We start from the raw sequence: 128,410 nt of genomic DNA on the forward strand, positions 1-128,410 counted from the left end.
ATAGAGCACACACACACACACATAATAGTACCACTAGGCTTATGGGATAAATCCCAATGTGATACGTGTTATCCATAGCACACACTAGACTAGAACTCACAAAATAGCTTAACTTGACTTCATGTTCTAACACCCCCCCATGAAGGAAAGGTGAGGGACTACTGGAATGGAACCAAGAACAGAGCATGACAATGATGGACTGCTAATCTGTGCATCCCATGTAACTCAAAGGCTCATATCATAGCATGGCTACATGACCCACTCATAGGTATAGGGAATACACCAACATCCTAGAACTCGGCCAGGCCTGATAAAGAGACCCATCAAAGCCAATAGAAAGGTTCCCACATCCCCCTCCTGACTCCAGAATAGAATGGCAGGGAGTCACACATAAAAAAATAAAAAAAGATTACATCATTTTAGAAGGACAATCCAAGGCTGAGTACCTTTATTGACTCAATAGTAGGTCTAAAAGAAGAAAACCTTAAAGAGTACACCATAACACAATGCACGATCAGTTATCAAGGGTAAGGATAGCGTGACCAATGAAAGTTCAGACAATAGCTGTCTTTCTTGAGACAACGGATGATTTCCCACTCAAACTAGCTCTTCCGAAAGAGAAGAAACTTATTAGCTACACAAAACTTCCAAAGAAGCTCAAAGATAACGCTATGTTACACAAGGAGCGAATGAAACAAGCCCAAACGCTTGTAGGGAAGGTGCAGGCTGAACTAAAGTCAGTACAGGTGGTTGAGTACAAACCACCAACCTTACTGAGCATATCCCACACCCCATTATTCAAGAGTTAATTAGAGAATGAGTAAGGGAACTTTAGAGCATGCTAAAGGTCATAGCCAAACTTGTGATCATTCTTAAGGAGCCATAAAAAGAGCAAATTCCAGAGCCTTTGCCTCTAAAAACTAATCCAAACAAATTTTGCATTACGAAAGTTGGCCTTCCATGGATCATCATAGTCATCACCACTATATTTTCTTCAGTGTGATAAGTGATGACCTCATTTCGAATGAGCTAAGTGAAAGCGTGAATATTGCACGAGGGATATAACCGGCCTCACAACCTTCTTATCCTCGGAATCCTGAGTCCTAATGATAAGTTCTCTTTTACAAGGAAAAACTTAACTTTGGAGAGACTTATCCGATTGGATGACTGGGAATATAATAAGAGCCCATACAACTGGACCTGAAGAGGGGGAGGATGATCTATGCCACATTTTGCTCTCTTTCCATACCCAAGACAAAAGGACAACCAAAAGTACCCATGAACAAGGTGAGATACTATTTCAAAAGAAATGAAATAAATGTCGTGTTACCTATCGTTATATAAAAGAACAACGATGTCTATAATCTTGGATAGTGGTTTTGGTGTTAGCGTAATCACCAAGGAACGTTGTGAGGCCTGGGGAAGGCAAGAGCCTTGTGGTCAAGCCCTTGTGGTCAAGCTTGCAGATGGGAACATATCTAAAGCTTTGGGCTTTCGGCGTTCTTCAAGATATAAAGTTTAAGACCTTCATGCTGAGCTTCCACCACCACACATTTGTGGTGATGATTTTTTAGAGAAAAAGGTCATACACCATGATTCTTGAAAGGCCTTACATTGCAAGGCTAGTTTTTCACGATTGGGAAACCAATCACGTATACATACGTAAGGGTAACCGGTCCTTAAAAATAAACTTGAAAATATGGAAGACATCCTATGGGTTAAGGCATTCTCACCAACTGCTTGAACCATGCCAAATAATATATATAGAGCTTGTAACAATATGTTGGATGATGAAGATGAGGACCAAGGATATAAGCCCCTCTTGGAGTTCAACGACTCGAAGGATTTGATTCACGTTTTGGTGACCATGGAAACACTTTCATAGAAGCTTGGGACAAGGTTTGTACGATTAGACGGTGTTGAAATCACATCCCTGTTCGTACTTAAAAGATTTGAAATAGAATCAATTATGGAAAGTGCTCACCTTGAGCTTGAGTTCTCCCAAAAAGGCCACTTAGTTGCATGGCCTACCTTAGTTGACATCAAGGCTAGCCTCAATGTGTTGTCTTGGGAACGTGGACCTCATGCCACCCACCTCTTACACTATCTGTATCAACCATTATGGCGGTAAATGATTCTCAATCCATGACTATCGGTTGTTTTGAAGTTGAATTTTATATTGGAACTAAACCTACGTCTTGCAAGTTTTGTGTAACCCCCATAGACATTGAAAGATAGCATCATCCTTAGGAGGGGATGGATTGCAGCCAATGTTTGTGTAGTCAAGCGGAAAGGAACCACAATACTTGAGGTTTCCAATGGAATTGTTTTTAGACCCAAAAAATGGATGTGGGAACCCCGCACCCACTAACCATTATGGAGATTGAAAACCTCACTAGCGAAGACAAAGACGACACCCCAAACCTCAATCGCGACAACCCTTTAGGGAGGTCATGAAGGAGTGGACCCGTACCTAAGAGTTCCCAACTAGCAAAGGAAAGTATGATGCCCAAGCAAAGATGTGGCAGCCACCATTGAGCTAGAAGCCTACCCATGAGCGAAGATTTTTCAAGTGGGAGCTCATGCAACATAGTTTTACCCAAACCCCAAGCCCCATTGGATCCTCATCCAGATGCTAGAAGGTCGAGGCTTCTATGATTGAAACCCTTTCGTTTGGGTCCCATAAATCCCACAGACCACATCCCAATCTCTAAAGCCAAAGAGAGTTAGACGCTGGCCTTAAACACGAGCACGAGCTTAGCAATCGGCATTCTCTTGGGTCCTAACCCCATGATAAGCCGAAACCTTAAAACCCCATTATACATATGTAATATATCACTTGCTATTAATTGTACATACATATATACTTGGGAATGAATAGAAATTTGAAACCCAAAACAAAACAAAAAATGACTAAAAATTAAAAACACGCACCTAAATCTATGTACACAACATAAACACGCACATACACATGCCCATGCTCCCATGTGCAAACTCTACACATAGTAACATACGCACATATACGTGCACATGCACGTGCACATAACTCCCCTCTAAAAATCAACCTCCTTACATGTCTCTACAAAATATCCTTGTAGATCCTTTAAATTTCTTTCTCCTAAATTTTTGAAACACCCCTTTCTTGGGAGAAAATTTTCACACACACACACATACACACACACACATATGCACACATGCATGCACACACGCACGCACACACACACACACACACAGATATACAAATTTACAAAGAAAGGGTTGTGTGTGTCACATGGTAACACAGACCTATGTGCCACGTGGCACTAGGTGCACATTATTTGAAAAAAAGACAAAAGAGAAAAAGCTTAGAATTCTGCAAAAATGTATTATACTCTTAATGCAAACAAGAAGGCCACCTCAAGGAGGAATGCACAGTACCACCAACGTGTACCATTTATAACATGTACAATCATAGCACATGGAACTGCTGGTATAACTTGAAAAATAAATCTCCCATGGTGAACAATATGGAAGGAGCGGAAAGGAGACCCCCAGGAATGGGAAGGTATGGGAGCAGACGTCGTGAAAATTACTTAGGAAGAAGAAACCAAGGATATGTCGGTGGTTCAACAACATTCACATGCTACTATTGTTAATAGCCTAGGCGCACCAAGGCGAAATGTACCATGAAAAAAAAACACAATGGTGAAAGCCAGGTGGAATTAATGGAACTCAAAGAAAATCCGCTAAGTGCCAACATGATGCAAGCGGATGACATACAGATGAAGGTTCAAGACATTTTGGCAGTAACAAGGGTAAAAGCAAATGAATCTGGTGTAGTAATCACTCCGCTAAATAATCAAGACTCATGCAAAGCCTACAAGAAGGCAGATGTGGACTAGGAACAGCAGGAGAAGGTTAGGATCTAAACCACTAAGGAAATAGAAAGAAGGTAAGGCAAGCAAAAGGAGGGTGGCTCATGCGAAGTCATCGCAGATCACTTGGAAGCAGGGGAAAATATGCATAAGATGCGTGTAGAGCACAACAATGAAATCTGTTGGAAGAAAGCAAGAAGGATGTTGATTGGTTGTTTGCAAACCAATGTAGTATCAATGCTACTGTATAGACAGGTTCTGATGAGACAAGTGATGGACTTATGTCTAAGATTCAAGGCTAAAATCTTGATGACAAGCGAAGAAAAAACCCCATAATGTAGCAGAATGCAAGCTGAGGAACTCCCAGCATCCAAAGATGATGAAGTGACCAAAGTCACAATCCAACTCAACAACGTGCTCATCAATGATGCAGTACTGGATGTGGTGGATCCGGAGAAAATGTCATTATTACAGAGGAAACTGCAATGGGATTGGGTCTCAAATGGGAGCCCATCCCATTCAATATAAGAATGACAGATAATAGAATGGTGGTTCCTAAAGGAATTATCAAGAATGTCCAAATGAAAATCAAACAAGTAGACTTCAAGGTCAACTTGGTGGTCATAACCACTTAAAACTACACCGAGTCTTACCAGGTGTTATTGGGAAGGCCCTGGTTGAGACGACATGGCAAAGTAAAGCAGAACTGGGACAAAAATAAAATCTCTATCAGAAAGGGAAAGCAAAAAGTTCATGTTGATCTTTCTGATGTAAGGGGATCAGTAACACCTTCTCAAAGGCTAGCCTTTTCAAAGAGACTACTACAAGCTTTGGTGGTTGTTTCTTAAGCTCTTTAGCTGATAGCTTCAACGTTGGAGCTTGAGCTTTCTGCTTCTTAGGTCCCTTCAATGTTTCCTTGGCAAGTTCTCTTGACCTCGTCTCTGGAGCCTTATGATGGCATTAAGGCGGACTGTATGAATAAGTCCACCTTGTGCGCTAACAAGCTAAGGCTCATGGAAGTGGCTGATGCTCCTACAATAGGGTGATTAACACTCTGTTTGGTGAAAGCATGTGCCTCCTTAAGGAATAACTTTGGAGTTTGGCATTGGATTTGAAGATAGAGTTGAGCACTGTGCATGCCCTTTCAATGAAAACATTAGAGAATGGCCTGCATGACATATTATTGAAGTCTCTAGCTCCTTGTTGCTATGGGTCTCTAGCTCCTTGTTGCACCATAGCTTTGAACAAGGTGTGAACCCCCTCTTAAACAAGGCTAAGGTTTATTGAGCCTTATAAGAGGTATTTTTAATTTTTAAAAAATTTTTAAAGGTAATTTTCAAAACCTTATCTCGTAAGTAGGCTACCGGCGGTGATGGCGTGCTGTGGTTTCTCTACCATGCGTCGCCTTTTTCTGTGAAGTGGGCCACACTAGACTAGCATTGCGCCTTCTTCCCTTGGTGCTGCTGAACTAACAGTTGCTCGCTTTCCCTTGGTTCTACTCGACCTTCTCTCTTCTGTATTTGTCTTGTGAGCTTTGCAAGCTGTTTTGCTGCGCACATCAATTGTTTGCTACAAGTACTCTGCCACCAAAGCCACCACACACGTGAACTCAGCTTTGCTACCCTCTCTTATGCTACTTTGTGCGAAGGAAATCAATTCTAGTGCTGCACTTGTTGATGCTTGCCTATGAGACAGTCTCAATGATTGGTATGAACTCTACATCCACAACCTTCTATTCTTCCTTTTTGTCTGTGGACACAACTTGATCCTCCTTACCTTCTTGCAAATAAAGCGCTTGTGCCTTTGCTTACAAGCTATGTTGCTTGTCTCTTTGCATTCAAAGAGAAAATCCTAAATAGAAAGCATTTAAGGAAGCTCTCTAATCTCAATGTGTGAGACTCTAATTGAATGAGGAGAATCCATAATGTTGCATGGAGAAATGAGAGAAATGTTAATATTTCTAAACCTAATCTTTTGCTAATGAGCCAAACCTAAACTATAGAAGAGCTAGATCTAAGCTCTGATACCATGTTGAAATTATGGATCGAGCACTCCTAATGACAAGACATTTACCTAAAGATAAACTAATCTTATAACTAATGACAACACTAATCGAAGGTGGATAAAAATGAACAAGACTCATTGTGAGATGAGTGTGTACTAATCAAGTTTAGGCTCAAGTTCAATTAGGTTACATGATGGAAACATGTTCTCATAAAAAGACTTGAGATGTTGTGCTTGTATTCCAATGCTTGAAATGTCCTCCTTTTATATCACGAGAGTACAACTTGGCCTTTCTCTTGCATGTGGGATAATTCTCACTAGGTGATGTGTCTTCTCACACTCACACCATATCTTCCTTGTGCTCCATGTGGCACCATGTTTCTTAACATAGCCAGCAGTGGCAAGGCTAATTCCTTAAGTAGAACACATTTATTACCATTTATTGACACATTTGGTATGCAATTTATTGCCATTTATTGACACATTTGGTATGCAATTTTTTATCGAAACTATATAAGCATGGAGTGTCCACTACTACTAAGGCCTAGATAACAATAATATTGTGCTTACTGCAAACGCCATAGGAACCACGATATAACCCATTGTTGATACTAGGGAAACCCAATACTATAACCTACGTTCCTAGTGTCAAGGTAGCCACTAGCCCTACTATCCATACTAAATGCTTCTTGTATATGCGAGTGTCCTTTTTTAAAACCATATGCCAAGACGTATGTACAAACCACCACTGACGCCATATTTACCTTTGTTATTACCACCCTAAGAGATTTCTCATGGGATCGCACCAGTACAATAGTACTCGGTGCCTTTGCCTGAGAGTCCATAATATTAGAGCTACAAGTCATATGAGCATTCCAATTTATATGTATATCTAGAATAGTCTTAAGTCATTGACTATGCCTCGCAGGAGTGGAGCTCAAAAATAACATCGTCTTAGGTCTTGTCACCACCAACGTGTGCGATTTGGACATCTTCACACCAATATCATTTGTGAATACTTTTGCAACAACATCATCAACAAAAGCCTCCACAATGACAAGATTCTACATCAACAACAAGAACATTAACAAAACATATCTTTATGAAAAATATGTAACTTTTGTAAACCGCCCATATGAGCGGACGTATGAGTGACCAAGAGTCAAAAATGTTTGTAATCAGCGACCAAATGAGTACGCTAGTGTGTGAAAAGAAAAAATTACAATCTTTGTAAAAATGCCGCAACAATATGAGTATGCAAGTATGTATGAAAACTGGGAAATTGCATCTAGTCCACATCAAAGAAGCTACCCACCTCACTACCAAAAAATTATAAATCCTACTTCCTACAAAAAATGCTTGTAACTAGCCTCTGGGACCGATGATGTACCCAAGCTAGAAATCCATCCCACCTATAAGAGCCAAAGTAGCAAGGGGGGGAAGTGCCAAAGTAGCACATGGGCCAAAGTTGCTCATAGCACATAGGGGAATGTAGAAAGGAAAAATTCAAACAACATTATGTAACCTACATCCAACCACCTTGAGTAGCCCAAAGATTTGGCACCAAAGGGGGGTGTTGAGAAATATGGTACCATGGAACACAAGGAAAATATGGAGTGAGTGTGAGAAGCCACATCACCTAGTGAGAATTATCCCACATGCAAGAGAAAGGCCAAGTTGTACTCTCCTCATATAAAAGAAGCACATTTCAAGCATTGGAATACAAGCACAACATCTCTCGTCTTTTTATGAGTACATGTTTTCATCGTGTAATCTAACTGAACTTGAGTCTAAACTTGATTAGCACACACTCATCACAATGAGCCTTGTTCATTTTTATCCACCTTAGATCAATGTTGTCATTAATTGTAAGATTAGTTTATCTTTAGGTAAATGTCTTGTCATTAGAAAAGCTCGATCCATAATTTCAACAAGCTAAATGTTTGAGAAACTTTTTGGCTAACTCATCCGTGCCCTAATTCCTTACTAGAACTCTAGGTGGTGCAAGTTAAGTACCCTTAGCTACTAAGGCATTGGATGATGCATCCCTTTTCTCTTGGTTCAGATGGATAACTTTTACATCCTTGTCTTAAAGATTGTCTACAAGGTCTATTGCCCCGCAAGGTAGATGCAAACACTCATCGAAGAAGTAGTGTCTAGAACTGTATAGATAGTCATAAAGCCTCTTACTCTTGAGACCGATTCATACATCTTTCGATGAGTAGAGATACTTGGTTCTAACGATGTAATCCCGCATTGTTTCGCCATCCTCCTGCTTGAGGTCATAGATTTGTGCAATTAGGGTCCATCTTGCTCCAGTCAGCAAGAATCCCACAGTAAATGTATCTCAATATCTCATAGCTAGTATTTTATGTACGTTTAGAGACCTAAACCACTAGCCTGCTTTTCCTTCAAGGTAAATCCGAGCGAACGAATCCAGATCATCAATCCTTTCCATGGCCTCATAATTTTGATCAAAATTTTCTAGATATTGACCCAACTTTGAGCTATCATAGGTTATATATTTAGAACCTACTTATCAAGGGCTTTCCAATGATGTCAAGTGACGGGGTTTTAACATAAGGTGGGGAAGGTTCACCACGACCTCGCCTTTTTATAGTCCTTGATGATATGGCATTCCTTAGGAGGCTCATTTTTATACCAAATTTTTCATGATGTTCCACGTTCCATGTTTCTGTACAGAATAGAGAAGAAATTGAGGTTGGTTCCATATTGAAGAAGCTTTTATAATGAGCTCATGTGGTGAAAAGTGAGACTCCTGCTTGCATTGTGTGCGCTTTGTTGTGTTTTGAGTAACACTTTTCCCTAATGGTAGAGCAAAGGAGACATGTCCCGATTAATGTAAATATGGAGGTTAGGATACACACGCGCACACACACACACACACACACAAATGGGAACTCAAGTTGCTACTACAAAAGGATCGACTCAAGGAAAAACAAAAAAAATTTTAAAAAAAATTGAAACTTCTATGAGGTTAAACACTTTACTTTGAAACATTTCGAAAGTTTTGAATGGACGAAACACGTTATTTTGTGACTATGATTTGACCAACGGAGCAAACCGTCAAGTTCCTAGTCTTGCTCTCGCTTCTTTACTGGAGCTCCGCCCAAAGATAAAATGGTTTGTTTCTCTTTTCATGAAGTTAATGGCGTAGTGTATAGAGCCAGTTCATGAATATAGGGCTCCGAACACCGTGGTTGCTCCTGTTTCCAAGTATTATGTTGTTCCTTTGCTCCTGTTTCCAAGTATTATGTTGTTCCTTTGCTCACATTTGTACATAATTGGCTCATTACATCCCAAAGCTCTTTACTAAGGGGTTAATCTGCCGAAGGATTTCTGTGTTCTAAACAAGGAAGCACTCTATTGAGTGTTGGTCGTTTGCAATAGGCTTATGTGGAGTAGGCCTACAATAGGATTGGTGCACGATTATTAAGTAATTATTATACATTAATGAACTAATAACTATAAAGACTAATACTTTTTGTAAGAAACTATAGTTCGTACAGATTAAATGAAAAGTAAATCGTTAAAGACTATGAGTAGTTATACCCTTATAGTATTTAAGGTAGTAACAATTGATTAGTACAATACTAGCTATAATTTCCTTTGAAAATTATAGCTAGTACAAGTCCTATAATAAAAAAATCCTTGAAGGACATGAGTAGGTATATTCTAACAAGTCTTGAAAGGAGTAATAATTGATTGGTACAATATTAGGTATATCTATCTCTAAACGCACGTCTGCAAACTCACGTCCAAACTCATAACTCACATTTTCACGCTTACAGCTCCCATCTCTCCATGCTCACATATGTTGACTTACATATTTTTTTCACAAGACTATGGAGGTATGTCTCTGAATTTGACAGCTCATTTTGCTTGATTTTTTAAGTTTTTCAAAGATTTTTTGAATTTAATGTAATAATGTTAATCTTAATAATTATACAAGTACTTACTTTTAAACTACCAATTCAAAGAATGCATAAAACATGAACAAAAATTAACTATCTCACTCTAATCTACATCTAATGGAGCTTAATGTTCATGTTTTCGAAATAGAGTTTACTTCTAAACATACTTGCATTAAGCTATCCCTTAGCTTAATGCATTGAAATCTACACCAATTAGACTCCAAAATCTTACAAATCTCTAAGAAACTAAGGCTCTCTCATTTCACAATATGAAAACAAAATGCCCTAAACGCATCTAATGAGTCCAAAACCGTATATTGACCTCCTAATAATCAACAAACAATATTGAGTAATCCCTTGAAATGGATAGATAAACAAGGCTAAGTCCTAAGATAGTCCCTACAAAAGCACCAAATATGTTGAAGTCAAGAGCTTTCATTAGCCTTGTTGTAGCATGTCTCATCCGATCGTTGCCTTAGAACCACAATCGCAACTTTTGTATGCGGATATGTTAGCTCGTTTGTCACTTTCTCACTCCGATGTCACGAAGGCTCTTTGCTGATGGGATGAAGGGAGTGCTCTATTCGGCTAGATCTCAGCAAATAGAGATGCTCTTTCACATTGCTCTCACTAAACACATGGTACGAAAAAGCTAATAGAAGAGGAAAACCTACAAGCAAACCAATGCAAGCAAGCGTCTACTTAGCATGCATGAATCCAACAACATACAAGCAAGCAAGAAGAGCAAAGAGAAGAGCTCGTAAGTATTCTATTCCAAGGGAATTATCGTGTATTGCTTACTATAAAAAAATGACAAATATACAAGTGATAGTTTTTACAGTCGACTAGCCAAATATAAAAATGATCCGCCCCCTATTACTAATCTTATGCAAGTATTGACATTAAGTCAAAGTTTCACTATTTGACATTCAGCACAAAGAAAGACCACTTTATATATATTCCAATGACGTTTTACATAAGGTAAGTACCCGTTCGAGCGGATAAGGTAACAAACGCATTACGACAGGTTGGGCGAGTGAAACAATGTTAACCTACGAAGAGGTTAATAGTGATTTATGCAACATAGCCACACCTCATCCCTCCCTTTTCCACATGAGTTTCTTCTCGAAAAGTTGATTACCATGTATGTCCCTGTACACCTCTAGCATTCCCCTTTTCAAGGCTTTGGTCAAATTCTATCTAAAAGGCAAATTCACATTCTTAAACCCTCTTTTTGTAATTGTCTGGTGTAGACCAAAAAAATCCCTAACTCCTCCACAATGCAATAGAAAATGCACACCTTGTGCACATCCCTAGTGCGATTTGGTGACCATTTTTCCATCTCTGTACGTACACTGATATAAAGGCTACAACAACTTTGCGTTCTACAACCAATGGTCTTTCTTTAGCACCAGCCAAGCTTTTTCAAAGCATGGCTCCTTCCCATTGTCTTTATAATCACTTCCATGATGTACTCCAATGGAGAACTTCGTGTCATATTTTTTTCCTATTAATACAAGTTCATTGATTTAGCTTTCCTCAGTTTCCCTTCAATCTTAAGATTCTTGCACAACCTTTGTGGGTCAGACCTGAGCCACAAGTTCCTTTCCAATGGATATTTCTTTGTTGTGTGCATCTATTTTTCCTATAACTTTTTGTTTTCTTCGATTACATTTGCTTGTGTTATTTATTGCATTTTTGGAGCTTACATGGATCCATATTTTGCTCTTGCAAGGCATCCAACATCAATGAGGTGGCATGCTTCACACTTTTTTTGGTGAAGTCTATTTATATTTATGTTAAGTTAGCAGTCCGCAGAAAGAGGACATGTAGCTACAACATCAAAAGATACCAATGTATGACAAGTATGCAGGGTAATCCAAACCACGGGCACGCAGACAGTCAAAGAACAATTGTCGCAAAGACGCTGGGAAGACGTGCTATTTAGCTGGAGGCGGATCACCAAATACTCTATGTTTTCCATCTTTCCATAGAGTCCAAAGAACCCAATAGCGAACCCAAGTGAAAAAAAGATCATACCCCTACCTAGCAGGGAGAACTCCAAATAGCTAGTAAAGCTTGCCGAAGGAAGCACTAGCGAAGCATGCTTGCAAAAGCTGCTTAAGAAACTGTAAGAAATCACGAGTCTCGAGGCAATGCCAAAAGAGATGGGCCATGGACTCCCACGATGCCATACATCTGCGACAAGTTGATGGACCAATGTGTCTGTGTGGCAAAACGTGTCCAACTGGGAAAACCCCAAGCATGACCTGTAAGAAAACTCGTTGGCGAAGCGACTGTTTGCAAGCCCAGAGATGCCACAATCTTCTTCGCCAGCAACATGCATCATGAGTCATAGACCAAATGAGATTTGCATGATGTGAAATCCAAGGGGGTGGCAACAAAACCTTAAATAACTTGGCTATTGTAACATCCGCCAACAACGGACGACAGCCCCGATCATCAAAGTAGAGGGCCCAATCCTTAAGGTGATGCATAAGCTCCACGCGGGATATCGACTGAAAGTCCTTGAGCATCTGTGAAAGTGCATGCCAAAGGGAGCGATAGTGCAAGCCCAATCCAAACTTTCTGACTGCTGCTAGAAAAGACAATGCATTTTCTACATCATCAAGCACATCACCGACAGTATGGATCCCTTTTGATGGAATAAAATATGAACGTCGGGGATCCTGCAAATCCAGTCGAAGTGCTAACACCTTCGACCAATGCAAGCTCTCAGCACGCAAAGAGTTCCCATGAAGAGTATCATGTCCAATCCATTTAAGATGCGATAGAATGTGTTTCCAATCAAAAAGCATACGGTCACAAAAGGGCATCCCTTAACTCTACCATCAATGTGTCCAAGAAGGAAATCCCAATGAGTTGGCCGCTAGTGGCCAAAGACATCAACAGTTCGATGTGAGAGCAAATGGTGCATCATGACAACCCAAGGCTGATCACCTTGCATGAACTCAAGCATCATTTTCCCCTTGTGTGCCAGAACGTGAACGTGGATATTGAGAATATTAAGTCCCCCCATGCATCTTCGGCAAACAAAGGTGCTCCATGGAAAGTAACCTAAGGCCCTTACAAGCATTCTGCGACCGCCAAAAAGTCTCTGTAATAGTAGACATGAAGCTATGTCTTGCTCGCCAAACATCATCGAAGGCAAAAAGAACTGTATATATGCAACCAAGATCGATTGGACTATGCGCAATCCGACATGCAATGGCCATGTGGCTAACTTGCAATATTCCAATTTCTGTTTCAACTTGGTAAGTACCCATTCCATTTGTTGGTGTCTAGTGACCGTCCACCCCAAAGGGTAACCAAGATGTTGCACACTTCCATAGGTGTAACAATCGTCCCAAGCCAAAGAAAGTAAAGCCAATCTTTCACATGCAATGGCAGAAGCCTAGATTTTTGAAAATTCAGTTGCAGGCCAACTGCCAGACCATACAACGATAAAGCATCATGCATTGGGAAAGGTCCTCTTTCGTGTTCTTGGGTGTGAAGAAAGAGTCATCTCCATACACTTGTGCAATCATAGTCTTTCTTCCATGCATCTCTAAGCCATGTAAGCTACATGTAGTAATAAGGTGATTCATGTATTGAAGCATCGGATGTGTAGCAATTGCATATAACAACGTACTAAGAGGACAGCCTTGACGTACTAACCGCCAACGGAGAGTCCATTCATCAAATAGATCTCCAGACCGAAAGCATGCTACTTTACTATCACAATACTTCCAATATATGATGTGTTGCATTTTTTTGCCAAACCCCAGCAATTTCATAGTTTGTGAGATAAAATCCCATTGTACCGTGTCAAATGCTTTGGCAATGTCCACTTGGAGTAAGAGAACGTCCTGCTGAGTATACTTAGCATATTCTATCCCCACATTAGCATTGGCAATATGTCTACAAGGAATGGACCCATACTGAGCAAGATGCAGGCGATCATGCAAAAAACCTTTAATGCGATTAACCACCATCTTAGCAACCAGCTTATAGATAACAGGCATCAGCGTAATGGGTCTCCAGTCAGCAAATGATTCACACACACATAACACAGACACACACACGCGGAGATGACACTTTATATTAGCTTCCAAAATGGCCAAATACAACTAATATGACTTCAGTACAAGCTTTCATTGGCAGCAAGCCTTGTACACAAATCTGTCAGCAGTAAAGCCAGCGGAAGATTTGCACATGAATAACCAGATCAAGAAACTTTTGTGATCCTGCCAGGTGTGGAAGAACCTAGACTGAGATGGCAACAAAGAGAAAAAAGAATAAGCCGAAATTTTGCCGTGGCAGCAACTTTAATGTGCCTGCTCGAGTTCTCTCAAGTGAACAAAAACCTCACCATGACTAGTCCGTAAAAACTATTCTACAATGAGCAAACATGTACAGCATGAAAGATCTTGTTGCCAGGAAGAGCATTAGCCTCCCTGGATTTCAAGAGAGTCAATAGCTGATATGATCAAGGACTAGGTTGGAGAATCCTCTTCACTGTCTTCACTTGCATCACTGGGAACATCAGAAAACATTGCCACGTAAGAGTTGGTCCAACCTTGTCTTTTTCAAAAATTTGCTACAAATGCCTTGCACTGTACCTTTGCTCGGGCTGCTTAGAGATGCGCCGGGCATCAAGGCCTGTTAAATACTTCTGAGATGCTGCAACAGCCTCTGGACCTGAAACATGCACCCAACAAGAAAAAAGGTTTGTATTGTGAACCGGTAGGTCTGGGCCTCGCATAAGGTGGATGTGCTTGCCAACATATACAGTATAGAAGAGAGTTTTTCTAGCAAGCTACGAAGTATACAGACCTCTCTTTGATTTGTTTAATACTTGCAAGCAAAGAGAGTATGCATTAGGGCTATTTTATAAACAAACACCATAAGGAGATGACTTCCTTATGTATCCATACCTTTATTGAGCTGCATGACATGGAAGGCACAGCGCTCAGCAGCCAAACGAACTGGAGTGCTGCCATCCTTTATTAGATCTGCAAGAACTGGGCCCAAAGTGCTCATATATGGACTCACCACATCAGCATTTACCTGCTGACAGTTTTTTAGGGATTTAGAGACTCACTTTATAAAATATAAAGCCAACACCAATAGTGCTTGAAACTGGCTTCTATCTTTAAAACCACTGGTATGTGACCTCGAGGTTCAAGAAAAGCTCCTTTTCTTTTGAAGGGCTATTTAAGAAGGAATCTAAAAGCATCAATTAGCATCCACTTAATCAACACAAAGCCATTATGAAACCCATGAAGGGCTCAACACAAGCCTGCTTCAGTTTAACTTAACAGGGGGGCACAACTACTGGAGAGGTTGATGCAGCAGCCCTGACGATGAAACCTACCGCATGCGCCGGTGTTTGCAATCGGACCTGCCTACATGCAGATAGGGAGGGACCAAAGAATAGTGTAGACGTAAAGACCAAAATATAGGTGGGTCAAAGATGATGTTTTGAATAGGCTTTTCATAACAGCAGTGACTAACTAGCCTACGGGCTCCAAACCTGGATTACTTTACTTGAACTTACTAATTGCATAATAAACCATAGCTAGTTCAGGTTAAGTGATTTACATCTGTATAGCAGAAATAGCCTGTACTTACATATGGAGACCACAAGGCATATACCATAAATGTTTAGAGAACAGACACCTTTCAATTGACCTGTTATTAAGTTAAACATCTACTACAGCAAGCAAAGTCCCACCTTTGCAATCCATTTCAAGCTGCTAAGAGCTCTTCTACGCACATCACTGGAGTCATCCTTGAGAAAAGCTACAATATGCGGGATCATTTCTGTGAATGAAGGAGGCCCAGCATGATGCTCTCTTGCCTGATGTATCATAAGCCTGCCTAATGCCTTAACAGCACACTCTCGGACAGGTACCTTCAAGAGACACATAACAGTCCAAAGGACAACAAACATCAATCCACAATTTCCCAATCTCCCCATAGAATAAACTGGAAAAGAAAAAATTGTTACACGTCAGCCTGACGAGGTTATACCTTATCATCTCGTCCTCTGCCTTTGATAATATCCACAGTTATTGATAAAGATGAAGTTGAAGCAAAAATCTTAGTGGCAGCATGACGCAGAATGGAAGACATGGCAAGGATGGCACCATGCCGTATTGCCCATCCTTGAGCTTGCCCCATTGTTGACAAATCATGCAACCATGTTCTCAAGTCCTCCTCTTCAAGATACTGCACATGAGAAACAACACCCTATCATGCTCATGAGTCAGCTCATGATTGATCTCTAGAAAGAATCATGCAGAGAACCATTCTCAATTTCCTCCAATCTGAATTTCCTCCAACTCTTGTACCAGAAACCACCGATCAAAACAATAATACTCACTATGCCTTCTCACATCATGATGATTCACTTTAAAAGGCACCACATCAAATCAATAAATTAGGGCAACATCACTAATGCTCAAACCTTCAGAACCCTGTTTCTTTAAGTGAGCAACTGTTGAACCTAGATGTAGATGGTGCTTGTGAGAGATAAAGGACTCAAACGCCTCAAGCAAGTTGATTGAGGCTAGCAACTACCTACAGTTGTCGAAGTACTGAACCTCTTTTGTTGTTCCTCACCAGAAATTTGCCAGTGGTGACAGGTTATTGTTGGGAGTCTAACCTACAGACGAGAGACGAGAATGCCAGGGGTGTTCCTGGATCACATTGTTGTCACATAATTAAGCACAGCATTATTGTACCTGCTTGAGTACAGTGCATTACATCTTGGACACGTCTTTCTTTCTCCCCAACATCCCACAACTTCAGAGAAAAATTGCACCGGCTTTTTTGAGTATTGATTAACTATTTTCTCCATAAACACAACATCCCCCAACCCCTTCCCACTCCCTTCTTATGCCCCTCCTTGAGATGCAGTGCCAAAAAATGTAGTACTGTTATCAGCATCATCACACCCTCGAATTCTGGAGCTCAAACATTATAATAGTATATGCACATGAATTTCAAACCAGCAGAAAACCAGCAAGGACCTGCTGTATGTGGATAATTTATGTATATGAAATCAAACCGTCTTGCAATTGTTGCCTTTCACAATTTGACTGGTTCAAGTTAGCCATAAAAGGGCTTTTTTAAAAAGAGCAAAAGAAAGATTAGAGGCATTCTGACCTGTGAAACCATGCCAAGAGCTCTTGCCGCAGACCCCCTAACTTCATCATCATCAGACGGAAGGAACTCTTGAAGAGTTGAGACAACCCGAGTCAGAACTGGTGCACTCAAGCTCTTTCCTGCATTTTTTAGAACACCCTTCAAAGCAACTAGCATGGCTTCCTTCACACCTCCTTCTGATGTCTTTTACATAAATGAAGTGCAAGTCAGTAAGCTCTACATCATGTAAGTTCAAAGCATGCAACCTTAGCCTCTATAATTTGAAATCCACATGCTTCCTAAAGAGAAGCGTATACCTGAAGGCCATTCAAAAGGTCTCCTATTAAGGGGTCCACACGGGTACTTAGGAATGCAAGCTTGCCTAATGCCCATGCTGACCTAGATCGTACAGCTCTGCATGAAACCAAGACAAGCTACTAAGTTATACAACCCACTGAAAACCCATGTAATTTCAACTTGATGTGCATAACATGACTAGAAAAGAAAATACAATGAAAAGGACATGCATTAAAAAAAAGAACAAAACTTAAGAAAAACATTACCTTGAATTATCCTGAAGGCATTTGATAAACGTAGTTTGCAGCTGCGGTAGAAAAGGCTTAAGAGCAATGCCACCTTTGCTAATGATGATCCCTAGTGTTGCCAAGATTGCACTCTTAACTTGCCATGGGAATCTGTCTCCTATGATGCGTATCAGAGGCCTGAGATACAAAATGACGAGTCTAGCCATCACTTTTCTCTGTCATGATGATACAAAAACCATATGCAAAAACGAGGATAGAGGAATTTAGCAGTAGTCCAGATAATACCCAGTCACAGGAACAACAAATGGTTTCAATGCTTCTGAGCTAGTCACATCTATCAATTCCCCTAACCCTTCAGCTGCCTGCTCTCTCAACTCAGCCGATCCACTCATCAAGCCCTGCTCCACACATTTCAAAATTTGATCTTTGATTACTCTCTTGTCACTGATATGGCAGGCGAAAATGAAAACATAGCATGTTCTGCGTGCTAATCGCGTCTGCAACATGAACTGAGACTACCTGCAAGAAGAGCGGAAGGACGGGCTGCAAAGCTTTTGGAAGACAAAATCCTGGAATGGTAATTGGCACTCCCTATCAGGCAAACAAACACAGTCATATTTCCTAGTGCTGCAATAGAGAGCCAATTATTCTCCCCTGCACAATACAGTAAAAACGACAGCTCTAGTCCTAGTCAGAAAGCACATACACAAGCAGCCCCACCATATGTTTACTAACCTTCCGCTTCCGCCGCTCCTTATCTCTGGCTGTGGACACCGCATCTCTCAAAACTTTGACATGACTTGAAAGATTTTCCTTTGCTATAGAGCCAGTCACACTAGACAAAGCTTCCCATGCAGCCTATAACAAGTTCTAGTACTTAAATCACAAGTCTGAAGGCCCCTTTTTTTGTCTAACCATTTGACAATTCCAAATCCCTCAAATAGTATGAAATGTTAAAGTAAACACTGCAGTTGATTTACCGTCACTGTTAAGCCATCCGAGTCTGTCAGCATAACCACCAGCGTTGTGATCAAGTTTGGAACCTCCTCAGAAAGGTCCAGCTTGCTGTTTTTGAATAGGAACCCAACCAGGTAAGCACTACCTCTTCTTACTGACACCTGAAAAGAAACCTCTCATGTTAGACTGCTTGCTGATAATGCTTCCAAAAAATATAATGCACCAGAAAGGCTTTGAACCAGCAAGAGAGCAGTTTGTGATACTCTCAGGCATCCATGCTTACCTGATTAAACACTACCTACTTGAACACGACCAACAAAATGAGTATGCTAATAGGACACATGCTCGAAGAATAAACAAATCCCCAACCTGTGTATCCCCAAGACCTCGCCCAAGTTCTGAAATAAGCATGTAAAGACCCTCTTCATCTATGACCATGACAATCGTCTCAGCAGCCTTCTTTGCAAGGGGCTCTATGCCCTGCACCAAACATAAGCTAATCATATAAATCAGCAGCTTTGTTGAGTGATCCTCAGAATCAACTTTGTGCACCCCCAGCAGGATGACTCCTTGAAAAGAACTAAGATTTATTTATAGAACTTGCCAGGTCTTTGTCGCCCATTGCAGATATGAGAGGCGGTAAAATCGTGGCTAGGTGCGAATTCAAACCAGCACCAGCAACTTCTGCCAAGGCTCCCAAGGCATGAGCATTGAAGGCCCTGCAAAAAGCATCAAAGTAAACAAACCACAAAGACATGCTAGATCTACACTTCTTGAGAACTTATACACTCCTGTGTGCTTGAAGGGTCACTACGCTGGCTTTAATAATGGGGCTAGGCTAATAATTATTGGGATGGTGTCAACGGGCTTTTGTAACTGACCCAAACCCTATTAAGTGTGTCCATTGCTCACTCCAGGGGTTCCCCACAGTGAGGCCTCCCAGGAGAGCTAGACCTAGATCAAGGTCTGCCATACACTCAGTATCAGAGACCAGAGTAAGGGCAAGGAGAGCAGTCAGTTTTGGCAAAGCCAAAGGCTCACGGGTGCTGTCTGCAACCCCCATTATGGTCTTTACTTTTAATGCGTACTTATAACCAGAATGGAAATTTAGGGCATCACCCCTGTGACACAGGTGGGACTCTTTGAGTGTGTCTGCCTGTTTTATCACTACGAATTTAATCACTGATACTTGTTTCAAAAACATTGATACCATGTGCATCGCAAACACACACGCATACAGGCACCTAGAATTCATGCAAAAGAGATGTCAAGGTAGAGCAAACTTACGTTAATGGCAGTTTCACCAATTTTGGTAATATGTGGGGAAGAACAGCAGCAGTTCGGACACTAATGAGTAACATTAGAGGGTCAGCACTTGAAAGCGCATCATTTTAACCAAAAATATAACATAACTGCATTTATTTCAACTAACCTCAATATTTGCTTCAAACCATCCAAAGCTGTAGCTGAAGTTTCGTCCCTCTCCAAAGCATTCAAAAGACTGGGAACAATTTCGTCCACAGCCTGCATTCCTGCACTCTGCTACATACAAAGAAAATCTATTATGATGTGCATGCATCTTACGCATCGACCCAACAAATGTAAGCATTCGCCTACCTTGAAGAGAGTGCTGAATGCTAACCCTGCTGCTTCACGCACTTCAGGAACACTGTAAACATACAAATTTACCAGCACCTTGTTATATGGTAATATACAATAATTAAGCATTATCAAATTCATTAAAAGCTCTGGAGTCATGCAGAATGAAACCTGTCACAGAGAGCGTCCCGAATAGTTGGTATGAGACTACTCATGTAGGCCACAAGCTGGTGCTTTCCAGCACTTGACAAGACTTCACTCAGACCGACACAAACACCCTGAGTAAACCACAAATTCTAATAAACTGCTGCACACTTGTAATGTTCTTGATTCTATGGAGGTCAAATTCTAAGCAACAATTACACAATATAGAGAATGGCACATGTTCTTTTTCCAAACACAATAATGGCACATCCTTTAATAGTTCTTTGTATCGAGAATCATAACTGCTTTCATGTAAAATCTTTTCAGACAACAAAAATATCAGGCTTGTACAAATTCAAAAATCCTAAAGAAAACAATACAATCAAATAGATTGTGGTGTCCTTGGCCTACCAATACACCTAGTAAAGCAAGTCATTTATAGTTGCAGTTATCTTATCCAAGGTCACTTGAGGAGCATGGCATGCTGTTTTTATGTTGCATGCAGTTATAACTTGATAAGTTGCACTTTTATCCATCTAGAGCTTCGTGTTTCATACACAAGCAAAAAGGAACGGAAGGAGGCAAGGGTGGGAAGACATCCGTGTGCACATGACATACATTTGCATGCACAAGGTCTGATATGCCTATCTTTGGATCCTGATCGATTATGTGTGCGCAATTAGTGTCGTTATTGCAGAGTGTTCAAGCCGTGTGACTGGGAAGTACATAATCAGTGTCAGTACTGCAGAGTGTTCAAGCCTTGTGACTTGGAAGTACATAATCGCATTCATCTTTTGATGGCACATCCTGAAGATGCTGGACTCTCCTATAACATAACATGTGACGTGATCCCATTAGCAGCAACAGTTCTACAAACTGTAGTTAGGGGAGTGTCTGCATGTGCAGCATGAGATCCAGTTCAAGCCAGAGGCTAAGCCATGTGTACAAAGGCAGAGAAGATTGGGGGTTGTACAACAGCAGGTGTTGAGGGAAGAAGTGGATAAACTATTGAAAGAAGGATTCATATATCTAGTCAATAATTCTGAATGGGCTTCTCCAGTAGTGATAACCCCAAAGAAAAATGCAAAATGGAGAGTCTATGTTGATTTAAACCACTGAATGTAGTAACCAAAAGAGATCATTACCCACTGCCTTTTCAAATGAGATCCTGGATAGTGTGGCTGGACATGAAAGATATAGGGTATGTGATGGATATTCAGGATACTTTTAGATCTCAATTGCTACAGAGGACTAGAGGAAAACCACCTTTATTACCCCTGGGGGTGTTTTTCTTACAAGATTATGCCTTTTGGGCTAACAAATGCCCCTGCAACCTTTCAAAGGTTTATGAATTTGGTATTTGAGCCCTATCTAGGGTCCTTCATCAGAGTAGTCATTGATAATTTTGTATCAATAGTGGTAGATGGATCCAATGTGAGAAGTTGAGGTTAGCTTTGAAGAGACTGGATCAACTGCCATTCTTCAAGGAGAATGTTAGGTAGGAAAAGGTATGATTCAACCCCTGGTGCAGTTTCATACGTGGCCTTCAATTTGGGGCCATTTTGCATGTGGGAGTTGGGACTTAATAACAGTTAGCCATTCACATTGGAGTCTTGGATAATTTCAAAATTGACACTTGATAGCAGCTTGTAGATACTTTAAGGATGAAAACTTGAAACTTGAAAGTAGAAGCCTGGGCCCTTGGGACCCTAAACTTTAAAGATAAAAAACTTGAAACTTTGAAAGTTAATACTTGAAACATAAGACAAGAAAATTCATTAAACTTCAAAAGCCTCAAGAAGGAATCCCAATGACTAACGATGCATCATGCCACAACTCTTAGCCTCTCACAACAAGAGGAGATCTTCAGACAAGTGAATGAATTGTTAGAGAAGGGGTTGATTAGACCAAGTACCTCACCATTCTGTTCACCGGTGCTCCTAGTCCAAAAGAAGGATGGGTCCTTTAGCATGTGTGTGGACACCGAGCCCTAAACAAGATAACCATCAAAAACAAATATCCCATTCCAAGGATTGATGACATCTTGGATAGACTGGGGGAAGCTTGTCTTTTCAGCCGCATTGACATGAAAAGTGGCTACCATCAGATTCAGATTGCCCCAGAGGATAAACCAAAGACTGCATTCCGGACTACCTTTGGATTGTGTGAGTATGTGGTTATGCCTCTTGGGTTAACCAATGCTCCAACCACTTTTAATCGCGTGATGGATCGGATCTTAGAGAGCATAGAAAGTTTTGCGGAACTTTCTTCGATGATATCATTTTGTTTTCAAGGACCATTGAGGAGCATAAAGGAACATCTTACTGTGGTATTTGAAGAATTGAGGAAGCACAAGTTGTACATAAATGCCAAAAAGAGTGGGTTCTTTTTAGAAAAAATCAAGTACTTGGGGCATATCATTCGCAAGGGCATGAGGATGATGGATCCCAACAAAGTGAAGGCTATTGTAGAATGGCCAACTCCTAAGGATGTGCATGAGGTAAGAAGCTTTCTTGGGCTACGTTCCTACTATCGGACTTATGTGAGACATTTTGCAAAAGATTGCCGGTCCTTTGCAAGACTTCACCAAGAAGAGGGTATATTTTCATTGGACTGAAAGCAAGAAGCTGCTTTTAATGAGCTAAAGGAAGCAGTCGGCAAGAAGATTATTTTGCACATACCGTATCTTAGTCAGCCTTTTGACTCTTAAGGTCCATTGTGATGCTTTGGGTGAAAGCATCAGCGCTGTTTTGAATCAAGGTGGTCGACCAGTTGCCTGTGTGAGCCGGAAGTTGCATGATGCTAAGAGAAGTTATGGCATCTACGAAAAAGAGTTGCTTGCTATGGTATAAGCCTTAACCATATGGAAGCACTATCTGTTGGGTGCCACTTTTGTTATCAAGACTGATCATCAGAGTCTTCGGTATTTTCTTACACAAAAAGATATTAGAAAAGCAGATGAGATGGACAAATTTCTTATCCATGTTCATTTCAGCATAGATCATACGCTTGGAAAACAAAATGTTGTTGCAGATGCCCTATTGAGGCGACCGGTGGTTGCGACAACCTCAAAATCCGCGCCAACAATCTAGGCTATTTTCCCCTGGGTGTCCTAACATTTTGCCCCCCTTTCGAAGCTGTTTGTGCCGACAGATTTTTGCATCCGGATTGTGGATTTGGAGACGGTGGTCTAGGCATGGAGAATTGATATTTCCTGCATCCTGTTGCGGCTTGCTGTGGTGTGTGGACTGCTGGAGATTTGCTTCGCTACATAGTCCCCTTGCACTCCTAGTTGTCCTCCTCTTGGCCAAAAACCTTGAGGGTAGAGCACAGACAAGTGGATTCTTTCACTGCTACATGTGTGGACCAGTGCATCTGAGTGTATTTGGGCAGAGCCTATTTTATGGGCATTTATCTATTTTTCTCGTGTAGTGAGTCGTGAGCAGGTCGGCCTGTTTCTTGAAGCAGTCGGCTAGGTCACCTCCACTATACAAGGTTGGTCCTCATATTCACTTGTAACCAATCCAATCCCTTGCACATTGCTCAACACTACTACTGGCTATTGCCATTATAAAGCTATTTGCTATTATAAAAGGTGATCTTGCCCACAAGCTCTCTCTACTCTCTCTCTTGTTCAGTTTATGCTTCCGCCTTTGAATTATCCAACATGGTATCATTTGCCTGGGTTCAGGCTGCTCCATCCTACTGCAATCTGCTCGCCGTCTTCTTTTGTGCTGTGCATTTGCTTCCATTGCTTCTCCAGGCTGTAGATTAGCATCAACAGTGGCACTGTGTACCTTGCTGCGTTTTCTGGTCCAGCCATCTTCTTGCTGTCGGCCAGCCCTCAAGGCTGCGTTTTTGTTCTACAGAAGCAAGTTGTGGAGTTGTGGTTGCAAATTCTGCTCCAACATAAGGTGTTGGTGAGTTTTCTTGCATGTGGTGTTGCCAGACAAGTGGCTCTACATCTTCTTCTTCCTCCAGGAGTCCCTACCCTTCCAATAGGAGGTTCCCGGTGGTTCTAGGACTGTTTCGCTGTTGTCCAGCCTCTTTCTCTCTTAGATTTGAGAGGGGGCTGATTGGTCCTGGTGCCTTGCTTCGTTCGAAAGCACTCGAGAGGAGTTGTGGAGTGCTGAGATCTGTGCACTTTGTTGATGTGGATATGGCTCCTCCCTGTACAAACAAGGATGACAAGTTGAACGGACCCAACTATGCCCATTGGAAGCTGCAAATACCGATTTGGTTCGTTTGTGGGAGATTGTTCAGGGCAATGAGAAGGGACTCAGGATCAAGAGGATGAATTCCTTGTGGAATTACAAGGCTGGGAGAATCATGATTCGAGGCGCATTCAGTGCTAGTGTGGACCATCACACAAGAGATCTCACCGGCCGTGCAAACTCTCACTAGTGCTCATCAAGTATGGTCTAAATTGGAGGATCTCTTTGCTCGAGATTCGTCGATGAGGGCAGTTACTTTGCAAGGGAAACTCTACGGTTTGTTATTTCCTGCAATCAATTCTATGCGGTCGTTCCTCATGAAGACCAAGGTTATCCATGGCCAATTACTGGCGATGGGTGCTGCTTTGTCCTCTCCTCGGCTAGCTGCACTTATCCTCACCAAGCTTCCCCCGGAGTATGATGTGATTTCTCGATCTTTGAGATGCCAGGTCACAACCACTCAAGTGGATTTCGATGATCTTAGTTCCCTACTTTTGGAGGAAGAGTCAGTCCTAGTCTCATAGGGTAAGATGAAGATATCTCTCAATAGTTTTGACAAGGCACTTTCCCCAGTTCAAAAGAAAGGTCGGAGTCACTGCTTCTCTTGTGGGAAGAGAGGACGTCTGTCCAAGGATTGTTTGTCCCCCAAGAAGACAGACAAGACCAAGCGCAAGTCTTCATCTCAAAAAAAGGGCAAAGACACGACAAACGATAGTGATATTGATTCCTCTAGTAACACATCCAAGGCTCCCAGGGCACTTCCGGCTCGCGAGGACCAAGATGGTGTACTTCTCTAGTATACATGTAGTTCGCCCCATGTGCTTCCAACCAGAAGAGGCTTGTGGGCGGGAGAGGGGACTGATTGCAACTCCACTTACTTACTAGTGCATGGGAACCGTGATTCGCAGTTCTAAGCATTAGACATCTGGTAGGACATGGTCATCTTTAGTGTAGCAGAATTTATGAAGCCCACCTCTTGATCCGAAGATAAATGCTCATAACAGTTACTAGTACGCACCATTACCTCGGGGGCTGTGCCTGCCAGATGTTTTGGCTAGAAGAGCTCTTGCAAGGACTAGCAGTGGTGTATGTGGGGCCAACGCACCAGCTGCCACCCGTCAGCAACCTCCCCCTGTGTCTTCAAGTCAGGCTGACCAGCCACCCTCTCTCCGGGCAGGGAAGGGGGGGTGGTGCTGGCAGGGAAGCCTGAGGCAGGGCTAGGGGAGGTCAGGGCGGTGACCTCAGCGGGCCCGGCAGCACCAGCAAACCCAAGCAAGGTGCCCCATCTGTTGACACAAGAAACACTGTCCGGGGAGTCCTAAATACTCATCCTGCTGCAGCAACAGGCCCTACTGTAAGCTGGGGAGTGCAATAACCTGCAAGAGAGCCTCCGGAGAGGCTACGCAAACTCTGATGGCAGGAATCCTCACTGCCCTGGCTACCACAAGGCAGCAGTCTGGAGGAGCTCCAGAACCTGCACAAACATCTGTCCAATCGAGCAGAGGAGGCCTTGAGGACGAGAATTCAGGCCGAGCCGTCGTATTGGGAAGCCAGAAACACCTGCAAGGGGGTCAGATGCTGGGTCCAAGCTGTGGTGCCATCCAGCAAAAAACGCATGAGTGTCGCATACCACATTGGGGCTTCGATGCATTACTCGGTCTGTCACTGCAGGTGAGTCAAACTCCACCTGAGAGTAGCCAAGCCCAAGAAAATGGATATAGATGATTTTGCATGGCTCACCAATGAGGGCTGCTTGGAGAAAATCCCAAATCTGTCCCCGCGCAGGGCATCTCCTCCCGATGATCTTCCAAACCAGGGAAAAGACCTCAAGGGAGGCAACTGTAGAAGCCAGAGCTGGATGTCCGCCTCGGAAAAATGGTATGGGGCGGTGGCCTCACTCGGGGACAGCTGCCATGGAGTCCTCTTGAAGTGGTAAGGGCCAGAGGAGCCAACTCGTGGCAAAAGGTGAACACACCCTGGCGTGCAGAGAAAAAGCGGACAAAGGATGGAAGAGAAGGCCAGGGCAGAGGTAGGGGCAAGCAGAGGAGGGGCGCTAGAAACGGCGAGGAGTGCACAGAAGAGGATGGGCGGCGAAGGAGAGGAAGGGTGGCGAATAGGGTCAGGAAGGCAGGATTGGGCAAGGGCGTGCATGGTGGGGGGAGCAGCTAGGCGACAGGAGGGGAGAATGTGGGCAGTGGCGGTCAAACGGCAGAGGCGATCGAGGGTGGTGGAAGGAGCGAAGGAGTGAGGGGGAGGAGGCGAAGCAAAGGGGAGGCGGGCACAGGCGGCCAGAGGGCGGGGGGGGGGGGGGGGGGGGGGGGGCTGCAGAAGAAATAGGGTGAAGGGCGAAAGGGAGGTGCAGGCCAAGGGGGCAGGGGTGGGCAGCTTTCGCACAGCTGCACCAAGGACGGGGGGGGGGGGGGGGGGGGGGGGGGGGGGGTTACAGGCGCACAGGTGGGAGCTCCAGCTCTCATGGTTTGTAAACCCCTTATCTGTGCCTCCGTTTAAATTACGCAATTGATCAACAATTTGGGACAACCTTATAAACAGTGCTTTCATACGATTGCCTATTTCTATACAGTCAAGCAAGCCTTACCTTTTCAGCATCAGAAATAACGGGGAAAATTCAAACCTGCCGAGTGCTTTCATTGGCATCTCGCAATCCTTGAGCAAGTATAGGAATGATTGAAGGCAGCACTCTGTCTCCTAGTTTGCGAACTAGTTCACCAAGGGACCGGCCAGCAACCTGGAAAGCAGAAAAGGCAGTCATTTGCATCTAAGAAATCCAGCCACTTCTGCAAGTGCAACAAACTTTTTTAAGTAATCAAGGCTACCTGACGGCGTTCTGATGAAGTGGATGCAAGTGAGGCAATAAGGGTACTCATCAAAACTGGCATGATCTCCTTGAGGGTCTTGGGAGTGTTAGCTACCACAGTTTTCCATACATGCAAAGCAGCCTGCAACAAACCATGACTTGAGAATGTATTCAGATATGAGCTACTCCAATGTGAGTTTACTAAATACAATGTACATTACCTGTCTGACTGTCAGGCTCACATCAGATCGAACCATGTAGACTGCAGCAAGAACCTCATTCCGTCGTTCTCTCCCAAGAACATCCACAATAGCACGCCCATGAGCTTCTGTGCTTGCACCCTCATCATCACTTCCACCTTCAAGGACAACTTTCCCAGAGGTTCCTGCCACCTGAAAAGAGTTGACAAGATGTTCAGGGAAAGTCTTCATCTCACTTCTAGATCAGGCACAAGTGCATACATGGATTTTGAGCAGATAAATTTCACTATAATGTTGATTCAAACCTTGAAAAGTAGGTCGCCTAACAGTTCCACTGAGCTTTGTCGAATACGCCAATTGTCATTGAAAATACCTTCTTCAACAGCAGGTAGAAGAAGGGGAAGAGATCTGTTGCAGCATTCAAACAAAACAGCCTTCTTCAGCATCCAGACTTGCGGGTTAAACAAGATAGGAAAGCATTGGAGATGAGAGAAAGGTAACACTCACGTAGTTGCATAATGCTCAACGAACACATGGCCAGCACTTAAAGCAGCATCTCTTACTGACTCATTCTCGTCAGCCAACCCTGAAAGTCATTCAAAATTACTCATCGGTTGTACCAAAAGATTGCTTCACATAAACTGTATGCCCTCCACATCAAACCACAAGTTACCATCTAATATGGCTGGCAAAACTCGCTGTAAATATTTTTGGAAAGTTGGGCCCAAAGCAATTGGCAGATACTGCAAACATGGAAAGAAGCCAACACATGTAAACCAGACAAAAAAGGCATTCAAAAGCCTTAAAAAGGAAAATTACCTAAAACCACATGCACATCAAATTAAGAGCAAATATACAGCACGTAATGCAGATAGTATGTGAAATACTGGACAGTCCAGAAGATCGATGTATAACATGAGAAGGTTACCTTGAACAATGTCAAATAGCCATCTCGTACAGCTGCTCGTTGATGAGAGCAGTTCTGTATAATGTCTGGAAGCAGGGATTCAAAGTACGCTGTGCCTAGCGCTGCCAGTACCTGTAAACAGAAGTAATTGCAAGTTCACAGTCAACTCCATAAACAAACTTGATGCGTTACATCTGCCTCTAAAATATACCTCACTCAATCCTTGTGCAGCTCCAGATCTCTCTACTCCACTTGTTTCCGATTTGAGAGTTTCAAGCAACCATGGCACCAGGTCCCTGAAATTCTCCTCCCCCATTCCTTTAATGAGTGAACCCAATGCTCTAGCTGCAACAGTACGCACTTCTGGGATTGGATCCACAAGCACCTGATGCATACCAAGAGACATTTGAATCCAGGTGACAATGTGAATCCGCAATTAATCTGTCCCAAGATAACACCTTTACATCATTCAGAAGATAGTACTTACCTTCTTGACTTCAGGGAGTAACAATCGAACATAAGGAAGCATATCTTTGGGCTCAGTAACAAGGGAGCACATATTGCCAACAATTTGAGCACCTTTTTTCTTCGTTTCAGAGCTTCGTTCCCTCAGTCCCCTATGAACTATAGGGACAATCAATGCCAATGATGGGGCATCAACTGTATTCACAAAGGTTGTCTACAAGCAATTTTTCAAGTCAGAGGATTTCAATTCTTACACACATTCTTCCATCTCAACTGCTTATACAGGACTGAATATTTTCGGGAAAATAAATAACTACATATCCTCAGTGGCTCATACCTGCAAAAGAACGTCCAGAGAATGCTTTGTGTTCTCATTTGGATCAGAGATTCCCAAAAGAAGTGTTGCAACCAGTGCTGATATCTCTGGATTTCGTATCACACTTCCAATCTACATGAATTGCAAAAACCATAAGAAACTATCCAGCTCTCTGAAAGCTAGAAAAGAAGTTCCCTCTGCAGAAATTGCTTGACTCAAAAACGTGCAAGAAGCCTATTCTACAGGGGAACATTTCAAGGCACTACCGTACCTGCTGCAATGCAGTTTGCGCAGCCGCCTGCACCTTTGGGTGTGTATCTGTCAGAACCTGCAAGAAGTTGTGTTAAGTTACGGCTGTGATTTAAAATTGAAAATTACAGTTAGCTTTAAAATTTTGGCTTGACAAATATTAGTGGTACAACCTCAGTCAGCTTCGGCACTATTGTTGGAAGACACTGAGATAATTGACGTGGAGCACAAAATGCCATGGCGCCAAGCAGCTGTACACTCCCTTGCTTTGTGCGCCAAGCTTTGTCTTCAAGTCCCTGAAAGAAGCAACCACTGGTTACAGCATATAATGCACATAATTTTGAAGTCATTAACTGGAGCATTATAGACAGCCGAGGGTTCAGGCAAGCTTTCAAAGCTTGTACTGGCACTAGACGTCTGATAAGTGTAGACCCTTTAAAAACGTTTTGCTTCAAAGAAGGAGCACATGCCTTGAATCAAGATAGCAAGCATCGTCTACCAGCACACTTGATTATGTATACTTGATGTCTTACACACCTTTAGAAGTGCTGGCAAAACGAGCTTCACTCCTTGTCCACTGAGCTGAGCCATTATTACTCTTGCCGCAGAATCAGCTGCTTCGCGAACTGCGACTACCTGGTCAGAGAAGCAAACCAGTAGCAGCGGCAAAATATGTATAACATACCTGCAAAGGGACACATTGTGAAACAACACATCAACTCTTACCTTAAGAATTCTAAACCAGAACTTCTTCAAGGGAGTATTTTTTGCAAAAGCATCATTAAGCTAAGCTAGCGGGCTCTAGCCCGAGTGGTCTCACCCTGGCTTGCCAATGCACAGGTCTAGAATTTGAAAACTGGCATTTACATATCTTTAATCTCTCCAAAAGAAAAGCTATAATATTTTCTCACTTCTCCAAAAGACTTGACTTACGGTTCAAATAGCCTGCCAAGCTTCTCGCATAAGCATTCAAAACCAAACAATGCCCCTTCACGTGCCTTTGCTGAGTTTCTGTCCAATTCCACAAAAAATCTTGAGATCGTTGAGTGGGAAATAGATATGAGATATGGGCAAACCATCGGCGTTATCCTATGAATGGAGCCTCAAACCAGGCAATGACCCTCAAGAGGATTGAAAGGCACGTGTTTCAAGAACTACTGGAAATGGACAGTTATAGACATGAATCAAGAGAAAAAAAAACCTGTCTTCTACTCCAGCTTTGAGTGCATCCATAACGCCGTATTTTTTAAGGCTGGAAAGGCCTAAACCTTTAACAACACCAGCCAATCCAAAAGCTGCACCACGACGCTCTCCATATTTCTCACTTTGCATCATTTGTTTTAATAACCTGGAAAGAAGAACCTGTGCATTTTCCTGGCAATGCACATGTGCAGGCCATATCAAGTATGTAACAAGAGACCAGTGTTTACCTAAGACTAAAACATGAACATCATTTCCATCACTTACCTGTTGAGACTGCATGAGAGGAGGTAAACAATCAGACACAGCCCGCTGCACAGACTCCGATGGAGTCTTCAGAACCTCCAGTAGCTTCTCCACTATGACTGAAACTTTTGGGTCATTCTGCATCGTTGATAATGGTAAGGGACAAAAGGAAGCATGGCAACTCAATTCAAAGTATAATGTTTCTTGAAAGCTTACCATCGATAGATGCTTTGCAAGTGCACCCATAAAAACAACAACACCCTCACGAACTAGATCATATTGTTCTTCATCAGCAGCCTGACAAACAAACATGGCAGTCAAAATTGCAAGTACAAGATGCTTAGTTCATTGAGTAATTATCACCTCAAGTGTTGCAGTGAAATGTATGTTCTGGCAAGAGGAAACCCACCTTTTTGTCCAGATAGTTCTCAAAAATAGGCAGTAGAAGGCCAACATTATCTTTTCCTTGCTTGTCGATAATTGCAATACCAGCATCCACCATTCTTGCTCGCACCTCCATGTTGATATCAGCCTGCTCAAGTTCACGATCAAAAAAGCTCACATCAGTCATATGTATAGAGGAATTCAAGCCAGCTACCACAAAAAATTCGTATTATGGTGCAAGACAAATGAAATGCATTGCTCCTCTACATAGTTCCAAAACCCAATCAAGGAAGAGAACAAACCAGAGCCCGAGATATAAGAAACGTTGCCACCACAGGAAGATCCTTCATTGTTAGAACATCTGCAGATGCACACAATGCAAGTGCCACCCCTTGCCTTGCAGGCCAGGTCGGATCTACTTCACCATTAACGGTAGGGAGATACTTTACGTATAGAGAAAACAGTGTTGATAGGGTTTCCTGCATCATAGAAGCTCAAAGTTTATGCCTATACTTAATAATCATTGCTGAAAAAGACTGGAATCCAGAATGTGGAGCAGATAACAGCAGCTTAGCAATTATATCTCACCTGTACACTGCTAGGGAACTCATCCATGGCAGCAGCCAATCCTTGTGAAGCAGCCAGTCTAATGCTATAATTTACATGTGATAAAGCTGTGAAAAGGCCAGTGAAATCATTTCCCAAATCATGATTGTACAGGTCCCATACTTCTTCTGCTGCCTCAGCATTGGACTGCAAGAACAGCAACAAAGAAAAATTCTATAAAAATATTATTTCAGACATTAACTCAGAGAACATACCCTCAAAATAATACAAAGTACTCCAATCAATTTATGGCTATGAACATGTTGTGATCAATAACCAGTATTTCTGAACAGTCCAAGTGTTTTTTAATGCCAAAGTTTAGTGCCATAGTCATAAAAACCTGCTCTGGGTCATGGAGTGACATCCATATGGTGGTTGCCAAAATGGAATCATGTGAGACTGCTCGCTTTTTCAAGGCCGGCACAAACTTGATTGCAAACAGGCATGCAGCCCTCACATGCGCCTGCTGAGAGTATACTCCCACAAGCGCCTGCAACAGCAATTTAAAAAATCAAACCTCAATAAACCCTTTAATCTTTTCAATTGAATATCCTCAACTGCTAAAGGGTTTACCTCAACTAGCTGTTCTGGCTTCAAACCTGCACAAAGCTCACAAAGCACTGGTTGTATCTTACTCTGATATGCAGGTATGCAACCAAGTAAATGATACAAGACCTGTATCACCAGCTCTTTTTAGTGCGTGCACATAGAGCACTGAAAGGTCTTATTTAGAAATTTGTCCTCAAGGAAAAAAATGAACCACAAAGTTCTGAAAATAAAACTATTTCACTGAGCAGACACAACTTGAAGGAATTACAAAGGAAGGAGAGAAGAAAAGAAGGAAAAAAGGGGAGAGAAAAGGACAGAAAAAGAAGAGAGAGACCAAAAAGTGTGGCTCCTACTTGGTAAAATCTTCCCGCAGCAAAGGAGTAGAAGATTCAGTCGTTTGCACTCTCTGAGCTCCCCCCCACTGTGCCTGCGTCCTGCCCCCTTCCCCATTTGAGTTTGTCTGTGCCCGCTACCCCCCCCCCCCCCGCCCCCCCAGCCTTCTTCTCCACTCCCCCTTCACACCTGTCTGCACCCCCCCCTGGCATCTTCTCCGCCCCTCCTTCACCCACCCTGCCCCGTTCCCCACCTTCGCGTCTGTGCGCGCCGCCTTTCTCCCTCTCTGCGCCTCCCTGCCCAGCTCCCTCCCCTTCCTCTGCACCTGCCCTTCCCCCCTCCCCTTTCCACTTTCGTTATGTTGATGAGTGGGCTTGCAGCCGTGGGGGCATGATCAGTATCTTGGCAGGCAATACTTTTTCAGATCATGCCCCGGTTACTCTATCCTTAGAGGACCCCTGGAGGCAGGACAGGCATGCGAGCTCTAGGACCCCAAGATCTGCAGCAGGATAGAGCAGATATGGGCGCGAATGGACTTTATCTCAGGCTCTGCTGCATGCACATTGGATGTGGGACTAGGGGAGATCAGCAGTTTCTTTAAGGAGGCAACCCAGAGCAGATTGGAGGGATTTCGGGAGCAAGAGAGGAGTCTGAGGAGGGGTCTGGCTTCTTTACATCAGCTTCAGGAGAGTTCCCCAGATAGCCCGTGGATTGAGAGTCAGCCTGCTGCCACTCGCATGGAGATTAGATCTATAGAGAAGAGGAGGGTGGAGTATAGGTACCATGCCAGAGCTTCATTCTAGACCCAGGCCGGCAATAGTCACAGGGGATTTCTTTGAGATAGCCGGCCCCCACAGGAGGAAAGCAAGGGCCTTTCTTTATTGAGATCCTTCCCTGCCCTCCATACATCCATATAAGATATCCCACTAAACCCATTTGTTTACATAAGGCTTTTCCCATCTTCCCTTGGGGAGTTTCTCGGTAGCAACCCAGTCATCACTAGCTGGACATGCAATGCACGTGATTTCTTTCACTTTTCTTCCTCTAAAAAGACCATCAGATGGTGTTTTGGGAAGTGTGGACTGGTTTTTGTTTCTTCGTGACTTGGATGTGGCATCCAAATCTTCTTGGCAACTTCTACCCAACGAGAAGTTGCGTCGATATCCTTCCGGAGGTCCTCCTTCCCAATTTCAATGGCCTTTTCCGCCTTTTCCAAGCCATCCTGGAGCTTGCATTAGCCACTTTCAACTGCTCTTGCAAGTGCAGTCCGTGCCAAAACATCACCTTCTTCCAATAGATTTTATTTAAGGAAGGCCTTAAGCACCTAAAACTCCAACCAGAGTTCCCCCAGTTCCAAGGTGCAGCCCGTCCTTCATGTGTCAATTGCATCCTTCGTTTGTTGTTTGACCCATGTTTCTTTGGACTCAAAGAACTCTTTCTGCAATTGAGTTTGGAGCTCCACTTTGAAAGATGAAATGCTCGCTTCCGTCTGTTTTTGGAACTCTAAATTCATCCCCGTTATTTCCTCTTTTCGTTGCAGGAGCATGTCTCTTATTGTGAGAATCCATAACTATATTTTAGGGGCCATCAAGGGCTTCGGGTTATGTGTATCTAGTTCCTGCAATCATTCCTTCAGCTTACCCTATTGGCCCCTTCGCTTGTTGTTACATGTAGTAGGGGGGGAAGTCGCCATTGTCTGCCCACAGTTCACAGGTGCGGCTAAAGCAGGATCGGGATGTGCAGGTCAATGCCATGAATGATGTCCAGTGTCCAGGGTCAGGATACCGAGAGAGAGAGAGAGAGAGAGTTCTATTAACGTTTACAAAAGACCTAAGGGTCTATGAGACCAAAAGTGTTACAATGTATCCATGAAGTGACTGGCTCATGGGAAAAAACATAAAGAAGAAAACCGATTAGAACTGAAGGAAAAAAAACATCCATGAGAATGTCAATGATGCAATGATACAACAGGAGGTCCTCGATATCAATGTCTGCATGGAGGCTCTCCACGTCCGCTGTCTGTGGATCCTCCAGAGACACAGGAGTACCCCTCCACAGACAGTGGGGTCCTCTTGTGTCTCAGGAGGATCTCGAGTGAGGCATCTCCTCAGACCAGTGGGTCTAGCTCGCTGCACCTGGATCGCTGTCTGAGGAGATGAGGGTCTCGAGCGTCTAGCTTGCTGCACCTGGATCGCTGTCTGAGGAGATGAGGGTCTCAAGCGTCTATCTTGCTGCGCCTGGATCGCTGTCTGAGGAGACACCTGGGAGGTGGGGTGGTACTGCTAGGGTGCACTCCATGACCAGTTGGGTAGGATCATCCAGGTCTGGTTGCTGGAGGGGGCCTCCATCCGGGGTCGGATGAAAGAAGCTTGTGATGAAGAGCTGTGAGGTATCTGGGGTCTGTAACTGTGCTTCCCTGCATAGCTGAACTCTATGGTGACACAACTCCATCAGATACAGTCCAAGGCACCATTGGTCTAGGAAGTCAATGATGCAAGACAGTGGACCAAATGCCTCCCTGAAGAGGCAATGAAACCTCCCTTGTATCTCATAGTACATCTGAGAAGATAGTGCTCCTCCATCTCGACCTCTAGTGAACAAAAATTGGCACATCTTGTTCTCCTCGCACAAGGAGAAGAGCAAGAAGCAAGAGAGAAAAAGGGTAAGGAAGAGGAAGAGGGAGGAGGAGGAGGAGGAGGAGGAGATGGAGGAGACAGGAATAGGAGCAGCAGGAAAAGAAGAAGCCAAGACCAGGAGAAGAAGAAGAAAGAGGAGGAGGAGGGGCAGGAGCAATCAGAGGGCGAAAGTGCAAGGACAATCCTGTTCTTTACCAAAAAAAAAATCAATAAAACATAACAGTAGATAATTCAAAAAGCATGAACCTCCAGCATCTTTATCCTTGGTAACGTCATAACAGGGGACGTGTGAAGAGACATGACTTCCAGCAAATCATCATGAAGATTTGTCTTCTTGGGTGATGCCAAAACTTGCTCCATGATCTGCCAGGGGCCAAAAGAAATAAGAGGGTGGAAGGTTGCAGAAGAGAGACATCAATGCTTCTTAAATAAAGTATATGTAAACCTCACACTGAATACATTCTTATCACATTACGATACAAAGAGAGACTTGCATCATACCGGGAACACAAAGGCAAAGGAAGGTGCAGGGAGTGGACCCTCTTTGCAAGCAACAACAAAGCCTGCAACAACACGTTCTATAACTGTCGGCTTCCTCTTATGTGTATCAGGCCCTTTGGAGATATTTACAAGATCTTGCAGGATAGAAATGTGTGATGTGGATATGATAGTTAAAGCAGCTGCCAGATCAGTCGCAAGGTGTCTTAATGAAGGTGCAACACACCCTGCGAGCTCCACCATTGCTCCATATGCCTCCATGCTAACAATCGGAGACCTCAACAATGGTGTGACCTGTTCAGCCTGACATAATAATACAGTTCAAATCAGTATAGAGTCTGTGATGACACACCCATTAGATGCCTGTGACCATTTTGAGCTTCAAGACTACAATATACATTAATTTTCTTGCCCCAATGTGAGCTCTTTGAACAGAGCAAATGCAGCCACTGGAGAGCCATGAGCACTGGATAGATCACACAAGGGTTGCAACTCAAGGAAGGGGATGAGCCACACTGTGGCATTATTATCAATATTATTCACAAAATGCAACTTAGAGAAGTTTTTTACTGACAAAACAATAGAAAGAGGCGAAGAAGAAGGGTAAGAGGGGGATCTTTTAATGCCTATCCATTGGTTTTACTGCACTGTGTTTTCTCAGCTTTTGTGAAAGTGTAAAGCTATTCTTTTCTTAATAGTAGTATAATCTTTTGAAGGAGGAAATGTAGCCATGGGAGAGCCATGAGTATTGGACAGATCACAAAGGTTTGCACCTCAAGGAAGGGGATGAGCCACACTGAGGCATTATCATCGGTAATAATAACAAGATGCCACTTAGATAATATTTTTACCATCAAAACTGTAGAAAGAGGAGAACAAGAAGGGTGAGAGGGAGATCTTTTAATGCCTATCCATTGGTTTTACTGCACTGTGTGCTGAGCTTTTGCAAAAGTGTAAAGCTGTTCTTTTCTTGATAGTGGCATAATCTTTTGAAACTCCACATGCATGCAACAGCCAAAATACACTAACCAGGTAGGGAAGTTCCTCGTGTGCAATAATTGGATTTCCTGAAACCACTTTACCAAGAGCTTTGAGACCCAGAGAGAGATTCTGTTCGATACAGTAAACCTTTTCCCGGACATCTGCCTCTTCCTTCAACTGCAATTCTCGTGCCTCTTCTTTAGCTGACTTTGCTTTATCAGTCTCACCTAAAAAAGGCATAAAAACTATTCAACCTTAGACTCTCCTTTGAGCTTTGTAAGGCTTCTTCAAGTAACAAGTTTTCATACAAAAATGCATCCAATAAATTAAGTGCAACTACACATACAAAATATAGCATAAATTAAGCTTTGAAAGGCTTTGTCAAGCACAAGTACACATAAAATTTATCCATTTAATTAAGCACGAAAATTCCACAACACCCAGTCATACATACTTAGCTTAGATTGAATAACTTAAGGTTAAGATGACTGTACCAGGCTTCTTCAAAGCTTTAGAAGCATCCTTCTTTCCTGAAGTTGGTCCTTCTTTTTTTAAGGATGCCTGCCGTGGTTGTAAAATGCTTTTGACAGGCTCCTTAAAAAGACACACGTATCAAGCATTATTTTTGCACTAGACTACTTCAAACAAAAATAAATACAAGCTAATAAAATCAAAGCAAGGGACCACAGAAAAATGCAAACAAAACACCTCTCTCAGCTAAGATATAGATATGAGATCGCAACACATGCCAAAAGTTGGTGTTTTCTCCAGCACACCTGATCACCATCATCATACATTTTGAACCGTCCTTTCGCATGCTTTACATTTTTGTCTGCAACAACTTCCGCAATATAAACACCCTGTTCAGTTGATAGAGTTCCCGGAGATGTGTTGAATATCTGGCATGATAATCCCAAAAATGTGCTTTCAGTCTATGATCCATATTGATCTGCATGTGAATACTTTTGACAAAGACCCCTGAATGTGTGCACAAAATCGTTTTTTCTTTTTATTTCTTTTTTCTTGGAGGAATAGATCCTTTTGGAAAAAAGGTATGTACCCTTTTTCTGTTTCTTTTCCTTTTTCTCTCTACAAAAGAAAAATTTTCAAAAAAAACACACCAAAAAGACAGATTCAATGCTGGCCACATTAAGGGGCCTTAAACACAATATGATCCCATCCAACCCTGCAGACAGGAAGGGTCCCAGGCTGCAGATGTGCAAGAAAGCTGCCCTCCATTTCTGCATGCCCCTAAAGCCATAGTCAAAGTGCTACTATCAACTGCCGAGAGTGAACGAGTTCTGTCTAGATGGCCCACATGGTCTCATCACACGTGCCCTCCAAACCTGTCATGCTATGAGGCTACTGATCAGCTCCCTGCAGGATTCTCAAGATATAGTCACCCACGGAGTCGTGTACCCGTCACACCTGAACGATTATAATTCAATGGAACTCCAAGAAGAAAGCTAGGCATGTGCACTCCTCCTGGTAGAGAAATTCTCAAGCCATCTCCATCTCCCAGCAACAGCTCCCCATGAAATAAAGTGATCGCACGCGTTCCTCCGTAAAAAGACTTGGGATCCTTCGCCAAACCTGTTGCATTGCAGCTAGCAGGCGCATAACCCAGCAGTGCGGGTTTAGAACTCGGACGGGAGAGATGCTGAGTTCAATCCCCACTGACCACCCATTGAAATTGTGGCCGAGGCCACAAGTTCTAATCACCTTACAAGAAGCCATGTAAAATGGCCTCAGGGCAGGCAACCAATATCACAACTACAAGAACGGGGAAGGAATTTTTTTTGGGGGCCGGGGGTGGGGGGGGTGTGGGGTTGTACAAGTTGCATTGCCGAGAGGTTCCAAAGGCAGTGCCACTGGGACATGCACCACAGCCCTAACAATGGTTCAATTACCCAAACTCTGGTGGCTCAAGGAGACAATCGCACTTAAAGCGGCCCACCAAGGACCAAGATTCAACTAGTATGAGATGTCAACTACCTCGACAGTTTTCAGTGAGAAATAAATTGAAAAGCCCGAATTCAACAGCTTAATCACCTATTCGTGTGCATGCTCTTCCATTTTCTCTGGCCAACTATTCTACAGGATATATGCACCACAATGGATAAGTTTAAGCACAGCTTACCTTCAAGTACAGAGTTACTTATACTCCTAATTCTTCAGCCTAGATCGCCTGTCGCACGGTCTTACAGACATGCATCTGGAAAATGTCATGCAGCACCTCTTGTCTATATTTCAGGTTAGCATGTTCTTTCATCCCAAAGGCTACTATCCACACTCATTATGGAATTGCCTTGCAGGACACTCCTGATCCTACTCCTCCTGGAGGAACAAACATAATCTGGTTGGTGGAATTCTATAACGAAAGGGGTCTTCTTGGCCCGAAGAATAGTGGTTATGGGAAAAATGGACGGGGAAAGGCGTGCTGTGGGGTGGCGAACCTACATTCACGAGGAGATCCATTTCTGAGAAAAATGCATTATACATTGTTCAATCACAGCATACAAAACAATCAGATACTCCAGACTCCAAAAGTTATAGAAATGGAAAGTTATCGTTATTTCAAAACTTGACAAAAACCAAAGTGCAATGTTGGCTCCATGAGAGTCTACTCACTCCATCATGCATAGCATAGACTATGTGCTATGACTCCCCACTCATGTCATCGGCGGCTAAGAGTAGGAGCAAGTTTACACATGAAGAGAATTTTTCATTTTTTGTTTTTTGAGCCGGGATCAGAAGCGAGAATAAAGAGACTCAGCCATGATGGAGATAGCACTAAAGAACGTGCACGCACAAAATAGATGGTTTGGAAAATCGCACTGCTTTGGATAGAAGGGTCAATAAAAACCATCTAGACATAACTTGGACAAAAGAAATCTGCATGTCTGCAAATATGGCAGAAAGATACACCAATGGAAAGTTTGCCTTATTTCCCAAACTTAACAAAAACCAAAGTGCAATCTTGATTCCATGAGAGTCTATTCACGAAGCTTCAAATCGTCAACTCCTTCATGCATAGCATATATCACATGCCATCAGATACTCCGTATTTCAAAAGATACCTTGATATCATGTTCGCTGAGTAAATCATGAGCACGCCTATCAATCAAGCCTTCCAAAGCCTGCAAGAACAAAACCCATCAGCAAATACTTCAAAATTTGAAATCCTCAGCAAGCAATAAAGAGCATCTGGAACCAAAAGGGCATAAAATATATATATTATAATTATAAGTCCAATACATGAAGAAAGATTGGAAAAAACTCCATCGGTATGGTCTGCATGATAGTATGAAGTGCGTGAAGGGCTGCTTGCGACTCAAAACTTCGCCCACTGAGTAATCCATGATGTCCCAGCAAGACCTGTTAGTTCAAAAAGATATAGTTGTTTCAAATAGAACATAACACAACTTTTGATGCAACTAAATGTGTTTGAGCAATTTTCATCTATTATACTGGATGCAGCAGCAGCACCCTGCCTACGTTTTCCATGCCATCAGAAGGAAAACAAAGTTCTCCAAAACATAAAACGTTTCAGATTTTTTGCAAGTCAAGATGATTGCGAGCCCTCCAAAGTAGGAAAAATCAAGAAACGAAGAGGGGAGATTCCTCCATGGCTGGCCACACAGTAAGAAAATTTGCATGCCCATAGAGAAGAAGCCAGCTCCGGGACGGGAAGGGAAAGGGACAGAGTCAAAGATGGAGGGAACCAAACTGGCTGTTAACACCATTAGTTTCATCAGGGGCTCCTGTCAAGGGCACTGGAAAAGGGAGAGGCAGAGGTGGGGAAACCAAGGGGTCCCTTTCATGAAATTGGGCATCTAGCTACTTCCACATCATGTGAGTGTGCATGTAAGTCGAATGAGTATATGCATCTGTAAGATCTAAGACATGTTTGGTAATTTGTATCGGAACATTGACACATTTAACCAAAATTGTGGCTATCTTGGATACTAAAAAAGACTTCAATTATGTGGGCACAGTAAGGTCTACCTCACACAGAGAACTGATGTCGGTGGCCAGAGCACCAATAACATTAAAGCCTTGTCCCTTCAACCTTCTCAGGAGCACCTGCAGCACATATGCAACATAAGCTCCAGCATCAATAATAATGGCGCAACAAAAACACAGATGTTTTACAGAATCCACAATTAAAACTTTTCACATGATTTCAAAAGAAATCTTAGCTGCAGCTGGCAACAGTCTACTACACAAATTTACCAATGAAACTTTAGGCTGTTTGCAAGACTTGGCAGGTGCACCTAAATTCATGTGCACTCTGTCTCAAGTTTGATGAGTGCAGTCTGTCTTCGTTTCATATGTGCCTACTCACAGAGCTTTATTAACATCAACTTCATGATGCAGAGCATAAACTGCATACTTAATGCTATACTTATCAACTGCTGTCATTTCCCATCTTTAGAAGCCCTAAAGTCTCTACCACAGCCCAACACACCAGCAAACTACCTCACTCCCAATTCCACACACTGAAACCGCTGAATCTCCCGTATGTGCAGCAGCACCCTTCCCCCACCCCTTCACACCCAGGCCAGCTAGCCTTGCACCTGCATCCCTAAGTCATTCCACCTTCTTTCCCTGCTGTTCGCATCTCTCTCTCTCTAAGATTTTTCCCATCTCTACCTTTTTTTCCATTTTTTGTTCCTCCAACCATTTCTCCAGCCCCCCCTTTTTCCGCTCCTTAACCTGCTTGTGGGCACCCATCTCCGCTCTCCTGTGCTTCGGCCAGCCCCCTCCCCCCTCCTCCACCACCTCTGCCCGTCTCCGATGCCTCTTCACCATCCCCTCCACCTCTTCCTCACTTCCACTTGCTCCCCCCTTCTTCATGTAAACCCCCCCCCACCCCGCGGGGCGAACCCACGCCCAGCTTCATCTGCTTTCACCGGCCTCCCCTCCATTTTTCCCTCTTTTTTTTGTCCACGCACCCCTTTTTTATTTCATTTTCCTGGTCCCATACGCCTCCGTCCTTCTTCCCCTTCCACTCCATCCACCCCGTCTGAGGCTGTCAACACCTGTTACATATCTGATGCGGACCTCCAACTTTTCGCCTCAACTGTGGCCTCTCTTCAGGCTACTACACTGATCTGCAAATTTATCAGTAGCAGACCAGCCCGTGGACAGATCTGCGACTTCTTGCAAACCGCACTTGTCAGCGAGCTAGGGTGTATTGTGGACATCCACTTCCCCGGCCACAGCTATGTTCACCCGTACAAGGCCGCCATCATCTGTCACCTATCCAATGCAGACCTCCAGCTTCTACTTTATAACTAATGTGAAAGGTGTGGGTTTCAGACTACACTAAAAACCCAAGAACAAATAATAAACAGAGCAGACAACTTATACTTTAGGTGCCCCTTCAATAATAAAGGGTGGTTTTCCCAAACTTGGGCCATGTGTATGGGCATGAGTGGCCTCCAAAAACAGCTGACAAGTGGTTGAATGCATGTGCAAAGAGTATGGAGAAAGCATCTAGAATGAACATCCTACTTCTCTCTCTCCTAGATATGCTATTTTCATTCTACCTTTTGCCTCTTGCTCTCTACCTCGTTACCTAGTTATTGGGACTGGTTTTGGGCCTCTTTCTTAAGCTTAATCACTCTAAATGTTTGCCCTACTGCTCCTCAGCCGAGTTCCACTTCTGGTTGGCCTGTTCTAGGGCTAATTTAAAAATTCCATAATAGCGTCTGGACTGTTTTGAAGCTGTGAGAGGGTGCCCTACCACTACACAACCATGGAAAAGAGGTAAATTCGGCACAAATCCATTTATTCTTCAATTTTGAAGACTCTTATGATGGAACAGATTTAAAAGGCTTATCAGAGAACCAGATTACTCTGTGAGAGAGTGTTCACCTCCAATGGTAGGTAAGTCCGTGAATGTGTGCGAGATCTCATCGAATCCTGGGCCCGGCCATTATGTGGTCTACGGATGGCCTTGTGGACCATACACTTTGTGAAGAAGGTGGAGGTGGTGGGGAAATGCAAGTTTACACAACTAACATGAAGTGGTCCAGCTCAGTTGGCCTAGTCTTTCTATGAATAGGACCCTTCTGAATTCTCCCACCATTCTACACATCTTCTGTAAGTCTACCAGCCAAGGGAGAGAATCAGGTCTTGCATAGTAGTAAATTCAGCCCGACAGTAGCCATTCACAAAATGAGTTCAAGGCTTCCTATTGCACCACATTTCAGCATTGGAAGAGGAATACGTGACAGTCACTCACTTTATTCATAGTTGGCCCAGTATTTAATTGAGTTTTCTAAAGATCTAGCACAATGCATAGCTGTTATGTACCTGGTGCTAATCTTTAGGATTAGTGGTCTAATCCAGCAGGGTTAGGGGAACCCTTAGATTAGAGGAAGCACGCTCATTCAGGCGGCTAAGGCTCATGGTTAATAATACCAAGTATACTTGCTATTTATGATGACTTTATAGTAGCAATAGCCACTATATAAGTGAGACTTGGGTTATTATTGTTTACAGAAAGTTATTCACTCTGTGGTCTGTGATGGAGATGGACTACGATTACCGTCGAGAACATGATTGGATTCAATGGATCACAGACGGTCATGCTGAAGGCCTCAGCAAGTAGGCGTTGGCGGTATACCAATGCTGACTAACCGACCTGAAGAGCTAGATCTAGTAGATAGATTTGCATAAGAAATCAACTTTAATGGTTTTCTTGACGGGCAAGAAATGAGCTTGCTTGCTAAACCTGTCCACAATGGTCCAAATAGCATCATTCCCATGCTGGGATCTAGGCAAGTCCATAATAAAATCCATAGTAATACTTTCCCAAGGTTGCGAGGGAATAGGCAATGGATGAAGCAAACCTGGAGGTTTTTGCCTGTCAAATTTCACCTTTTGGCAAATAATACATGCACGTACATATGCCTCAATGTCTTTACGCATGCTTGGCCAAAAGAAATATCTTTCAATCATGCGTGTAGTGGGCATGATGCCTCTGACCAGCATAAGGTGGAGCGTGACATTCCTCCATAACCTTTGGACGCAAATCCTTCACCACACATAGGCAATTATCCTTCATAAGATAACCCTCGTTGATAACATAAGAGGCATGTGAGTGACCAACCATCAAATCAGTCCATATATGGCAAAAATCAGCATCCAAATGATACAAATCTCGCATAGCAGACGAGTCGCCATGAGAGGCCACTGAAACTGCAGCCACATAAGGCCTCCTAGATAATGCATCTGCCACCACATTTTTCTTTTCCGGAGTATGCACAATCTGAAAATGAAACATGGAAAGAAAGTTTGCCATTCTCATCTGCTTCTCCGAAAACTTTTTTTGAGATAGAAAGTATCTCAAGCTTTGATGATCGGTCTTGACTACAAATTCAGCCCCAAGAAGATAATGTTTACATATCTTTAAGGCATGAATTACAGCCAAGAGCTCTTTCTCATAGATATCCATATGAAACTCAGCATCATGCAAACGACAGCTCTCATATGCAACTGCATGCCCTTCTTGATTTAGGACAGCCCCTATACAATCGCCACAAGCATCACATTCCACTACGAATGACCTTTGAAGTCAGAAACAATCAATACGGGTCCACATATGAGAGCATGCTTGAGCTGCAAGAAGGCATCCTGTTCTTTTGGAGTCCATTTGAAAGTGGTTTTCTTCTTTGTGAGATCATGTAGAGAGGAGGCTATCATAGCAAAATGCCTTATGAAACGCCTATAATATGAACATAATCCCAGAAAACTACTTACTTGATGTACGTTTTGCAATTCTGGCCAATTCCGAATGGTTTCTATCTTTGCAGGATCCATTGTTACTCCATCCTTGGATACAATGTGACCCAAATAATGTATCTCTGAAAGGAAGAACTCACTTTTCTTGGCATTAATGAAAAGTTAATGCTTTCGCAGCTCTTCGAACACTGTGACCAAATGAGTTCTATGTTCCTGCTCATTCTTGGAGAAAACCAAGATGTCATCAAAGAATACTCCTCTGAATTTGCGATGGGATCGGAATATCCTATCCATCATAAGATTAAATGTGGCAGGAGTATTGGTGAGACCAAAAGGCATCACCAAAAATTCAAATAATCCAAAAGCTGTCCTGAATGCAGTTTTATGGACATCTTGTGGCACCACTCGTATTTGGTGATAACCACTCTTCAAATCAAGACGGCTGAAACAAGCCGAACCATCAAGCTTATCCAAAATGTCATCAATACGCGGAATTGGGAATCTATTCTTGATGGTAAGCTTATTTAAAGCTCTATAGTCCACACACATGCGGAATGACCCGTCTTTCTTTTGAACAAGAAGCACGGGAGAGCAATAAGGTGAGGAACTTGGCTGAACCAAACCTCTCTCTAAAAGCTCATTTACTTGCTTCATGATCTCTTCTTGTTGTGCGGCACTCACGCGGTATGCGAGTTTGTTAGGTGGAGAATTGCCTGGAACAAGATCTATGCGATGATCCTCAGGCCTTTGGGAAGGTAATTCACCTGGCAATGCATCAGGAAAACAATCGTTGAATGCATGAAGAAAATTCAGCCTATCGTAAGTCATAGCATCCACATTTTGATGATTTGGTACAATGCTATCACGAACAAAAACCAAGTACGCAGAAAGACTCTTTTTCATTGCTTTATTAATCTGGATGTGAGATACAAGTGGAATGGAATCCCCTTCCTTGCCAGCATCAATGAAATGCATGCGGCCTCGATGCATAAAAGAAATCGTATTTGTCTTGTACTCTTTGCGGGGCTCAAGCCTATGATGCCATGGCTTGCCCTGCAATACATCACATCCATTAAGTGGTGCAACTAAGAAATGCTCATTATCAAGGTAACCCTGGATATGTATGCGCAACTTCCCTATCAGTGGGGTAACCTGCACCTCTTTACCAACAAAGGCAGCTTCTGCTTCAATCTGAGGTCCCATGCTCTCAACCTCAATACCCAAGGCAGCTGCCATCTGAATAGAGATGAAATTATCGGTTGCACAATCATCAAACATGAATAGGACGGGCTAATCCTTGATTTGACCCCATGCTTTTTGCATACCATCCACTCTTTTGCATCATGTTTTGTGTTTCCCTGCACATCGGGAACTGCATGCAGATTAGCCTTGGTTTGCTTGTCCTCGTGCTTTGGTTTGCGGTCAAGGCAGTGTCGAAACATGTGCTCTTTGCTGCCACAAGAAAAACATTTTCCCTCCTTGGCATATTGCTCCCTTTGCTTGGGGGTCAAGCCAAATTTGTTCTTCTTTGGCCCATGATCTTTAGATGAGGTGTTTTCAGCTTTACCTCCCTTCTGGATCTCTCGGAAGTTCTTTTTCAGTGACTGTTCACCTTTTTGCAGATTTGGGACAGCCTTGTCTTTGCCCTTTGAACCGCCTTGATCTTGCTTAATTTTGAGCACCAATTGCTCCGTAGCAAGAGCAGAGGCTATAAGCTGTTGCAAAGTATGTTTCGAGTGCAATTCAATGCCCGAACGATAAGCTGGTTGCAATCCGGAGCGAAACTTCCTCTTTCTTTCATCCTCATTGATTTGCATAAAAGGAGTTACTTCAAGCAACACTTTCCAAAACTTATTGACATACTGTTGCACACTTTCATTATCTCTTTGCTCAAGTCTATCCCATTTTTGGGTGAGAGTTTGCTCCGCATTAGGTGACAAGAACTGAGCATAAAATCTATCCTTAAACTCTTTCCAGGTACAAATGGGATCTTTGGTGATCTTTTCAGTGATCCACCAATGAGCAGCGGTCCCCTTCAAGAACATGCTAGCATGGCTTACTTTAGACTTCTCAGTGAAGTCCTCATCGCTAAAAGCAATGTCAAACTGTGCCACAAATGCTAACACTATGGAAGCATCATGCTCCATATGAAAAACATCAAACTTAACGGATTTGTCTCCTACTTTAAATTCCTTCAGCTTTCTGGCATGAGGCTCATGGTCCTCTCTTTTTCTTTTCCCCTTTTCCAACGGGGTCCATGGAGAGACATTGCCTTATGCAGGAAGGTCACATGTATTTGATTCTCAGGTTCGTGGAGCACATGCCACCGTGCTTCATGAAACTTCCATGATGGCCCATGGAGCCCATGCAGATAGGGCTGACAACTCAGTAGGCAAGGCTCTTCTAGTGGTAGACCTGTCACCCCCTCCATGGGATACATGTCCTGAATGCATGTGACCATCATGCCTTCCATGAGCACTAGCATACATATACCTGTCAGCCTTTGTGCCTTGTGGAGAAGATGCATGACGAGAGGTGACTGTCACCTCTTCCCTTTGCATAAATGACCTCAACCTTTGAGATGCAGGATCTCCATGCTTCAAGCGAGGTGGATTTCTGAATTTCAGCTCTCCATCTTCCCCCTCTTTGATGTCACCCTTGCGGAGGAGGTAGGAAAGTGCCAACTCCCTTGGCTTCTTGCCCACTTCCCGTGCCATGGACTCAAAAGTCACGTCTACCATTGCATCGGCTTTCCTTGCTTCAATGGCACTTTGCACATGGGGATCTTCATGCAAAAATTTCAGCTCTTGCTCTTGCGCCTACAAAAGCTTTCTCATATGCTCCAATTCACTTCTTGCATGACTGCTTTCCTCGAGACAGTTGTCCCCTTGAATCACTATCTTTTACCCTCTCAAGGGGCTTGTACCTTCCTTGTAAAGCATCAGAACCACGCGAGACACTTGATGGGCCCCTCAAATTAGGCACTTCCAAAGGGTTGCCTTGGCTGTCCATTGTGTTAATTGTGCTAGAAGCGGGGTGTCCAATACACAGGTTCGTTTCCCCACTAAGAAGAGGAAAATAACCGTGCTCTGATACCAATGAAACCGATCCCGTCTAGTGGGAATAGACTCCGTTGGACACCCACACGCGTAATAGCACGACTTAAATATCACAATTTGAATGGACAACTTAATAACAACGGAAAAACTGCAATGAAATGAAATGTTGATCAATGGACACCAGCACTGGGGCCGGAACGGGCCGACCCCCCCCCTCAATATATGATATATTATTGGGAGTATTTAAAAGATACAATGCTCCATGGGTTCAATGAACCATATGATGTCCATGTTCCCAGCACCGAATGGGTGTTAGCAGCAGAGAGTAACCCTTATCAAATTTACATCAAAGTCCTTTACTTAAATCTCAATCCACTTACCTGTAGCTCGCTAGTGGAAGACAAATACACAAGGCATCTAAGTGTAGCTGCTAGAGATGGAAACCAGGGCACAGCAGCCTACTGGCAAGAGGAAAGAGTGCGTAGCCGCCTGGAGAGTGGAGAGGAGCCTGGGAGAAGCCACCTGTGGAGGGTTGGAGGCCCAGCAGCCTGTGGAAGGGGGCGTAGCCGCCTGAGGAGGGCGCATCCGCCTGTGCAGTCGCCTGTGGAGGAGGCTGCCCGTGCAGGGAAGCGCAGCCGCCTGAGGGCAAATGGAGACGAGGTTTGTGCGCAGTCCACCAGCGTGCAGCTGTCTGAGAGGACAAGCGGAGAGAGATGATCCTGATTCGCCTGTGCGCAGCTGAATATATGCAAGAGGAGGTTCACTCCTAAGCGATGGAAGAGGGTGCATGATAAGCAGCTGGCGGCCCACCACAGTTGCATGGAGGCGGCCAGTTCTAAAATCTCAAGGTGAGGGGTGGGTAGGTGGCCATGCACCCACCCCACACATAAGATTAAGAGAGGGGTTTCCCTCCCCACCTTGACCCATACGTGGGTGCCCATAATGGGTGCCCACCCTACCAAGGAAATCATTAAATATTTGGGAGGGTGCCCACTCTTTAATGAATGTGAACTTACAACCTTATAAAAAAAGAAGGTTAGAAAGAAAGCTATAAAATAAACAATTGCAATACACTTACCACCTGTTCACACGCAACAACAAAACTCGTCAGAAGACAGAGCAAACTTCACGACTCACTGGCAAACGTTCCTGCTCAGTAAGTGGCACGTCAAACAGGCAAACACAAAAATACAAGTCATGCGAAAACAATTCCAAACATGCAAAACATGAATGCATGTGCAAACAGTATCATGGACATATCTCCCGTTCATGGAACAAGTATTAAACATCTGTCGGGCACAATGATGGCACGACAGAAAACATAAATCCCGGTCTTCCTATGGAGTGACAGTCCCATAGGTAAGACACAGATCCAGGCATGAGCCTCCCTATGGAGTGACACTCCCATAGGCAAGACATGGCACAAATACTGGCTCTTCCATGGCGTGACAATCCCATGGATAGAACACAGTCCTACTAACCCACGGGTGGCACCTCCATGTTATGCAAAAATACTGGCCCCTTCACATGAGACACCGGCCTGGCCTCAAGTGAACGAGACACAAATCTGGAGATGGACCAAATGGTCGGCCAATTGGTGACAGTATTACTTGAGGGAGGGTTGTCGTGTATGAGTGTTCTACACTTATGAAAGCTTCATGATCTTTATTTGGGGCAAGATTGCCAGGACGAGTGTTCTATATGTATGGTAGCCCTGAATTATGGGAAAAAATAAGAGGGCCGATTGATGTGGTGGGACTAACTTGAAAGTCAGTGTCCTTCAGGTGGGAGTCTGGTTGTGTCAAGGCGGGATTGGGAAGGAATTGATCACTCTTGACTGAATCTTCTATATATTATATAAAAGAAGAGTTTTACAAAGCTACCACGTGGCATGAATTGGAGGTTTGGGAAGAGGAGGAGGTTCAAGGAGGTTAGGGTATAATTTGAATTTGGAGGTTTGAGGAGACGTGCGAAGCAAGGATCAGCCCACTAGTATGTCTAAAGGGGGTCTTGTTTGGAGTGTATCCTGGTGGTATAGGACGCTAGGATCTGTTAGCAGTCATCTCCTATCTGTACATATTACTCAGTGAGGGCCTTTGTTGTGGGTGTGCCCGCCTAGGAGTTTTCTCCATTTTCCCCCATTTTTTCCATGTTTTCTCTAGTTTTTAGTCGTGGGGGCTGCCTGTTGCTGGCCGACTCATTCTGTCCTGGCCGACTGGTTTTTACCCAATCGTGGACATGTAGTCAGCCTGCCGTCTGTTTTTGGGCTCGTCGACTAGTACCGTAGCGTGGTATAAATACCACCCTTGCCCCCACACTCCTTTTTGCACCGGATCTTTGTGTATATAGCAGAGTTTATACAGCTTCTCCCTCTCTACACTTCTGCATTTTGTTTCTCACAGCAGTTGTCTCGTTTACGGTTGTGCATTCCGAAATGGTATTAGAGACCCAGGTGGCTTGATTTGGAGACAGTGGGAGCTTGAGGGTTTGCTGTTTTTTGGTGCTGATTGGAGATTTCTTGGGCTGTTCGGGACTTGGAGAATGGATAGAAGGCGGCCATCACTATTGGACAGCCACCTTGCATAGTGTTTGCAGCCTCTTCTTCATTTTTTTCCCACCCACCCTCCCTTTACAAGACCTTGTGAACCCTTGAGATGGCTCAAAAGCACGTGAAGATCCCCACTCTCCCCACATTCCCAGTGGATCAACAGTTGGTCTAAACCAACTATGGCATCTGGAAGGTAATGACGGCAGCTTTTACCCTCTACTAGGAAAGAACAGGAGGCTCAGGCACAATTATGGGATAGTGTCAATGCCCGTGTACATTCTTTCATCTTCCTTAATTGCACACCCTAGGTGATTAATCATATCAAACACATGACGTTGGCCATAGGGATTTGGCAACACTTGGCATCTTTGTATAACAGGGTATCACCCATGAAGCGGAATTCCTTGGAAGTGCAAATGCGAGTGATGAATCCTGCGAAGTCTTAGACGATGCGGGAGCACATCAACAAACTCCAGGCTCTTCAGCAGGAGGTTATTCAGGCTGGGAAGGAGATATCTTCAGAGGACATGGCCATCGCTTTGCTGTCTCCTCTGACCTCTTAATATTCAGCTTTCTACTCCTCTTTGATCACCAATGGGAGGCTCAGCACCATCAAATGGGAGGAGCTTGTGCCAATGGTCTTGGACTAGGAAGAGCGTTTTACAAACCCTCCACAAGGCGGAGGTTCTGAGGCCTTGATTGGCCAATGGTCGCAAGGGCAAAGGGAAGTCTTCATAGGCGAAGTCTTCTGAGCAAGAGCCCGAGTCGGATTGTGACGCCTTGAAGGGAGAGCGGACCTGTAACCATTGTGGCGAGAAAGGTCACTATTGGAGGAAATGTCCTCAGCGGAGTACCGAGAAAGGTGCAGATTCCTCACCAGTAACCGTAGACTCCAGCTTTTGTGCACTTGGAGATTATGGACACCGGAGTTTCATCTTCTTTGAGCAGGAGGGAGGCGGTTGGACTCACCGCTAGGGATACTCGGGACTGGATTCTAGATAGTGGTGCTTCCAGGCACATGACTCCTTCCCGAGAGTTATTACAGGATCTTCAAAGGCACGCAAGTCACATCCTTATTGGTGACAAGTCCACTATCCCTATTCACAGTGAGGGCAGGTTAGAGATCGTTTCCGATGGCAGAGGGGGGAAGCATTCCTCCCAGGTTCTTTATGTCCCATCCCTTGGTTTTCATCTGTTGTCAGTGCATGAGGTTTGCATGGCTCGCATACGGGTGGAGTTTGATGAGCATTTTGTTGCTCTCCGGGACAAAGAAACAGGCCAGGTTGTATGGGAAGGCAGAGTGGAGAATGAGATCTACAAACTCTCAGCACTCTCTCTTACAAGTTCTCAGTTAGGTGATTTGTGGCAGTTTCGTCATGACCACTTGAATGTGGATATGCTGCATCAAGCTTTTCAGGACCAAATGGTGGATGGCTTGCCAGATGTTGGCAGCAAGCAGGGACATTCCAATTCTTGCGTTCGTCAGTCAGAGGAGCCTTTACAAGTGAACTATGCTTTGATGTCTTATCATTCGGGACAACGCGCCTTCTGCAGTTGAGGAAGCTCTTTCCAAGGAGACTTGGAGGAAAGCCATGCAAGTGGCAGATGGTGACTTGCAAGAGGAGGTGTATGTTGAGCCAGGCTTTGAGGTTCCGAGATCAAAGGGGATGGTTTACAGGTTGCAGAAGGCCTTGTATGGTCTTCAGCAGGTTCCCAAGACTTGGCATACCAAAGTTACAATTAATGATCCTTGTGAGCAAGTTCATGCCTCCTTGTATCGGAAGCTTGTTGGTTCATTGATTTGGTTGCTGAACACCAGATTGGACTTGAGCTTTTCAGTGGGGTTGTTGAGCTCATTCATGCAGATGCCTTTGATGACTCATTGGAACGCAGGATTGCGGATCTTGCGGTATCTGCAGGGTACAAAGGATCTTGGACTCTTCTATGACACTAGAGGGTGAACGACGGATGGAGTCAATCTCCAAGGTTGGAGTGACTCAGATTGGGGAGGAGATCCAAACACGAGGAGATCTACATCAGGCTATGGTTTTACCCTCGACTCAGGAGCTATTTCATGGAGCAGCAAGAGGCAGCCAACTATTGCCTTGTCTTCTATTGAGGCAAAGTACCGGGCTACTTGTGGTGCTGCTTGCGAGGTTGTGTGGCTGCGGAGGTTGCTTGGCGAGATTGGGTTTCCACAAGAGGAACCCACAGTCATCCAGAGTCACTTTGTTCGTGAGAAAATTTCAGCTAATGACATCTTGCTAGAGTTCTGTTCGACGGAGGACAATGCGGCGGAAAGTCTCTACCTCAGGCGATGCTCCGACAGCACTCCATCTCACTAGGGTTGGTTCCACATCCAGGACCTGAGAGGGGATGTTATCAGTCATCTCGTCTGAACATATTACTCAGTGAGGGCCTTTGTTGTGGGTGTGCCCGCCCAAGAGTTTTCTCCATTTTTCCCCATTTTTTCCATGTTTTCTCCCTAGCAATTTCTTTCGGCATACAAACTGAATCTCCATGGGAGAATAAATCTTTCCGAGAAACCTATTGATTTCAATATCAGCAAAATATGATATGAATCTGGATCTTTACAAAGTAAATGTGTGCACACTAAGGTCCATCAGAACTGTTTGGGTAAAAACCACTCGGCCATCATATACATAGTTGGCCATGACAAAAAACTCAGTCGGCCAGGTCCCAAGACAGAATGAGTCAGCCAGTAATAACAGACAGTCCACACGACTAAAAACTAGCAACCTTAGAAAATCTTTCAGAAGACTTGCAAGCTAAGGATTGATGGATTGTACGACATATCTGGGATGGGTTCTAGTGGTATGGGAAACTAGGATGTAACAAATGTGCGGGTTTATAGGGTTCCATCGAGGCAGATGTTTTAGCTTCTGATGGGATAGTAATCTAGAACTCCAAATTGTTGGATGCCTAGTTCATGGGGTGAGTGCACTAGCCTCTGATATGGCAGATGTCCAGTTTATTAGCCACACCTTTGACGTGGAAGATATATGGTTTATGGGCCATGCATTTGACAAGGCAAATGTCCAGGTTATCAGATTTTATGGCTGTTATCCAGAGATGTGTATCGAGGTATTGACTGGTGGGATTATACTAGTTTGACTAATTCTAATAGAGAGCGTTTATGTTGGCAAAATTTTACTTGCATCTTGATTACCTTGACACAGTAGGCTGAGTTGGGACTTGAAGTTTCTGGATACTTTACGCAGTCAGCGTTTGACTGCAATAGGTTCCTACTCATGATCATTGTTCTCAATCTATCAGGCAGCAAAGAGGATACATCAGTTCCGGTGGAACATTGCACAAGTTCAACACCGAGACATCATTTGATTGGTCAAGATCTACCTATGATAATATTGAACAAGTTATGTTGTTTGGTATGGATGTCAACCCAAGTTTCCCTTGAGAATTAGAACTTGAAGATGCAATTCTAGGTGTAATCCTAGAAAGAACTGACCTCCTGTACAGCCAATTCCACAATTGTGCATTTGGCAGAGGATATGGTACAATAGGAGAGTTATATCATGAGTGTTCTAGCTTGGACATGGTCTTGATAGGTCATTTATGATGGGAGTGTTCAAATATCTGATAGTTATGTTGTTCTCAAAGAGGGAAGGTATTATTTTAATATCCCCTAGGTACCACGAATTACCCTATCTTGATAGGATAGGTAATTTGATTGGCTACAACAATTGTCTCTGTGATGTCAGATTATCTGATTCCTTGGGAGCTGGATTGAGGGATTGTTGTGTTCCTCACGACTCTAGTTCGAGTGGGTATGTTTTAGTTCCCTTGAGATAGTTGCAGGAACAATGGTTGAAGTTTTAGCAAGTTCCTATGGCAGAGTTATGAGTGGAAAGAGTAGACATGGTGAACCAAATTATGGAGTCAATTATCAATTGTTTCCCTTGCTTATTTTCAAGGGTGGAAATGTCTTAAGGAGGGAAGCATGATATGTACCTAGTGCTAATCTTTAGATTAGTGGTCATGATTGGATTCAACTGATCATGGACGGTCATGCCGAAGGCCTCAGCAGGCAAGCGCTGGTGGTATACCAGTGCTGACTGGCATGGTTCGTGGTATTGGAGCCTCAGCCTCTGACTCCAGGGTGGTTCAAAGCATAGAACCTAAGGTTGGGAGTTGAGCAAGCCTGCACCCCTCTTAGGGGGTTTGTACTAACCACTCGTGTTTTCCGTTTAAGAGATCCGTGGGGTTGTAACAATAGCCTAGGTATTCTCTAGCATAGCAAAGTCAAGCAACATGGCTTCAAGCCTCTTAATGCAGAATCCAAAAAAGTAGGTTAGACAAGGCACTCTTATTTCACATCAATGTCACTCCTAAGCATCTCTAAGATTCTATTGTCCATGCACATGGCATTTAACCCCTTCATACAATATTTCAATGGCAAGCATTAGATCATGTAGAACTCCAATTCAGCCACCCTTTTTGCACTTGCAATCTTGTGGAAGCATGGCAAAGGTTTTTCGAAGTCAACAAAGCACTGTTACCATTGAGTCTATTTGCTTCGATGAGCACCCTCAAAGTCACCGGATGATCAAAGTGAGAGAGAGAGAGAGAGAGATTAACGTCTTCAAAAGACCCAAAGGGTCTATGAGACTAAAAAGATAGTATAATGTATCCTTGATGAAATTTGAACCATGGAAAAGAAAAACTGTACGAGACTAGCTACATAAGCTGAAGCATCCATGTGATGCTACATGATGACAATATGTGGTCATACAATGATACCATCCTCCTCCAGAATAGAGCACAACGCAATCCTAACACCTCCCCACTGTGATGAGAGCTCGCCATCTCATCAAAAGATACCTTGGATCTGCAGCTGCCGGGTGGAGGGAAGAGGCCTCCAAGATCTGAGACATCTTGTCTCTCAAAAGGGATCGCACTCACTTACTAGTGACACCTGCTATGACCCAAAAAAATCTGAGATGGAAATCTGGGAGGCGCCACGCTGGCTCTCTCAGAATGATGCCTCAGCATGACCTCTCTGTGGTGACAGCGAAGCTCCAGTAAATGCATGCCTACACATCTCTAATCTTCATACTGCATAACCAATGAGAAGTGGCAAAATCCGTCCTGGAAAAGACAATGATATCTCCCTAGAAGCTCATAGTAGGGAAGGCATCTGAAAAACAAATAGTGCTCCTCGTCCTCCACCTCACCAGTGCTGCATACTCTGCATATATGTGCATCTCGTGGGATGCCCTCAGCTGTACCTTACTCAACCCTAAGGAGATCCTTACTCAACCTAAGGCTGAGAAGATAGTCTCCATTGGCCAATCTCTATCAGCGCATCTGTAAGTACCATCGGCGCTCAATGGACCCCTTGTCAGAAAGTCTCAAAAAATGTTCTCTGTAGAACTGAGGTTTCGTAAAGCTTGTTAACAGTAGTATCAAACCTCTAGGCTTGTGCTTAAATTTGGCAATTACGGTGTTTGAGTTTCAAGAGAGAATACACATGCACTATGCCCCTCTTTTCCATGCTCACTCTCTCTCTCATTCGGCCAGACCTGCCAGGGCTCCACACAAGCCAGACATGGCATCTTATTGAGGTTTGCACATAGCATAGCCTTATGATGTGCCACAAATTTCATTTTGTGAAAACCCTGTTGCTTTTCAAACGTTGAAGCCCTGCTTTCAAGTGTAGATGACAAGTAGCATATGCTTTTAGCATGGCACTCCAATCTATTGCCCCGATCAATTCAGACCAGCAATCAAATATCACATCACCATCTTCCCAAGATAGTGGATTCCTTGCCTCACCGTATTTAACTTTGAAACTCCAATATACAACAAATTTATATATTGTATCACATGCTGTGCGCTAGAAATCTCTGCTCAAGTAGACAAAATACTAAAAAGTAAAATAGGTGTTACATCATTTGTAAGGCAGTAAAATTACTCTTGCCAGATACAAAATTACTAAGAAAGAAAATGTGTGTTACTTCATTTGACAAAGAATGCCAAAACCAGACAAGACTCATGTAGATGAGCTGCAAAGAAGACAACTGCATAATGCATCATAATCCATGTTCCATTTTCAATGAACTGGGACCAATGATAAAATCAAAGCATCATTGAGCAGATATGGTGACGAGTCTTTGACAAGCTGCTTTCCTTTTTGTCTTAGGGCCCCATGGGATTGAGATGAAGCATCGTGGGCTCAAAACGCTTTATAACCAATCATGGGCATGAGGGTTGATACACCCCAAGAAATTTTGGTTCAGCATGCTGACATACAAGTCTTGTTATTGGACCGGGGAAGTCGCTCAAACAGCCAATAAATCAAGAGAAAAACAAATGTCACCACTGCACATGCTTAAGCTGTGCACGGAACCATGATCCATATTCCATATTTTCTCTCTTTAAAGGGATGCTAAAGGTAAAATAGGACCATCAATCTAATGAGGCCATTAGAAGGAGTTCATGATTAGGGCTCAAGAAGAGAACCTCAAAGCAGGGATGCTTGTGAATGAAAAAATATTTGACCATTACCTTCCAAACTGCATTTGATTGGCGACCTCTTACAATGCACTGATGATGACAGGCTAACAAAAGCCGGGCACTATTTTTGCAATCAGAAAACATTTCAGGCACAGCCAAAACAATCAAAGCCTTTGCTATTGATTCGCAGTTGGGCATTATAGCAGGCAATCCATCCGTTGTAATCTCTGTGTCACTGCCATAAACCACAGAACAAAAGCATTGTTAAGTACAATAGAAGGGCTTATCTTCAGAAAAGTCTAGGCACTACAGCTGTTTTCACCTCAGTTTAAGAGCTCCCATTTGATCTTCAAAGAAAGGAAGCCATAGTGAAAAGCCATCAAACAAGTTTTCTGAGAATTTCGCTGAAGCAGAATGGATGCGGTAAACTGCTTCAAAGGCAGTTCTCCGCACGTCTACCAAAGAATGCCAGAGGAATTGGACAATAAGCTGTAATGTCAACAACAAAAGCCCATGAGCCGGGGCGACGTGAGAACTTGCATAACAACCCACCTTATATACAATAACCCCAACAATACATTCACCTGAAAAATCTGTTGGCTTCCTTCCTCATACTCAGACAATCTGCAAAAAACTCACTCGTAAGCTCTCTCTCGCTAAGATTACAACATGAACTTATTTTGCAAATTTCACCTATTCACATTTGAGTGACTTAAAAACTGTGGAAAAATAAAATAGAGACCTTGAAGAGTGCTTCAAAATAATAACTTCCATTAGCTCTACAAGAGCAACACAATCTTCCCCCTGCAGTTTGCCTACCTGCAAGATTGTGCCTTTTATCAACTAATGGTAACAAGCAAAGAGCAAGGCATATCTTAAAACAAAGCTCTTTTCAGCACTTTTAAATAGAAATTAAAAGACAATATACTCTCATATCAAAACATAGTTGAGATCATTACCAATGAAGTAGAAAAGATGGTAGACTCCTTCTGTAACACAAGTGCCCAGAGCCTCTCTTTTGCAATCCTATCATCTGATAAACAGCATCAAACATAGCATGCAACTAAATATCATTGTTTTCTTTAGTGTTACATTCTAGAGGTCTATCTTTGTCAGGATCAACAAGATTAACTCATATCATTAATTGTTTAAATGCAAGAAAGACGCTACCAAAACCTTGATAAAGAAAGGTATTTCGAATTTTAAACAAAAAACTAAGGGATCATTGAGAAAAAGACTACGAGATTACCAGCTTTGACATCAACTGAAGCAATCTGAAACAATATCAGAAGAGCGTAGATACTGTCCACTCGTTGCGAAGGCTTAGTTGCCCAATTTTTACTCAGAGTTAGAAGCAACTCTAGCAATGAATGCATCTGCACATTCGTATGTACTGTAAGAACTCACCAACTAAATGCTGAGAATGGAGTAAGAGAAGTGTAGCAAAACTCCACACCAAAAAGTTGAAATCAAATGCACCTTTATACAAAAGTAGGAGTTCTTGAATGCCAGCCGAAGGCACCGCAAATGAGACCGCCGTAGATTTTCTTTCTCCTTTAACCCGGCCATGAAAAATGCTGTTGCACCTTCATGGACCAAATCTCCAGCCCGAGAAATCCACATTCCTAAAGCTGATAATACAGAAGTGCGTACCTCCTCGTTTCCTGCTAGTTTAGGTAAAAAGACTTGAGTTATAAAAAAATTCTAGAGAAAGGCTGAAGAGAAGCCATTCAAAGGATGAGCAAAGCATACCGTCTTCTGTATAGTATGACATGAGGAAAAGGCAAATAGTTGCAGCCAATTGAGTCAATGTCTTCCCACCAGGAGCATTAGATAGAGCATGCAGAGAATTGATCATTCCATCTCTCTGATAAGGGAAAGAAAGCTTCCCTTCAGACCCTGTTTTAATGACAACAGGAAGGCACGGGTTTTCCATTAACAACAAAAAGAAAATATCTTGTAATGATGCACCCATGATCTTTGTAAGGTGGCTTCAAATCCTGTATTTGATATAAAGACCTCTCCCTAGCATAAAACTTTAAATATCACAACAATAAGGTATGCACCCCTTGACCCTTGGCATAGCTGCTTAGCACAGAAAAGCCAATTGGTAAGACTGATTTCCAAAAATAGTGTTGTATCGTATGGCTTTCGACTCGATCACAGTCCACAAGTTTTATCCTACATTGTAAGATGTGACTATAGCGTGTAGACATCTATGTCATGGCAATGATGGGTGAAGTCCAGTAGGACCAGCTGGGGCACTTTTTACCCTCCATTTTCCCGTGCACTCTAGGTGTGAACCCACCCTTATTTCATTATAGGGTTCATCTTATATTGTACTTTTGGCACTTATCATGTAATCTACAACTATATTGTGTGCCTCTCCTTGTACTCTCACGACTATACTACTTTGTGTGTGTGTGTGTGTGTGTGTGTGTGTGTGTGTGTGTGCGCGCGCGCGCGTGTGTGTGTGTGGATTTATGTGTTTGAATGTAGCATCTCTCCAACATTTCGTATTAGGACGTTATGTTCTGTGATTCTGGGGACTCACATATGTAGTAGCAACTCACCTGAAGCAGCCCGTTTTTTTATGTGGTGGCAGTTTGCAGCTTCAACCACCTCCTCTCCCTACCTTGGTCTCTTCAGAAGACCCCTTATAGGCCTTCATTTGCAAAGCTCTATTGGAACTAGGAGAAGTAGGAAAATAGAGCCACTCTACAAGTCAGCCTGGCCATCTTCCATAGCCCGCTCCATGAAGCTGCGTACACACACGAACATGTCGGCAGTCCAATTAACCATCCCCCTTTTCAATTTTTCGATTTGGGTATTTCTGCCCAGTGCCGTCCAATTTGTGGTGGTTTATCCCATGGCCGCCCACCGCCACCCAGCTCATCTGGTGGCACCACCATTGCAGCTCCCATTTTGGAAAAAGGAAAAAAAAAAGAGATTTATTTTTTTCCCCCCACTGTGTTCCTTGTCTCTTCCCGAGTTTCCCAAGCCAAAAATCGTCGAAATCGAAGTTTGTTTGGGCCTCCAAAACACCTCTGCAAAATTTTAGCTTGTCCCAAAACAAAGCTGAACTGAGAATAGAGGTGCATGCAGGAGTGTCTTCAAGCTACTCATCGGTGGTACCGGCATCGAAATACGTTAAGCAAGATTGCAGAAATTACAAAAAATAATCTCTATCCCTACTCCTTTCAATACTTTTGCAAGTCTTCAGAGAGCTACTTGCAGTGTTTCACATTGTGATCAGTAGCATACATACATGCAATATTTTGGGGTTCTGCTGTCATAATATGCAGCGGAGATGAAGACAAAATATATACACAAGAAAATCCCGAATACTGAATACAACAAGTGGGGGAGCAAGGGGCCATTTTATATGGCCCCACATGAGCAGTCGGCCTCCTCAAAAGACAGCCGACAGGACCAAAATGTGCACGACCAGCCATGTCCCCAGTCGGCCAGCTTCTCAGAGTTGGCCAGCACGCAGGACAAGTCGGGGACCAGTACGGGCAGTCGGCCAGCATCCAATACACCCAGACCAGCAGTCGGCCAGTGTCTGGATCAGCCAGGAGCCACGGAACATTCTCCCACACCTGGTAAAAAATAGGAAAAATAGGGAAAAAATATGGAGAGTGGGGAAAAATGAGAAAACACCTAAATCGGGTGGGCACACCCACAACAGAGGCCCTGGTGTAAATATACAGACAGGAGATGACTGCTAACACCCCCTCTCAGCTCTTGGATGTGGAACCAACCCCAAGGAGCTAGAGTGCCGCCGGAGCAAAGCCTGAGATAGAGACTTCGTGAAGAGGTCCACCACACTGTCCTCCGTCGAACAGAACTCTAGCAAGATGTCATCAGCAACGATCTTTTCACGAACAAAATGCCTCTGGATGACCATGGGTTCCACCAGTGGAAACCCAATCCTACCAAGCAACCTCTCCAACCTCACCACCTCGCAAGTAACACCACAAGCAACCCGGTACTCTGCCTCTGTCGACGACAAGACAATAGATGGTTGCCTCTCACTGCTCCATAAAACTGCTCTTGAGCCAAGGAAAAAATTGTAGCCTGATGTCAAGGTCCTCGTGTCTGGCTCTCCTCCCCAAACTGAGCCACTCCAACCGTGGACAGTGGAGTCTGACTCCATCCATCAATCAATCCCCCTCCTGCGTAAAAGAGTCCAAGATCCTTCGCATGCTGCAGAAACCACAAGATACGCAATCCTGCCTCCCAAAGAGTCCTCTGCAAACATGAGCTCAACAACCTCATCAGGAAGCTCCCGTCGAATCTGGTAATCAACAACCAAATCAATGTGTTGGGTGGAGTGGACAACGGAAGCAACAAGAGACGGAGGCAAGAAGCAAAGCGTGCTGTAGAAGATCTATTGCTGAAATGATGAAGAGTACAAAAGATACACCTAATATGATGAACCCCTAACTGGGTGTCATACATGTACTAGGCGTCCCAATTGGAACTAGTACTAACTGTACCATAGGTCCTAACTGATAATATCTAGGCCTACAAGGCACATACCAAGGAATGAGTGACACCTATGGATAACCCCCCTCGACGGTATGGGCTGAAGTATCCTGGAAACGTCTCAAGATACCTGAAGACTAAAGGTTATGGTTGCACAAATTCGTCCAATATGGCTATAGCAACCTATGACTTTACAGAGTAGCAGATCACGTAACAAATGGTACCAAGTGTAAAGCTTGTCGAAAAGCCTCAAACTTTGGTCGCGGGAGAGCCTTCGTGAAGAGATCTGCCAAGTTGTCTTCAGTGGGAATGTAAGACAACTGAATGTCACCATTTGACCATCGCTCTCTGACATAGTGGCAATGAACCTCAATGTGTTTCGTGCGAGCATGAAACACAGGATTTCGTGCAATAGCCAAAGCACTCTGACTGTCAGTAAGAATGACTGTAGGAGTAGTCTGACCAACTAGAAGATCTGCAAGTAGTTTCCGTAGCCAAACACACTCTACTGTAGCTGTGAAAGCTGCCCCGTACTCAGCCTCACAACTATGTGGCAACTGTCGCTTGCTTCTTGCTGAACCAAGAGATGCATGAAGAGCCAAGCATGAAACAATTGCCACTATGGGATCGGCGTGTATCATAGCAACCAGCCCAATCACTATCACTGAACCCATGCATGATAAGTGAAGAATCAGCCTTGTAAAAAAGGCCCAAGTGTTGTGTGCCTTTGATATATCTGAAGACACGTTTCACTGCATGCCAATGGTGATGAGTGGGACTGTGCATAAACCTGCTCAACTTGGAGACCACGTACTGCAAGTCCGGCCGAGTATGACACAAGTAAAGTAAACAACCAACTGCTTGCTGATGATAAGAGGTAGCATCACAAGGTCCACTGGTATCTTCAGCAGAGAAACGAAAACCAGTCTCTAATGGGGTGGAGACGGGTTTGCAGTCCTCAAACTGAAATCTCTGTAAGAGCTGCCCAATGTACTTGGATTGTGACATGATAATCCCCCCCTCAGTCCGAGCAAATTGTATGCCCAAATAATACTGCAACTGGCCAAGATCAGTAAGAGCAAATGATTGCTGTAATTCCCGTTTAAAATCTGCAATTTTCTTGGGATGTGGCCCAGTGAGAATCATGTCATCCACATAGAGGATCAAAATCAGCAAATCTGCCCCCCTCTTGCGGATATATAAAGTCACCTATGTGGGACTATTCTGAAAACCAAGGCTGAGCAAATGAGTGTGAATCTTGTCATACCAAGCCCGAGGTGCCTGCTTCAATCCATACAAGGCTTTCTTAAGCCGGCATACCCTTTTTTCAGAACCTACAACCTCAAAGCCAGGAGGTTGTGCAGCATAGACTTCCTCTGCCAATAGACCATTGAGAAATGCTATCTTGATATCCAACTGATGCACTTTTCAATTATTGTGGGCAGCCACGGCAATAACACATCTAATGGTGGTGATATGTGAAGTGGGAGCAAAGGTCTCTTCATAATCAATGCCCTCTTTCTGAGCATAGCCTTTGGCCACAAGACGAGCTTTGTACCTGTCAACTGAACCATCAGCTTTCCTCTTCACTTTGTAAACCCACTTAGTCCCCACGGCATGTTTACCTGCAGGCAAGTCACATAACTCCCATGTTTGATTGGCATGAATGGAGTTCAATTCATCTTGCATGGCTTGCATCCACAACTTATTTGAAAAGGCATCTCTGTGACAAACAGGCTCATCACATGTTGTAGCAATCAAAGCATGAGCAACCGAGTTTGCCAAATCTCTTTTGGCTGCAGCTCTCGTACGGGCTGGCAAAGGAGCATCTAACTTGTTGTCCTTCAAAGTTTCAAAGAACCAACGAGGAGCTCTTTTAGGCTGTCTTATGTCAGCCAATTCCTGCTCTACTGCCTCTTCCACAACATCCTCAAGAGCATGTGGCATCTGTGTCACAACAGGTGGCTGTAAGGACTGCGTGATGGGCTGTAAATGAGCAGTATGTGGAGGAGTGTATCCCTGTGGTGCATCATCAGAGGCATCGGAACCAAGCAATGGCACAAGACTGTCATCAATGTCCGAGACACCAAGTGTGGACTGCATTTTGCAATCCCGCAAAGGCATAGAGGATGTCTCATCAAAGATAACATCTCTAATGACAACCACCCTACGTGATGAGGGCTCATAAAGTCTATAACCTCTGCTCTCTGCACTGCATCCCAAAAATATGCATTTGATAGCCTTATCATCCAGCTTTGTCCCTCTCTGTGAAGGCACATGTGCATAGGCCAAACACCCGAAAGTACGCATATGGGAAATGGATGGCTTGTGACCTTTCCAAGCCTCATAGGGTGTGACTGTTCTCAATGCTTTAGTTGGGCATCTGTTCAAGACATAATTTCCACACATCACTGCATCCAACCAAAACATATTAGGCAAATTCTTGCCCTTAAGCATACACCTAGCCATCTCCATAATGGTCCTGTTTTTCCGCTCAACAACTCCATTCTGTTGAGGAGTGGCACTGTGCACTCATGATGAATACCACGGGCTTCCAAGTAATCATTGAATTCCTTAGACATGTATTCCCCCCCTCTATCAGATTTCATATTGGCAATCATCAAGCCTGCATCATTTTCAGCCAAGGCAATGAAGTGCTTGAAGCATGTGAACACCTCCGACTTGGACTTCAATGCAAATATCCAAGTGTACCTGGTAAAGTCAACAATGAAGGTGACAAAGTAGTAGAAGCCACCAATAGATGCGGTCTTCATGGGACAACACACATCACTGTGAACAAGAAATAACTTGCGAGATGCCCCAACTCTGCCATCTTTGGGGAGAGCAAAACGGTGCATCTTGCCAAGTAGGCAAGCTTCACAGATATGTTTCTTAGTAGGCATGCGCATCTGTGGCATATCTTCAACCATTTGTGGCAACCGTACGAAGGCATTAAGATTGAGGTGACCAAACCTCTCATGCCATAAATATGTCAGGGAGTACATCTGCATCCACAACATGGGCATCATGGGCTGAACTGTCACTCCATCTATCATATGCATCCAGGCTATACAAGCCCCCCTGAAGAGTACCAGTCAAAACAATAGCATCGGCATGACTCAAGTCATAGACTGCACACCTATGCCCATCAAAAACAATCTTATGTCCACAAGTAGCAAAAGCTGAAATGGAAATAAGATTTTTGCGTATGCCTGGCACATACAAATCATTCTCCAGAGTGACAACATTGCCTACAACTGAGGTGACTGCAACCTGCCCAACACCCTTAACCATATAGGATGCATTGTTGGCACACGTCACAGAACCCCCCTTTGGGGCACCAGCAAGGGAAGTGAACAATGTCCTGCAGGAAGTGAAGCACCACTATCAAAGAACCACGTGGAAGCTGAAACTGGCATGCAAGCATCACCTGCATCATGTACAAAAGGATCATAATGGCATTGGACTATGAAACTCCAAGACTGTTCCGTGGCAAAATGAGCATGCTCATTAGGAGTGGCATCATTGCCAGAGGCAGTGGAGACCGCAAGTCCCTTTTCTTTCTTCTTCTTCTCAGAAGCAATCCTTTTCCTGCATTCAGCTATATCATGGCCTGCAACCCTGCAGTAATTACACCTCTTCTTCTTCTTTTGATCACTCTGGGATGATGAAGAAGAAGACTGATTCGCTGTGCATTGGACTATGAAACTCCAAGACTGTTCCGTGGCAAAATGAGCATGCTCATTAGGAGTGGCATCATTGCCAGAGGCAGTGGAGACCGCAAGTCCCTTTTCTTTCTTCTTCTTCTCAGAAGCAATCCTTTTCCTGCATTCAGCTATATCATGGCCTGCAACCCTGCAGTAATTACACCTCTTCTTCTTCTTTTGATCACTCTGGGATGATGAAGAAGAAGACTGATTCGCTGTATTTTTAGGGGCAGATTTCTGAAATTTTCCTTTGTTCCTATCATTGGCTGCAAATGCTTGATCAGAACGCATACTGGCATTTCTGTTAGAGCGACTCTGCTCCTCCTGCAATAAAAGTGCAACCAACTGATCAAAGGAATAGTAGTTGGCATTGCCCATGGCAACCAACCTCAAGGTAGTAGCAAAACCTTGGTAAGAGTCAGGCAATCCATCCAATGTGCCGGATACAAGCTGAGAATCAGGACTATCCTCATCAATGTTGGCCAATTGCTCTTTCAAATCTTTGATAGCTGTCAAATAGGCATCCATGCTATCACCCTCATTCATATGCTGATCCTTTAACTGCTTGCGGACATAGGCAACACGGGCCTCGTTGCGTACCTGATACAAAGAGGCAAGCTTATCCCAAGACTCCCTAGCAGTAACACATGATCTGATATGAGGTACAATACTCTTCTTAACAGAAAGAGCAATCAATGCCTGTGCCTTAGCATCACGGCCATCCCACTGAATCATCTCCTGAGTAGGAGGTACAAAGGCATCACGGGAAGAACCACTGGATGTGACATCACTAGTGGAAGATGTAGCTTGCCTGACAGACCTAGGCTCATTGCCATTCACAATATTCCACAAATTCTTGGCCACCAAGACATGCTTCATCATAAATGACCACATAGGATAATTCACCCCATCAAGCTTGTCTTCAGCACCGAAAGCCCCAAAAGATCATCCTTGCTCCACTGGCCATTATGCAGACAAATGCACAAATCCAAAAGTGACAAAGGCAAGATTAGGAGCCTCAAGCTCTCAACTGCAAATAAAGTGACTAAATGAGCCTCAAGGCTTTCAACTGCAAAATATGATGCTTGTTGTCCACAAAATGACTGCAAATGTGCAACTGTCAAAAAGTATAGACCTGCAATAAAAAATCCCAACGCAGCACGGGACCTTCCCAAGGCAGCACGGGGCCTTATCCAATGCCAAAGAAGCTGCAAATGAAAGGTAAAAATTTGCAGAAATGAAATACCTCAATAAAAGTCCCAAACTGTTGAAAATGCTCGAGGGAGCTTCTAACAGCAAGAGGAAGCGAAGGACAGCAAATGCCCTCAAAAGCCCTTCGATTTGATTAGGAAATTTTGCCCAATCCTCCACCAGAATGTCACTTCCAACTTCCAAATGCTCCAAAGCAGCAGTACAACTCTAAATTCAGCAAAACCCCAAATTTCTAGGGTTTGACAGTCAAAAAACTGTCAAAAATGCTTTTAGATGCTTCGAAATAGGGATTTGAGCTATTCCTTTCCGGAAATGTGTCCTCAAACTGGTCACCTAGCTAAGAAATCAAGAAGCGACTGATTTTGAGGTATCCTTGCAGCCGTTTGAGGTGCCACGTGGCTGGATCTGACTGGAGGCTAGCTGAAAGTGCCACGAAATGATTGTGGAGCAGCCAAAAGACTCGGAAAACAGCTCTAGACAAGTCGCGATTGATAGGCGCATGTTCTAGATGCTGTTTTGTACGTTGAGCAGCCACCAAATGCCCGGAACAACCACAAATCTGCTTCGAAATGGCTGGAAACGGTCGTCTAGTGAGTCGCCCAGCTGGAAACAGCAACACGTGTGGATTCGAGCAGTAGAAACCAGTCGACCAGCAAGAAATCAGCTCCAATGAGCAAGGGGGAGGCTCGGGAAGGCTGAAACTGGTGAGAACTGAAGGGCAAAGCCTGCTCTAATACCACTGTTGGGTGGAGTGGACAACGGAAGCAAGAAGCAAAGCGTGCTGTAGAAGATCTATTGCTGAAATGATGAAGAGTACAAAAGATACACCTAATATGATGAACCCCTAACTGGGTGTCATACATGTACTAGGTGTCCCAATTGGAACTAGTACTAACTGTACCATAGGTCCTAACTGATAATATCTAGGCCTACAAGGCACATACCAAGGAATGAGTGACACCTATGGAAAGCCCATAGAGTGGCCTACACAATGAACCATTCTACTTCCGAGTCAAGGAGGCATCATACTGCTCACAAGGATCAACACCTATTACGGTGGGATGCCAAATCCTAGAAACCTAGTGAAGACCACGCAAGGCCTTCGAAAACCTATAAACCACACCCTCTGAATCCAGAACCACAAAGTGTGGAGAATGTGCAACATCCACCTCCTTCTGCAAGTAATCAACTGCCACCTGCCTCGCTTTCCAATAGGTCCCCATGGAAAGAACTACCTCATCTACAGTAGTTTCTTTGTCCCGAATGCTACGAGACATCAAAGCATAAGTTACCTGTAAAGTTTCCTCTGACTGACGAACACAAGAACTATCAACATCTGTACTAGAAAGTTCCTGCCAATTGCTGCAATCAACTGGCAAGCCATCCACCATCTAGTCCCGGCAAGCCTGCACCTGCAGCGTATCCACACTTATTACCAGACTGCCACTCATCGCAAAACCATACAGCATGCATACAGCCATGAAGAGGCTAAAGAAATAGAGAAACCTTCTATAGAGGGGAGTGAGGTAGTGTAGAGACTCTCCATAAGGCGATGTAGACAAGAATGCGAGCAGCCAACATGGTAGAAGAGAGCTTGCAACAAGAGAGCCTCGCCAAATGAAGAGAGGGCTCCAATTTATAGATTTGGGGCTTCCATGAGTGAAAAATGGAAAGAGAAGGCTATGATGACAAGTGGAGAGCCACACAATAGCTAAAGTGACAAGTGTGAGGCCACTTGTCTTACTTTGATCCACTTTCTTGCCACATGTCCCAATATAAGAGAAGGGTCCTTCCATAAAGTTTATCTCTAAAAATATCCCAATTGGTAGCCCATTTGTCAGAGGTACTTTGGCAACTCTTGGTATTTGCTCAATTCCAGATGTAATGACACGAACTGAATTTCCATCAGAATCAGGCCAAAAATAGTAACCCTCCGAGTGTGATCCTTTGTATTCAAAATAATCCCCCATTCCCAAAGCTTGTACTTTCCTAAATTTAGACATCCTGGAGTCTGGCAGACCCCTTTCATACTAGGAAATGTCTAGACTGGTGACAAAAAGACCTTCCAAAACAGCTAACCAATATTGATGAGTTTATTTGGATAGTTCACTTGTCACTACCAACAGGTCGGGAATGAGGATTGGTGATCAAGCTTTTGTCGCTCAAGGCAAAGGTTGTTGGATTACATCATCTGCAGAGGGTCTACATCACCTTTTCACGCTTGTACTAGTCATTTTATGAGACCTTGCATTGGCATACTTTAGCATAGATTATTCAGCATTTTTCTACCATTTTTAGGCATTTTATGCTACTGGTCTACTATCGGCCTGCTACAGCTAGCTGACCAACACTATGGGAGAATATACAAGGGCTGACCCCCTTTCCCCCATTTCATCTCATTCTTTTGCATCTCGTTGAGGTCATTAGCAACTGCTTCTGCTTCTACTTCTTACCATTGTACAGCACCTACAGGCTTCCCTCGTGCTCAGTTTTCAGCAATAGACATCAGTTTCTAGCATTTACAGGTCTTGCACCTGGGGTGCACCTGGGCCTACGTCTGTGTTTTCTATTTGCTTCACTTTCTTTCATGGTATCAGAGCAAAACGCATGTAGAAGGGCTGTGTTTTCTTTCGAGAGCAGAGGCTTCCTCAAGATTGAGGCATTATCTTCATCTGACGCTTGGGACTGTTGTGTTTATGAATTTTCAACAAAGATTGCTAATTTTTCTAATTGTCGAAGCCCTCTTCTAGGTGCTGAGGATAGGGATCTACAGCTTGGAGAGTTCTTCCTTCTTCCTCTCCTTTCAGTTTCCCACCCTCCCTCCCTTTCTACTTGCTATGCATAGCTTGAGAGGAGGATTTAGAGATTTTTTTTATTCAGCCCCTTTCTTAAGAGAAGGTTTCTTGTCAGAGGACATGACTTCAGGAAATTTCTCTCCTCCTACTCCTTCTACAGTTTCTTCTCTAGTGCCTGTTTGGATTCTTGGTAGTGATGGCTTCTGGAAACCCTCCCCTTACTTCTACCAACTATCAGATTTGGTCATACTAGACTCGGTTAACTTTAGAGGCTTCTTGTCTTTGGGCTGTTGTGGCTTCTCCTCAGTTATTGGATCCTGTTTATCAGGGAGTTTTTGCCAAATGCTTATTATTGTTGTATGCGAATTCAAGTTGTGGAAGGTACACCTTTCCCACGCCAACTGCCTTTTCGAAACAAAAGCCTGTAGCATGTCCTTCAAAGTGTGATTAGTACGCTCAGTTTGACCATCAGATTCCGGATGATAAGAGGAACACATACATATCCTAGTTTTCAATTTAGCGAATACTATCCTAGTTTTCAATTTAGCGAATACCGCTCGCCAAAATCCTAGAGGAAATTTAGGGTCGCTGATCACACTGACAATCTCCTCAGGCAAACCAAAAAGCCTGTGTAAGCAGCGAGCTCATGACTCTTAATTGTAGAGCATGTTGGGAGAAACCTCACCATCTTGGTCATTCTATCCTTGACTACTCAAATAGCATCATGTCCTCAATTCACTCGAGGTAACCAACGAAAAAATTCATTGAGATACTTTGCCATTTGGCCTCTGGTACCTCTGGAGGATGAGGTAAACCGCCTTGCCTAAGGCGGTCAGTCTTATTCACTCAGCGTTGGTTACACTTATTTACATAATCCTCTACATTCGACCGCATCTTTGGCCAATAGAAAAATCTCTCGACTAACACAAGATTTCTTTGAATGCTTGGGTGCCGTGCACTTGGAACATCATGACATAGTCTTGAGATGCCCTACATGCTCGTACAATGACTTATTATAAATAAGTATGTCATTTAGGAATACCACGACAAGCTTTTTGAGATATGGACGAAGTAAATCATTCATCATCTGTTGGAAAGTAGTTGGAGCATTGGTCAACCAAACAGCAAGACCTAAAACTCATAGTGACCGTACTGAGTACGAAAACCAATCTTCGTACATCTTTAGATTTAATCCCGATTTGATGATACCCCGATTTCGGTAAAGTCTGCAAAGCCTTTGCTGGACACGTGTTATGCACATATGCTGCACACATAGAAGCTTCCATCCAAAACCTGTGAGGCAAATTTTGGCCCTCAACCATACATCATGCCATCTCCATGAGAGACCTATTTTTTCTCTCAGAAACACCATTTTGCTGAAGTGTATAAGGCACAGTACACTAATGCTGAATGCCTTTTATTCTTATGTACGGTTTCCAACCGCAGTCACCGATTGCTATAGGATTGGGAAAGATCCAAGATCGACAGGCGAGAGATTTATTCCAAGATATGCAGGAGCCTTGCTAGGGAGAGTTAGCTCAAGATCGAGCTCAGACTTACGATAACCAAAAAAGATCTCGTGGAGTATTCGATGAGGGTACTTTACTTGAGGATACCCAAGGATTCCAATACTATGCATACGAGGAAACATTACATGCTATCTTCCAGGTTATTGCGGTCCGTTGATCGAAAGAAGGATTCATGATGTCATATACTACCTAGATCCTCCTAGTGAGATAACGGTTCATCATGTCTTTCATGTCAGTAGACTGAAAGCATGATTGGGCAATTCCAATACCATTGTTCCTATCCCAGGAATTAGTTCGGGAAGAGGGAATCGCATATATTCCCCGAGAACCTGAAGCGGTTTTGGATCAACGTACTAAGCATTCAAGACGTTATGCTTATGATGACTACTGGATTAAGCGGAAGGGGAGATTTGGAGGGAGGCTACATGGGAATCTCAAAGCCCATTTCCCCAGCTTCATTACCAAGGACATCATTAGTCCTTAGGAGGGGAAGTATGTTACGTCCAGGACAAGTGAACACTAGCACGGGGTCAGGCTGTAGGCCGGACATCAGGTGCCTAGTGGAGAGATATCCGTAACATAGGAAGAGGCTTATAAGGGGAGACATAGTTATAAGTAATTATAGGGTTAAAAGCTTATAAAAGCACTGGGGCTACTTATAAAGCATGGTGGCCTATATAAGTGAAACCTAGGCCCATAAGTTATTACGATCGTATGGTCGTTAAGCATGGCCCGTCGGGGTGTTCACCGCAACAACACTTGTGGGGTGTGGCCTGGTGGTATGGGACACTAGATCTTACTGCGGGGGGGCTTCTCCGAGGATGTAGCTATGGCCTCCAGCTCGGAGGTGAGTCCAGAGGACTCTATGGCTGGGAGGTGAACCTTAAGCCTCACTCCTTTGTAGTCCTTCGTCAGATAGTTCTGGGGTTTGGTCTGGTGACACCTTACAGTACACGTCTCAAATGCAGGTTCTGGAATAGGTTAGATACATGTTTCACATGCAACTGTCGCAGGTTCTGAAATGTTTCTCCTGAAACGCCTCAACTGAAAGTGCCTTACCTGTGTACTTTGCAAGATCTACTGGAATAGGAAATGTTCATAGTTGGGCTTAAACAATGGTTGAGTTCCTTCTCATCATGAAATGAGGAATATTAAGGCACTTGAACATAGAAGACAGTAAAAAGAAGTTACTGCTTAACATTGGATAACAAAAAGCCAGGTTCATTAAGAGGATATTGAAGGGCGTCCTATCCTGATAAGGGATTTTCGCAAAGTGAGGATTCCTTATTTAAGGAGCAAAAGGAGAATTTATCTTTTTATTAGATGATAGTGAGCTTTAGCCTTACTTCGTTAAAAGCTTTATACAATGCGAATTATGAATCCGTCAAAAGCATCAGCTTCGACACTCAGATACATATGTAGGCAAGGGTACTAGTTAGGATTAGCAGAGGAATAACACCATGTTGTGAGCCCTAATGTATAAAAGGACGAAAGAGGCTAGGAGCGTGCAGCAATGTGCCCCAAAATGGGCATCAATAGGCCACCCACCGCACAGTAACGTAAGTTTGAATGCAATCAACAATAATAATGCAAACCAATGTATTCTTGTGACTGCAAAAACAAATGCCGATGGGAAAAAAGAGGTCACAAATTGAATTCATGTTCATTTTACAGAGAGCAGGCAGCAATAGTCTTAAAATTTGAACCTGAGAAAAATCCACAGAGAATGTAAAAACGTTGCTTTATTCACAAGAGCAGTGAGTCCTTTTAAACTTGTCACAAAGTGAAGAATAAAACCTTTACTGACGAGAAGAGAACCAAGTTTGCATAGATCACCAACACAACAAGCTCACATCAGGTAAATAAATGTTTCCGTTTTCACCAATGAATGGCAAGGCGAGAGCTTGAACAGGCAATATTACCTGTCCAAGCCTTACAAGCAACCATGATGGACCCCCCCGCACACAACCCCCCCCCCCCTCCCCCCAAAAAAAAAATAACACATATAGGGGTGCAACTTTACATGTAATCGGGCCTTAGTTGCACGAAGTTGTCAAGTAAATCAACTAGACAGAAATTCTAATCTTTATCTCAGCCAGAGCTGGCAACATGCCAGAAATAGGAAGACAGAGGGAAGGCCTTGATACATTGCATACCTCCAAGAACCGACTTCGTGATCTGAAACATTGATGATATGGCATCTGGATCACTAGATTGCAATGCAAGATTCAAGATCACTGCCACTGATTCCTTTCTCCTGCTTTCATCATTATGTCGAGCTTGAACTAACAAGACTGGCAACAGGTCACCCACATATTTACTCAGATCCAGGTTTGTCAACTTCAAAAGAATGCCAACTGCCACCAGAACAAGTTCTGGGTTCCTCTTCAACATTTTGACTGCTGTTGGAACAAGCACCTTTCCGAAGTCCTCGTGTGTCAGTTTCTTCAGAAGAGGGGTAAAAGCATAGCTTAGGGCGTCTGAAGGCTTTTCCCTTGAGCTTAGCACAGCTTTGATATAAAGATCCAAGAACAATTCCTGGAAAAAGGAAGTATTTAAGGACCCAAAAAAGCTTCGAGCACTGCATTGATGTCTATAAGACCATCCAAGACAATATTCTCGCCAGATCTTCCTAAATTTTTTCAGTATTACAAGGCAATCAATCATACCTTATAATTGTTGAAAAGTGCAGTATCTAACAAGATTGCAATTAGGCCACGTAGATTCGGAGCTAAGAACATCAATCATACCTTATAGTTGTCGAAAAGTGCTGCATTTTTAGACCAGTAGTCTAACAAGATTGCAATTAGGCCACATGTAGATTCGGAGCTAAGATGTGTTCCCTTCAACTCATTCACATACAGTTCAAAGAGACCCTGAACCTGCACCATCCCATAGCACACAAGCTTGAACCCTGAATTTATGAGTAGTTACAGACTACCATAAAACAAAAAAGATATTATACCTCAGACAATGTGTGGAGAAAGACACGCCTGGTTGCTCTTTTCACTCGAAACGAGGCCTGAAGGAGACAGGAAAGGAGAGCACCCTGCACTGCAGCTAGCTTTGCAAATGCTACCTTTGCTGTTAGAATCCCAGGATTCCATCTCAGTAGTAGACAAGACCACCTTAGAAGTTTGTAAAATACAGAGGTTGTCCCTGCCTTTGCAGCTTTATCTGCAGTTTGAACCAGCACTCCAGCAAATGACCTTACAAATGCCGGTTCTCTCAAAGCCTTCACAAGGACAAATTCAACTGCTGCCTGAGAAGCCCGGTCGCTATAAAGGTGCAGTGTCTCAAAGAGTAAGTCCACCAGGGATGTGGCATAATCTGCAAGGTTCTCATCTACATACAAACACAAATACTCATCAAGAGATGGCATTGACAAATCTTCATGTGAAAAGAACATGCCCAATTGAAAACTTAAGACAAGAACACCTAATTTAAAAAAAAGTAAAAACATAACTTCTGCATATGAATTTAAGTTAGCCACACCAAAGCTGGCATAGTTGTAACTAGTGTAGACATGTTTAAAAAAAGGGGGAACATGACCCTTTGCAAAAAAGGGGGAAAAGAAAAAAGACCACCCGCCCAAAACAGCAACCCCCTTGTGTGATAAAGAGGCCAGCTTTTCCTTTTGGAGAAGATTCACGCTGTTACATCCCATGATGGCTCCTTGGGTCATCATCAGATAAGATCTTGTTATTGACTACTGTTCAATTCTCTGATGGCTGCTGATCCACAATAAAATCTTGCCTTTAAAACCAACCATTTACATGACAAAAAGGTGAAGCAAGCACCACCACACCATAAAGGTCTCCATCATCAGGTTAACACCAGCTTGTACTCCTCTAGTGGTGTTACTTGTTGCATCCAATGATGACTCGGTGGTCTCATCGCTTGATGATCTCCAATGGATCCTTCTTCTCCAGTTCCAATTTGGTCAATACTTTGTGGGACCGCTTACATTGTTGTGTCTTGACCTTCAATGTAAATCCAATCATTTCCTAAAGGCCTCCAGCATCAATTCACGATGGCTCATACTCATCAAGTGGTCAGACCAAGTCTAGGCAAAGATACTCAACGAATTTCATAGTCGTCAGGTACGAAAAATATGATACGGTACGGTAGAATACAATACAGTACTAGAAGATTTTTTTGGCATACGGTACGATAAGTGTACGAGTTTTTAAAAAACACTTACAAACTTAATTATTTTTTACATCAAAGGTTAGAGAAGTTGTTACAAGACAAAATTCCATTAAAAATGAACATAAGTACAAGAGCATGTAGGCTATAGCCTAGATCAAAAAAGTCGGTTCACGGGGCATGCTATGAACGAGTACAAAAAAGGGCACAAAACAAGATGTCGGCCTAGGAGGAGGCCCTAAAGGCTAAGGCTAGAGCCTAGTACTCAGGAAAAAGGGAAGCCAGAATGGGCTATCACTATCACTATCACTATGGGCTACCACTATCACTATCACTATCAAGGAGGGGAGGGGGAGGGGGAGAGAGAGAGAGAGAGAGCCTAGAGGGAGGGAGGATGACAGCTTATGAGGCTTGGAATGGAGATCACTGTACTATGTAGTCACTCATATGCATGTTTTTGGATGTCTAGCTTACGTGCATGTACCAGCACAACAGAGACATAAACTTGAAGCAAAAGCATTGAAATGTATTTTTGTGGGGTATAATAGTGAGAGCAAGGGATACAGGCTATATGTACCTTCCACCACGAAGATTACTATGCCCAGAGATGTCATGTTCGATGAATATGCATCTCAACCCATGCTTTCATGTATACAGGCTACAGCCATCAATTGATGCCCCAGATGTCTTTGATACATTGCTACCATTATTTGGTACAGGTGCTGAACCTGTTGAGCCTGCTTTGGCTCCAAATCAGCCTCATGTTGCTGCTGAATATCAACAAAATCAGCAGCCCAACATTCCCCATATTGCTCCAGATCTGCCACACTTTGATCAAGATGCCATGGGTGATGCGTTGGTTGAAGAGGATGCAGCCATTCGTGACTCACACAAAGTTCTGTCAGAATACGCAGCGGAGATGATGACCAGATCTGGGAACACAAGAGCAAAAAACGCATGCAGAAAAACAGCACGAGAGAGAGAGAGATGTAGGCGTGTAACTCTGCTTTGATATACACAAGAAGATCCCGAATATGATACACAATGGAATGGGGGGCTGGGGGCCTATTTATATGGCCCCATAGACCAGTCGGCCTGTGCTACAAGCAGCCGACTGGTCTTGAATCTCCACGACCAGTAAAACAGCCAGTCGGCCAGCTACAGTGAGTCGGCCAGAACAGATTCAGTCGGCCAGCATAAATGCCCCCCTGTCACCATACGGAGGCCACCCAAGCCATAGAAAAAATGGGAAATATAGGGGAAAAATGCGGAGAGCGGGGAAAAATGATAAAACACCTCATAAGGGCGGGCACACCCACAACAAAGGCCCTGGTGTATAAAACTGGACAGGAGATGACTTCTAACACCCCCTCTCAGCTCCTGGCTGTGAAACCAACCACATGGAGCTGGGGTGCCGCCTGAGCAAATCCTGATAGAGCGACTTCGTGAAGAGGTCCACCGTACTGTCCTCCGTCGAACAGAACTCTAGCAAGATGTCATCAGCAACGATCTGTTCACGAACAAAGTGCCTCTGGATGACCATGGGTTCCTCCAGTGGAAGCCCAAACCTGCAATGTAACCTCTGCATCTGCACCACCTCACAAGCAGCATCACAAACAGCCCGGTACTCTGCCTCTGTTCTCGACAAGGCAAAAGATGACTGTCTCCTACTGCTCCGTAAAACTACTCCTCGGCCTGAAGTACATCTCCTCGTGTCCGGATCTCCTCCCCAAGAGAAACCACCTCCTTCTGCAAGTAAGCACCTGCCACCTGCCTGGCTTTCCAAAAGGTCCCCGTGGAAAGAACATCCTCATCTACTGGAGGTTCTTTGTCCCGAATACTACGAGACATCAGAGCATAAGTGACCTGTTCAGCTTCCTCTGATTGTGTTTGTCCACTGACCCATCCGATGTATACTTGGTCTTAAAGACCCACTTGACACCAATGACTGAACGTTTTGACGGCCTTGGAACCAACTCCCAAGTTTTATTCTTCTATATGGCATCCAGTTCCACCTGCATGGCTTTCCTTCAAGTATTTTGTGAAAGGACTTCCTTTACCGAAGTGGGCTCTTTGTCCCACATGATACGAGACATCAAAGCATAATTTACCTGTAAGAGCTCCGATGAATGACTTTTGTCACGAACTCTATGCAATCTTCGAGGTCCATCATCTGTGGTTCACTCGGAGGGAAGCTCCGTAACACCTGACTCCAGAAGGGTGTCTAACAACCACCTGGGTACTCAAACAGAACGCGAAGCCTCCTGCAGCCGCGGGGGCTCATCTCCAGCCGCGGGCTCAACCTCCTCAACTGACTGAGGCTGTCCAGCTGGAACAATCGACTGGGAATCATCATCATAGTAGTTTGGGTCTCCAAGAAGTGGTGGCTCATCAGCAGTAAAAGCTGAAACATGCTCATCAAAAACAACATCTCTACTAAACAACCCCGTTCCGCTCCGGGTCATACAACCTGTATCCTTTGAAAAGAGAGTTATATCCCACAAAGACAAGCTTCTGGGACTTTGAGTCAAGCTTCCCCCTCTGCTTCTTTGGAATGTGAACATAGGCATCACTCCCAAACACACGGAGATGGGAGACATCTGGTTTCCTGCCAAAATAAGCCTCAAAGGGCATCATGTTTGGTACTAAAGTCGTCGGAGATCGGTTGAGGATATGGACAGCCGTAGCCACAACCTCTTCCCAAAGTGGACGAGGAAGATCACGATGCTCCAACATCATCCTCGCCATCTCCACCATAGTCCGGTTCTTACGCTCAACCACTCCTGTCATGTGCATCAGCAATGCCATGGACCTTCTCAAGACTAAATCCAGAAGGGGCAAGCAAATAAAGACTATGAACCAGTAGAAGATGGACATGGAGCAGGACTTGGAGCAAAGATGGATCAGAAGGGCTGTCGGCTGCATGGAGGCTGACATCAGCAGTACCAAAAGGCTGTCGGCTGCAGGGCAAAAGGTGCTGGCAGCAGGCGCATCAAGAGATCCAGTCTGGCTGCATTTATTGGATATTAATGATTTATTAACTGGCCGACCAGCAGTCGGCCAGTTCCCCATTCTGTCCAAGGGGCTATAAATAGCCTCCCTTGCTCTTTGTTTTAGTCATTCCACCCACTAGGGGTGAGAGTCATTAGGATCCTAGTCTAGGGCAAGTTTTGGGTGTGTTATCACCTTTTCAAGAGGGCAGCCAAGGGCTGCAAAGACATGTACCCTTTTTGTACAATAGATATACTGAAATTCCAGCACTTCTCACTCTCTCTCTCTACTCTCTCTCTACCTGCGTTTTTGCATCAGATGGTGCGTTTTTGCATCAGAAGGTTTCCAAGAGTGTTTAGGGCTGAAAGAAGACTACCCAGAGCTTCCGCGCGTTACAACTCCATTCTCTGAAGGCGAACCTGTATTGGCCAACTCTCGCTTGATGCCATGTTCCACACAAAACCGCACAAACGCATTGGAAGAAAACTCTCCTCCATTGTCAGCCCGAAGAGTCTTTATCTGCAATCCAGACTCCCAAAAAACCTCCCAAGGATGGGGTCTGCATATGTCCACACAAGTCAGTGTGTACCAACTCCAAAGGTTTCGAAGCCCACCTGGAAGCCTGCTTCGGAAAAGATTCCATGTGCTACTTACCACAAATGCAAGAACTACAGCGTCCTTGCCTGCTGCCAACATCTGGCAAGCCAACCACCATCTGGTCTCGGAAAGCTCGCTACAGTGCATCCACATTCAAGTGGCCAAACCGAGAGTGCCACAAGTCACCGATATGAGTGCCTATAAGAGAGGAGAGTGCTAAGAGTTTGTAGATAATGTTCTCCACTCCGTCTTCCCAAACAACCTAGCCTGTTTCTCTGTCTTGTAGAGCAACAGAATGATCCTCAAACTCCACCCGGAATCCAGTATTGCAAACCTCGTACACTGACAATAGATGAAAACCAAGTGCGGGGACATAAATAACACGAGAGGAATGCTTCCCCCCTCTGCTATCAGGAATGATCTCCATTCTGCCCTCACTATGAATCGGTATAGTGGAATTGTTCCCAATGAAAATGCGACCTGACTGCCGTTTCAGATCCTATAAGAACTCAAGGGAAGGAGTCATGTGCCTGGAAGCACCACTATCAAGAATCCACTCCCGAGTATCCCTGGCGGTGAAGCCAACTACCTCCTCGCTCGAAGAAGATGAAGCATCTATGTCCAAAATCTCCAAGTGCACAAAAGCTAGAAGTCTTTGCAGTTGAAGCTGAAGAATCAACACTCTTCCCGGTATTCCGCTTGGGACACTTCCTCCAATAGTGGCCTTTCTTGCCACAATTGTTACAAGTCCGCTCGGCCTTCAGTTTCTCACGATCTGAATCAGGCTTCTTCTCAGAAGACTTCTCTGATGAAGACTTCCCTTTGCCCTTGTTGTTGTTACAACCTTTCGACCGTTGGCCAGTCAAGGCCTCAAAACCTCCACCCTATGGAGGGTTCGTAAAACACTCTTCCTGGTCCAAGACCATTGGCACAAGCTCCTCCCAAGTGATGGTGCTGAGTCTGCCACTGGTACTCAAAGAGGAGTAAAATGCTGAGTACTGAGAGGGCAAATGGGACACCAACGTAATGTCCATGTCCTCACAAGATATCTCTTTCCCTGCCTGAAGAACCTCCTCCAAAGAGCCTGCAACTTGTTGATGTGCTCCCGCATCGTCGACAACTTTGCAGGATAACCCGCATCTGAACTTCCAAGGAGATCCTCTTCATGGGTGATACCTTGTTGTACAGAGAAGCCAAATGCTACCAAATCTCTCTAGCCAGCATCATATGCTTTATATGGTTGATCACCTGTGGTGTACAATTTAGGAAGATGAAAGAACCGACGAGGGCATTGACACGATCCCATAATTGTGCCTGAGCCTCCCGTTCCTTCCGTATAGAGGGTAACTCCCCATCTTCCAACTCCGGCCATGGAATACAAGCTACAATGAAATCACCTAAGTCATAAGTCTCCAAAACGGACTCCATCATTACCTTCCATATGCCGTAGTTATTCCCGTCCAACTGTCGGTCCACCGGGAACGTGGGGAGTGTTGGGATCTTCACATGCTTCTCAGCCATCTCAAGCAAGTCTGCCATCTCAAGGGTTCACAAGGTCTTGTGAAGGGAGGGTGGGTGGGAAAAAAGAAGAAGAAGAGGCTGCAAATAATATGCAAGGTGGCTGTCCAACGATGATGGCCGCCTTCTACCCAATCTCCAAGTCCCAAACGCTGCAAGCAATCTCCAATCAGCACCTCAAATCAGTAAACCCTCAACGTCCCACTATCTCCAAGCTTCAAGCCACCTGGGGCTCTGATACCATGTCAGAATGCATAGCGGAAATGAAGACAACTGCTGTAGAGAGCAAAACACAGATGAAATAGAGAGAGAGAAGCTGTGTAACTTTGCTATGTACACATAAGAAAATCCGGAATACACAACGGAGAGTGTGGGGGGCAAGGGGCCATTCTATATGGCCCTAGGCTGCTTGTCAGCCAGTCTAAAACAGGCCGATAGCAACATATGCTCACGACCAGCACCAGGTGTGCTCACGACCTACTATATGCAGGTCGACCAGGTGACCAGCAGTTGGCCAGGTCACCAAAAGGAGTCGGGTAGCAAATCAACAATCGGCTAGCATCAAGAATCAGCCGAAAAAATGGAAAAAATACATGGAGAGTGAGGAAAAATGGAGAAACACCAAAACTAGGCATGCACACCCACAACAGAGGCCCTAGTGTAATGTAGAGACAGGAGATGATTGCTAACATGCTCTACTCGTCTTGATATTCAATATGTAGTGTCACAATTGAGCACATTTATGCATTGCCCTGGCACTAGGCAATGGCGAGTAGTGAAGCGTGTCTTTCGTTATCTTAAAGGCATTGAGGACTTTGCATTGTTTTATGGCAATACGTCTTCTTTATGCTTGACCGCCTACACTGATAGTGACTGGGCAAGATGTTATGACACTAGGGTGTCAACCAGTGGTAATTGTTTCCTTCTTGGAAGTTCATGCATTTCATGGCTCAACAAGAAGCAACCGACAGTGGCCACTTCTAGTTGTGAGGCCGAGTATAATGCAACATTCACAGCTACTGTGGAGTGTGTGGCTCCACCGTGTGTATGGCTCCACCGTCTATTGGCAGATCTTGGTATTAGACACCCGTCTTCTACCACCATTTTCACTAACAACCAGAGTGCATTGGCAATGGCACGAAATCTGGTTTTTCACGCGCAAACAAAACACATTGAGGTGCTCCTTGACGAACTCAATTATCTTCGAAAAAGTTTTGTGGTCTTGTTGGCCTCCAAGAAAGGTGACACCATTCTCATAAGAAGTGACGAGAAACGACGCGGCCAAAAGCTGCCTCATACGGAATCCGACCAATACTAGATGAATAAGTGTCGTTTAGGATGGCCTGAACCAAAGGAAGATAATGCTCCCACTTCAATTGCTTGTCATGGCAATATGACTTGAGAACATCAAATGCCACTGATTATAGATTTATGTCTAGCTGTCTATTGTTAGAAGTCATCTCCTATCTTTATCAGACACCAGGGCCTTTGTTGTGGGTGTGCCCGCCCTGTATAGGTGTTTTCTCATTTTTCCTCACTCCCCGTATTTTTTTCCCTATTTTTCCCATGGTGTGGGAGGCAGTTTTCTGCACCCCGGCTGATCCAAATGTTGGCCGACTACTGGTCAGATGATCTGGATGCTGGCCGACTTCCCTGTGTGGTCCCCAACCTCTCCTGCTTGCTGGCCGACTGTGCGCAGCTCGCCGACTGCTGGAGTGGGCTGGTCGTGGACAGGTAGGCCCAGTCGGCTGCTTTTGCACAAGCCGACTGCATGTATGGGGCCATATAAAATGGCCCCATGGCCCCCACATCATTGTATCTTTGTTTTCATATTTCGGATCTTGTGGATAGAGAAGAGTTACACGCCTATCTCTCTCTTTCTCTTGTGCTGTCTATTTTTTGCACTCTACTTGCTCTTGTGGTCTCAGATTTGGTTATCATCTCCACTGCGTATTTTGACATGGTATCAAAGCCCTAGGCTCTTGAAAGATCTTGGGAGTTTTATGAGCAAGAGGGGGATTGTTACGTTACTGATTGGTGGACTGTTAGGGACTGTTCGGGAAGAGAAGTAGCAAGAGGAAGGCGGGCTAAGTTGCTGGACAGCCACTTGCAGGTTTAAAGTTTTTTTTTCCCACCCACCCACCCTTTTCAGTTACATCCCCGCAATGGCAGATTTGTTAGAGCTGGCTCAGAAGCATGTGAAGATCCCAACTCTCCCCACGTTCCCAGTGGACTGTCAGTTGGACGGGAACAATTACAGCATCTGGAAGGTTATGATGGAGTCTGTGCTGGAGTCATATGACCTTGCTGATTTCATCGTATCGGGGTTCCACGACCGGAAGCAGAGGAAGGGGAGTTACTGTCAACGAAGAAGGACCGCGAGGCACAGGCACAAATGTGGGATCGTGTCAACGCCAGGGTCCGGTCATTTATCTTCCTCAACTGCACACCGCAAGTAATCAATCACGTAAAGCATATGACGCTGGCCAGAGGCATATGGCAGCACTTGGCTTTTCTTTATAACAGGGTATCGCCCATGAAGAGGATTTCCTTGGAAGTGCGGTTATGAACCCTGCAAAGTCGTCGACGATGCAGGAGCACATAACAAGTTGCAGGCCCTTCAGCAGGAAGTCCTCCAGGCTGGGAAGGAGATATCATCAGAAGATATGGCCATTACTTTGCTATCCCACTTGCCTGCTCAGTATTCCGCTTTCTATTCCTCTTTGATTACTAGTGGGCAGGCTCAGCACCATTACCTGGGAGGAGCTCGTGCCCATGGTCTTGGACCAGGAGGAACGATTCACGAACCCTCCTCACAGCGGAGGTTCGGAGGCCTTAACCGGCCAATGGCCGAAAGGCCGGAATAACAACAAGGGCAAAGGGAAGGCTTCACCGAAGAAGTCTTCTGAGAAGAAGCCTGACACAGAACGAGAGAAACTCAAGGCCGAGCGGTCCTGCAATGATTGTGGCAAGAAAGGCCACTATTGGAGGAAGTGTCCTAAGCGAACTAGGAAGAGTGCTGATTCTTCAGTCTTAGCTGCAAAGACTCCTGCATTTGTGCACTTAGAGATGATGGACTCCGATGCTTCATCATCTTCGAGCGAGGAGGCAGTTGGCTTTGCCGTGAAGGATACCCGGGAATTGATTCTAGACAGTGGTGCTTCCAGGCACATGACTCCGTCCCGTGACTTCTTTTTGGATCTGAAACGGCAGTCAGGTCACATTTTCATTGGCGACAACTCCACCATTCCGATACACAGTGAGGGCCAGATGGAGATTATTCCCGATGACAAGGGGGGCAAGCATGCCTCCCGTGTTCTTTACGTCCCTACTCTTGGTTTTCATCTTCTGTCAGTGCATGAAGTATGCAAGACTGGCTTTCGGGTGGAATTTGAGGAGCATTCAGTTGCTCTAGGGGATCGTGAGACTGACCAGGTTGGCAGGTTGTTTGGGAAGGCGGTGTGGAGAATGGTATCTACAAGCTCTCTGCACTCTCCTCATTGACAGGTTCTCAGGTCAGAGATCTGTGGCACTTTCGTTTTGGCTACTTAAATGTGGATGCACTGCGGCGAGCTTTTCGAGACCAAATGGTGGTTGGCTTGCCAGATGTTGGCAGCAGGCAAGGACGTTGCAGTTCTTGCATACGTGGTAAGAAGGAATCCTTTCCGAAGCACGCTTCCAGGCGGGCTTCAAAACCATTGGAGTTGATTCACACTGACTTGTGTGGACCTCAGCAGACACCATCATTGGGAGGATCTCTCTATTTCATGCTGCTTGTTGATGATTGTACCAGATTCACGTGGGTCTACTTTCTTTTGCACGTGAATCTGAAAGAGGGGGATATATTTGTGGGATATAATTCTCTTTCCAAGGGATACAGATTGTATGATCCAGAGAGGAATGAGATTGTTGTCAGCCGGGATGTAGTCTTTGATGAGCATGTTCTAGTATCCACTGTCGAGGAGCCGTCACTTCTTGGAGATCCAGAAGAGTTTGATGATGATTCCCAGACTATTGTTCCAGTTGATCAACCTCAATCAGTACAGGAGGTTGGGCCCGCAGCTGGAGTAGAGCCCCCGCAACAGCAGGAGGCTCCACGATCTGTTCGAGTACCCATGTGGTTGTTGGACACCCTTCGAGAGTCGGGTGTCACGGAGCTACCCTCCGAGTGGACCACAGAGGACGGCCCTCGAAGATCGCACAGAGTCCGAGACAAAAGCAATACGGCGGAGCTTCTTCAGGTAAACTATGTTTTGATGTCTCGTATTATGCGGGACAAGGAGCCCACTTCCGTTAAGGAAGCCCTTTCACATGATACTTGGAGGAAAGTCATGCAGGTGGAACTTGATGCCATCGAGAAGAACAAAACATGGTAGTTGGTACCGAGGCCGTCGAAACAGTCAATCATTGGTGTCAAATGGGTCTTTAAGACCAAATATGCGTCAAATGGGTTGGACAAACACAAAGCCAGACTTGTGGCTAAAGGTTATGCTCAGCGGCCAGGCATCGACTACGAGGATACCTTTGCACACCGACAACACGGATGACCACGATTCGGACCGTTCTTGCCCTTGCTTCTTCTCAGAGGTGGCCCGTGTATCAAATGGATGTAAAATCTGCATTCCTTAATGGTGACCTGCAGGAGGAGGTGTATCTTGACCAGCCTCCAAGCTTTGTTGTTCCAGGATCAGAAGGGATGGTTTATAGGTTACATAAGGCCTTGTATGGTCTTAAGCAAGCTCCCAGGGCTTGGAATTAGAAGATCGATTCCTTCTTTGTTCGGACTGGTTTTCAGAGATCGGTTGCAGATCCCAACCTGTATCTCTTTCAGGAACGCGGCATGGTTACGATTATCACCCTTTATTTGGATGATCTCATTCTCACCGGCGGTCATGTGGAGCACATTGGTGTGACGAAGGCTGCCTTGTCAAAGGAGTTTGAGATGACCGACCTAGGCTTACTCCACTTCTTTTTGGGATTGGAGATCTGGCAGACCCAAAGGGGGTTTTTTGTCTCTCAGCAGCGGTATGTTCATGAGTTGCTTGAGGCCTTTGGGATGGAGAACTGCAAGCCTATTACTTCGCCGATGGACCCAAACACAAAGTTAACTGTTAATGATCCTTGTGAGCCAGTTAATGCCTCGCAGTATCGGAAGTTGGTTGGTTCATTGATCTGGTTGCTGAACACCAGATTGGACTTGAGCTTCTCCGTGGGGCCGTTGAGCTCTTTTATGCAGACGCCATTGAAGTCTCATTGGAACGCAGCATTGCGAATCTTGCGGTATCTGAAGGATCTAGGACTCTTTTACACAGGAGGGGATGGAGTCAGACTCCAAGGTTGGAGTGACTCAGATTGGGGAGGAGATCCAAACACGAGGAGATCTACTTCAGGTTACAGTTTTACCCTCGGCTCAGGAGCAGTTTCTTGGAGCAGTAAGAGGCAGCCAACTATTGCCCTATCTTCGACAGAGGCAGAGTACCGGGCTGCTTGTGGTGCTGCTTGCGAGGTTGTGTGGCTGCGGAGGCTGCTAGGCGAGATTGGGTTTCCACAGAAGGAGCCCACACTCATCCAGTGTGATAACCAAAGTTGTATAGCTATTGCTCGGAACCCGGTCTTCAATGCCCGAACCAAGCACATAGAGATACAGTATCACTTTGTACGTGAAGATCTTGGCTGGTGACATCTTGCTACTGTATTGTTCGACGGAGGACAATGCGGCGGACCTCTTCACGAAGTCTCTACCTCAGGCTACACTCAGGCGGCACTCTAGCTCCCTAGGGTTGATTTCACAGCCAGGAGCTGAGAGGGGGTGTTAGAAGTCATCTCCTATCTTTATCAGACACCAGGGCCTCTGTTGTGGGTGTGCCCACCTTGTATAGGTGTTTTCTCATTTTTCCTCACTCCCCGTATTTTTTTCCCCATTTTTCCCTTTTTTCCCATGGTGTGGGAGGCAGTTTTCTGCACCCCGGCTGATCCAGATGTTGGCCGACTGCTGGTCAGATGATCTGGATGCTGGCCGACTTCCCTGTGTGGTCCCTGACCTCTCCTACTTGCTGGCCGACTGTGCGCAGCTAGCCGACTGCTGGAGTGGGCTGGTCGTGGACATGTAGGCCCAGTCGGCTGCTTTTGCACAGGCCGACTACATGTATGGGGCCCACATCATTGTATCTTTGTTTTTATATTTCGGATCTTGTGGATAGAGAAGAGTTACACACCTATCTCTCTCCTCTTGTGCTGCCTATTTTCTACACTCTACTTGCTCTTGTGGTCTCATATTTGGTTATCATCTCCGCTGCGTATTTTGACATCTATCAGCGGATGGAAAGCATTGGACAAATGTAACTTGGTCCCAAAGTCGTCGAATAACGCTCTCCAAAAGTTTGAAGTAAGCGTGGGATCCCTATTTGATGTTATCATCCTTGGCAATCCACCAATGGAGTGCCAATGTCGAATGAACATGCAAGCGATATCTTCATGTCATGTGCATGTTTGCCATGGACATTCTCTCGAGCTAGTCTAGAAGGGGCAGCCAGAAAAAGATCAATAGAACCAGGATTTGGAGCATAAAGTGCAGAAGTGGCAAGGTGGACTAGGAGAAGGACAAGAAAAGGATGCTGTCGGCTGCTTGCAGGGGTCTGTCGGCTGAACCAGAAGGGAATCGGTTGTACCAGGGCAAGGCGGCTGCAAACGCATCATTACTTGGGATTTGTGACCAGTCGGCCAGCACTCCAAGGGAGTCCAAGAGCCTATAAAAGGCACACATGCTCATTGATGAACTCATTCTCTCCCTTATGGAGTGAGTCTTTAGACTAGGAGTATTTTGGTGTATTCCACCTTTTTATGAAGGCAGCCTAGGGCTGTAGAATGGGTACCTTTTTGTACCATATGAATATACTGAAATTCCAGCTCTCTCTCTCTCTCTCCTCTCCCTTCTGTCTGTGTTTTTGCATCAGCATGTTCTAGATGGTGTTTAGGGCTGAAGAAGACTCCCAGAGCTTCCGTGTGTTACACTTCAGCTATGGCCGTTTGCTTGCACGGGATCACCATGCAAAACTCACTGAATCAGTCCACAACAGTCATGCACTTTGTGTTCCAAACTCCAAATGTAGCAGAAAGGGGCCCAATAAAGTCCATACTAATGTCTTCGAAAGGGTCTTCGAGAACTGGCAAAGGTTGAAGCAACCCTGCCTGTTTCGTATGAGGAACCTTTACCTTCTGGCATATCTGGCATACTTGGACATGTTGATAGACATACCTTAAGCCAATAAAATTATCAATCTAGATTCTACAAGTGTAACACGCGGAAGCTCTGGGAGTTTTCTTTCAGCCCTAAACACTACTGGAAACATGCTGATGCAAAACGCAGATATGAAGAGAGAGTAGAGAGAGAGAGATGTGCTGGAAATTCAGTATATTACTATAGTACAAAAAGGTACTTTGCTACAGCCCTAGGCTGTCTTCATAAAAAGGTGATAAACACCAAAATTCTGGTCCGTAGTTGGACCTTAAGGGGACTCAATCCCTAGAGGACTGAATGGCCTGAAAGAGGAGCTTCTTATTCCTTTTATAGTAGTCTTGGACATTTTGGTCTACTGGCCGACTGCTAGTCGGCCAGTCCTATGTGCTTTTAAGTGCTTTAAATGCCCCTTTTTCAGCGCTGCCCGACTCAAGGACCTTTCCTTTGATTATTAGGTGTCAATCGCCGCCTTGTCTTCTGGAGTACCTACAGCCGACTACTCTCCTGAGCAACAGCCGCCGCCTCTGGATCAGATTCAGCTGACAACCTCCTGTAGCCGACTGCCTCATCCTTGCCATGCTCCAATACCACCAAACAGCACTCCTTGCTCCGCTTCTGGTTCTTCAAAGACTTTATCTGGCTGCCTTTTCTGGATCAGCGTCTGTAGATTGTCCATGGCATTGACCATGCACATGACATCCCCCTCTGCTAAACTTGATGACGGTCATCCAACCTGCTCTTGGATGACTCTCATCATCCCAATCCTTTTCCCGAAGTCCCTCTGTCATCCATCCATCCCTGGCAACCCTTTTCTCTGAAAGCCCGACCTGTTCTCCAAACCACTCTATCTCAAACAAAGATCTATGCATCTGTTTCCCTCTAGTCCACAATTCATTCCGGCCCTGACCCTGAACACTGTCTTGGTCTTCATTCTTGAGAAATGAGTCTGGCACTCTCACATCACCCTTGGAGGATAAACCTCCCTTGGGACCGTTGCCCGAGAACCCATCTGGCTCGCAGGACTGCCATCCCCTTTGGCTTTGTGGAACACCACCAACAAACCTCCTGGGAGCTCTTCACGCTTCTGTGCTCCTTGCCTTGGGCTTCGTATCCGTGTACTTTCCTGTACCTTGGACCTGTACACCATCATATGGGACTGATTCAGTGTTTAGCTTGGCTGAGCCTGATGCTCTCTCTGATACCAATGTAACACGCGGAAGCTCTGGGAGTCTTCTTTCAGCCCTAAACACTCTTGGAAACATGCTGATGCAAAACGCAGATATGAAGAGAGAGTAGAGAGAGAGAGATGTGCTGGAAATTCAGTATATTACTATAGTACAAAAAGGTACTTTGCTACAGCCCTAGGCTATCTTCATAAAAAGGTGATAAACACCAAAATTCTGGTCCGTACTTGGACCCTAAGGGGACTCAATCCCTAGAGGACTAAATGGCCTGAAAGAGGAGCTTCTTATTCCTTTTATAGTAGTCTTGGACATTTTGGTCTACTGGCCGACTGCTGGTCGGCCAGTCCTATGTGCTTTAAATGCCCCTTTTTCAGCGCAGCCCGACTAAAGGACCTTTCCTTTGATTATTAGGTGTCAATCGCCGCCTTGTCTTCTAGAGTGCCTACAGCCGACTACTCTCCTGAGCAAGAGCCGCCGCCTCTTTAAGTGCTTTAAATGCACTTTTTTCAGCGCTACCCGACTAGAGGACCTTTCCTTTGATTATTAGGTGTCAATCGCCGCCTTGTCTTCTGGAGTGCCTCCAGCCGACTACTCTCCTCAGCAACAGCCGCCGCCTCTGGATCAAATTCAGCTGACAACCTCCTGTAGCCGACTGCCTCATCCTTGCCATGCTCCAATACCACCAAACAGCACTCCTTGCTCCGCTTCTGGTTCTTCAAAGTCTTTCTCTGGCTGCCTTTTCTGGATCAGTGTCACCAATTGGCCGACCATTTGGTCCATCTCTAGTTTTTGCGTCACGTTCACTTGAGGCCAGGCCAGTGTCTCATGTGAAGAGGCCAGTATTTTGCTGACATGAACGGGAGCCAGACTGGTGCCACCCGTGTATGACCTGGACCCTGTTCGACCCATGGGATTGTCACGCCATGGAAGAGCCAGTTTTCGTGCCGTGTTTTGCCTATGGGACTGTCACTCCATAGGGAGGCTCGTGCCTGGAACTGTGTCTTACCTATGGGACTGTCACTCCATAGGAAGACCAGGTTTTTATGTTTTACGTCATGCCATTTTTGTGCCGACAGATATTTTGTACTTGTTCCATGAACGGGAGATATGTCCATGATACTATTTGCACATGCACACATGTTTTGCATGTTTGAAACTGTTTTCGCATGACATGTATTTTTGTGTTTGCCTGCTTGACGTGTTACTTACTGAGCGGGGACGCCTGCCAGTGAGTCGTGAAGTCTGCTCTGTCTTCTGACGAGTTTTGGTGCATGTGAACAAGTGGTAAGTATATTGCACATGTTATTTTAATATTTCATATTCTAACCTTTTGATTTATAAGGTTGTATGTTCACACACACTTAAAAGTGGGCACTCCCTTCGGGCACCCACTTAGGGGCCAAGGTGGGGAGCCCCACTTAAGTGTGTGTGTGGGGGTGGGTGCATGGTCACCTACCCACACCCCCAAAGAACTGGCCGCCCACATGCAAGCATGGGGAGCCAGCCCAACCAATTTGTTAAACTCCACTCTAATTTTTATAAAAAGCCACCACCTCCATCGTGGATATGGAGGCGTTCATCTCTTCGCTCGTTACAGGCTGCGCCAACTACTTTCCCTCAGCTTACGGTGGCGGCCACTGTTCTGCAGGCTGACGGGTGCCTGTGCGATTCATTCCTCGCAGCTATGTGACCATCTTCTTAGGGCTGTTTCTCCGCTCTACTAGCAACCATACAGGCTGCGCCTGACTACTGCAGGCAGACCCTCTACCTTCAGCCGCCAGACAGCTGTGGCTGTGCGCCTCCAGACAGGCAGCCCAACAAGCTGCGCTGCCTGCCACATCAGGTGGCTGTGCGCCAGTTTTCCAGCCAGCAGAGCTCTGCCCTCAGGCGACTGTGTGTGTGCTCCATCAGGCCATCTTCTCTTCAGGCTGCAACCAGGTGTCTGTGTACAGCAGCCAGGCGCCTACTCTTCATCAGGTGGCTACACCACAAACTGACGGCTCTACTTGCTACTGGCGGCTGACCGCCTCTTCCATACAAGCTGTGTTGCCTCTTCATACAGCCAACTGTGTGCTTCACCTCCAGCAGGTTATACTCTGTAGCCAGGCGGTTTCTCTTCAAAGTGGTGGTTATTACTCTATCTCCCTCCTCCACAAGAAGGTGGCTGTGTTCTACACAGCAGGTGGCTAATCTCCTTGGTAGGTGATCGTGCCTCCTTTCCATAGGCGGCGTCTTCCTTCTTCAAGAGGTTACATCTGGTGTCTCTCTCAAGTAGCTACCAATACCTCCGGTATTGGTCCTCCATCTGCCATCCACAAGTAAGTGAATTTTCCGATTTAAGTAAAGTATTTTTGTTATAAATCTGATAAGGGACTCTCTCCACGGCAACACCCGTTCGGTGCCGGGTAGTCCAAGCTATTGGAGAACCTCGGTCCAAAGGTGCTAAGATCGGGAGAGCCAGGGGTTACTACGGGAGCGCCTGTTTGTGCATGGTCCTGGAACACCAGTTGGGCGCTCTCCGCGGAGTCCAGTGAAAGCACGGGACCGTAGAGACTGGACCACTCAGTGGTCGTTCTGCTTCGAACATCTACATCGAGTTTCAACTTCGAGCCTATTTGTTCGGTACTGTATTCATATGTACACGGACATCATCTGGTTCTTGGAACCCATGGAGCATTGTATTTGTTAAATACTTCCAATAAATATATCATATATTGAGGGGGGGGTCGGCCCGTTCCGGCCCCAGTGCTGGTGTCCATCTTTCCATTTCATTTCAATTTCAATTTCAAGTTGTATTAAGTTCTCCATTTCATTTCATTTCAATTTCAAGTTGTATTAAGTTCTCCATTTCAAATTGTGGTATAAAGTTGTGCTATTACGCGTGTGGGTGTCCAACGGAGTCTTCCCACTTGACGGGATCGATTTCATTGGTATCAGAGCACGGTTGTTTCCCTCTTCCTAGTGGGGAAACGAACCTGTGTACTGGACACCCCGCTTTTAGCACACTTAAACACAATGGACAGCCAAGGCAACCCTTTGGAAGTGCCAAATTCAAGGGGTCCATCTAGTGCTTCTCGTGGGTCTGATGCTCTGCGAGGAAGGCACAAGCCCCTTGAAAGGGTAAATGATAGTGAATCAAAGGGTCAATTGTCTCCAAGAAAGACAGTTATGCTTGAACAAGAGCCTGATGCAATGAGGGCTGAAATGGAACATATGAGAAAACTTTTGCAAGCTCAAGAGCAAGAGTTAAAATTTTTGCATGAAGATCCCCGTGTGCAAAGTGCCATTGAAGCTAGGAAAGCTGATGCAATGGTAGATGTAACTTTTGAGTCCATGGCACGGGAAGTAGGCAAGAAGCCAAGGGAGTTGGCACTTGCCTACCTCCTCCGCAAAGGTGATATCAAAGAGGGGGACGACGGAGAGCTGAAATTCAGAAATCCACCTCGCTTGAAGCATGGAGATCCCGCATCTCAAAGGCTGAAGTCTTTTATGCAAAAGCAAGAGGTGACAGTCACCTCTCGACATGCATCTTCTCCACAAGGCACAAAACCTGACAGATATATGTATGCTAGTGCTCATGGAGGGCATGAAAGTCATATGCATTCAAGACATGTATCCCATGGTAGGGGTGACAGGTTTGCTGCTAGAAAAATTTTGCCTTCTGAGTTGTCTCATGGAGAGACATTGCCATATGATGCAGGTAAGTCACATGCATCTAAGTTTCAAGTTCGTGGAGCACATGCCACCGTGCCTCATGAAACTTCTATGACGGCCAATGGAGCCCATGCAGATAGGGCTGCCCCGTTGGATAAGGGGAAAAGAAAAAGAGAAGACCATGAGCCTCATGCCAAAAAGCTCAAGGAATTTAAAGCAGGTGACAAATCTGTCAAGTTTGATATCTTTCATGGAGAACATGATGCTTCTAAAGTGTTAGCATTTGTGGCACAGTTCGACATTGCTTTTAGCGATGAGGACTTTACTGAAAAGTCTAAAGTACGCCATGCTAGCATGTTTTTGAAAGGGACCGCTGCTCATTGGTGGATCACTAAAAAGATCACCAAGGATCCCATTTGCACTTGGAAGGAATTTAAAGACAGATTCTATGCTCAGTTTTTCCCACCAAATGCGGAGCAAACTCTCACTCAAAAGTGGGACAGGCTGGAGCAAAGAGATAATGAAAGCGTGCAACAGTATGTTAACAAGTTCTGGAAAGTGTTGCTAGAAGTAACTGTTAGAAGTCATCTCCTGTCCAGTTTTATACACCCGGGCCTTTGTTGTGGGTGTGCCTGCCCTTATCAGGTGTTTTATCATTTTTCCTCACTCCCCACATTTTTTCCCCTATTTTTCCCATTTTTCTGTGGCTTGGGAGGCAGCCCTGTAGTGGCAGGTGGACCCTAAGCCTGGCCGACTGCATCTGTGAGATAGCCGACTGCACCTCATGAGTCGTGGGACTCTCCTGCTTCTGCTGGCCGACTCATCTTGATGCTGGCCGACTGTGTTTATCCAGTCGTGAGGCTTCTTGTGTCCAGTCGGCTGCCTACAGCAAGCCGACTGCACATGTGGGGGCATATAAATAGGCCCCCACCACCATACCACTCATTGGTACCAATACCGGGATTTTCTTGTGTATATCAGAGCAGAGTTACACGCCTACTTCTCTCTCTCTCTTGTGCTGTTTTTCTGCATGCGTTTTTTGCTCGTGTGTTCCCAGATATGGTCATCATCTCCGCTGCGTATTCTGACATGGTATCAGAGCCCTAGGCTCTAGATAGGTCTTGGGATTTGTGACAGCAAGAGGGGGACTGTTTTGTGGCTGATTGGTGGACTGTTTTGGACTGTTCGGGAAGAGGAGAAGCAAGAGGAAGGCGGGCTGATTTGCTGAACAGCCACTTGCAGGTTTTAGTTCTTCTTTGTTCCCACCCACCCACCCTTTTCAGAGGACATCTCCGCAATGGCAGATCCGTATGAGATGGCTGAGAGACATGTGAAGATCCCGACACTCCCCACGTTCCCGATGGACCGTCAGTTGGACGGGAGCAACTACGGCATATGGAAGGTTATGATGGAATCTGTTCTGGAGTCTTATGACCTCGCCGATTTCATCATTGTTGGGGTTCCACGGCCGGAAGCTGAGGAAGGGGAGTTACCGTCGACCCGAAAGGACCGGGAGGCTCAGACACACATGTGGGATCGTGTCAACGCCAGGGTCCGTTCGTTTATCTTTCTCAATTGCACACCACAGGTAATCAATCATGTAAAGCACATGACGCTGGCCAGAGGTATATGGCAGCATTTGGCTTCTCTTTACAACAGGGTATCACCCATGAAGAGGATTTCCTTGGTAGTACAGATGCGGGTTATGAGCCCTGCAAAGTCGTCAACGATGCGGGATCATATTAACAAGCTGCAGGCTCTTCAGCAGGAAGTTCTTCAGGCTGGGAAGGAGATATCGTCAAAGGACATGGCCATAACGTTGCTATCACACTTGCCCTCTTCGTACTCAGCATTTTACTCGTCTTTGATTACCAATGGCAGGCTCAGCACCATCACGTGGGAGGAGCTTGTGCCCATCGTCTTGGACCAGGAGGAACGATTCACAAACCCTCCTCAGGGTGGAGGATCGGAGGCCTTAACTGGCCAACGGTCGAAAGGCCGTAACTCGGGCAAAGGGAAGGCTTCATCGGAGAAGTCTTCTGAGAAGAAGTCCGATGCTGACCGCGAGAAACTGAAGGCAGAGAGGACCTGTAATGATTGTGGCGAGAAAGGCCACTATTGGAGGCAGTGTCCCAAGCGGAAGACCGAGAAGGGTGAAGACTCCTCAGCAGCAATCATGAAGACTCCGGCTTTTGTGCACCTGGAGGTGATGGACACCGATGCTTCATTTTCTTCGGGCAGGGAGGAGATTGGAGGACTCTCCGCAACAGATACTCGGGAGTGGATTCTCGATAGTGGTGCTTCCAGGCACATGACTCATTCCCGTTCCGGTTTACAGGGTCTCTGCAGGCTTTCTGGTCATATTCTTACTGGTGATACATCCACTATCCCAGTTCACAGTGAGGGCAGGATGGAGATAGTTCTCGATGGCAGAGGGGGGAAGCATTCCTCCCAGGTGTTGTATGTTCCGGCACTTGGTTTTCATCTGTTGTCAGTGCATCAGGTTTGCAAGGCTGGCGTACGGGTGGAGTTTGATGAGCATTTTGTTGCTCTCCGGGACAAAGCAACAGGCCAAGTGGTTTGGAAAGGTGGAGTGGAGAATGGAGTTTACAGGCTTTCAGCACTCTCTCCCAGGTCCTCAGGTTTGTGATGAGTGGCAGTCTGGTAATGGCCACTTAAGTGTGGATACGCTGCAGGTGCGGGCTTTCCGGGACCAGATGGTGGATAGCTTGCCAGTAGATGGCAGCAGTAGGCAGGAACTTTCCAGTACTGATGTTGGTAGTTCTTGTGTTCGTCAGTCAAAGGAAACTGAACAGGTCACTTATGCTCTGCTGTCTCGTCGTGTTCGGGACAAAGAACCTCCAGTAGATGAGGATGTTCTTTCCACGGGGACCTTTCGGAAAGCCAGGCAGGTGGCAGGTGCTTACTTGCAGAAGGAGGCGGTTTCTCCAGGCTTTGTGGTTCCGGATTCAGAGGGGGTGGTTGACAGGTTTCATCAGGTTTCCACGACTTGTTTGTGCACCGTAACACGTGTTGATCCTTGTGAGGAGTGTGATGTCTCTGAGACTCAGAAGCTGTATGGTTCATGGATCTGGTTGATGGACACTAGATTGGACGAGAGCTTCCTGATGAGGTAGTTAAGCTCATGGTTGCAGATGTCTCTTTGGGAGGCAAGATTGCGTTTTCTGTGGTTTCTGCGGCATGCGAAGGATCATGGACTCTTGTACACAGGAGGGGGATTGATTGATGGAGTCCGACTCCACGGTTGGAGTGACTCCGGACAGGAGGAGATCCGGACAGGAGGAGATCTACTTCAGGCCCAGGGACAGTTTTACGGAGCAGTTGGAGACAGTCATCTTTTGCCTTGTCGAGAACAGAGGCAGAGTACCGGGCTGTTTGTGATGCTGTTTGTGAGGTGGTGAGGATGCAGAGGTTGCATTGCAGGTTTGGGCTTCCACTGGAGGAACCCATGGTCATCCAGAGGCACTTTGTTCGTGAACAGATCGTTGCTGATGACATCTTGCTAGAGTTCTGTTCGACGGAGGATAGTACGGTGGACCTCTTCACGAAGTCGCTCTCTCAGGATTTGCTCAGGCGGCACCCCAGTTCCCTGTGGTGGTTGGTTTCACAGCCAGGAGCTGAGAGGCGGTGTTAGAAGTCATCTCCTGTCCAGTTTTATACACTAGGGCCTTTGTTGTGGGTGTGCCCGCCCTTATCAGGTGTTTTATCATTTTTCCTCACTCCCCGCATTTTTTCCCCTATTTTTCCCATTTTTCTGTGGCTTGGGAGGCAGCCCTGTAGTGGCAGGTGGACCCTGAGCCTGGCCGACTGCATCTGTGAGATAGCCGACTGCACCTCATGAGTCGTGGGACTCTCCTGCTTCTGCTGGCCGACTCATCTTGATGCTGGCCGACTGTGTTTATCCAGTCGTGAGGCTTCTTGTGTCCAGTCGGCTGCCTACAGCAAGCCGACTGCACATGTGGGGGCATATAAATAGGCCCCCACCACCATACCACTCATTGGTACCAATACCGGGATTTTCTTGTGTATATCAGAGCAGAGTTACACGCCTACTTCTCTCTCTCTCTTGTGCTGTTTTTCTGCATGCGTTTTTTGCTCTCTCTCTCTTGTGCTGTTTTTCTGCATGCGTTTTTTGCTCGTGTTCCCAGATCTGGTCATCATCTCCGTTGCGTATTCTGACAGTAACTCCCTTTATGCAAATCACTGAGGATGAAAGAAAAAGGAAGTTTCGTTCTGGACTGCAACCAGCATATCGTTCGGGCATTGAATTACACCCGAAACATACTTTACAACAGCTCACAGCTTTTGCTCTTGTTACGAAGCAATTGGTGCTCAAGATTCAACAGGATCAAGGAGGTTCAAAGGGGAAAGACAAGGCTGTCCCAAATCTGCAAAGGGGTGGACAGCCACCTAAAAAGAACTTCCGGGAGACCTACAAGGGTGGTAAAGCTGAAAATAACACATCTGAAGATCAAGGCCCAAGGAAGAACAAATTCGGCTTAACCCTGGAACAAAGAGAGCAATATGCCAAGGATGGAAAATGCTTTTCTTGTGGTAGCAAAGACCACATGTTTCGACAATGCCCAGATCGCAAACCTAAGCACGAGGACAAGCAGACCAAGGCTAATATACATGCAGTTCCTGATGTGCAAGGGAATACAAGTCATGATGCAAAAGAGCGAATGGTATGCAAGGCTTGGGGCATAGTCACAGGGGATGGAGGGGACGGAGGCTTGGAACGCCGGGACGCCGAAACGGGACGGCGCAGGGACGGGGACGGCAGGGGACGGACGGACGTCCCCCTGGAGGCGTCCCTCACAAGGGACGGTGAAGGGGACGGCAGTAGGAACGGGGACGGCCCTGGGGGGGGACCGCAGGGAGCCATTCTGTGGTTTCTTTTGCCCGTTTCTAGCCGTTTGCGGGCCGTTTCTAGCCGTTTGGGGAGGCCTTGAGTCTTTGAGGCTTGGGCCTTGAGGCTTGGGCCTTGGGCATTGGGCCTTGGCCCTTGCCTCTCTCTCTTGCCTTGAGGTTTGGCCTTTAGGCTTGAGCCTTGGGGGCTTGGGCCTTGGCCCTTGAGGCTTGGCCCTTGCCTCTCTCTCTCTCACTTGCCCTTGCCTCTCTCTTGCCTATCTAATATCTATATAAGAACAAGGCTACAAGGCTACAAGCATGGAGTTTAGGCTTTAGCGTAAACGGCCCTTCGGGCCGGGGGGGAGTCATCTCCCCCCCGGACCCCCTGCAGAGAGGGGCTCACGCCCCCCTCCGCACCTTCCCCCAAGTAGGCTGGTGTGAAACTGCGCGCCGCAACGGACCCAAAATTTACAGCCCATATGCAGTAGGTGTATAATAACTCACCGCATATGCATGTAGCCTGGTTGGCAGTGTGCCAACCTTCTCCAGAATCGTCTCATGCTATCTGGCCACAATCGGCCACCATCCGGTGTTAATATGACTCAAAAGCTTACCATTTTATGTAAATTTGTGCTCATTTTGATGTACTTCCAAAGTAGAGTAAGTGTAGAGTAGAAAAACTTTTAAAAAAAGTATTTTTTGAGTGCCGTTCCCTCCCCCGTCCCCGTTCCCTACTTATGGCCGTCCCCCGTCCCGTCCCCGTCCCCCGTTACCGTCCCCCGTTCCTTGTGACTATGGCTTGGGGGCAAATCAAGGATCAGCCCGCCTTATTCATGTTTGATGACTGTGCAACCGATAACTTCATCTCTATGCAAACGGCAGCTGCATTGGGTATTGAGGTTGAGAACATGGGACCTCAGATTGAAGCCGAAGCTGCATTTATTGGTAAAGAGGTGCAGGTTACCCCATTGATAGGGAAGTTGGGCATTCATATCCAAAAGAGTCTTTCTGCGTACTTGTTTTTTGTGCCTGATAGCCTTGTGCCAAATCATCAAAATGTGGATGCTATGTCTAATGATAGGCTGAATTTTCTTTATGCATTCAATGACTGTTTTGCTGATACTTTGCCAGGAGAATTACCTCCCCAAAGGCCCGAAGATCACCGCATAGATCTTGTGCCAGGTAGTTGTCCACCCAACAAAACCGAAACCGGGAAAATTTCCCTTGCGCGGAAAACGGGGACGATTCCACCTTTTTGATTTTCTTAACGAATTTTCTAATGGGGTCAAGAGACTAAACTATCCTTCACCTAAATAAACCAGATAGAAAGAAAATTATTAGAGACTTAACTTGAAGAAATCAACGCTTTTTTCCTAATTGAAATCAGGCACAGCCGTTGATTTATTCATTTGAGAAGTCTTCAGATTTTTATTTAACTACTCGTGTTCTAAGCGTATTTCTATTTTTCAATTTCATTTTATTAAAACTCCACCGATTCCAGCCCCATCCGACCCATGGGTTAGCCACCACCCAACCACTGGAATCGGTAGAACCAGACAATTACTCACCCATCCATAATTGAATGCCTTTCTTAACTTTTGCTTTCGAATACAGATACGCACACACTCCTCTTTAAAACTTAAATTATAAAACAATCCATTCACAAACAATTATTGGTTATAGATGTCATAACTCAAAATTTCCATTCACAAACAATTATTGGTTATAGATGTCATAACTCAAAATTTCCATCCAATCCTTATTTCTTTTAAAAAAAAACAGTATCACTCTGGACTCTCCATTGAGACTAGTTGGTAAGCAACGAGATCCAGTTAACAGATTACAATAATCATTGGTCCATCATACAATCTTCCATGACATACGCATGGGTGTCCTAGGCACCGCGAGCCCGCGCATCGCCTGGTCAGAACCCTCCAGGATCCTCCTTAGGTGTCGCATACCGAGTGAGTGCTGCACAACAAGAAGAGATCATGAAGCAGGTAAACGAGCTTTTAGAGAAAGGTTTGGTTCAGCCCAGTTCCTCACCTTACTGCTCTCCTGTGCTTCTTGTTCAAAAGAAGGGCGGATCATTCCGCATGTGTGTGGACTATAGAGCTTTGAACAAGCTTACCATCAAGAACAGATTCCCAATTCTACGAATTGATGATATTTTGGATAAGCTTGATAGTTCGGCTTGTTTCAGCCGACTTGATTTGAAAAGTGATTATCACCAAATAAGAGTGGTTCCACAAGATGTCCATAAAACTGCATTCAGGACAGCCTTCGGATTATATGAATTTTTGGTAATGCCTTTTGGTCTCACTAATGCTCCTGCTACGTTTAATCGTATGATGGATAGGATATTCCGACCTCATCGCAAATTTCCAGGAGTATTCTTTGATGATATCTTGGTTTTCTCCAAAAATGAGTAGGAACACAGAACTCATTTGGTCACAGTGTTCGAAGAGTTGCGGAAGCATAAACTTTTCATTAATGCCAAGAAAAGTGAGTTTTTCCTTTCAGAGATTCATTATCTGGGTCATATTGTATCCAAGGATGGAGTCACAATGGATCCTGCAAAGATAGAGACCATTCGGAATTGGCCCGAATTGCAAAACGTACATCAAGTACGTAGTTTTCTAGGATTATGTTCGTATTATAGGCGTTTCATAAGGCATTTTGCTATGATTGCCACTCCTCTACATGATCTCACAAAGAAGAAAATCACTTTCAAATGGACTTCAAAAGAACAGGATGCTTTCTTGCAACTCAAGCATGCTATCATATGTGGCCCAGTTTTGATTGTTCCTGACTTGCACAAGTCATTCGTAGTTGAATGTGATGCTTGTGGTGATTGCATAGGAGCTGTTCTAAATCAAGAAGGGCATGCAGTTGCATACGAAAGCCGTCGTTTGCATGATGGTGAGCTTCATATGGATATCTATGAGAAAGAGCTCTTGGCTGTAATTCATGCCTTAAAGATATGGAAACATTATCTTCTTGGGGCTGAATTTGTAGTCAAGACAGATCATCAAAGCTTGAGATATTTTCTATCTCAAACAAAGCTTTCAGAGAAGCAGATGAGAATGGCAAACTTTCTTTCCATGTTTCATTTTCAGATTGTGCATACTCCAGGAAAGAAAAATGTGGTGGCCGATGCACTATCCAGGAGGCCTTATGTAGCTGCAGTCCCAGTGGCCTCTCATGGAGACTTATCTGCTATGCAAGAATTGTATCATTTGGATGCTGATTTTTGCCATATATGGACTGATTTGATGGCTGGTCATTCACATGCCTCTTATGTTATCAACGAGGGTTATCTTATGAAGGATAATTGCCTATGTGTGGTGAAGGATTTGCGTCCAAAGGTTATGGACGAATGTCACGCTCCACCTTATGCTAGTCATAGAGGTATCATGCCAACTACACGCATGATTCAGAGATATTTCTTTTGGCCAACCATGCGTAAAGACATTGAGGCTTATGTACGTGCATGTATTACTTGCCAAAAGGTGAAATTTGATAGGCAAAAACCTCCAAGTTTGCTTCAGCCATTGCCTATTCCCTCGCAACCTTGGGAAAGTATTACTATGGATTTTATTATGGACTTGCCTAGATACCAGCATGGGAATGATGCTATTTGGACCATTGTGGACAGGTTTAGCAAGCAAGCTCATTTCTTGCCCGTCAAGAAAACCATTAAAGCTGATCATATGGTAAAGCTTTTTCTTGCTAATATTTTCAAGCATCATGGGATGCCTAAATCCATTGTTGGGGATAGAGATCCCAGAACTACAAGCCTCTTTTGGAGAGCTTTATTTGATAATATGGGTACTAACCTTGAGTTACGGATGGCCAAAGTGAAGCTGCTAATTCAGCCGTGTTGGATTTATTAAAGTGTTATGTGGCAGATCAAAAGACTGCATGGGAGAAGTATCTTCCACTTGTTGAGTTTGCCTACAACAATACGATCCATGCCTCCACGGGAAAGGCTCCGTTTGAGATTATCTATGGCAGAGTGGTATTGCCACCCATCCTTCCAACAAAGGATGAGATTTTTGCAGCTGATGAATATGTTCGTGACTTGGATGTATCCTTCGGTCAGGTACGGACAGCCATTGCAAGATCTCAGGATAAACATAAAATGGCTGCTGGCAAGCATCGAAGGGACATGAAAGTCAAAGAAGGTGATTGGGTTTTGCTGAAATTTGAGAAGGCTAGGCTTCGGAAGAGGCCAGGACAAGAAGGATCATATCCTAAGCTTTCTCCTCGCTATTATGGACCCTTCAAGGTGATTCAGAAGATCAATAAAGTGTCCTACAGGCTTGCTTTACCTAGTCACTCGAAGATTCACAATGCATTTCATGTGAGTCTATTTCGGAAATATATGGGGCTAGATCCTGACCAGCCTGTCACAGAAGATCCGCCAAAGATTGAAGAGCTTGAGGAGATCCTCCAGCCAGAACAGATTGTTTTTCACAAGGAGCGAAAGCTACCTGCCGAAAAGCTTTCCAGGAGATACCTTGTGAAGTTTAAGAATTATTTGCCTATTGATGCAAAGTGGGTAAATGAGGATTATTTTGTTGATTACCCACAGTTGTTGCAGGCATATCTTGAGGCTTTTCAGTTGAGGACAACTCTTTAGAAGCCCAGGGGAATGTCACCAATTGGCCGACCATTTGGTCCATCTCCAGTTTTTGCGTCTCGTTCACTTGAGGCCAGGCCGGTGTCTCATGTGAAGAGGCCAGTATTTTGTTGACATGGACGGGAGCCAGACTGGTGCCACCCGTGTGTTAGCAGGATGGTGTCGTATGGACGGGAGCCAGACTGGTGCCACCCGTGTATGACCTGGACTGTGTTCGACCCATGGGATTGTCACGCCATGGAAGAGCCAGTTTTCATGCCGTGTTTTGCCTATGGGACTGTCACTCCATAGGGAGGCTCGTGCCTGGAACTGTGTCTTACCTATGGAACTGTCACACTCCATAGGAAGACCAGGTTTTTATGTTTTACGTCGTGCCATTTTTGTGCCGACAGATATTTTGTACTTGTTCCATGAACGGGAGATATGTCCATGATACTATTTGCACATGCACACATGTTTTGCATGTTTGAAACTGTTTTCGCATGACATGTATTTTTGTGTTTGCCTGCTTGACGTGTTACTGAGCGGGGACGCTGCCAGTGAGTCGTGAAGTCTGCTCTGTCTTCTGACGAGTTTTGGTGCATGTGAACAGGTGGTAAGTATATTGCACATGTTATTTTAATATTTCATATTCTAACCTTTTGATTTATAAGGTTGTATGTTCACATACACTTAAAAGTGTGCACTCCCTTTGGGCAACCACTTAGGGGCCAAGGTGGGGAGCCCCACTTAAGTGTGTGTGGGGGTGGGTGCATGGTCACCTACCCACACCCCCAAAGAACTGGCCACCCACATGCAAGCGTGGGGAGCCAGCCCAACCAATTTGTTAAACTCCACTCTAATTTTTATAAAAAGCCACCACCTCCATCGTGGATATGGAGGCGTTCATCTCTTCGCTCGTTACAGGCTGCGCCAACTACTTTCCCTCAGCTCACGGTGGCGGCCACTGTTCTGCATGCTGACAGCTGCCTGTGCGATTCATTCCTAGCAGCTATGTGACCATCTTCTTAGGGCTGTTTCTCTGCTCTACTAGCAACCATACAGGCTGCGCCTGACTACTGCAGGCAGCCCCTCTACCTTCAGCCGCCAGACAGCTGTGGCTGTGCGCCTCCATACAGGCAGCCCAACAGGCTGCGCTGCCTGCCACATCAGGTGGCTGTGTGCCAGTTTTCCAGCCAGCAGAGCTCTGCCCTCAGGCGACTGTGTGTGTGCTCCATCAGGCCATCTTCTCTTCAGGCTGCAGCCAGGTGTCTGTGTACAGCAGCCAGGCGCCTACTCTTCATCAGGTGGCTACACCACAAAGTTCAAACTGACGGCTGTACTTGCTACTGGCGGCTGACTGCCTCTTCCATACAAGCTGTGTTGCCTCTTCATACAGCCAACTGTGTGCTTCACCTCCAGCAGGTTATACTCTGTCTCCCTCCTCCACAAGAAGGTGGCTGTGTTCTACACAGCAGGTGGCTAATCTCCTTGGTAGGTGATCGTGCCTCCTTTCCATAGGCGGCGTCTTCCTTCTTCAAGAGGTTACATCTGGTGTCTCTCTCAAGTAGCTACCAATACCTCCGGTATTGGTCCTCCATCTGCCATCCACAAGTAAGTGAATTTTCCGATTTAAGTAAAGTATTTTTGTTATAAATCTGATAAGGGACTCTCTCCACGGCAACACCCGTTCGGTGCCGGGTAGTCCAAGCTATTGGAGAACCTCAGTCCAAAGGTGCTAAGATCGGGAGAGCCAGGCGTTACTACGGGAGCGCCTGTTTGTGCATGGTCCTGGAACACCAGTTGGGCGCTCTCCGCGGAGTCCAGTGAAAGCACGGGACCGTAGAGACTGGACCACTCAGTGGTCGTTCTGCTTCGAACATCTACATCGAGTTTCGACTTCGAGCCTATTTGTTCGGTACTGTATTCATATGTACACGGACATCATCTGGTTCTTGGAACCCATGGAGCATTGTATTTGTTAAATACTTCCAATAAATATATCATATATTGAGGGGGGGGTCGGCCCGTTCCGGCCCCAGTGCTGGTGTCCATCTTTCCATTTCATTTCATTTCAATTTCAAGTTGTATTAAGTTGTCCATTTCAAATTGTGGTATAAAGTTGTGCTATTACGCGTGTGGGTGTCCAATGGAGTCCTCCCACTTGACGGGATCGGTTTCAATCAGCATCTGAAGATGTCCATGGCATTGACCATGCACATGACAACAAGGTTGAAGCAACCCTGCCTGTTTCGTATGAGGAACCTTTCCCTTGCCATTGGACTATATAAGGGCACCACCCCTATGATCCATACGCATGCCCAATCCAAACATGCTTCACCTGTCCATATGGTTCACAAGGGCAACGACCCTTCCATGAAACCATACATGCTCGCCAAGGTGTAATATGCGGAAGCTTCGGAGAAGGATCGGTAACTTCAATACTCAGAATTCAGTACTCTTTTCGCAACGGAAATTAACGCACAAACTGAAAGGAGATGTGTAGAAAATAGAGTGAAGAGAGAGAGATGGAGAGGACACAGTATTGGGTCCCAATTACCCTCTGTAGGGCCCCCACCACGGATGGTGTATTTGCTTTATTAGAATGATGCGAAATCTGAAAAAAAATACAGCAATCTTAGACCTTTTCTTGGCTGAGAAATCTCTGCCCTTGACCTTCAGTTCTCCACCCCTTTGCTTAGCAATTCCCTTGGCTTGTCTAGCCCTTGATTTGCTTGAGCTCTTGGTGAATAATGAGATGAACAATTGGGATTGTGGCCTTCACTATTTATACTACCCCATCATGAGCAGTCGGTCAACATTAAAGCAATCGGCCAGCATCAAGTGTCCCACGACTGGTGAAAATTCAGCAATGAATGCTGAAAATATTCACATAAAATGCTGCTTTTTTTCCTTAAAAGCCTGGACATGATGCGCCTGCTTCTGATAGGCTGGACACAGCTTTTGTCCACAATCCCAGGGCTGGGCTGCCCCATACATGCCCTACAGCCGTATAAAGGCTGTAAACTCCTGGAAATTGCCTTATCTTTGCCCTAGGGCTGTCTTACAGCCCCTCCATGGCTGGTGGGTTCAGCCTGGGCCTTCCTGGCCCTCATGGGGGTGGTTCTACACCATTCCCATGCCCACACTAAGATCGGGGGTAGCCCTATGGGCTCGCCCCTTGTCCTAACCACTATCTACTCAGTGATCTGGCATCCGATACCACACCAGATACATAGAACCACTGACATCATTCTAGAGGGAGACTCACAGCGCGGACTAGCACTGTTTCATGTGCAGGACAGTGCACACCTGACCTCGGTAGTCCAACTCGGAGGTAGCTTTAACTGCATAGATACCTCATTAATCTTTTTCCGGATGGAAAAAGGTCCGAAGCTCCTGAAAGACAACTTTGGGCATTGCTTGCCCACCTGCTTCAATCTTTGCTTCATTATCCGAAGATAAATCCAATCTCCTTCCGAAAACTTCATATCCCTTCGGTCTTTATTGGCCTGTCGAGTGTAGGCCTCTTGCGCTTTAGCCAATCTGTCTTTTACTGACTCTAAGATCTCTTGGTAAGACTCCATCACTCTGTTCACCTCCGGTACTGAAGACGAAGTCCTGGTTAACAACGACTGGAAAGGTCTTCCAAACGCTGCCTCGTATGGAGTCCTGCCAATAGCTGAAGAAAAAGAGTCATTCAAAACAGCTTGAACTAAAGGCAAATACGATTCCCACTTACCTTGCTGATCGTGGACATAACACTTCAGCACATCAAAGGCCAACTGGTTGTAGATCTCTGTCTAGCCATCTGTCTGTGGGTGGAATGCACTGGAAAAATTCATCTTAGTACCAAAATTATCAAACAATGCCCTCCAAAAATGACTGGTAAACTTAGCATCTCGATCTGACACTATGGTCCTAGGAATCCCGCCAATCGGGTACCAATGCCGAATGAACAACTAGGCAACATCCTTGGTGGTCACATTGGCCTTGCACGGAATAAGCATAACAAATTTGCTAAACCTATCAACAATAGTTAAGCACTGCGTATTACGCTTACTCGGACTGGGAGGCAAATTCGTGACAAAGTCCATCGAAATGTCTTGGAAAGGACCCTCAGGAATTGGCAAGGGCTGTAGCAACCCTATCTTCTTTCCACGAGGAGCTTTCACCTTTTGACAAATGTCACAGCATTGTACATATGTAAACACATCACGCCTCATCTTTGGCCAATAGTATTGCCGTTCTAATTTCTCCAGAGTCGAATTCATGTCCCTATGACCACCTGTAATGGCGTCGTGGGCATCATGGAGAAGAGCTGCCCTGAATGACTTCATGACACATAGTCGGCCTTCGTAGAAAAGCCAACCATCGCGTATCAGAAAATGGCATGGTCCTGTGGCATCCAATGCATGTTCCCACTGAGTACCGAATTCCTCGGAATCCGCGTATGTGTGCTTCATGTCCTCTAGTCCTGTACCAACAAGGTCAAGTCTAGTGGTCTGAATCGTAGACACTTGTCCCTTCCTGCTCAAAGCATCGGCCACTGGATTGGCCTTTCCTGGAAGGTACTCAATCACACCACCGAACTGCTGGAATATCTGACTTGTGAAACCACTGAATACCCAAAATTATGTTTGCTCCTACAAGAGGGGCAACCATAAAGTCACGCACAAACTCTATGCCCTGAATCACTAACTTAGCACCTAGAGCTTCATACTTGACGCTCGTTGTCATGCCTGTGCTAAAACCCTCAACCTGTTTGTCCACCAAAGTCAGCTCGAAACGGGCACGCCTAGCGGCCTGTTCCGTGACCACATCCTCCGTGCTGCCGCTGTCAAACAAGACAACGACTCTCTGGCCACCTATGTAGCCAAAGCAATTTGTTGCGCTCATACTCCTGGTCATGGGCGCCCTTCTGCTTATCTTCAAGCTCCCGGCTAATAATTGCTCCAACTGAAGCACCGGGCCTTGAGCTCTACGACAAGGTAGATGCAACAAAACAAGTGGGGTAGGGTTGGCTGTAACAATGAATTTAGAGTTGACCTCGTGTCTTGCTACCAGAAAAAGCTCCATTGGACCAATGCACCCTCCACTAGCCAATGGCCAACAGGACCACATTCCGTTAGGAGAACATGAGAGTCATCACTCCCCCACAAAATACGTTGTCCCACCATATGAGATTAGCTCTAGACTCATCACTCCCGCACGATAGGGTGTTGTTAAATGAACAGAGCTGGAAACATCAATTTCGTTAAGCCACATCCGTGAGACAATTTCTGGCAAAGTGCCGGAAGCACGTAATCTTCATCGACTTGTGAGTTTTGTCCTGCATTTAAAATCCATACATGCATTCACTCGAGAAGTGTTTTCATCCCATGTATGTCGGTGATGTCCCATGATGCCAACAAAGTTACAAGCATTCCCAACCAAGAAAGTTCAAAGAGGAATTGTCATTACCATAAGGCTGCCAAGCAGACTCCCTTGATTCGCCATGAAACAAGATGTCAACCCCATTGGCCATGATATAGTCAATGACACATTTGCCATGATATCATGAATGGCAAATTTTCCATTTTGTCATCAATGATACATTTGTCACAATGTCACCCGTAATCGGCAACCACATCCTGCTCTGCTTGGCATCTTTGGGTCTATACACCTGGAGTGTACTCTATGGATTGGAGAAAGCTGATCTCTTCAAAAACCCAGAGTATGCGATTCATTTATGATGTACTTGATGAGAACAGTGTTTAGTTTGATAACCCAATCCTATCTTTTAGGATGGCATTTGTAAGGTAGCTAGAATCTCACTTAGGAGGGTTTTCTAAAACCCTAAGTTAACAAGATGTGACAGAACTTTAGTAAATAAATTATCTTCAGTTAGACTCTGCTGCTTTAGAGAACAAATGTTAAGCTTAAGATGCTTTAGGGTTACTTACAGTATCAATTTTTGCTGTTTGATCAGAAGAAAAGAAGAAGAGTTCTTACCTGGATTGTCGAGAAGGGAAGCCACGCTAGCCCTAAAAATGGCCACGCGCAGCTTGGTGGAGGGGGTGCTCACTTTCTGAGCTGCAGACTGCAGCGTCTGCGCCATGGCGATCTGTGTTGAGCTTCTCTCTTATGAAGAGAAAAACCCTAGAATGTCTGCGAGATCCAAGCGCTGCCAGCTTTGTTGTTGCTCTTGTTGGGTTTTACAAGCCTGTATGTATCTACAACACTTCTCATTCCCCTAATGCTTTATTTATGTGGGTTTTGGTTCGGTATAAAAGAGAAATAAAGAAATAAAATTCCTCCTTTTAGGGACTTGCTGTTTGTTGGGGTTTTTACACTCCTCCTTTTACACAGCAAGGGAGTCTCCAAAGACTTTTGCGCATGATTGGCAATCTTCTGGTGGAAAGCTTGTACAACCCACATGGCAAGTGCATTCGGCCACACCACCACCAACATGATGTCCACCATGAGGTAAGGACAATAGGCTAGTGGTAGAGCTAGTAACTCTACCAGTCGAGACACGAGTTCCAAATCGAGCTCACCCCTTCCCTCCAATTCACTAGGGGTGGGTTAAAAAAAGGTGTGTGGGTAAATCAACGCAATTTTAAAACAAAAACACAGGGTCCACTAAGCGTTTGGGTGGCAAAAGTGTTTTTGGCTAAGAGGGACGCAAGTTGAAAAAAAAATCTCATTCTTAGGACTTGAACCCTGATTAGTGGAGTGGGAGTTTTCTAGCCAGTTCCTATTTGTGAAGCTACAAGTTGCGACTTTTTACCATGTGTAATTATGAACCATGGTGAGAAATGCTCAACTGCTAGGTCAGTTTGCTTCACAAGAGCTATTATTGTCAATGGCTTTGACAAGAATAGCTCATCCAAGAGAAAAAGGGTGGCCTCTATGTGCCACAAGGCACCCTCTATGTGCCACCCGACTAGATGGGGCACCCTCATTGTAAAGCCACACTCAGGACTAATTAGCCTACTCTTTATAACACAAAAAATACTCCTTTTCTCTATTTATGTGTGCATTTTTTTTAATGGTTTCACAAGATTTCAGAATTAGGAAAATGGTATATTGATGCCTATGCAACACACACACACTTAACGGGTTCTTCTAAAACGCAAGCATACATTAAACTCTTTCATTAGGTCCTTGAGTTGGACTGGTTTACTATGCTTTCAGAGGTCCATGTGACATAATGATGACATCAATTAACCTTTTTTGTTGGCTTCCCGTGTTGTTTACTCTATTGAGCATGCATTGTGGCATCATCGGGTTTTCATGTTGATTTTGCTTCTTTCATTAAGGTGTGGTGAGAGGTGACCAATCTTAATCAATTTTAAATTTTGATGGTGTTGATGGATTTCTCATTGTTGTGGCATCATCGTGTTTTCATGTTGATTATGCTTCTTGTCTTAAGCTTATCTCATGTAGTGCTCCTTCTCTTCGAGTTTATAAGTGACTTATGCTCATACCTTACTTGTCGCTAAAAGGAACTCATCTAAGAAAGTTTTTAATGCAAACTATGCTCACTAGAGGTCTAGACATAGAATGTAAGTTTATTTCGTTGTGTTAGAGTAAGAGTAAGGGTTTATTTCGCCTTATTATAAAATGTCGTGTATGTCATTTAGGGTATCTCAAAGCATGCTCATTATTTCTTTATTCTCTCAAAGCATGCTCATTATTTCTTTAGGGTATCTCAAAGCATGCTCATTTAGGGTATCTCAAAGCATGCTCATTATTTCTTTATTCTCTTAATGTCTTTCTTCTCTCCAACCTTCTCATCTTGCATGAAATTATGTGTATCTTTTTTTGCCTTTAACTTGAATTTAAACTACACCCAATTAGCTTATGTGTTACATGTGGGTATATTTTTTATGGAAGCTCTCAAATTAGCTAGAGCCTGCTAGGAGTAATCAACTAGCAAGGAGTGTAATTTTATTATCACGTATCACCAAAGTGTTGCGTAAAAAATTACACCACCACCATTGTAGTGCACAAGCAATGGTTTTCCATTTAGGTCTACTTCTAGGGTGTGCAAAGTTGACCGACTTTAAAGCTTATCATGTAAGACTTTTCTTATAGTTAGAATGCTCTCTTAGTTTACAATTTATTATGTACACAAAATGGAAGCTTCACAGATCATGTGGAACATGAATTGCATAATGTACATGTCAAGAACCTTCTTGCTCTCTAGCAAGGAACCGTAAAGCTAGTGGTTAAATCACCTGTCTTGGATCATGGAAATCCCTATCAGTGGAGAGGCTAAAGAGGCCAAGAGGTGTGCCAATCCCTATTGGTGGAGAGGCTAAAGAGGCCAATAGGTGTGCCAATCCCTCTTGTTTGAGTTCTTTCTCTACTCTCAAATCAACTAAGGAATCCTTCCACCAAAAGGCAATGGTTAAGTTAGAAAGCTTGAACCACCTCCTTCTCCAATCATGCTCAATCACACTCTCACTCAAACAAGAAAGCATGCACACTCAAGGTCAGCATAGAGGATCAGGTAGCTGACATCTTCACCAAAGCATTGGGTACGGAGAAGCTCCGCAGATTGAGGGCTTCGCTTAGTGTACAAGCATGCACACTCAACACACTCCATCCACCCACACAGGCATGCATCCAAAAAGGTAAGACCTTAAGAGAAGAAGAAAGCTTTGCACTTGAGAAATGTTTGAATTCCCTCATTCACATTATCAAAAGTTATATATATACAACTTTTGCACTTGAGAAATATTTGAATTCCCTGATTCACGTTATCAAAAGTTGTATATTACAAATGGGCTTTGCCCAACCACACCCAACTTAAGTGGGTGCCCATTGCCTATCTCTACCCACAGATGAAAGGCTTATGGTTAGCTTTTGATACATCATTGGCCCACGATCATACATAATGTGAATAAATCCTAAGCTAGAGGCAGGGATTATAGATATACGGAAATGAGTTAACAAACACCCCTCCCCCTCTTGCTTAGACCTATTCTATCCTGGAAAGCTGTGAATTGGACATGTCGATGAAGGGATCTTCTAATTATCTTTGTGAAACGACCTCATCATATGGAAGTGTTGCATCACCTTTAGACGTTGGAGTGGCTTTCCATTGATGTGAGTGAAACACAATATTGTAGCTGGAAAGGATAAACTTGGATGACAACATCTCTTTGAAGGCTTGCATCCTGAATGCTTCCAAAAATTGGATACTTGCACACGAACAACTAATAGATTTGGCGAAGTGTGGGCCGCCCAAGGTTGATGTCAAAGGCAAGGCCTCACACATGAGATTCATCATATTTGTGACATTACATGGGGCCCTTCTCTTCTTTGAAGTCTTATAGACAAATGCATATGGGTGTCATGGAACTTCAAACCCTTGCTGGCATCCTCAGCATCATTGTTGGATTTTGCACTGGGTCCTCTAGGCCTTGACCCTCATGACTTCCCAAGCTTGTCAAGGAAATCTAGCATTTTCAGCTCTTTAATAAAATCAAATGCCTCATCACCCTCAATCTTATGGAAAGTAGGGTAGGCCACTTACAGTTTAGTAAAGAAGCATGCATTGGTTGCATTTTGCTAGTCGATTTGTGCCACAATACAGTGGTAAAGGATTACCACGCCGATTGGGGCAACTAATGGACTAGCTTGTAAAGCTCTATATGTTTCCCACATATCTCCAGGCAGGCCTTCTTCATGAATCCATGTCTCTGCATGGTCCATTATGGCATCCACCATGGCAGCCGGCTCTACAAACCGATCTTCAAGATAATTGGTTCTACATTAGCCTCTAAACATGGGCTCTTCAAAGATTGATCCCCATGCATGGTAGTTTGATACAATGGGATGCACTCGATGATTATAAATATCTGTTGCTGGCTGCTCTAGATAGATGTCTCCTTTGAAAATCATCATATTCACTAGGTGCATGTATTTTACTGTTGGCAGCTTTCTCTATTGAGTTCAATAAACATGTGAAGATTCAATGGTTGGTCCAAGGTGTATCCCTGATGTATAAACATCAAAGATTCCGCATGAAGAGCCAAATAGAGATAAAACACAAGGCTATGGTGCTATAGCACCAGATTCGGCAGATGCATCGCCACCTCTAGGATTAACTGATCCTTTTTAACGTCTGCCCCAGCCGCCTCGGCTGAGTATAAACTCATGGGCTTGAGGGCAGTGTATTTGGCCAACTCTTGCTGCCTGCTTGCAGACTTCTTACGATTGTATCCCTTTAGCTCATTTCTACTGCATGCAAGGTATTTGTGTTTCTTCCTCTACCTATTGCTCTTCCAAAACTTGTGGGGCCAACTCTTTCTCCTTCTATAGTGTGCCTATGGCCTTGTCTTTTTTGGTTAAGATTTCTTAGTTGGCCAACATCTGGGTTGTGACCCTATTAAACTCTACTACATGCTACAATTGGGATTCTATGTGTGTCATCTCCATCTCCATGATGGTTGCATGGTTGCAAGCAATGCATCCTTGCACTTGAGAGTCTCAAGAATCTGGGCTTCCCTTAATCTGATTTGCTCTTGTAAAATGGGGATTTGTTATGCAGTCTCTGTAGCCCTTTGTTCTTGTGTAATGTGGATCTAGAAAGCTAAGCTACAAAATGTTGGATCAACGCGATACATCTAGATTGGATGCCCGATTTTCAATTATAGTTAAGGCACCCGACTGGCACTTACATATTTTAACATCCACTCGGTAATCTACTTGTGGGGGATAGTGGTCCTATTAGTTATGGCACTGTATGCATCCTTTTAGACTCTCCTAGTTCTTGTATGGTGCTTTCTTACAGGCCTTATTACTTGGGTTGTTGTTGTGCCCAGCAGCCCAGGGTGAGCGACAGAGCACTCAGTTGGGCCATCTCCCATGTCGTGAGCACCACCTTAGTACTGCACGTGTGAAGGTGGCAGGCTATAACCACCAAAGTAGCCGTTGCCAAGATCAAGAAGACTAAGCTTAAAAGGATGGCTGATCAGTATCGCAAGAAGTTCACGAGGTTGCAGGATGTTGCATCCTGCAAATAGCTCACAACTAGTAATGCGAAGCCTAACATGGTCATAGTCCCCACACGAGCAAGAGGGAGCGTTAGATTTCAAGCACAATTTGGACCAAGAAAAGGAGTGCCAAGAGTAAGAAGCTGTGCACGGTCTAGGTTGAGAAAGCCCAAGAAGGGTGGAGCAACAAAACTAGGGAGAACAACCACAACAACAAAACCCTCGAAAAAGGTTCAAGGGAGCCATGGCATCATTAGCTAAAAATTTCCAGGTGTTCTAAGGAGAGAAAGGGGAAGATGCAGATTTTCATATAAGGAGGTTTGAGCAATACTGGAAAGTGGCTAGACCTTAGGATGTGGAAGAACTTGAGCTGAGTGTAATCCGCATAAATGCTTTCACAAACACCTTCAAAGACATATCCATGGAGTGGGTATCAAGATACCAAGACAGCCATTTCTAGAATTATGAAGAGGTCATGACTGCTTTTTGGGGAGATTCTGCAAGATAAAGTCTATAACTCAACTCTGTGTGATCAAATGAGAGAACTTCGACAAGAAGACATGGATGTAGAGGCCTATGCAACAAAACTGCTGAGCTCGAGGCACAGAGTGGCGGAACAAATCTGACCCTTAATATACAAATAGTTGCAGATTGGTTTGTCTAAGGGATTAAGCCAGACATCCATGCAACAGTTAACACAAAGTAGGCACAAACTGAAGAGGAGTTTGAGGAACTAGTTGAGCTAGCCAAAATGGCAGAAAAAAGAAGTCAAGAAAGAAGACAAAAGAGAAATCCCATGAAAAGTGTCACAATCGAGGAGGATGAGTCAAGCAACACCTCATAAGACACTCCAATGGGGTAGTAAAGAAAAGGAAGAACAAAAAGAAGAAAACTGTGAGGGCATAAATAAGCCCCAGAGAACTTGTGCTACAGGTGAAGTAGCTGATGCAAGAGATGAAAAAACTTTCTTATGTGTGCCATGTGTCACAAAAAAAACCATGGTTTTCGTGCACCACATGGCAAAACAAAAATCTTGGCTCACGTGTGCCAAGAAAAAAAAATGAGCTCTCACATGTGCCACATGGTGATGTAGGCTCATGTATAAAAATAATAATTAATAAATAAAGATAATTATATATTTATTGACAAATAAAAAAGAGAGAGAAAAGAAAAGAAGAAGAGAGAGAGAGAGAGAGAGAGAGAGAGAGAGAGGGAAGAGAAATAGCAAGAAAGAGAGACAAAGAGAGAGAGAGAGAGAGAGAGAGAGAGAGAGAGAGAGAGAGAGCACAAGAGGGTGTATGAAAACCTTCCTCAAGCATAGAACCAAGAAGAGAACCTAAATAACCAAGAGAAGACCTGACAACGTAACCAATTGAGAAAATTCCAAGACTCAATTGGACTCCACCTCTCCCTCCAAGGTGCAAAACATGCCCATAATCATCCTAATCTAATGAGGTAGAGATACCCAAGTCACTACATAGTCATATCCCATGATCGACATTATTCGACAAGCCACCTTCACTTGTAGTTTACCAACGTACATGCCATATTGGGTGTCTTAAATTTTTCCATTTTCATAGACAATCTAATCTCACGTACACCCGCCTTATCGGCCATTCTATACTCAATTGCCTATCTCAAACCATGTGTAAAAGATGAAGAAAGCATACAAATAAGTATCGACGAAAGCAGTGTGTTGGAATTTTTACTAGAAGAAACTTCTACACGGCCTCACCTTTTATCCAATGCCCATGCACAACACCTAGAACATATACATGGGCCTTGTATTTACTTCACACATCAATAGAAGCTAATATCTCTAGTACCTATATTAAGCCTCATTATTGACAGTCGTCTCCCTAGGTACATTTTCTAGAGGGGAGCCCACGGTGGCACATGCTTGGTTGGCCCATGGTATGATCCTAGACCTTCCTCAAATTAGCATAAACTCTCTGTGGCCTCTTCTTCATCCCCACCACCTATTAATCAACATTGCATCTATCTCCAATGCTTACTAATGTCAAATCCCTTAAGCCACATAGGCCGACTACCTAGATGAAGGGGATAATCTACCAAGGGAAACGATAAAGTAGAAGACCGCCTGTACACCAAGAAGGACATCGAGAAAATGATTAATCATCCCACGTTTGAGACATAGAGCTTCTACAAAGGCGTATGGAGGTGACTAATGATGAGCCAATCTATAATGAAGTGGTTTGACCATCCTATAGACCGAAAATGCCTAGAAGAGCCAATGTTGGAAGAGGGAGACGTCTAGGTAGGGGGAGTAGCTCCTCAAAGACCAAGGGTGGATCCAAACATAGATTTTAATGCAGCCACAAGGACACATTTGTTGAATATGGCTGTAAAAATGGGCTGAGGAATGGTCAAGGAACTAGGCACTGCTCTAGAATCCAGATCATCCCAAATGAAGCCACACATCATTTCAAAGCTCATACAAAAATTCTCTAGGGATGCCGATCCGATTCAACATGTAGAGATATTTGAGTCCACATGCGAAACCTGCAGGACAGTAAATGATGTAACCATGATTTATGTGTCTTCTCACTGACCCTAGAAGGAAAATCTCATCAATGTTTCCGAACCCTCAAGCTAAAAGATAAGATTAATTTCATGTGGCTCAAGAATGTGTTTGTGCCAAGCTTTGCCCCAAGTGGCGATAGATGGAGTCATGTGGCACAAAGGCCAGTGGGGCTCTAGGTGCCAAAAGTTGTGCTACGGTTTGGAATCTTGGATATCTACACATGGATGTGTCATGATTCCCTAATTTTACATAGTGCGTACAATAGGGTAATGGCCTTGCTCTTATCTGTGGGCATTCAGTGGTAGTGTGATTCAATCTACACATAGAACACCACACCGAATCTCTACGAGGGTAAAGATGGGTATGCCCATGCCTAGATGTTCCTCTTCCATTCTTCACCTTCAATTTTTCCAGTATGGCATTACTGAGTTCATCCACCACAGTCATGTTCCCAACTTGCTTGTTCTGAGTTAATCTCTTGGAGACTCGAAACTCGCGAAGTCGCTCTCTCGAAGATATTTTGACATCTTTTAGCTGTGGCAATTCCAGCATATTATCTTCATATTCAATTGCCAGCTTACAACATGCATCAAGAGTAGCTGATCGAGGGCTAATACTAGATAATCATGCATCTTGTGGTCTCGAACTCGTCTCCGGGAGTAAGGCAATAACTGATCAGTTAGCCTCTCTTGTAGTTTGCACTCTGAATTCAAGTGCTTTAGCCGAGGCACATAGTCTCGCATCGGCTCCATTTCTTTTTGTTTGATGTTGTGTAGCACCAGCACCACCCGTGCAAATCACTGTAGTTGCTACAGCCAAACCCTTCCTATTTACCTAGGGGGATGTTCTGGGTACATGACACTTCAGCTCTGCCCGCCACTTGTTCTACCACCACAACCACCATAGGCTAAAATCAACCAAGTATTGATTGAAGAGCCAACAGAGGATATGGATATGGTGCGGGAAGTAGAAATCAATGGTGAGTACTATCAGGAAAATGCGGAGATTGCACCAGAATATTATGTCTTATAGAATAACACACCAGTACCGGTGTTTCAAACCACGGTACAGTGGAAGGGTAAGGACATAAACGCAAATATGAGGAGAGGACCACTACAATGTTTTGGTTACGGTGGGCTGCATCAAATCGTTGAATGTCCTAGCAAGAATGTGGTTCATACGCATCAACCTCAGCAATTGACTGCACCACCCAATGACCAGTACTTACTTGTACTAAATGTGGGATTGATCATTTGATCAAAGATTGTCCATACTGCGCAAGTGGTTTGACTTCCACTCCTAATAACCAGGCCACCATTCGGACCATAAGTGTGCAACCTGGAAACATTATGCCACTCAATGTCATGACATGTGCCCAAGCCCAATTAGGGGACAAAGGGAAGAACCTAGCAGATGCAACCACTTCTAGAATTGGCAGGAGAAGGAGGGTGAAAAAACTGGGTAAGGGTGACACCAGAGTCACAATTCAAGATGGATCTGAAGAAGATACGATCGACACCGGATCCACTCAATCAAGAGAAGAGAGGGATCAAGCGCACAAACCAAATGAGCCTAACCAAGAAATGCAAGGGAAATGACCATAAACTCCTAAAGGATTCGGTGAATACCCAAATGTTGAAGAGGAGATAAGGAAGCTTGAAGAAGCCAGGGTCCTAGTAGAAGAGTGTCAACGACTTCACAGAGCCAAGTTACGATCTAACTAGGTCAGGGATACAATGTATCCAAGAAATGAACCAACAAGGGAAAGGGAATTAGACATGATATCAAGAATGTTTGAGGAGGTTGCGCAGGATGATTCCATCCATTCATTCCCTAGGGATGGATACTAGATGCACACATGGAAGGAACTCTCAATCACCAGAGAACCCAGAGACATAGGCAGTCTCGCAGCTGTATTGTCCACTTCTGTGTGCAAATGCCATTGGGGCTATGCAGTTTACTAACATTGTGGACAGACATAAAAGAATGGGTAGAGGGAAGACTAAAGCTAGCCAACACTATAGAGAATGTTCAGTCACCTCTGCAAAAAGAACCTTAAAACACATAAGGAAAAGAACAACCAAAGTCGTCAAAATACCGGTTAATAAATTGGGGCATTATTACGAAAGTGATGACACTAATGCTACGATCCCAATTCATTATAACAAATACCAGGCTATCCTAGATGGTGGGGCGGGGGTTAGCTTCATCACAAAATGATGTCAATTTTTTTTGGAAAAACCCGATTTGAAAAGAGCAGATCTTATCTCGTTAAAATGGCAGATGGAATTGTTAATCCCATTTTGGATTAACAAATATGCTCCTCCATTTGAGGAAATTAATAAGTGTCATGAAAAGTCACTATAAAATTTGTACATTATGAGATATTAGCCACCCAAGGCCTTAGTTAAGTAAGTTTTGGGCGCCCAAGTGTTAATAAGGGACAATTGTATATAAGGCATTTTCTCATAATGAATGGACACAATCTCCCTTTGTGTTATGAGAGTTCTTGCTTTTGTCTTGAGAGAGAGCATTGTAGCACATGTGCCTTCTTTATACTTGTATGTTATATGCTTATATAGAGAAGTGAGAGAGAGTGATTGCCTTGTCTGATGGTGTGAGCGACTCTACGGTGATTGCCTTGTCTGATGGTGTGAGCGACTCTACGGTGACAGTGTGGAGGTGGAGCTCAGAGGATTGAAGCTTCTAAGTGAGCTTGGAGACCTCAAGGGACACAAGTTCGAAGCATTCGTAAAGTGCCCTACGACAATTGTGTTCTATTTCTCTTTCCAAAGGTGAATGCATTGAGTTCCTTCTTAGAGGTGTGGTAGCCCATAACATTTTTGGCTCCACTGCCAGGGAAATACCTTTGTTTCTTCCATCCTCTTTGAGTTTCAGCTCCTATTACATAAGTCTCATCAATGCCTTTGCATTTTGGTAGTGCATTGTGTATGGAATGAATGGATAAGATTTGAGTGGAAGTGAAAAGTTATGAGAAATTGGTTGTTTTTGTTGTGTGGTTGTGTAGTGGAGTGGCTTTGGAAGAAAGCTCCCATTTTTTTTCTAGTCAATTTTGATGTTTGTATCACCAGAATCGTTTATGAGAACAAGTAGGGTGATATTCTGTTTTTATTTCCTTGAAAAAATGTATAAAAATTGTAAAAAATAAGGAGCCATTGGTTATGTCTTGAACTCGTATTACATTCTTTGTGTGGCACAATCATTTTGGAAGCATCTGGATAGTTAGACGCGGGAATTTTCCACGTGAAACTGCAGGAGACCAGTTCACGAGACGTGAACTACTCTCTGCAATCTCACGACGTGAAACGCTCCTGACATCATCGCTTGTAATTCATGAGATTACCTGGTGGCTAAAAATAGATAGCCTTATCCTGGCACCTCTGACACCACACAGGTCTGACAAAATTAAGAACCGTGAAGTAGCAAAAAACATTTCACGACGTGAATGATTTATATTTCACGATGAGAACCAATTCAGAGCATTTCACAACGTGAAATGATTTTCTTTCACGGCGTGAACCGATTCCACTTCATGACATGAACTAATTCTATAGTTTCACGCCTTGACCAGATCTATCTCATGAACTTGGTATTGTCATATTAAGGTTAAGGAAGTTCTTGAGACTAGAAAAAATTATAACAAGGTAATGTGGATTTCTGAGTCATCCGAAGCAAAAATTTTGAACACGTGAAAGTACAGAAAAGTGTTCACAACGTGAACGTTTTTCTGACTTTTCATGCCATGAACTATTCTCTACAATTTCACGGCCTCAGAGAACAAGTCGACAGTATCTTACTAGAATTTAATTGGGGTAGCAAAATAGCTTATCAAATCATATTCACATGCACTTGAGGTCTAGAAGGCTCATCAGAGAGAGATGACCTCACTCCTGATGATAGTGCATCAAATCACCCAAGATCTTCCTATCAAAAGAGTGTTGGTTTAGGCCACTCAGTGAGCACTCACAATTGAGTGTCTTAAGGAATCTAACCACCGTCGAGACTAGTAGTGAAGAATCCATGGAAGAAGGGTTGCGATACTCTGGGTCTGGGAAGAAGAGGAGAAACCACCCTCCCCTACCAAATCTAGTGGTATCATTGATATAGCCTGGGGTTTTTTTGGTCTCCAAACCAACAACGGTGAAGAGGCATAATCTGCGGGCACAGCTCTATCAACTAGCGCTAAACTTGGTCTAAGACAAGAATTACCTATCCAACCTTCAAATTCTAGGCTGTCAAACCCTGGTACCCCCCCCTGAATGAGAAGAGACATGGAAAGTGTAGCTAGGAAACAAGAGCTCGACACTCAAAGGGCTAGGGCTGAATAAAAGGAGATGGGAAAGGTGAACTTACTCTAATCACGTGGCAAAGAGCTAGAAATAGTCATGGGTAGGAGTGAGGGAGAAATTCCACTTAGAGCCCATTAATGAAGAGCCAAGAGCAAAGGAAGGGTTTGTAACCCTAGATGAAGGGGATAATCTACCAAGAGAAATGGGTGAAGTGGAAGACCATATGTACACCAACAAGAAGGACATTGAGCAAATGATCAATCATCCCACGTTCTTATAAGACATGGAGCTCTTAATTCTACAAAGGCATACGGAGGCAACTAATGAAGTGACGAGCCATTCTAGAATGAAGTGGCCGGATCATCCTATAGACTAGAAATGCCTAGAAGAGCCAACGTTGGAAGAGAACGAGGTCTAGGTAGGGGGAGTAGCTCCTCAAAGACCATGGGCAGATCCAACCATAGATCTTAATGCAGCCACAAGGATGGATTCGTTGAATATGGCTATGCAAATGGGCTGAGGAATGGTCAAGGAACTAGGCACTACTCTAGAATCTACAAGGTAAGAGTTTAAGGAGGGGCCCGAGGAGTTACTGGGCTGACCTAACTCGGAGGCATGCTCAAGGAGGAGGCAGAGATCATCGCTAGGCTTCGGTCGTTGACTTCTATCTTGTATCGCCATCCGACGTTCTAACTCTTGTAGGTGGGAGTCAATGTTGCTAAGGAGGTTTGAAATAGCCATTTCTCTGACCATCCTTGCAGCATCTAATTCTTTGAATCTTCTGGTTGCGTCTTCTTGGGCCCGCCTGGCCTTTGCTTCTCTTTCTTGAGTTGTAGTGATCTATTGGAGCCTTTGGGTAGCTAGCCTTTGAGTGTCGTGTAATTGTTGTGTAAGTTGCTCCATTGCCTCTTGGTGTGCCAACTCTTTTCTTTGTACTTCAGCTTGACTTGCACTTATTGTTTCATTAAGTGCTCTAATCTTTTCTGCATGGGCCTTGTTTGTTTGTTCCCTTTCGTGCTGTAAATGGGTTTCCCTTTCCTCCTCTGTCTTTAGCTGTGTTGTTGGTTGCTGGATTTGGCATTGTAAATCTTCTTCTTTGGCCCTAGCATTGGCTTGGAACTCTTGTATTTGTTGTGCATGTAGTGTAGTGAGTTCCTTTGTGTGGGTGACCTCTTTTTGAAGCTGCTCCTTCGCTTGTTCTAATTTGGCGTTGAGGTCCACATTGTCCTTGATTCTTTGCACTATTGTTTGGCTTAGGACCATGTTATTACTCTCCAAGGCGTTATATCTTTTCTCCTACTCCTTCGTGGCCTTCAAGCTCTTCATGAGTGATGACATCCTTATGGGTCGCTTCAGCTGCTTCCAAGTTGGCTTTTAATTTTTGCACTTGTGTGGATGCATCTTTTACCTATTTCCAGAGGGCGGAGTTATGGTCGTGGAGCATGTGTGTTGTCAGGAGGTGGCACTGTCAGACCTTTTGTTCTTGCTCCCACATTGCACTTGTGCTTGATTCGACTTCCAGCCCAGCTTGTGGTTGGTTGTGCAACTCATCGAGTCTTTCCATGGTCTCCTGCAAGAATTGGTGATAGTCTATGTTCTGCAAGAAGGCCAGTTGGGGTAGTCTTTCTTCATCTTCCAACCATCTTGTCTTGCTTGGACTGGATTGCTCTAGAGTTCTTTGTCTTTTGCTTGCGTCAAGAGCTGTGGCCGCCTCAATGCCTTGTCTTTCCTTAGCCTGTATTGGTGTTGCTTGTTCAAGGAGGCGAGCTGCCTCTGTTGGCGTGTTTGCCATAGTTGATTCTTTGAGAGGAGATAGATCTGTAAATATTAGTTGCGCTGGGCTTGTCGGAGGAGTAATTTGTTGTAGGGGCTCCTGTGTGGCTTGGCTGAGAGTTTTCTCTTGCAAGGCCTCTTGGTATGTGCGGATTTCCTGGGCCACTTGTGCCTCTAATCTCTGTGACGGCAGCATCCCCCTCATCTTCTTATCTGTTTTCTTCTTTCGCCTCTTCTTGATCTACTTCATGATTTCCTTGGTCTCCATCAAGATTGCCTGCCCTTTTTTCATATCTTCAGCCTGTTAATGTGGGTTGGTCTGGTAGCACTGCCAACTGCATGTGCTCCTCTGGTTCAAGCTCCTTGAGAGGCCTTTTTGCTACGTACGTGATTGAGAACCTGTGTGAGGAGATATGGGTTACATATTTTGGATTGGCGGGCCTTCAAGTAGTTCTCCATCTCCTTTATGGACATAGTATGCCCAGTCGTCTTCTTTCTCCTCATGTGCTTTGGCAATCCTGTTCAAAGTGACCCTGTTGTATTTGTCCCACGGGCTTCACCTGCAGCATCAAGGACATGGCCTTGCAAGATTTCTCCGTGTAGCCTCATCCTGGATTTTTTCATACTCAGCCCCATTTGAGTTGTATGAACTTTTCTTGAGCATGGCATCCAGAGGCATTTTATCAATGGTGTGTGTGTGGACCTTTACTGTGGGCGAAAGTTGCAGAGCATCCCGTATGAGATCTTCTGTGATAAGGAGTTGCTCGAAAGTGCCATCAGCTTTGGTGATAGTTCCCCTTTTGGTCCCCTTATCATATGTCTTGAGGTATTCTGTGCATAGTTCTGTGTCGATACTTCTTAGGAGTATCTTTGCCATCTTCCCCAAACCAACCTTGTCCAGCTTTGCTTTTAATTTCAACTTCCTCCAGAATTTGTAGGCATTCTAGGCTATGGCACTGGAGGGCTACCTTTCCATGGGCCGTGACAGCTTCTTTGCTGATGATGGCCCCATGGAAGGCTTGGGCATAAGGGCCCAAAAAGTTCATCTTTGGGCGTTGTGCTAACCTCTTTCTCTGACTTGCTGGGGATCCACTGGTGCTGGCTTGAGTCATAGCTGGGGTATCAAGAGCTTCTTACTCTGAAACCGACATCTCAAAAGGAGATAGTCGAAAAGGTTGAAATTCGGAGATGGCGGGTTGGGAGATGCAAATGGAAGTTGAGCACAACAAAGATTCAAAGCACACGATGAAAAATGACGAAAAAAGAAAGAATTACGATTTTATAATGCAGACGTCGGACAGGGCGACTGCCTTAATGAAGAACACCACGTGTGGCGCTGCTTGATTGGCCCATGAGAAATTATCGTTTCACAGTGTGAACATTTTTTAAAAAAAAATTTCATGGCGTGAACCTCTGTGATTTTGTTCACAGCATGAACGTTTCTAAATTTGTTCACGGTGTGAACGTTTTTGAATTTGTTCATGGCATGAACCTTTTCAAAGTTTGAATGCATAAGATCGATAGCTTCTCATTTTTTCCTTTATGCTCAAGCAGTCAAGCATGCACATGATGATGATTGAATGATACCTTGCTTACCTCGTACCCATTGTGCAACCATTGGACACCCTTTTGTTTTATTGCCCCACGAGAACCAAGGGGTCACTTGGGCACTTTTGGGCATTTGTTGATGCAGTCGTTTTTTAGCTCTATGTGGGAGTTTTTTATTGTTCCTTCCACCCAACTGAACAATGTTGCCACTGTGTCTTGTGGTGGAGGGCTTCTATCTGTGTCTCCTTGTTGCTGAACTTCTTTGTTTCTATCTCTAGGTTCCTTTTTCAATTTTGTAACTGGAGTGGGTACTTTCATTGCTTTGACAATTCCCAACCCATCTGGCTGAGTTGTCTTTTTCCTCCACACCAGAGTTGGCGAGGCTCTTGCTTGAGTTGGGAGTTGATGTTGTATGCTCTGACCACCCTCTTTTTTATGACTTGAACTTCTTGTGGTATTGGCCCACTGAGTGGGGTTTGGGTACCCATATTGCCGTATTGCCTTGGTAGTAACCTTGTGCTTGCCGCAATAAGTCCTTTCGAACCCATTGCTTCTGGATCCTTTGAGGTCCCTTGGGATGCTTAGAGTCCTGCCAATCGGTTTGTGTCAGCAAGGTCTGACTTTTGATTTTTTTTTTTGCAGATTCTTCTTGTGGTCTTCATATCATTCATGGTGTCCTTTTTATCTGGTTGATCTTTAAGTTGAATCTTGGGCACTGAATCTTGGGCACCCACTTTTGTGTACCCTTAGATGTTGGGTATTGTGTGTGCAAGCTTCGTGGGACAGATGCTAGTTCTGTTTTCTGAGGTGTTGCCACTACACTCGTTATTGTTTGTTCATTAGTTATGATGTGTTTTCCTCTGTTTGTCAAGCTCCATAAGGATATGGACATGACCTTGTTGTCGTCCGTGCTTAATAATGCTGTCCTTTCTTCCCATTGGATATTACATTTACTTGCACAGATCCAGGATAGTCCTAGAATCATTTCTTCTTCCATGGAACCTACAGGCATGACAAACACCTTCGCGACCAAGGAATTATTTCTGATGGAAATGTTAACATTTAAAAATCCCTCAGCTTTTGTGGTTATCAAGTGAACACTACGTACTTGTGCATTAGTGGGTTCAAGGTGTGGTCTATCTAATGCTACCCAGGTTTCACATGAGATCAAGTTATGACTTGACCCTGTATCTATTAATGCAATGCTTATTGCATGGCCTTTAGCTGTAGTAGTAAGTCCCACCTTGAGTCATGCTGGCTCAATGTTTAGTTCCTCTTCATCCAAGAAGAGAGTCACATAAGCCATGTTGACATGTATTAGTCTATTGTACAGTAATTGTTTGGCTTTGGCCTCCCTAGCCTTAGCTTCTTCTTGAGCCTATTGGATTTTTTCCTTTGCAAGCTGTTTCTAATGTTTTAAGAGATGTTCTTGCGAGATCATCTCTTGGGTCAATGGTCTAAAATATTTTTTAAATTTACTTCCATTGACGTGACCCTCCATCTGGATGTCTTCAATTGTCTCAATTCGAACAGACCCCTGAGGTGTGATCTGCAATATTCAGAATGGTCCCAGGCCTCGGTATTTGAGTTTCTTTTTCTTGGTGCTTCCGACACCATACATGAGGACAAGGTCCCCCGTTTCCAGTTCTTTTTGCTTTAGATTTTTGTCGAACCAATGTTTCCTGCGTAGTTTTTTGACCATGAGTCCATGTGATGCTATCAGCTTGGTCTCATCAAGCTTCTCTAAGGTCAATTAGCCTTTCAGCTAATGCATTCTCCGTCAGACATTCTTGTACGGCAATCCTTAAGCTTGGGACTAAGTATTCCATGGGCATAACTGCTTCAACACCATAAGCTAGACGGAAGGGAGTATACCCCATCACTACCTTATAGGAGGTTCGATATGCCCATAGGGATGCTGTTAGCTTATGTTCCCAGTCTGTTTGACTTGCTTCCAAGGTTTTTGTCAAGATAGTACACAAAATTTTGTTTGTACTCTCTACTTGATCATTGGCTTGTGGATAATAAGGTGATGATTTTTGATGGACCACTAAGAATCCTGCAAGTAAATGATTAATCGCCTCATTAATAAAATGCTTGTTTGTACTCTCTGCTTGACCATTGGCTTGTGGATAATAAGGTGATAATTTTTGATGGACCACTAAGAATCTTGCAAAGTAAATGATTAATTGCCTCATTAATAAAATGTGAGATGCAATCACTAACTAATTCTAATGGGCAACTGAGAACCTCGAGATAATTTGCTCGTATAAAAATTTTGTTGTTGTTCGTGCATCAACTCTCTTTGAGGCTCTGGCTTCTACCCATTTTGTGAAATAGTCCATAGCCCACAATCACAGGGCTTGGGATGGATGTGCCATTGGACTAATAGATCCCACGAAATCTTTTCCCCATTTCTTGAATGGTTGTCTTAGAATTATAGGGGGGTGAGCGGCATCTTGTCCTTTTGTTGTGGGATAGTGAGACATTGACATTCTTCGCATCTTTTGACAAATTCTATGGCATCTCTGAATAACATAGGCCACCATAGTCCTTCTTGAAGCACTTTTTGAGTTGTGATTTCTCCAGCAAAATTCCCACTTGCTATCCCTGAATGAGCTTCTTCCAATATAGTGACGTACTCATCTTCTCTAATGCATCTTTTGAGCACAGTAACTTTTCCTAGCTTATTTAGTTCTCCCAAAATCAGTTGATAAGGTGCAGCAAGCTTGATAAGCCACTGCATTTTATCTTTGTTCAAAGGTATTTCTGGTGAAGCTAGATAATCTGAGATTTCCTCACTCCATTCGGGTACCATATCCAACTTGAACAAGCAAGCATCAGGGAGATCATCATCAACACCAGTTTATGGTTCCCCATTTGGAATTCTTGACCTGTGATCGGCTAACACATGCTGTGTTTCTTTTTTTACCATGTTTGTAAAGTCAAATTCCAACAATAATAGCAACCATCGTGTGATTCTCCTCGTGGTGCAAGGCTTATTCACTAGGTAAAATAAGACTTGATGGTCCATGAAGAATACGAATTTGTTGGCCAAGAGGTAATGTTGATATTTCTTTACAGCGTAAACCATGGCCAATCCTTCCCTTTCTGTGGTGGTGTAGTTCATCTCTGCATCATTTAGCTGACGACTAGCGAAGCAAACTGGATAGTCCAATTTGAACTCACTAGGCTGGGCTAGTACGCAACTTATAGCAAATTTTGATACATCAACATGCACGTGAAATATGAGATCCCAATTGGGGGATCTCATAGAATTGGTGCGCTAGCCAATGCTTGCTTCAGTCGATCATATGCTTCCTGGCATTCCTCAGTCCATTCAAAGACAATGAGGAGCTTGTACAATGGTCTGCCTATTTCAGCATAGAAAATTATGAAGCAGCGATAATACCCCACATGGCCCATAAATCTTTGCACTCCCTTGTAATTGGTGGTGGGCAGTGGCAGCTCCAATATAAGCTTGACCTTGCTATCATCCGTGGATATACCATTCTTTGAGATAATGTGTCCTAATGTCACACCATGCTTGACCCAAAACTGACACTTTAAGGGTTCAGGGATATGTGATATAATCTCGACATCACTTGAACACTTTCCTCAAGTAGCAGGCCATACGGTCTTCCCATCGAGAGTACGCACACAGATCGTCAATGAATACCTCCAACTACTTTTGTAAGTAATCCTTAAAGGTTGTGCACATCAACCATTGAAATGTTGTTGGGGCATTGGTGAGGCCGAAGGGCATAACTTTGTATGCAAGTGTCCCCCACATTGTATTGAAAGCTATCTTGTGCTGGTCTTTTGGTCCTATGGACACCTAATTGTAACAAGAGAATCCATCCAAGAAGCTGTAAGATTCTTCCCTAGCCACTCTTTCCAAAACATGTTCTGTATAGGGCAGTGTGGATAATGGTCTTTCCTAGTGGCTGCATTGACCTTTTTAAGATCAACACATACCCTAAGTTTTCCATTCTTTTTTGGCACTATCACGATTGGTAACAACCAATCCATATGTTTGATTTCATAGATGAAATCCGCAGTAGTGAGCTTGTCTATTTCCTCCTTTACAATTGCTGCATACTTAAGATTCATCTGGTATGGTTTTTGCCCGGTTGGTCTTGACCCTTCCATGATTGGAATCGTATGTTGTACTACCTCACGTGGTACCCCCTTCATCTCTTTGTAATTCTAGGCAAAACAGTCCTTACATTCCTTAAGGGAGAGCAACGAGCTCATCTTCTTCAGCCAAAGTCAAGTCCTTAGCAATGTATATAGGTCGAGCTTCCTCCCCTAGTCTCGTAATATCCACTTCCTTGACATATACCAGGCCATCGTATGATGTGGACATCCCATCCTCCTTAACCCTTGTTGCCGTCAGTCGGACCACTTTCCATTCGCCATAACAGTATAGGTTTTGAAGTGGTCGGGTACTGAGAGTAAGTCTGGTTTGTCCTCATTTTCCCTTTTGGTTTTAGCCATGATCTTTCTAACCTCACGTTCTGCTTTTGCCAAGGCTTTATTGCGCTTTCGACGCCTAGATTTTGTAAGCTTGGGTGTTTCTAACTCTTGAAGGGCGAATTTCTCCTTGTGTCTTCCCTCCAGCGATATCTTACTCAACTCCTCACCCTAATCCTTAGAGAACTCATCGTGCACCTTAGTGGCCTCAAGGTATCTCAGCCACCATTAGGCAACCGCCGTGGGTTTTCTTCGTAATAGGGCATTTTGTTGGGCTATATATCGTTTCTATTTTCGCCACCTCTGAGGTGTTGAGCATTGGTACGGCCTTGTCCTACGGTCCCTTCTGTACTCGATGTCTCCTCTTCTGATGCTTCATCAATGGTATGCCAATTAACCATACATATAGAGGTCGTGGTGGGGACAGTTCTAGATTCCACATACTGGGTCCCCCTGGGTCACATCACATCTATGGTGGCCAACACATGCATCCAGTTTTCACTGAAGTCCGGAGGAGGAATTAATGCATACATTTCCATTTCCTCTTCTTCCTTGGAATCTCCCACTGAGGGTTGGAATATTTGTACAGAGGTGGTCCGTTCCGTTGTGACCAAATCGTTAGCAGAACAATTGCCCTTCCATGGGGTGTGCTTTCCATGTTCTCAGATCAATCTTTAAAATTTGCGAATCCCTACGTACATACACGTGATCTAAGGCCCAACCATGTACCAATTTGGATTCCCTCATGAAGGGTCTCCCCAATATTATGTCATATGAATTAGGTTGGCATAGGAAGTCCATGACCACAAACATTGATGGCTAATTGACACCATATCTTGACTCAATATCCCAAAATGAAACGGTGTGGCCAGATGCAGAGGGTGATGAAGCCTACCTCTTGGGAAACTAGCATATACATGAGGTGAGGATTATCACTTCAATTGGGACCTCTTAATAGCAAACTAGCATATGAAGGTGAGGCTCAAACTTTGGTTGGAGCCTCCAAGCAAACTAGCATCTGTGGGTCAGGTTCAAACTTTACTTGCAGCTTCCTAGAAGCGAACTAGCATCCGCAGGTGAGGCTTTAACTTTTGTTGGAGGAGCCTACCATTCTAGCTAACATATGCAAACTAATATATGATGCAAGTGAGGATGATAACTTTAACTGGAGCCTCCTAGTAGCAAACTAACATATGATGGTGAGCCTCATGGAGCCTCCTACTAAGTATATGCAGGCAAAGGCTCAAGCTTTAGATGGAGCCTAGCCTCTTAGCAAATTAGCACATTGATAGGTGAGATTCAAACTTTGGTTGGAGCCTGAACTCATGTTGAGATTGAATTACATTTATAGTTTTGTGTACTACCGCAAAAACATCGCTTCAGTCTTTCTTATTGAGATTTTGATTTTTTCAGGGATTGGAGGGTCTAAAACAAGGTGCTTCAGTGTTTCTCATTGATGGTTCTGCAAGGAAGGCACGCGGGGTTATTCATTCCATTGATGCATCTCAAACATGTGGTTTTCAATTCATTGGTGAGACATGTGCAGCAATACATGTTC

At 44.4% G+C, this 128,410-nt stretch overlaps 1 protein-coding gene across 2 annotated transcripts; it reads right to left on the reverse strand.

Annotated features, from left to right (window-relative positions):
* Nucleotides 1-13,877: 13,877 nt before the first annotated feature.
* Nucleotides 13,878-107,457, reverse strand: ILA (putative protein kinase regulator ILITHYIA). Of its 2 annotated transcripts, none has more exons than XR_015265611.1 (60): nucleotides 107,204-107,457; nucleotides 73,349-73,728; nucleotides 73,134-73,265; nucleotides 72,540-72,921; nucleotides 58,402-58,548; nucleotides 58,129-58,313; nucleotides 57,899-58,025; nucleotides 57,609-57,682; nucleotides 57,392-57,468; nucleotides 57,234-57,273; nucleotides 56,972-57,138; nucleotides 56,701-56,884; nucleotides 40,798-40,875; nucleotides 40,048-40,167; nucleotides 39,870-39,929; nucleotides 37,566-37,688; nucleotides 37,284-37,383; nucleotides 36,838-37,016; nucleotides 35,812-36,111; nucleotides 35,557-35,673; nucleotides 32,366-32,467; nucleotides 32,133-32,282; nucleotides 31,775-31,939; nucleotides 31,489-31,665; nucleotides 31,212-31,334; nucleotides 31,019-31,099; nucleotides 30,824-30,940; nucleotides 30,558-30,730; nucleotides 30,290-30,367; nucleotides 29,894-30,041; nucleotides 29,530-29,652; nucleotides 29,379-29,435; nucleotides 29,129-29,239; nucleotides 28,814-29,005; nucleotides 28,538-28,711; nucleotides 28,348-28,458; nucleotides 28,093-28,162; nucleotides 27,927-28,005; nucleotides 27,725-27,827; nucleotides 27,441-27,611; nucleotides 27,239-27,361; nucleotides 27,037-27,150; nucleotides 20,218-20,324; nucleotides 20,065-20,116; nucleotides 19,880-19,986; nucleotides 19,735-19,794; nucleotides 19,052-19,166; nucleotides 18,817-18,927; nucleotides 18,471-18,608; nucleotides 18,226-18,348; nucleotides 18,010-18,081; nucleotides 17,776-17,888; nucleotides 17,509-17,667; nucleotides 17,263-17,359; nucleotides 16,967-17,085; nucleotides 15,830-16,027; nucleotides 15,531-15,710; nucleotides 14,731-14,863; nucleotides 14,416-14,494; nucleotides 13,878-14,329 (listed from the first exon to the last, which is right to left on the reverse strand). XR_015265611.1 is itself a non-coding variant. In XM_086796548.1 (60 exons), the coding sequence occupies exons 1-60, from the start codon at nucleotides 107,307-107,309 to the stop codon at nucleotides 14,290-14,292; spliced, it is 7,887 nt and encodes a 2,628-aa protein (XP_086652674.1). In that variant the 5' UTR covers nucleotides 107,310-107,457; the 3' UTR covers nucleotides 13,878-14,289. The 2 variants fall into 2 exon arrangements, 1 of the variants encoding a protein (XP_086652674.1); XM_086796548.1 differs by having other exon boundaries at nucleotides 16,967-17,149.
* Between the last annotated feature and the right edge of the window lie 20,953 nt (nucleotides 107,458-128,410).

This window comes from Cibotium barometz, chromosome 64 (genome assembly GCF_041138505.1).
Source record: "Cibotium barometz isolate CiBa-2024 chromosome 64, ASM4113850v1, whole genome shotgun sequence".
Taxonomy (NCBI): Eukaryota; Viridiplantae; Streptophyta; class Polypodiopsida; order Cyatheales; family Cibotiaceae; genus Cibotium; species Cibotium barometz.

Excerpts from the sequence above, each read along its gene's own strand:
- ILA (XM_086796548.1), bottom strand. The coding sequence starts at position 107,309 with ATGGCGCAGACGCTGCAGTCTGCAGCTCAGAAAGTGAGCACCCCCTCC. Across the intron at positions 31,940-32,132 it reads CACTCCATGACCCAGAGCAG|TCCAATGCTGAGGCAGCAGA; the intron begins GTTTTTATGACT and ends CTGTTCTTGCAG. Across the intron at positions 31,100-31,211 it reads AGAACTATCTGGACAAAAAG|GCTGCTGATGAAGAACAATA; the intron begins GTGGGTTTCCTC and ends TTTGTTTGTCAG.